General features: G+C 37.1%; 9 protein-coding genes and 2 long non-coding RNA genes across 14 annotated transcripts; 4 read left to right on the top strand and 7 right to left on the bottom strand.

Moving 5' to 3' along the window:
- Positions 1-3,108: 3,108 nt before the first annotated feature.
- LOC119074405 (AP-1 complex subunit mu-1-like) lies at positions 3,109-4,108 on the bottom strand. Its single transcript, XM_037180528.1, has 2 exons — positions 3,869-4,108; positions 3,109-3,798 (listed from the first exon to the last, which is right to left on the bottom strand). Exons 1-2 carry the CDS (start codon positions 3,908-3,910, stop codon positions 3,178-3,180), a joined length of 663 nt encoding a protein of 220 aa, XP_037036423.1. The 5' UTR covers positions 3,911-4,108; the 3' UTR covers positions 3,109-3,177.
- A 3,600-nt stretch (positions 4,109-7,708) lies between these two features.
- LOC119074402 (transcription factor mef2A-like) lies at positions 7,709-16,101 on the top strand. Its single transcript, XM_037180524.1, has 7 exons — positions 7,709-8,118; positions 8,176-10,914; positions 14,764-14,975; positions 15,040-15,213; positions 15,326-15,497; positions 15,560-15,748; positions 15,816-16,101. Exons 1-7 carry the CDS (start codon positions 7,900-7,902, stop codon positions 15,993-15,995), a joined length of 3,885 nt encoding a protein of 1,294 aa, XP_037036419.1. The 5' UTR covers positions 7,709-7,899; the 3' UTR covers positions 15,996-16,101.
- Positions 16,102-20,088: 3,987 nt separating this feature from the next.
- LOC119074401 (regulator of chromosome condensation) lies at positions 20,089-22,256 on the bottom strand. Of its 2 annotated transcripts, none has more exons than XM_037180523.1 (6): positions 22,100-22,256; positions 21,770-21,872; positions 21,032-21,698; positions 20,817-20,962; positions 20,470-20,751; positions 20,089-20,397 (listed from the first exon to the last, which is right to left on the bottom strand). In XM_037180523.1, the coding sequence occupies exons 2-6, from the start codon at positions 21,849-21,851 to the stop codon at positions 20,237-20,239; spliced, it is 1,338 nt and encodes a 445-aa protein (XP_037036418.1). In that variant the 5' UTR covers positions 21,852-21,872; positions 22,100-22,256; the 3' UTR covers positions 20,089-20,236. The 2 variants fall into 2 exon arrangements, with proteins under 2 accessions (XP_037036418.1, XP_037036417.1); XM_037180522.1 differs by having other exon boundaries at positions 21,764-21,872; positions 22,100-22,252.
- A 2,265-nt stretch (positions 22,257-24,521) lies between these two features.
- Positions 24,522-33,710, bottom strand: LOC119074400 (putative fatty acyl-CoA reductase CG5065). Its single transcript, XM_037180521.1, has 10 exons — positions 33,558-33,710; positions 31,594-31,790; positions 31,350-31,466; positions 30,766-30,810; positions 30,353-30,556; positions 30,158-30,292; positions 28,790-28,910; positions 25,588-26,020; positions 25,263-25,520; positions 24,522-24,625 (listed from the first exon to the last, which is right to left on the bottom strand). The coding sequence occupies exons 2-10, from the start codon at positions 31,729-31,731 to the stop codon at positions 24,526-24,528; spliced, it is 1,551 nt and encodes a 516-aa protein (XP_037036416.1). The 5' UTR covers positions 31,732-31,790; positions 33,558-33,710; the 3' UTR covers positions 24,522-24,525.
- Positions 33,711-39,005: 5,295 nt separating this feature from the next.
- On the top strand, positions 39,006-45,502 carry LOC119074399 (esterase B1-like). The gene is made up of 10 exons (XM_037180520.1): positions 39,006-39,272; positions 39,437-39,581; positions 39,730-40,032; positions 40,151-40,432; positions 41,091-41,191; positions 41,244-41,360; positions 42,389-42,573; positions 43,014-43,112; positions 43,173-43,295; positions 45,206-45,502. Exons 1-10 carry the CDS (start codon positions 39,069-39,071, stop codon positions 45,339-45,341), a joined length of 1,695 nt encoding a protein of 564 aa, XP_037036415.1. The 5' UTR covers positions 39,006-39,068; the 3' UTR covers positions 45,342-45,502.
- Positions 45,503-46,607: 1,105 nt separating this feature from the next.
- Positions 46,608-48,099, bottom strand: LOC119074398 (diacylglycerol O-acyltransferase 2-like protein 6). The gene is made up of 4 exons (XM_037180519.1): positions 47,834-48,099; positions 47,670-47,770; positions 47,478-47,609; positions 46,608-47,415 (listed from the first exon to the last, which is right to left on the bottom strand). The coding sequence occupies exons 1-4, from the start codon at positions 47,933-47,935 to the stop codon at positions 46,815-46,817; spliced, it is 936 nt and encodes a 311-aa protein (XP_037036414.1). The 5' UTR covers positions 47,936-48,099; the 3' UTR covers positions 46,608-46,814.
- A 4,072-nt stretch (positions 48,100-52,171) lies between these two features.
- On the top strand, positions 52,172-53,237 carry LOC119074397 (vacuolar protein sorting-associated protein 37B). Its single transcript, XM_037180517.1, has 3 exons — positions 52,172-52,404; positions 52,521-52,692; positions 52,764-53,237. The coding sequence occupies exons 1-3, from the start codon at positions 52,282-52,284 to the stop codon at positions 53,111-53,113; spliced, it is 645 nt and encodes a 214-aa protein (XP_037036412.1). The 5' UTR covers positions 52,172-52,281; the 3' UTR covers positions 53,114-53,237.
- A 3,366-nt stretch (positions 53,238-56,603) lies between these two features.
- Positions 56,604-60,559, bottom strand: LOC119074395 (sorting nexin-6). 2 transcript variants are annotated; one of them, XM_037180515.1, is made up of 8 exons: positions 60,427-60,559; positions 59,749-60,027; positions 59,555-59,676; positions 59,045-59,489; positions 58,791-58,973; positions 58,656-58,673; positions 57,183-57,292; positions 56,604-57,115 (listed from the first exon to the last, which is right to left on the bottom strand). In XM_037180515.1, exons 1-8 carry the CDS (start codon positions 60,430-60,432, stop codon positions 57,022-57,024), a joined length of 1,257 nt encoding a protein of 418 aa, XP_037036410.1. In that variant the 5' UTR covers positions 60,433-60,559; the 3' UTR covers positions 56,604-57,021. The 2 variants fall into 2 exon arrangements, with proteins under 2 accessions (XP_037036410.1, XP_037036411.1); XM_037180516.1 differs by lacking the exon at positions 58,656-58,673.
- Positions 60,560-62,575: 2,016 nt separating this feature from the next.
- LOC119074396 lies at positions 62,576-63,248 on the top strand. Its single transcript, XR_005087188.1, has 3 exons — positions 62,576-62,806; positions 62,863-62,961; positions 63,021-63,248. It is a non-coding gene; the product is annotated as an uncharacterized LOC119074396 (long non-coding RNA).
- Positions 63,249-65,287: 2,039 nt separating this feature from the next.
- LOC119074394 (protein phosphatase 1 regulatory subunit 3B) lies at positions 65,288-98,130 on the bottom strand. Of its 2 annotated transcripts, none has more exons than XM_037180513.1 (8): positions 97,448-98,130; positions 72,250-72,381; positions 71,948-72,130; positions 71,677-71,877; positions 71,429-71,603; positions 71,037-71,174; positions 70,729-70,970; positions 65,288-67,749 (listed from the first exon to the last, which is right to left on the bottom strand). In XM_037180513.1, the coding sequence occupies exons 2-7, from the start codon at positions 72,363-72,365 to the stop codon at positions 70,758-70,760; spliced, it is 1,026 nt and encodes a 341-aa protein (XP_037036408.1). In that variant the 5' UTR covers positions 72,366-72,381; positions 97,448-98,130; the 3' UTR covers positions 65,288-67,749; positions 70,729-70,757. The 2 variants fall into 2 exon arrangements, with proteins under 2 accessions (XP_037036408.1, XP_037036409.1); XM_037180514.1 differs by having other exon boundaries at positions 72,250-72,387; positions 97,455-98,118.
- A 3,507-nt stretch (positions 98,131-101,637) lies between these two features.
- LOC119074393 lies at positions 101,638-102,568 on the bottom strand. Its single transcript, XR_005087187.1, has 3 exons — positions 102,203-102,568; positions 101,932-102,138; positions 101,638-101,863 (listed from the first exon to the last, which is right to left on the bottom strand). It is a non-coding gene; the product is annotated as an uncharacterized LOC119074393 (long non-coding RNA).
- Between the last annotated feature and the right edge of the window lie 6,919 nt (positions 102,569-109,487).

Below are 109,487 nucleotides of genomic sequence, written 5' to 3'. Positions count from 1 at the left end.
GAAGAAAGATTCACGTCGTAAGTGTGCCTAAAATTTGAATTTCAAGTGAGCGAGTCGATGAAAAAGTGAACCGAAAATACATTGGAACGCTTCCTTGTATTAAAATGACGCTGCGTTAGAAAGACCTCCGCACTTTCCATTTTGAATTTCGATCGCACTTACGGTGTGAATTGGATCGTATGTGAACTGTAAGGTAGATGGACAATAATCAATCAGATGGACAATGGGTAATAGGTCTGTTCCAAGTTTATTTCAGCTGTCAAAACACAAGGTAAATATACATACTGAAGGTATCGCAGACCCTCAGGGAATAGCAAGAAATACGGATCCAAAGTTTCGGGTGAATATAAGATTTGTTATGTTACATCCGTGACATTTGGCATGATCACGTTGTTGGAACTGCGTCGTTTAGTATTGAGTGTTGGCATGTGTTGCAACCTAACAAAGTGAATTTGACTTGTATCCAACATTTTAAAGATTATATTCACCCGAAACTTTGGATCCGTGTGGTTTTGCGGATTTGCGTTACCTTCAGTCAGTATGTATATTTACCTTGGTGAAAACGTCATCCACAGGGACATACCAAAAAAAAACTATTTTGACGAAATGTTCACAGAAGCGTTGAATGCTCTTTTGTTTGTTTTTGGCTTGTCAAAAATCGTTTTTACAGTACGATGGAACAGACCTATTAACCCCAAGGCTGTAAACTTTGCTGATCTGCGCGACCTCTACAAAGTTTACAGCCTTGATTAACCCAACGAGTTTGGTTTAGGCTTCTGATTTTAGTTGATTGGCATCACTGACATACATTCATTAGCTGCTTGCGGTGGCACCATACAACTTCATGTGTCCAAGGAGTATAAAATCATGCCCGCACGTTAGTTAGCGGGCGTGACGCAAGTCCACTACCAAAAATGTTTTACCAAAATTTTTTTGAGGACGGCGGAGCATATTTACAGCAACTTTTTGACTTCTCCCCCTTAACTCCAACGACCCCCAAACTAGGATATCTGGAATCTTGGAATCCATACGAGTTCAACGAACTATCACACGTTACTGCAGCTTCAAAATTGGCCGAGATATTGAACTTCGAAATATTGATGTTTGTTTGAAAATAAGCAAAATTTCGTAATTTCAGATAACTCAAATTGCCTACGTTAGTTAGTTAGTTCCTATGAAAAAGGACGATTTCGTAACTCCTAAACGTTTCTTACGATTTTCCTGAAATTTTGGTTATAGGTCAATCTCGGGCCCTAGATCAAAATAAGATTTTAAAAAATGGGGGTATGTAAGCGTTTTTGGGAGCTAGGACTCCCAGAAGTTTCCATACAATGCCATATAACAGCGTGTGTTGTGTGTGTGTGTGTGTGAAAAGAATTTTTTTTTTCAGCTAGTAATTATGAATTATGATTGGTAAATGTTGGAAAAAGTGTTTTGATGGATTTGGGCTATTTTCGTCATGAGTGATGTGTTCCCAGGTTGGTTCCTAAATTTTGGGATGACAGATGATTCCTCTGGCACTTCCTAACTTCCATCGGATTTTTCGATGTATTTGGGTTTTTTTTCGATATAAGTGAGGTGTTCCGAGGTTGGTTCCTAAATTTTAGGATGCCAGATGATTCCTCTGGCACTTCTTAACTTCCATCGGATTTTTCGATGGATTTGGGTTATTTTCGATATAAGTGAGGTGTTCCGAGGTTGGTTCCTAAATTTTGGGATGACAGATGATTCCTCTGGCACTTCCTAACTTCCAACGGATTTTTCGATGGATTTGGGTTATTTCCGATATAGGTGAGGTGTTCCAAGGTTGGCTCCTAAATTTTAGGATGCCAGATGATTCCTCTGGCACTTCTTAACTTCCATCGGATTTTTCGATGGATTTGGGTTATTTTCGATATAAGTGAGGTGTTCCGAGGTTGGTTCCTAAATTTTGGGATGACAGATGATTCCTCTGGCACTTCCTAACTTCCAACGGATTTTTCGATGGATTTGAGTTATTTTCGATATAAGTGAGGTGTTACAAGTTTGGTTCCTAAATTTTGGGATGACAGATGATTCCTCTGGCACTTCCTAACTTCCATCGGATTTTTCGATGGATTTGGGTTATTTTCGACATGAGTGAGGTGTTCCAAGGTTGATTCCCAAATTTTGGGATGACAGATGATTCCTCTGGCACTTCCTAACTTCTATCGGATTTTTTGATGGATTTGGGTTATTTTCGATATAAGTGAAATGTTCCAAGGTTGGTTCCTAAAATTTGGGATGACAGATGATTCCTCTGGCACTTCCTAACTTCCAACGGATCTTTCGATGGATTTGAGTTATTTTCGATATAAGTGAGGTGTTTCAAGATTGGTTTCTAGATTTTGGGATTCAGATTGATTTCTCTAAAAAAATTTAATTTCCATAAGGTTTTTTGATGTTGTCGAGATGACATACTTACAAAAGTGGTGATATCAGTCAAAAAACCCTTAAAGGGTAAATGTGACGCAAGTCCTTTATCTTACTTACAAAATAACTGATATCGCTGAGGGTGACGCATTGTACGCCGTACGCAAAGGTTTCATCCACAAAAAATTGACCCAAAAAATTTGTCAAAGAAAATTTTACAAAAATAAATTTGCGTCACAAGTGGCAGATGTTGAGGGAAATGGTTAAAAAATGTACTGAAAGAATTTAAACGGAAAAACCGACTAATCTGCCACTTGTGACGCAAATTTATTTTTGTAAAATTTTCTTTGACAAATTTTTTGGGTCAATTTTTTGTTGATGAAACCTTTGCGTACGGCGCACAATGGAACGTAAATGGAAATTGTGTCGCGTCAAATTAGAAAAATGCCCAAAGTAAATGCCGACGCAGTGATCGCATTTATCCAACAGCTGAACGACGATTAAATTGTGATTACATTAAGTGCCCACTCAACAAAAAGCACTTTTTTGGTAAGAGGAAACTAAGACTAAGACTTACATTGTGATATCCGTGTTCGGACTTTTCTTTATTTTTTTTTTGTTTTTATAAGAATGAAATTTGTTATATTTTTTGTTATTTACACCAATATATATGGAATTGAATAGGCAACGAGATTTCATGGCGTTTTATTAGCACCATTACGCTACGTTGTGAGATAAGGTAATATGCCATCGAACCAACAACCAAACCATAAATTGTTCATCTTTCTATGTGTATAATATGGTTGTTGTATAGATCCCAGTGAGCTCAGGCATTCCGGACAAGCACACTCGCATCTTAATGGCACCGATGATCTCACTACGCAGTACAACACCATTTGCATTTGCCAACAGCGTAACGCTCTCGATGACGTCCAGAAACACTTCGTTTGTTCGATGTCTGATGCCTTCCGGGCGCCACGAGACGGCATTCGTCACGACATCGGGTATCCGTGGCTGGATTTCCAATTTATGTCCTTCCTGTGTTATGTATTCTTGTAGAATTTTACCGTCCGTCGTTTGTGGATATCCGAAGTCAATGAGTTCGTCTAGTAGCTCGTATATTACGACAAAATTGTCACGAATGCTCTCCTCCTCTAATTGCTTGAAATATTCAGCAAACACCTGAGCAATCTTATGTAGGCACACAAAGACCAATGTTAAGTTGGGGTTTCTTCGTGACGTGGAAACAAGGAACAAGTTGTTACTTTTGATGTAAGCAAATGTACAGTCGGTGCATTGCAGGATCGGTGTGATCACTCCTTCCTCCTCTTTTTCCAAAATCAGAGGCATAAATTTATCAATGACCGACATATCGATGTCACCACGATAATTACGTGATATTAACACCTGAAAGAGAGAGAGAGAGAGAATTATTTATTCGTCACGCTTCAGCAGAAGAATGGAAATGTGGTAATACCTTTCCCTTAACGTCTAGCACGTAGATCGCAGATGAAGACATGGTCCGTTCTATTCCACTAACGAATCGAAATTCAATTGTAAATAAATAAAAATTTGGATTTTATCGATAAAATCAGAAATTTAATCAGATTTCAAGTCTTATCAAGCAAAACGGCTTAGTGTTGTATGCGATATCAGCAGTGCTTCTTCTTTCGAACAAATCCAAAAATACATTTAAATGTGAAATTAAATGGAAAAACTTAAAATCACTTGTTGTGGTGGTGCCAGACATTTCGTATATGGGCGATGAGCGAAAAAACAAGCACCGGTGAATCGCCAAACGTGAGGGTCAGTCAATTTGGGGCACACATCGTCCCATTCTACTACTAAAACAGTTAATGTTAGGTGGTGGATTTTTCTAATTAAAAGTGTTTTCACGTACCCTATGAAAGAGAGAGAGAGATAGATTTGGAGACCACAAGAGCGATCATGTCCGGAGCGATAGCGGAGGACTTGACGCAGTCTAACTTCCAAAAAAAGAACGAAGAAATTTTTTTGAGACGCGGCAACTATATATAGGCGAGAATTTAAGTTTCTTTCCTTTGGCCTGTATCACCACAAATCCTATTCTATCTTATTCGCGCTTCAAATACGAGCAAAACGCGCTATCACTCGACTATGTAACTTTAAAATTGCCGGAGATACATCGTTTTGAAATTGGCACTTTTGATAGAAAATGCACCAAATTAACGTTATCCAAACAATCAAAACCTTTCAACTTACTCTGTAAACTTAACTATCTATCTATCTATCTATCTATCGACGGACGATCTCGGAAACTAGTCAGCCAATCTCCATGAAATTTTGCAGGAACCTCAGGGTGGGCATAAAAATGAAAATGTGATATGCCATTACCCCAGGAAAAACCAGAGTTTTGTTTTATTGGCCTCGAAGTGGTTTCTGAGTGTGGTTTTCGAGGGTCGGGAACGTGTTTTCGGCTGTAGCTTAGCTGTATTGAAACCTACAGAGGCGTGCGACCCATCAAATGAAAGGTATTCGTAACACGATTCGAACAAAAAAATAATTTAAAAAATCGGGGCAGATTCGTTTGAGCTAGAGTGATTAGAGTGACCAAATTTTGAGCTACTCGAGCGTAGGATGAAAGGACTAATATTTTTTTGGGTTATGAGAGATAGAGAATTACTTTCTTCGGCAAAGTCTCAGAGTTTTACGAGTAGAACAGAGGGGCATATGAGAAAAATGTCGAAAGTTGGAAATGGGTGGGTCAATTGGGGTTTTGGAGATATTTCTTGAATGGTGGCAGATAGAGAATTATTTTCGTCAAATTTTCGATTTTCGTCAAATTTTCTGAATTTCGTCAGATTTTCAAATTTCGTCAGATTTTCAAATTTCGTCAAATTTTCGAATTTCGTCAAATTTTCAAATTTCGTCAAATTTTCGAATTTCGTCAAATTTCGTCAAATTTTCGAATTTCGACAAATTTTCTTGCTGGTCTGTTCCTGAACATCTGCCACTTTGCGACGCAGATTTTTTTGGTAAAATTTTGGTTGTTTCTAGTCAAATTTTTTTTGTAAAAATTATTTGGCAGATGATGAGAAAACCTAAGCCAGCTTGTTTGAACTAATTGGGTGTAAAATTTAATTTTTGCGTAACGAAGCTGAAAGCGTCAACTCTAGCGATATCATTCATTTTAGAAATTGTATTTCAAAGAGATTTTTGTTGGGATGGACCATTTGCAAATTTTTAGTCTACATTTGAGCGTAAAATTATTCGTTTTTTGAAGATTTCTCTGAACCAAAATCTTGTTTAAAAAAAATAAAACCATTAAAGCACGCACAAAAGTGTTTCTTTTGTAGGAAAAATTGGTTTGTAAATCATAACTTAACCCACTTGGAGAAACCTTTGCAGATTATGTAAATTCAGCGCTCCCACAGTGTCCTACTTTCCTACTTTGTCCTACATTTTAAAAATTCGTCCTACTTGTCCTACTGTCCTGCGTAGGACATTTTTGCTAAACCATTCTCATACATTTCTATAAAAATTAAACTTTTATTCGGTTCCTACTGTAGTCTGCAGTCGAATTTAATGCCCAAGGTACATGGAAAGTCAACTTGTACGTGAAAATCACAATCTTAGAGTAGATCTGGTAGATTCGGATTAAGACGAGAATTACTCTTCTGTGACTTACATTTTCCTTCTCGTTCGGGGAATGAACAATTTAGCGACAATGTGTAAATGGTTTCACTCATTGTATGAATGATTCGCAAAATTGTTCGACTTTCGTTAGTGATTCATTAGTGGTTGGACTAAGCCTAATCCGTTCTTTACTTCTATATACTCAGAGAAGAGTATAACCTGAAGTGAATATAACCTGACGTACCTCATTTTCATTCCACAGAGCAAATGCCTATCAAATGAGGCTAAAAAAAAAACAAATAAAGTAAAATAGGAACAAACTGAGTTTAGACACTCTTCCCTTACACAGGACTCACGTTAAGAGAATGACCTCGAGAACTAGCAGCGGTCCAAAAACCAGAGTGGACGGACTATCTTCAGTTGTTTCCGCTAGCCTCTTACACAAGACAGCAGTAAATCTTTCGATTGAACTTGGGTTTAGAAAGTTTACAAAAGTGATTGCCATCTACTGATGGAAAATCGGGTGTCAAAGAAAACATTCCCAAAAAAAAATGAGAAGTAGAAGTAGTCACAGTCAACAAATGAATCTTGTTCAATGGAGTCATATTTGATTCATAGGACCACAACACTGGTCATGATATTGGAGATTTCTTGTTTTCATCATTCCGAAAGTCTTGAAATTGGTGCTTGTCAGCACAAAGAAGTCAAGCCCGAGTACGAGAATAGAGGAACAAGAAAGGTAGAATGTCGTAGTTAGTTCGGGCACCAAAATACAAATATTAACTATGAAGAAGTCCTATTACTCTTCATGTGAAAATATTGTCCTACATGTCCTACCGAAGGAGAGGAAATTTTTAGTAGGACCACTGTAAATTTAAACAATAAGTTTACTTAAAAACCACTTTTTCCTTTAAAAGTAACACCAATACCCTCTCTAGCAACCAAACTTCGTTTTGACGCAGTCAAAATACCACCTTATTTTGACAAATGTGACACTGACTTTTTCTTGTAATAGAGTTGCCGTGCCGCGCTCTTTTTTAAAGCAATATTGACGTCACTCGAAAAAGACAAACTTTAAACTTTATTTCATTTTTGCACACCAAAATAACGGAGCAACACACAAAAAAACTCGTCACAATCACAAATTATTCATTTTCGAACACCGAAATGGTTAATCAAGACGTAATATTTTCAACATAAAAAATGAAATCGCTGCTCATACTTCAATTAATTTATTTTTAAAAGTGTAAAATTTTCTATGACAGAATACACTGTAAAGTTTTACCACCTTAATTTTCCTAGTTTGGTTGCTAGAGAGGGTATTGGTAACACATTTTTGCGTGCTTAAGTGGTTTTCTGAAAAAACTTGACGGAAGTGCAAAACAAAGATTTAAGAATAATAAGGATTACATCATTTTCCAACGCGAAAACCATTATCGAGAAAAACATTGTGGAAGCGATAAATTATCGTCAAATCGATAATCGAAAATATCCGACCATCCGAGAACAAATCATGGTCGAACATGACCCAGAAATCAGTCCAATCGAATACACAGGCAAAGTTTCTGTAGCAAATTTCAGGGTTTGCAGGGTTTGCAGTCATGATCATTTTTCCCATTTCTCTGGTCGACTAAAACGACCGCAGCGATATATCGATACGATAATGTCATTTCACAAAACGTCCCAGCCGCAAAAGAGCGCAAGTGACATTTCAGCTAAAAAAGTTTTGATATTTTCATTGTAATTTCGATTAAATGTCTGCTAAAGTTGTCAATTTTCACTGAACTTGAACTTTATGAAACATTTAAAAACATAAAATTTGTCACGGTGTAATATCGTGCCCATTCGTGCCATCCACTCATTTGGTGGAGCTGTGCAGCAACAAAATTGAAAATGGCCTGGCAACAGAATTGGTCGCAACCGCTAAACAATTTTGCGATGCCTGCCGTTCCGAATCAGCCGCCGCAAATGGGTGCCTACAATCCCATCAATTCGATGCAATTCAATCCGACAATGACACCAGAACAACACTTTGCGATGCAACAGAACTGGCAGCAGTGGCAAACTTATCAACAGCAGTATGCACAATGGCAAGCTACGTATGGCGAAAAGGTAAAATGTGAAACAAGCGACCGTTGGTGTCGAAGCTGAGTTGTTCCTTCATTTTAGTATCAACAGGAGATGCAACAGAAATTTGGTCAAAACACATCGATTATGCCGCCCATTGTGCCACAAATGGGTTCGGTGTCATCCATGCCACCAACATCAATTAGTCATTTACCTCCACCTCCGCCCAATCAACCAGCGCCTTTACCACCGCCACCTCCAGATCAAACAAACAGCAATAGTTCACATGATTCGTCAAATCAGCGACCATTTCAAGCGACTGCAGTGTCAGCTAGATCCACACACTTTCCGAATCAACCGGCTGTGAATCAACAGTTTAACAACAGAGGTGTGGCCAGTGGAATCGGTCAAAATGCAGTTCCATTCTCCGGTCACGCTGGACGCAATCAATTCGAACCGGTAACCACCAATAATGCTGCTCCAACGACAAATAAGTTTGTCGCCGAGCCATTGAATCAAGTCACCGAAGACGTGACCGATAAGACACCGGAAGAAAAGGCCTTCGACGAGCAGTTTAAAAAGTGGGAAGAAGAGTTTACCAAATGGAAATTACAGAATGCCAATCATCCGGACACGCGGGCGTACATGGAATACGAGCAGAAAATGGAAGAATGTCGAACGAAGTTGCTGGAGCGTAGGGAGCAAATGAAACGAAGGAAACTGGAATTGCTGCAACAACAACAACAGCAACAGCAACAGAAACTACAGCAATTGCAATCGCCGCTACAAAATACTTCCGTTCCGCAAGATCAATTGTCACGCGTATCCAATGAACACAATCCTATCGGTTACAGTCAGTCCAGTGGGTCGTCAGAAATCAACGATCCAATGGACAAAGTTAATTGTAGCAGTGATGTAGTTCCACCATCGCTGGAGACTTCCTCAAACAGTCAATTGTTCAACCGAGGTTCCGTGATTGGGTCGGGTATACCAGGATTGGATTTGGTTGAGGACAGGCCGAACGATAACGATGCAGACGTCGACAACGATACGGTCGTCATCAATGACATATCACCGAAACGGGAAGATAAAATGGCTCAACCGATTGCCAACGCTCAACGACCGGACCTAGAAGCCATTTCCAGGGGAATCACAAGCATATTAGGTGATCCGAACCTTGCGTCGTTGCTGTCCAACATCCAATCGAAAGCGGTTTCGAATCCGGTAGCAAAATCTGCCATTCCATCGCTACTTGATATGAAGATGCCAGATATTGATCCGGACTCCGTTCCTCGATTCAACTGGAGAGACGACGATGACGATGATGACGACGACGATGATGATGATGTTCATGAGGGCCAAAACTCGCATTCGTCGTTCCATCAACCGCAAGAGATCGACTCGTCCAGCAACAATCAATCGAACGAGAACACTCAAGCGATCAATTCCAATCAGCTGAACAATTGCGACGATGATCCATACGATGACGATTTCGATCCGAATCGGGAACATGAACGATTCGCCGGCGATATGAATTACGAAGACGGTAACGATGAGGATGATCGGCCGTTTCAAATGAATCCGATGGACAGGAACAGAAACGACTATTCCAGGCCGATGATGAATTCTCGTGACAATTTCAATCGGAAATCGGTCAATCAATTCGGTTCGTCGAACTTTATGAACGACAGTCAGCCGAACGGCGATAATTTCAGCAGAAATCGTTCGAATTTCCTGAACAGCGACAATGGGCCGGCCAGTAATTTCAATCAAAATCGGAATTTCGCCAACGACAATTTCAACGCGAATCGATCCAATTTCAACGAGAATATGCGAGGAAGTGCGGGCAATTCGCAGCAACAGAACTCCTTCAATTTCCAAGCGAATCGAAGGAATCCGTTCGACAGGTCGACGTTTGGTAACAATTCGAATTTCGGCAACGACAGCAACAATTTCCCGCAAAGTTCGTCATCGAATTTCGGTGGCAGTAACAACAACTTCGGAAAGAACTTCAACCAGCCAATGGCCAACGGTCAATTCAACAACGACAGCTGTGGATTTAATGAGAGAAGTGATGATCGGAACAATTTTGGTGGCGACAGTTCGAACGATTTTTGTCGTCGAAGGAATTTCCAAGACTACGACGGACCAAATTTCACAGACATCTCCAACTCTCAATCAAACTATCGTAACAACAGTCGACCGGACGACAACAATTTCGGTCAAAACAATTCCCAGCCCTTCAACAATGTACAAAACCGTGGCGGACTTCCAGCTGACTCCTTTACATCGGACAATGCAAAAGACGAGGATTTCTTCCGGCCGACCAAAGTCATTGACTATTCGGCGAACAGCAAGCGACCCACAACAACAATGCAAGACGATGAGGGCATCAAACCGATGAAAGTAGTCGATTACGGTCATCACACAATGGGAATTGTCTCGCGACCGCAAAACTTATCGCGACCTCGACCATCCAACAAATACCTCGCCGGTGACGATTTCTTTCCAGTCAAGACAATCGACTACAATCACTCGTCCAACAAGCATATGATTAAGGAGTACTACTACAGCATCGTGTCCAAGTGGGATCCGAACACAAGCAATGCAAAGTCGCAACAATTGCAACAATCGCAACCGATTCCGAACAGAAGTGTTGTAATAGATGTTGGGAGTGGTGGTGGCGTTAGTGGTAGTGGTGGCAACAGCGATCCAATGAAACCAAAATTCCAACCGAATAGAAGGACAAAGGAGCTGAAGGAGATCACCTACGAGCAATTGTCATCGATTAATACGGCGACAAAGCAGGGCAAGAGATTTAAACGAACGCTAATCATGAAGGTGAGTACGCACAGCATTTAGCCATTTTCAATTTGCATTTCGTATCCAATTCAGTGCGAGGTAAAAGTTTCCTTTTTTATTGATGATAGAAAAGTGGCTGAACGTCTACTTGTTCTGCGAATAGACAAAAATAAAGGTCAACTCCTATGATGGCCGCAGCGGCAATATACGGCTTGAGATGTGTTCATGAAATAGTCGGCAATAGACGGGGATATTGTGTCGGATGTCAGGAAACGTTCGATTTTCGCATGACTGTCGGTTTTTGTTCTTCTTTTGCTTAGCGTCTACTTTTAGTCAAAAAAAAATATTTTTTCCTAGATTTTAAACGAAAATTTTATTTATTTTTACGTTCGCATTGTAAACATTTAACATTAAAGTATCACACAAAAAAATCCACTAAACTGAGGGTGTTAATGATTTCACGTCCATGCCGCACTATACATCATGCGGAAGCAGAGCAATCCTTTTGAATCAGAAAAAAGGCTTCGGGTCGACCTGTTTCAAACCCGGATCTGAACTAAAATTTAAGTTTCTACCCGAACTTCGTCTGAAACTGAAATTTTGCGCTCAACCCGAACGTGACCCGAGTCTGAACTTCTACTTTCGGGTCAAGTTTCTCGTGAAAATATGTGATTTCTGATGTAAAAAGTTCGGGTTCGACCTGAAAGCCTTAAAATTTTCAAGGTTTTTAGGGAAAAAATTCAGAACCAGACCCGAAAGTAAAAGTTCAGGTTCGGGTTGAACGCGAAAAAAATCTGACACAATTCTTCCGGAATTTCGCTTGGGCGGGTCACATTTTATCTTTAATTTTTTTTGTATTTAACTCTGGACTCGAGATTTCCATTTTAGTAAGGCTCACTAGCTGCATTTTGGTGCATTTTGGTATAAAAGCGTGAATTTTTTACCATTGATAAATATACATTTGGGGATTCCAAAACGATTAGGAGACTTTGAAAAAGTGACATCTAGCGCCATCTTCATCCGGTTGAAGTTTTCGATGCAGAGGTAACTTTGATGAATTTCTGTGTAGCGGGAATCGAAGCTACGCAGGTGATATTGGTCTCAAACGATAGCTGAGGGTTCAAAGTGTTTTTTTAGTGCAAAAAAATTTCACGAATTTTCCGATTTTCCCGCAGTTTTTCCGAATTTTCTTAAAAAATGATATTTTAAAACTGAGGTGAAAGTTAAGTAATTTTTAAAATTGATTGTTGCACATTCAGTTTCCAAACTTTTAACGATGAAAAAGTTTTTGGATGTTCCGCAGCAGTGGTAACTAGTTTCAGTTTTCATCGAAAATGTGAACCCTTTTGCATGGCGAATTTTTTTCGGCGAAATTTTTTTTCGTAAATTTAATGAGACTAGTACTGGCAATGCTAGGCATGATCTAAAAACAAAATAAAACCAGTTTTCCGATTTTTAAAAAAATATTAAGTTTCCGAAATCTGCTAAAATCTGTAAATTTTCCTCCTTCGGTGAACTTGACAGACTCTAAAAAATCCATAAACGCCGCAAACAGCACAAGATTACAAGATTAAATGCTTAGCTGGGACCCTCAGCTTTCAAACGATACCAAACACTCTACTTCCGGATCAAAGGATGTATGCCTTGTGATGTGAGATATGTGGTTGGACCCAAAATTTCAAGCAAATTTCGAAATATATGAGAAGTAAGTGGAAAAGCCGTAAAAATCATTTTTAAAGGGCTATTGATTAGAAAACGGAAGTTGTCAAAAGCTGACTCACCCAAAATAATTAAAATGGTTTTGTTTTGCCTTTTCCACTTACCTCTCATATATTTCGAAATTTGCGTGAAATCGCGTCCAACCACATATCTCACATCACAGGTCATACATCCTTTGATCCGGTTGTGGAGTGTTTGGTATCGTTTGAAAGCTGAGGGGCTAAGCGTTTAAAGTATGTTTGTGCTGCTTGAAACGTTTGTGGATTTTTTAGGGTCTGTCAAAGTTCGCCGAAGGAGGAAAATTCACAGATTTCAGCAGATTTCGGAAACTCAATATTTTTTTAAAAATCGAAAAACTGGTTTTATTTTGTTTTTAGATCATGCCTGGCATTCCCAGTACTAGTCTCATTAAATTTACGAAACAAAATTTCGCCGAAAAAAATTCGCCATGCAAAAGGGTTCACATTTTCGATGAAAACTGAAACTATTTACCACTGCTGCGGAACATCCAAAAACTTTTTCATCGTTAAAAGTTTGGAAACTGAACGTGCAACAATCAATTTTAAAAATTACTTAACTTTCCCCTCAGTTTTAAAATATCATTTTTCAGAAAATTCGGAAAAAATGCGGGAAAATCGGAAAATTCGTGAAATTTTTTTGCACTAAAAAAACTTTGAACCCTCAGCTATCGTTTGAGACCAATATCACCTGCGTAGCTTCGATTCCCGCTACACAGAAATTCATCAAAGTTACCTCTGCATCGAAAACTTCAACTGGATGTAGATGGCGCTAGAGGTCACTTTTCCAAAGTCTCCTAATCGTTTTGGAATCCCCAAATGCATATTTATCAATGGTTAAAAATTCACGCTTTTATACCAAAATGCACCAAAAAATGTATTTTGTTCAACTAGTGAGCCCTACTGTTTTTTTCACTTTATAATCCAGAAAGCACAGGTGTACAAGTCCATAACTGGCTGAGTCCACTGATAATTTTTCCGAAATAGAAAAGATTTTTTACGTTTTGAGGGCGCTGCCCTTACGCGCAAGGGATTTCTGGTGGATGCAATGACCCTGGTCATAATATGTTGAGATCCGTCCAATCTCGTAGTGAAGAAGCAACAAAACGTAAGGTCAAATTAACCGTTATTTAATCCATATATTTATGAAGAATTCGGAACGAAAAAAAGTTTTTGGAAAACTTTTCAAAAATTGACCTTTTGTTGTCTTCAGAAACCCCAATTCCAGAAGTTTTGACTTTTTGGAAGCTTTTTTGTCGTGCCGAGTTAACGTTGATAAATATTTGAAATATCCCTTACGCGTAAAAAATGCTCAACTCAAAAATGGCTCGTTTCGGGCACCCTTAAAACATAAAACAAAGATCGGTGAACTCGACCGGTTGTGCTTTTTGGATTAAAGTGTAAAAATCGATCCGCCCTAAAGACTCCAGGTAGTATAGCTTACGACAAGTCAGGTCATCTCACCTGGATCTGAAAAGGAAATCCTCAAACGACCTGACGACCAAAATTTTCAGCATTAACCTTAAGATTTCAGAGAAAATCGTTGGCTTTCGAGTTCTGAAAAATATCAAGTCGTAGCTACCAGGCCAAATTCACGTTTCAGTTCAAATAAGGCTGTAAAATTCTCTAACCCTAAGACAGGTAAAATTCTCCATTAAAATTGACTCTGGCTAATTTTGGTATGACAAATCAATGAAAGCAAATGGCCGATTGGAAATCTCATTCCCAGTTTCCTACTACCCCTTCAAAGCTCTATTATTAAGTGAATAGTCGATAGTAAAGAATCTGGAAAACACTGAGCCTGGGGCTGGGATTAAAAAGCATGTTAAAAATTTGAAATTGATTACTCAGTCCCAAAACTTCCACTAGTTACTAATGATTATGTAGGTCCATCATCTTCAGTATCACAGCTATGTGCGCTTACAACAGAGGAATGCTAATACGGCATCTCGCTGCACCTACTCAGAATATGTTACGTTACTCTATATTGAACGCTAGACTATTCAATTCACTCAACACTCAATGATTGAGATCATTGTCGGTGGCCTGGTAAAAACTAGAGTAGACCTTGCGATCAAAGACTAAGTTCACCGATGGCTGATATATGTGAAGTTCGATTTAACATTTGGCCCCAATTTCCATTAATTTCCAGCGAAGCACGGTGAACGACTATCCCATTGGCCATAAATTCTATCCGTCGATAAAGTGGCAATTATTAAATGAGGAAAGCCGGAAGAGGCCGTGTTTGCCGACGAAACGCGGCAAAAGGAAACGGAAAGACGGCCAAATTATTCCGTTGAATAAAGCCATCCCTGCACCCGATTCACTGAATGACTACGAAGAAATTCTCTCCAATGACGACGAGTGAGTGCCGATCGCATGAAAGGCCAGCTGTGCAGTCAATTAACTCGGTCTTATACGATTTCAGTTCGCTTGAAGAGTACGAGGGAACGTTGGATAATGGTAAAGCTGATGCAAGGACAGACTATCGAAAAGTGAATGCTGCTGCTACAAAACCATCAACTGGTCGGCCAATGAGACAAAATGTTGTACTGTTGGAAGACATCATATACAATCCGGGTAGACAGGGACGGCCACACAAGTAAGTAATTTTTTATTGTTATACGTCCAGCTATCTACCTACCACTCGGTTGCTTGAGGAGGAATCTTACAATCTTACAACCGTTTTGAATTAATGTTTTTTTGTGCCTCAGAATTGTGATAATTATGAGAGGACCGCCAGGTTCGGGCAAAACTTTTTTGGCGAAATTGATAAAGGACAAGGAAGCCGAAAATGATGGCGTAGCCGTTCGTATTCTCAGTATCGACGACTATTTCAAAACGGAAATCGATGAGGTCAGGAAGTGTCCAGAGACCGGTAAAAATGTAAAGCGAAAATCCAGTCTTTCCAGCCTTTGCGGTTCGCTCATTTTCCAATACGTTTTCAGTTAAACGTGAAGCGAATGGTTTACGAATACGAAGAAGACATGGAGGACACGTACATGCAATACTTGATGAAATCGTACAAAAAAACGGTGGTCGACGGACTGTTCGATTTTATCATTGTCGATTCCATTGCGTCCACACTGCGCCACTACACCGAATTTTACAATTTTGCTAAAGCGTACGCGTTCACGGTAAGTTATGACCATTGCAATGCGTCAATGCGATCAACCAATTGAACGATTGTTTTCTGCATTCCAGCCGTACACATGCGAAATGGAAATGGATGCCGATACCTGCTTCAAACGAAACATTCACCAACGAACGCTGGACGAAATCAGGCGCTATTGTAATAATTGGTCGAAGACGCCGGAACAATATCTGAAATTGGACTACGACAGTTTCGTTCGAGATGCGGGACATGTCGACCAGGAAAATTAGGTCTGCGTGAGAATGTTGGCTGCGGGGATGTATGGCATTGTCAATTTTGCGATCATGATTGTTTAGTCAGTAAGGAAATAAAAACAAATTAATTTCTCAAAGAATGTGTCGGGATTCGTTTCACATTTGATGACATGGGAATGGGAATAGTGGTCAATGTCGTCAGCTGCATTCTTGTATCCAGAAGAGAGCACAAATAACATAAAGAAATGTTTGTCACCCTTAGAACTGGGAAGAAGATGGACCGTTAGGAGTGATAATATTCTGGGAACAGACCTCCGAAGTCCTCAAAAATTTCATAAATCCAGGAGAACGTTCAAAAAACTGTTGAAAATCGCTGTTATTCCTGTGTTCTAGAACTAGGAAGGAAGTAGACCTTCTGGAGTGACGTAGTTGTGGGAACTGACCTCTAGACACCCTAATCTTTTCCCAAATCCAGAGGAAGCAGCAAAAAACTGATGGAATTGCTTGTTATCCTTGAGTTCTAGAGCTGGAATGAAGGTGGACCTTCTGGAAAGACGGAATTCTAGAAACCGATCTCCAGACACCCTAGTCTTTCCACAAATGCAGAGGAAACACGAAAACCACTGATCGAAATGCTTGCTTGTTATTATTCAGTTCTAGCAACGGGATGCATGCAGGAAGAACCAGTAGTAGTTATACAGTTGCAGATCATTCAAAGGCATCGTGGTCTTGTGATTTTTTTAGTAAAAGTTGGTTCAAATCCTTAGAAACGCCGACACTTTTCCTACGTAGAAAATGCGCTATTAAAGTACTGATGCTTCGTAGAGCTGTAGCACCCGATCCTTCGACATGTCAGCTGTTGGCCACTTTTTGTTGAAATAGTATTGAGATCATCAAAACATATTCAGATTTGCAGGAGATATCTAAGTTAAAGTCCAACAAAGTGTACACTGTACAGCCTTGGAAAGAAGTGGTCTCAAATCGATTGTCTTTTGAGTCGTTTTTCGAACATTTGAGACTTTGATTTTAACCCAGTAAGATACTGCATACACACATTTTATTCCCTTTAGTCTAGCCGTGACGTCAATTAAAGTAAAACTTTCAATGAGAGGTCATCGATTAGTACAAATAACGATACAGAACGAAGGACACTTCAAAAAAAAAATGTTTTTACTACCTGTCCAATGCGAAAGTAGACCATTACATAGCAGTTTGTCCCCTGCGAAAATGAACCATTATATGTGGTCTGTAAAGGCTGTGCCTTTATCAAATAATTGAAACACAGAAGACTTTACGGGACGAATATTTATTGCGCGTTGATTGACTCGAGTGCCGGTAATGGAATGAATCTCTATTTACAAGTATAGGGATAAGATGAGCGTACAAACATTTACATGTGTGACTTGTCATTCATAATAGAGTAGGAGGCGAGTTCCTACATGGTCCATTGTCGGTTCATTTATTTTCATTTTTTTGTGTGGAAATAAACTTTTGCATGGGGTAGGTAGTGAACCAGAATGCATCGGATGTTGTTACATACTTCATTACTTCGGAAACAACTTTGTGATACTTGCAAACTCCATCGTCTATTTCTTGCTTCACCAACTGTTTTTGTGAAACATATAGCTGGATACCTCGCCTTCGCCTTGCATATTCAAACTTGTGGAAAAGACAGTTACTGAAGCTTGTTGCACAAAAACACACTTGAAGTTTTGTCTTAGTACAAAATTGTTTGCTCGTGTACTTTCCATTGGATACTAATAAACGACCGATAAATTAATTCAAAACTACCGATAAGAAATAATAAATGACCGATAAATACGGTACCGATAGAAAATAATAAATTATCGATAGACAAATTCACAAGTACCGATAAAAATATTCAAAACTACCGATAACTTTTTACCGGTAAAAAGTGATAAAATACCGATAAATTAATAATTTTACGACTATTCATCGGTCAAATTCCATTTTTTATCGGTAGTTTATTACTTTCTATCGGTAGTTCAATATTTTCTATTGGTAGTTCATTATTATCTATCGGCAGTTCATTATTTTCTATCGATAGTTCATCACTGGGGCCTTTCTGTTGATTTTTCTTCGATTTCAAATGGAAATTTTTCTACTGAGGACCTTTCTGTTAATTTTTTTCGATTTCGAATCAAAATTTTTCCTACTGAGGCTTTTCTGTTAATTTTTTTTTTGATTTCCAATCGAAATGTTTCCACTCAGGACCTTTCTGTTAATTTCTTTCCGATTTCAAATGGAAATTTTTCTACTGAGGAGTCCTCAGTGAGGACCTTTCTCTTAATTTTTTCGATTTCCAATCAAAATGTTTTCGATTTTCAATCGTAATTTTTCCACTGTAATGCAGGGGCCACTGAAAACCCTGTGTCCAAAGTGAGGTTCGGAGCATGTTAAAGTGTTTTTCGGTAGAGTTTAGTGTCCTGATAAAGAAAAGTTAGGGTGCCAGGGTTCCTGGGCAATAACTTTTGGCGGCGGCTTAAAGCCGAAAATCCGATTTTCACGCTTTTCATTGAATATCACGAGAACCCGTAAAGATAAAAAATTAGTTTCTTCGGGAAAAATGTAGAGTTTTGAATTCTGAACAACATTTCCGAATACAAAAAGTTTGTGGAAAATACTGGATGGGCCGAAAAAATTATCGAAGTCGAAATTTTTAAGGTATTGAAGAAAATGCGTGATTTTGGACCATTTTCTTTTCTTTTAAGTGTTTTACGAACATATATTAAGTGAGATATGTGAATCTCTAAATTCTGAACACGAATCAAGAAATGGGAATGTACAGGGTGGTCCGAAAAAGTTTATCTTGGTCGAATAATCTTATTTTTCCATAAAATCTTCGATTTCGTGTTTTTCTTTCTCGCTTTTTTTTAAAACTTTTTTTCGTTTTATTTGGTGGATATTTAGTAAATGGTGTCTTTCTGACCTTTTCTCTTATTCTACGTAACCCATACCCTTAGTAATATTGAGGAATCAGATCCTTGGGCTGAAAAGTTCTCAGTTTAGCTACCAAAAAGGGCTACAATGGCATGCAATGGACGAAAAACGCTTGTGACAGGGCCTAATATTTGTCAAAAGTTTCACAAATTTTGACAAATGTTTTACAAATTTTTAGCAAATTTTTGTGAAACATTTGTCAAAATTTGTGAAACTTTTTGAAACTTTTGACAAATATACGCTAGATACGTGTAAATCGATGCGTCAAGATATTTGTTTTATAGATACGACTAAACCGGCTGCTAGGAATCTCGCGCCGCGTTATTCACAATAATTCACTTTTTGACACATTTTGTATAAGGAAGATGTCACTTTGTGAATTATTGTGAATGCCGCGGCGCGAGATTCCTTAACACCGACTAAACCATATGCTGAGGAGCGAATTAAACCAAAAAACGATTACGTACTACGATTTTCAAGAAAATAATAGGAAAATAATGGAGCATTGAAAATTGCACAAATTATTTTTAATTGACGTCATATATTATCCTAAACAAAAACTGTTCCGAAATGGCTGACGTCGAACGTCAAATTTTGAAGAAAAAAAAAATCCATTCGAATCGATGTTAGTTGGGTATCATAAATTTATGGTCCAACGTATACTAATACGTTATTGCCTTAAAGTACCGATAGAAAATGATGAACTACCGATAAAAAATAATTAATGATCGATAGAAAGTATTAAACTACCGATAGAAAATAATGAATTACCGATGGAAAGTAATAAACTACCGATAGAAAATGATAAATGATCGATAAAACGACCAGTTTATCGGTACTTTAGTACTTTTTATCGGTAAAAAGTTATCGGTAGTTTTGAATATTTTTATCGGTACTTGGAAATTTCGCTATTTATCGGTCATTTATTATTTTTTATCGGTAGTTTTGAATTAATTTATCGGTAGAATATAATATCCCCTTTCCATTGTCCTCATATCATCAGTTTCTTCAATTTGAAGCCAATCCACTTTCTGCACGATGTAATCGGACTGAGATGTACACTAGGACATCCTTTGCTTTTAAATCGTTGTGAATGACTCCGTCTACGACTACAATTTGGCGCGTACTCTGCGCTCAATCATTTGACAAAAAAGGAAAACCCCGAAAATTTCAATTTAATGACAACAAACCGACCGAACTGAATTTTATTTGATTCAAAAACGAAATTTATTTCTAGCGACAGTGCAGCTCAAATTACAAATATTTTCAAAAAAAATAACAAATTTCCAGAGTGTGACGACCAGTGTGTGGGAATTCTATTTCTTCTTCTTTGACGTTGTATCAGCGGCTGCAACTTTCGGTCCACCATTCTGCTTGTTCGGTTCCCCATTTTTCGTCGAATCAGCTTTTACAACAAATAGCGTATGTTGACCACCACTGGCCACGGCAATGACTTGCTTATCCTTGACCTGTTGTCCTGTTAAAAAAAACGAATTTTTTCCTTTCGTTTTTGCACAACAATCGCAACGACAAACCGATCCACCCATACCTGTTAACAATGTCGGCACCAATGCGTCCTCGTCCGATCCGGTTCCCAATTGATTGTTCGATCCGAAGCCCCATGCGAACACTTTGCCATTTTCGGTCACTGCAAACGAACACGATTCACCGCACGCCAACTGAATCACCTTCTCGTTGTTCAATGTCTCGATGGGAACCAGTGCATCCACGTCATTTTCCACCTCGCCAATGCCCAATCTGCCGTACTCTTTCCGTCCAATTGCCCAACATTTGTTGTCGTTCGTCAGAACTAACGTGTGATGTTGGCCACCTGAAATCAAGAGCAAAAATTGGACAACTGGTTCCGAGAATGCGACGCTGCCATCGTCAACTTACCGACGATCGACTTAACGTTGGTGAATTTCGTGGGCCGTGGAGTAAAGAGTGGTGCGTCCGTTTTCGGTAGTCCAAGTTGCCAGTAGTTGTTCAATCCGAAGGCGAGTATGTTCTCGGCCGATCCATTTTGCACCCGTATGAATGTACTGAAATGAGAACCGACAGTTTCGTGTTACAGTTTGTTCAGCCAGCACTTCGATAATCACACAACTGACCAGTATGTAGTCGCAAAGATAGCATCAGCCTTCAATCGCTTCAAATTGACCATTTCCGGTACGAGTAACTGTCTCTTTCCACGTCTACTTTCCCCAGACGAAGACCGTGCCGACACCCGACCCAATTGGCCTTGTTCCGCACAGCCGACCGTATACACTCGACCATCATTCGAGAGCAACACCAGATGATCGGCCCCGGAGTCAATGTCAACGAATTTAACGCTCGGCACAATTTCGATTGGAAAACGTTTGTTTCCGTCCAATGTCAAGCCCATGTTACCGTGCGAGTCACGAAACGATCCCCAAGCAAACGCTCTGCCATCGTCCAACAAGCATCCCGAATGTGAATCTCCGGCGCTTATTTTGACACATGGCGCAGGCAAATCGACAGGGCTGGGTGTGTGTTCGGAACCTTCGACGGATGTGTCTCGGCCCAGAGCACCTTCGTCGTTACAGCCGAACGAGTAAATCTTACCGTCGTCGGTCAAATACAGACTGTGCATTCCGCCAGCCTTCAGGTCGACCACATTTGACACATTTGGTACGAGGGCCGGTCTTGTCTTTTCGGGTACGTCTTCACCGAGTCCCAGTTGTCCGACTTCGTTTTGGCCGCAGCTCAACAGATTGCCGATGATTGTTAGTCGTTTCGGTACCTCAATACCGGACGCTGTGCAGGAAAATGGATTTTCAAATTGGAACATTCGTTTATCGACAGAAATGGTGCACGCTTACACTTACGTCGAGCAGATTGAAGTTTTGATGTTTTGGCCGCAGGTTCGTCAATTTCATCCTTTGGCAGCGGTCTCTTCACTCGAACCATTTAACAGTTTGGTGATGTTGCCTGGCAAATGGAAAATTTAGATTTTTCCGCGCGTTATCAATGGAATTCGATTGGTTTTTGGCAGAAACGAATGAAAGTGCGTTCTGTTGCCAATAAAATGAGGTTATGCCGCGGGCCTTGGATTTTGTATTAATTTTGTGCCGCTTACAAATTCAAACTTTAAGGGCTGCAGCCACAACCGTTCACAACCACATCGAATTCATTCGGATGGGACCATAAACACTTACCTACGAAACGAAAATAAATAGATTCCCGCCTTGCACGAAAAATGTAATTTTTGTAATAATAAATTTGACAACTGAACCGTCGACTGACAAACAGGCAATGGATATTTATTATTTGTATGCAACGCTTTGATGCATCGTATTGAGTGTATAGGAATGTCGTGTATATGTATGCGTATACATCTCCCGCGCCGAGCTGTGTAGTGAACTGTCAAATATCTACGATATGGTAACGGTATTGCTACTGGGTCAATAAGAATTCAAATCGTGGCGCGAAAATTTCAAACATTCACTCTCATCACTCGAATATGTTACAAAGTGCGCAATGAGTCATTATCGTCATTATCAATATTGGTTTGCATCCACGGGAGCATAAGTCTGAATTCACAGTCGTCTGTTTTGCCTCCGTTTACGTGACGTTTACATGACAACTTGAAATTAAAAACAATACAAATTCAAACGAAACAATAGTTGACGTTTCAAAACGGAGAACTGCAGACATCCCACTAAATTTTGCCCTGTCCGAATTTCGGACATTTCGGACAATTTGTATAAAATTTCGGACATTTCCTGAAAAAATTTCGGACAAATGTTTTCCAGTTTTCACTAAAGAATCGCAATAGGAATAGTCTGTGAGACATTTAAAATCATTCCCTCACCAAATTTCAACGTTTTATATCAGCAGAATTTAGTGACAAATTCTAAGCTCAAAAATTTGTTTGGAGTATATATGACTTGAAAAATGTTTTACTAAAAGTATTGTTAAATTTGAGGATTAACTGAAACCTGGCTGAAAATATTTAAAAAAGAAAGAAAAAGTTTTAGAACGGTTTTATTCATATAAAACTAGTTGAACTTCCACGCAACATACTTTTTTACCGCAGACGAGAACCTCAACTTCAATTCCAAAAATTTTGTACTAATGCTTAGAATAGTACATTACTATACTAGTGAAGTAATCTGATATCTCGTATCCAGATGAGCAAAAATATCCGAGGGCTTCAGCCCGAGATACTTTTACTCATCGTGATACGAGATATCAAATTATTTCACGTATAAAGTATGGCGTTTTACTTTACGAGCGAGGGAAAGGGTCTTCACTAGTGAGAGAAAGGCCACATTACCTCACTAGTAAAGTAAATGTATTTTACTTTACTAGTGAGGAAATGTAGCCTTTCTCTCACTAGTGAAAACCCTTTCCCCCGCTCGTAAAATAAAACGCAATACTATACACTGGTATAGTAATGTACTATTGTTCGCTTGTTCCCACTTCAAATTTGTGCTTGATGCCTAATACGTCGACCTTCAAAACATCAGTCGTATTTTTACTTTTCGAAGTTCGATACGCCAGTGTTCAAAAACGGTACTGCCACATTCATAAATCTATTTTTGACATCAGTACGTCACTTTGCGACCACTTTATGTACTTAATTACCCTACAGTAACAGTAGACTTTCGAAATACCAAGAAAAAAATTTCTTGGTTTTTTTGGGTTTTGGAGCCCATTGAACCTTGAGGGAATTTGTAAATTTTCCTTGTTAAATATAAAAATCCTAAGGACGTTGCAACTTCCATTGAGACACCTCAAGCATATTCCTTATGGTATTTTCTATGTTCCCGAACCAACCGAAAAATTTGTCAATATGGGATGCAGAGTTTTTTGAATTTGACTGCCTTCAGAAGTTAAAGTTATCCTGAATAAACCAGGAGAGCGTGTCTATCTCATCGATTATTAAAATATCTATGTGGAGGCTCGGATTGTGACGAGTGAAATGAAAGTAGTTTAAGTTAACAAATTCAGTAACGATTTAATCAAATTAAAATCGTTTTTAGTAAAACACTTATTTAATTAGCGAATGACTGTTGTTGACTGATCATCTATGTTGATATAAATTTTAAGACAAAGAATTGATACACGGAAATTATAATTGAAAAATGTATCAAGCGCGCCGCAGGCGATTTTTTTTTGTAGAGTCTTTTATAAGTTTCAATCCGGTCAGATCTTGAAGAAAATTTCGGACATTTCGGACAATTTCGGACAAATGTGTAAAATTTCGGACATTTCGGACAAGTGGGACGCCTGGAACTGTGACGTCATTCAACGTGTGACACGAAGCATCAAAATCAATCAGCAATTCAAAGTCGGTCGTCACTGTTTTATTTGGGGAAGAAACATTACTTGCTCGATCTTGACGTTTTCACCTTCTTTTCTTTAGCTGAATAGGGTGCTGTTGTAGTTTTCAGGGTAAAACCATATGTGTAGTTGCTCACACTGGTTCAATGAAAATGCTTGCCATTTCTTCATAAATCGTTTTATTCACTTGATTCAGTAATGCTTCAAAATTCGCTGTATTGTTCCTCTACACTTTATAATTAGAATTTGAATAAAGATGCGTGCTGAGTGTTGCGTATCGTATTTTTTGAATGACTCAACGGAAAGCGCCGCGTAAATATACAAAGGATCTCCACACGGATATGATTGTGCATGAAGCTAACAGAAATTTGGACGTTTGGTGCAACAGATATAATCTGAAAAGAGAAATTTTGTCATTGTCATTCAATATCAGCGATGGCACTGCCGGCAAGTTTTAAAATTGAAATAGAAAATCGTTTACAAAACATGTTTTCGATTGCATTGTCCATGAAAATATAGTTGGTGTGAAGTGACAGATGACCGATTTGCTGTAGGGGGATCAGATGCGCGGTTGATACACCGAACTTGATGACGCACCTTCATACGATCCTTGTTTCATAAATAACTATAATGCAACACGAATCGTATGAAGGTAAGAAGTTATTTGAAAGGCTGGCATCACTGAGCTAAATGTACGTAAGGACATGTCAGTGATGCCAGCTAACAAGATTCGTTTTGCTGTTAATGCCAAAGAACTCGGGACTCGGGAGATGTCAAGGTGGCGCTGTCATCGTTTCAATATGTCTGGTTTGCCAAATATTTTTGTGGTTTCCTTTGGTCGACAGCACCACCATGCTATCTATCGAGTATATGTTGCAAAGCAAAAGAAAAATCATACTGTGCCGTTAGTATGATGTGTGCCTCACTATGGTCATTTTTCCAAGGCTGTAAACTTTGGGGAGATCACGAAGATACAGATTGCGTAACCTCCCCAAAGTTAACTCTTGCTTTTTTCTGCACTGGTTCACGTACCTTGTCATTCTCTTTCTACTGTTTGGCAATGATTTCGGATTTTGCTTGAACACGAATGTTCTTAGTCCCACTGCAAATGGTTCATAGAAAGAATTCCAGTTGATTTGCGTAACATCGAATTGAAAGGTATTTCGATCGCTGGAGCTCATAAAAGTCAACAATTCGCGCATATTGTCATCAGTGAAGTACCATTGATTCGTTACGAAGTACCTTCCGATTTCAGCTGCTTCAGTTAACCGGTTTTGAGTTTTGACCATACTGCCAACAAAACAACACACAAATCATTTCGCCGAACATTTCAACAAGGTTTTACGGTTTGCATTACATTTGTCTTTTACCCACTGACCATGATACAAGGTCAAGAACATATGCTGGTAGATAATGTACCAAATAATGCAGAATCGTATGCTTTAATCGATTCGTATGCAATATAGCGGTTGGATACCAAATAACACCTTCCAGCGGATGTCGAATGATATGCGTTAAAGAATTATTTACAAATTGGGACCACGTTATCGGTTGTCGGTTGCTATTTACACAATTGTACACGATAATACGGCGAGGTTTAGCAGTCGCTGTTCGCCAGGATATTGTTATCATCATATTGCTGACAAAATCAACTGGAACCATGTCGCATAGAAAGTCGTTTTCCAGCATAACTGTACGAAGTACACCGTTGCCTATAGCTGCCAGTAAGTAAGTTGGTCCGCTGAAACAGTCCAACCAACCAGGTGTAGGCTCTTTATAGCAAGCAACAACTGCAATCACAAATTATTGAAAAACTTATGAAAATACAATTAAATTCAGCCAAATTTGTATCGAGGTTTTCTACCAGCTGGGCCACTCAAAAAATCACTCTGCAAGGGGGAATTGAGTTTGAATAAAGAACTTTTTCATGTCTTGGGCATAAATTGCGGAATTTTTCTCGAAATTTAAGCCCTCACCATGAAAAGTATATTTTAGACAATTTCCCGACTTTTAGCCCGAACGAAGTGACATATACGTAAACACGAAAGAGTAAAGTTAACCAGGCAGGAGCGCTTGTTTGACTAGGGACCTGAATAATCCAGTAGCCCTTGATATTTTGCGAATAAAATTTTTCAATTTATGTCAGTGTTCATTTGAGTTCATTTTCATCCCGTGTATTAGGTCCCTTATTTGACGTTTCGAAAATGAACCGCTCCTGCCTGGTTTATTTTACTCTGCCGTGACGTAAATAACTAAATAACTTGGAGTTTTGAGTAGGCGGTGAATGCGAATGGTCGCAAAATTTTTTGCTCCGTGAAAATAATTTTAAATTTTTTACGAATAATTGAATTTCCTTTAATAAACGAGTTTAAACGTTTCGAAAGTATGTTATACGGATACGCGCGTTGATTGTTTGTGAAATGGAGGTGTAATTTATACTAGAGAGCTTGGATTTACCAATCTGTTTGACGACAGAATATTCCATGGCATCAGACTGTTTATAATCTTATGGCTCAACAATGTTCCAGACTCTAGCATGGCTTAGCAATGTCCTACATTAGGAATTTTCAAACAAGTGTCCTGATGCGAGTTCCGAATTTAAAATCCATCGACAATCTTAGGAGGACAGTGCCCGCAAAATCGACAAAATGAATGAAAGTAGAGGTATAAAGCTGGTTAAACAGAGGTAATGCGACGAGTGTGCCCGTCTGCACATCAACGGGTGTGTACACAGGTTCAATGGTTTTATGACCTTATGTGTCTTCTCTCTATGACTGATGTCGCTGCGTTACGCTTTGTAAAAGGAGGAATTCCCTGGTGTCGAGCGAGACGCCTTTGTTTTGTGTAGCCTTTAGTGAGGGAAGAAGAGCGCTAGGGCCGAACGGGAACACCTTCGAGTTACATTTCGTGAGAGGAGAAATTCTGTGGGACCGAAAAACTCCTTTGAGTTACCTTTCGTAACTTTGGTTGAATTCTTTCATTCTGAATGATTTTATAAGACAACCGGTATAACTCGCAAAGGAGTGCTTTATGAACAGTAATAAAAGAATTGTCACCTTATTGCGGGACCGCATTTGGACCGAATTCCGGGATATCTGACCAAAGAACCTGAGAAACCAGATTAGCGGTTGAATTTCTCAATTTTCTCTCTCACTATATTTCCCTCTTTCTCTATTTTATATGTAACATATTGATGAGCCAATGGATGTTTCCGCACTGAGGATACAAATAGCTGAATTGAAACGTACACAGTACACACGATAAATGACGAAGTCACTGCCATGAATGAATGTGATCTTGAAACTCACACCAAAGAACCTTGCATACGAGAGACTGCAAAAACTATCACACCCATCCTACGTTTATTCCCGGTTCGAAGAAGAGAGTGTACAATTGAAGGATGAAGTTTCGCGAATAATCTAGGAAAAGATTGCAAGTAGGAGGATGATAGAAGTCAAATATGTTGAAATATTGCAGAGTACTGAAAAAGCTCAGGCGGTTGGTTCATCTCCCCACTGCCGACAATTGTTATAACAATGGTAATTACGGGTCTACGCTAATTTCGTGCATGTAGATCCGTATCTGGCCAAATCACTTAAGCTTGAAAGTGCTGGCAAGCATGAATGAAATGTGCGGAAAATGAAGAAAAGCCTGTAAGTAGTGTGGTATCAGGTAAAATGTAAACGGCTTGTTATCAGGTAATTGTTTTTCTCCTTGTGGCATTATATTATTCCACATTGTATTGTAACTTTGCACATTCACAAATTTAGTAGCTAGTCCGACCACATAGATCGAGCGACGGTGGTTGAGTTAGTTACCACAGAAAGTACTCTGTGGTATATAAGAAAATAGTAAACCAGAGTGGTGTGCCCTACACTGATAGCATTCAGAACACACATTAAGTTCGAAAGGTGAAAGTTGAACGGGGAGAGTGGAGACATACTAATGTGTGCTTTGAATGTAATCAAGGAGAACGAAAAGGGGGGATTAGGGTCTGACTCACAATCAAACCAAAATCCTCACGTCCAATGTTCTCATGGGATCGCTCACAGGAGCACGTTTTGGTTACTCAAGTCAAGTCAAGTCAAGTCAAGAACTTTTTCATGTCTTGGGCATAAATTGCGGAATTTTTCTCGAAATTTAAGCCCTCACCATGAAAAGTATATTTTAGACAATTTCCCGACTTTTAGCCCGAACGAAGTGACATATACGTAAACACGAAAGAGTAAAGTTAACCAGGCAGGAGCGCTTGTTTGACTAGGGACCTGAATAATCCAGTAGCCCTTGATATTTTGCGAATAAAATTTTTCAATTTATGTCAGTGTTCATTTGAGTTCATTTTCATCCCGTGTATTAGGTCCCTTATTTGACGTTTCGAAAATGAACCGCTCCTGCCTGGTTTATTTTACTCTGCCGTGACGTAAATAACTATTGCGTTAACTGTCAAACGTTTACATAAAAGGATTTCTTCTTTTTCTTTTGTCACTTACACCCTTACAAACACGTGGATCAGCTGGTAACGGTATAAATTTGGCTGACTCTAATTTTCTTTAACCCACCTATTGATGGCCGAACAATAGCGACTGGCAAACTTCCGGCTTCTTTCAGTATCATCTGTTCAGTTAGCGCCTTAGTGAATGTGTATGTGTTTGGACGTTTACCAATCAACAGTGGTGTCATCTGTGATCGAAATGTTATGTTTACTCATCGGCATAAATAGGCTAAATTTACGTTAGTAAAAAGGGTGAAGCCAAAATTTATGAATGTCACCTATTCCCGTATATGAGCCATTCCAGCAAAAAAGTAAAAGTTATTGTCCACATTACATAGGTTGCCATGGAATTAGCCATAAAGATCAGTACATAATTTCAACTTGTTCTCAGAAAGTGTTCGTACATTGAAAATGGTAATAGTACATATTTAAGTCAATATTTTATGGCGTAAATGACACTATAACCTAAAGGGCCATAACTAACACATACGACATTTTGAACTTTACTTAGACTTCTATTTGGAATTTGTGGAAATCCCGGTGCAGCTGACTTCTCGCTCTGATCATAACAGTGTCTATAGATAAAAACATTTCGCAACCAACTTCAATATTATGGGACTTCCCCTATTAACTTAGTTGCTTTTAATAGAACGCACTCCAGCTCGTCAATTCTCATGAATTTAAGAATTCGTAACTTGACCGTGATCACCTTAATGCTAAGAGTGGTCCATCCGATTCGTAACTTTTAAGGTTACAACTGTCAAGTTACGAATTCTTAAATTAATGAGAATTGACGCGATTGTTGAAAACGAATTGCGACTCGTGACTAGTTTCTGTAGCAATTTCTTTCACAAAGGAAATCCGGATCGTTTTTACTACAAATTCGTTTATTTATCACTTATGAAAGGTAATTTAGAGCTTTAAAACGTCTAGTCTGAAACTAGTTCGTCCACAACGAGTGAAACTGATGATAGAAAACCTATTTAAGACGACACGTCCGTCTTCTATCTATCACTTTTATACACTGAAAATATAAGGTTCTAGAAGAACTTCACTAAGCATTTGACTTTACAGGTTGACTTAGATTAATTCAACAAATTACATCGAGCATTTTTCACAGCGATTGACGTCCAGTTTTTGCTAAAGTATTTATTGTGAATTTGGTAGCGTTAAGTATAGTTTCCACTTAAAAAGAGCACTTCGTTTAGCCTCCGTCTACATGACAGTTGTAAAGTAGAACAAAAGAACTGTCACGCAAACGGAGTGGAAATTGAATTTATTTCAATTTTTTACTTCGTTTACGTGACAGTTCTTTTGTTCTATTTTACAACTGTCATGTAGACGGAGGCTAAACGGAGTGCTCTTTTTAATTGGAAACTATACTTTAAGATTTTGTGCAGATTTCTGTTATTATAGTTTTGTTTCACTCACTCACTTTTTCTAAAATATCTTCAGGCAACCATCTGACCAAATTGATAATATCGGCTGGATCATATGGTGGCGGATAGACAATTTCTTGAATTTCGCTTCGATCACAATTGCAAAATGCAGTCGATACATGCACTAAAGCCTATGAATATGAGTGATTATTATGCTGCAAATGTGCTTCGTTGAAGCCACGAATAATTACATCCAAATGCGTCATTCGACGACATAATTCCAATAAGCTCCTTGTGCCCAACATATTTATTTTAGCCGCCAGCTCCAGTTTCTCATCAAATTTAATTGTTGCGGCTAAGTGATATACGACCGATACATTTCGGCAAAGTAGTTCTTGATCACTTTCGGATATACCCAGCTGCATAAGTGTTACATCGCCACGAATCGGAACAACCTTTTTCAATTAAACAGGGGCTCTGCTCTGATGATGTTAGCTTAGCTGACGAAACCGGTCGGTAATAAATGTTTATTTGGTACAATTTAAAATAAATAAAGTGTTTTAAATTCGGCTCGCCCCTGTTTAATTGAGGCAATTGTACCGTGTTCTGCGCCATACGTTTTTGATTAGATTTGTTCGGTAAATCATGCGTAATTTTTATGAACCTTTTTCAAATCGTCCAATTTCTCTCTTCGGATCGTATCGTAGATCTAATGAAAGAACAATATACAAAACTTCAGTTGCGTCAGTTTGACGTCAGTTCAAAAATTTTCAATTCACGCCATAAGTGCGTCTTATATTCCAAAACATACTGCATAGTGGGTCATTTTGACGCTTACTCTTGATTTACATAGCGATGCAAAAGTGACAGATGCATAATATTTCTGATACGGCAACTCCAAATTTCATTCATAAATTGAAATTTATGAATGAATTTTCGGGCTGCCACATTAGAAAAATTTCGCATCTGTCACATTTACATTGCTATCTGTTTGGTCAGTTACTGTGGATTTACATAGCAACGTAAAAGTGACAGATGCAAAAATTTTCTCATACGGCAACTCGAAATTTCATTCATAATTTTAATTTTATGAATGAAATTTCGGGTTGCAGTATTTAAAAAACATTGCATCTGTCACTTTTACGTTGCTATGTAAATCCACAGTTAGTTTTTATTTTGTTCAACTGTCAGTTGTAAATATTTAAATTTTTGGCGCCCTTCATGACGTGAATTTGAGAAGACACTCACATTCGAATTAAGTAAATCATTTAATCTAGACGAAACGTCTTGACCACGCTTTGGCCTCATCAACAAATAAATATTTTCGATTTCTGGACACGATCGCAGCAGTTTTTCTACCAAGATCTGAAAGGGTTGTTAAAATCAACTAAAACACAGTACATTTATACCGTGAACACTTGCATTTTCTAAGTAGTCTATGTCGTCCGGTCATCTGTCATGGTTCTTTTCACAATATTTACTTTTCATTTACCTTTCCCATAAAACCGGTGCCTCCAGTTATGAATACACTCCTACTAGCGTAAAATTGTGGAATTGAGATATAAGTACCTTCCACTCTATCCGTCGTTTGCATACTCTGACCTTGACCAACTTTTGCCAACGAAACCATTCTCAAATGTCAATTTTATTTCTAATCGAGTCTTAAATGCAAAAAAAAATCCAATTTAAAAAAAGGCCAATTGTCAAATTAAAGACATAACCTCATCAACATTTGTATAAAACCGATCGATGTGGATGAAATCGTGCTCGTTCGACCAGTGCAAATTCGTGTAAACAGTTAAAAATAACTATAAACCCGAACTTTGACAACACGACCGGCCACGATTTCATCATCAGCAACGTAACCTATGCGATTTTGGATACAGATGTTGATGAGGTTATGTCTCTATCGATGAAATTTGACTATTCGTATGACCTTGGAACCTCACTTTAGTTCAATTTGTCAAATGTAAAAGTTTTTTTTTTAATTTTGTTCTTTAATCATACCGTAAGTGTGCCTAAAATTTGAATTTCAAGTGAACGAGTCGATAAAAAAGTGAACCGAAAAATACATCTCAACGCCACTTCCTTGAAAATGACGCTGTGTTAGAAAGACTTGTGTGAGAAAGATTTTGAATTTCGACCGCACTTACTGCGTGAATTCTCAAAATGGTTATTTGGATCACAAGGGACGAAAGTAAAAAAATTCAACCGTGTGCGAAGTTTGCAGCCCGTGGCCGAAGGCCAGGGCGGCAATCGCACAGGTTGAATTTTTTTACGTCGTGCCATGTGATCCACACAACTTTTCATTACAACAACTACGAAAATTGTAATTTGAGCTTCCTTATAATGTTACTGATGAAATTTACCGAAATAAGTTGAAATATGCGGGGGTCCAGGGGGCGGCAGCCCCCTGGTAAAAGAAAAATGTATAAATTATTGGCAACGTTCTTTTCTATCACAACAATCACAGTGATCACAACGACACCAGACGGAACACATGTTGTTGCTGTCATTTACTTTCGCATCCTCGTTTGAGGGGCGAAAGTACTTTCGCTCCTCTGTTTGGAGGCGAAAGTATTTTCGCACCTCTTGTGATGTCGTGGCTAACTGAGAGTTGAATTTTTATACTTTCGCATCTCATTCGGGAAGCGAAAATTACAACTTTCGTAGTTGGTGTAATGAAAATTACTATTTTATTCACTGCAAAAATGGTTTTAAAATAACGATGTACAAAAACACGAAAGAAAAACAGTTGAAGTTGTTGACGTTTTAGTGCTTTAATAGAACCTAGTTCACTTTGAACATTTTAGGGACAAATAATTGTTAACCCTACAAGTGCAACTTCACAAAAGCGTAATATTTTTTGTATTCCAATCGTTGTCGCTCGAATTGGAATTTCCTATTTGTGTCTGTGTGTGAGATGTGATTAACCCTTTTTCTCCGCAAAACGAAAATATCAACAAACAAAAACAAATTCCGTCATTTTGTCAATGCATTCTGAGTGAAGGTTAATAAGGTTAATCACACTGCACACCTGAAAAAATATTAATTACACGTGAATGTTTGCAGACATGCGCAATATCCTGCTGCAACGTGAGGCAAAACGTATACTTAGTTGAAAAAATCACACAAATAAGTAGTTATTGATTCAAAAAAAAAAGGAATTGCATATTTAGGTTAGTCACCTTCGATATCCAAATTCTACACTCAATGCGAAGAGATCGTATAACCTTGAAATTGAATTTGATCGTTATAATTAACGATTAATTCTTCTGTGTACAAAATACTTCTTTACACGTCGTTGGTCGTGCGATAACACAGTCTTTACAAAAAAAAAATAACTAAATCGAGTCGCTCGCGTAGGACCAAGTAGGACCAACGACCCGCAATTTTAATTTTTTTATTTCTACAGAATAAAAACCTTTATTATAAGTCTCTGCATGTAGAACGTACTTTTTCATTAATTTCAACCACTATTTGTGTTTGGAAAGCAAAGCCACGAATATTTTATACCGTTGAATAGCTTAGAGAGTTAATAGTTTCTAATATCAATTCGTTTTCCTACTCAAGAACTATATACACCTGCAACGACTTTCGGCGTTATACTAAATCAAGGATATGATATACCTGTTTAAATAACTCGGTGAGTGGTAACATTGTATTTTGGTCTGTTGTCTACACTCATCTTAGTCATTTCGATGATTGTGTCTCGTTCAATCTTTGCAAATTCTTAAATTTATTAGGCGCGTGCTATTTGCCCTTAAGTGCAAATAGTCTTCTTATACACTATTTGCACTTAAGTGCAATTAGTCTTATACGCTATTTGCACTTAAGTGCAATTAGTCTTCTAATACACTATTTGCACTTAAGTTAAATTAGCACAAAGACTATTTGCCCTTACACAGGTTAGCAGTCGCTATGTAACACGATTTTGCGCTGCGCAAAATCGTGTTACATAGCGACTGCTAACCTGTGTAAGGGCAAATAGTCTTTGTGTGCAAATAGTGAACATTATAATTAACTTCAATTAAAGTATGGGAAGAAATAAACTTCTTAATTTTCAATTTCAACAATTTGAAAGTTCCTTCAAATGTCACATGACCGAAAAGTACGTATCCTTACGATTCTCTCCATTGAGGTACCGCATATACTTTTTAGTTGATTTTCTTGAAAAATAAAGGGACCCGTGTTTTTTCTTCTCTCGAAAAAGACAAAATTCCAAAAATTATCACTTTGAAGGTGAAAAATTTTTCGCACCCGATCACACCCGCCATACAAATTGTTGTTGTAATCGTCATCTACATGGGAAGTATAAAGTGTCCTTTAGAGAGCACTATTGCTAGAATCAAAAAAGACAAAAACACGGGTCCTTTTATTTTCCGAATTCTTCAAGAAAACGTTAAAAAATTGGAAAAAAATTTCTTTTTTCATTGCTTAGATTTTTTTGATGTGGTGTGTGTATTTCAATGTATCAATATGAGTGGTGGGAGGGGGTGGAGTATGCCATATTGAAGACAGTTATTTTACAATCGCAATATTTTTTGCTGTCAGTCCGTAACAAAATGGTATTTTTCAAATGAAATAGTCAATTTGATGACTAAGAGTGTCGTCCCACTTGATCATGTCGTTTTTCCAAACTCCTGTCGCGTAGCAAATGTTGGTCCAATTGAGAAACTAATTACTTTTCCGGAGTCCTGAGGTCATTTGCTATACGCTAACACTTTATTTGACTAAAATCATCCGAGAAAAATTTAACATTTTTTCTCTTGATATTGCTAACTTTGGATCTGTTTTAACGACATATATTCGCGACATAGCGAAGCGCCTTTTTATTGATAAGGTAAAAGAATAGTAGACGACAAAAAATGACTGCTTTAGTACCGTTCCAGATGCTGTTCCAGCTGTGGAGCCTCCAGAAAGAAGGATTTTGGCACCAACGTTTTTTCCAAGACTTCTGTAGGCTAGCAACACAAAAGTACTGGGTTCATTTATATGTGGAACGATAGTGGGTGAGGCCAGCTACAACACCCCATACTCAGTTCCGTGGAACGTCGAAGCTGCAGGGAAGGCGGACTCTCCGAAGATTCACTATATTATTAAAAATAACTCTCGTGGATGTACTCGCACCAGCCAGTGCGTATACTCTACCTGAAGGTCTTTTCAAGGCCGACATTAGTACAACAACATTACAACAATCTAAAATAATTTTTTCTTGAGTTATTGCCAAAAAACTGTTTTCGGTACCCTCTGACATGTCTCTACTTTTGAGCGCTTTTCACAGAATATAATTTTTTTTCTCGAAAAAGTGAAAGATACGTGTTTCCTAGAATTGAAAGTCGAATCCAACGAGCTATCACTCATCGAAGACCACTTGTTCTCAAAGTTAAGAAAATCACCTGAAGTTTTGGCGATATGACTCTTAAGAGTCATATCGCCAAGACTTCAGGTGATTGGGGAACAAGCCGACTCCGATTTTAATGAGTGATAGCTCGTTGGATTCGTCTTTCAATTCTAGGAAACACGTATCTTTCACTTTTTCTAAAAAAAATTTGTTTTCTGTGAAAAGTGTTCAAAAGTGATCACATGTCAGAGAGTACCGAAAACAGTTTTTCGGCAATAACTCAAGAAAAAATTATTTTAAATTGTTGTAATGTTGTACGATTGTCGGCCTTGGAAAGACCTACAGATAGAGTATACGCACTGCTTGGTGCTAGTTGATCCACGAGAGCTATGACTTAAAATATAGTGAATGTTCGGAGAGTACTGCTTCTCTGCAGCTTCGTTGTTCCACGGAACTAAGTATGGGGTGTTGTATCTGGCCTCACCCACTATCGTTCCACACATAAATGAGCCCAGTACTTTTGTGCTGCAAGCCCACAGAAGTGCTAGAAAAAAAGTTGGTGCCAAAATGCAGATTTTTTTCTTCTTTCTGAGGGCTCTACAGCTGGAACAGCATCTGGAACGGTACTATGGCAGTCATTCTTTATCGTCTACTATTGTTTTACCTTATCAATAGAAAACGCTTCGATATGTCACGAATATATCAGATCCAATGTTAGTAATATCAAGAGAAAAATTATCAAATTTTTCTCGGAGGATTTTAGTCAAATAAAGTGTTAGCGTATAGCAAATGACCTCAGGACTCCGGAACAGTAGTTAGTCTTTCAATTGGACTCTTCTTTTTGGACATTCGTAGAAGCAACGCACTCCAAGAACAAGCACAAGAGCAGATTTTTTTAACGGTCAAAAAGCCTCTTATTTTGGTCCCGCAGTGGTATTATACCAACATAAAAAACTAAATTTATATGAAAAATTCTGACTACTGCGTCGAGTAGGCCTCTTATATTAAATGTGTTGTCGTGCCTGTTTTGGAGTGCGTTGGTAGAAGTAAGAATCAAGTGTTGCCGATGTAAAACTCTTCTTTCTGACCATTTGTAGAAGCAAAAATCAAGTTTTGTCGATGGAACACTCTTGCTCGTGGCTATTTGCATAAGGAAAATTAAGGTTAATATCGGCGTTAATCTACAATCTTTAACATTTCAAATGTCTCACTATCAAAATTTTCAGAGAATTTCATTGTGTCGTTGCGAATTCTCAATGACATTCTGTGAAAAAAATGACAGTGAGACATTTGAAATGTTAAAGTTTGTACTAATTTTCTCTAATCTTTCTACTCTCAGCAGACGATCAAGTTATTAGAAGACTATTTCCAAAATAGTTATTTCGAAACAAACCGTTTACGAGCTGTTTGATAAGCTTATGTTGCCGACCGTTAACCGTTAGATGGCGTATTAAACCTAATCTGAACTTGTTTTTGTAGGTTTTTTTTTCAAATTTCATTAAAAAAATTAGTTTGTGCGTCTAACTGTTTCAAACTGCACTTATATTATAACGGAAGTTGACTGCCTTTCGTCATTTCGAGGAAAAAACAGTACTACTTTCCACTTATATTTTCATTTTCTCAAAAACATATAAGTGCAAATAGTCCATTAAGACACTATTTGCACTTCAGTGCAAATAGTGTATAGGAAGACTATTGGCACTTAAGTGCAAATAGTCTATTAGAACACTAATTGCCCTTAAGTGCGAATAGTCTCTTTATACACTATTTGCACTTAAGTGCAAATAGTCACTTCGAATTTATTAAGACCCAAAAAAAAACGATTGTTGAATATAATAGGTGCTTAATGTGTAGGAAACCGAGGAAACCGGTTCTCTGTGTATTTACCAGTTCGTTTCACATTAATTGACACACTTTTTTATGTTTACAGTACAGATAGAATTATTGATAAACGACTGCGGGGACCAAATTAAATATTGATGACATTTTGACAGCTCTAATAACCTTGGAACAGACCTATTTGCATACAAAATCGAACAATCATGTTTAGTCGTACTAGCTTACACTGCAAACTACAAAAACTACATCCTTGTTCTCATAGCTGAATACGGTCGTTTCGTGAAGCTTTATACTACACACTAAAAAAGCGGCATATAGAGTGTTATGATGACAGAGAAGAAGATTTTTTGACAAGTACCCCAAGGCAAGTTATAAAAACTAGTCTTCGGTTTTCTCGCGCTGATCATTACAGTCTATTCAGCTCATCGATATAATATACTGTAGATAATGAGACACGAAGAACGAAATTTCGGAAATATAGCACACATACAAGTGCAAAAAATACGAATCACAACACAAAACGAAGAGAAAAAGGAAATTGAGAAATGCAGAGTTTCAATTATTTTCAAATATTTGTATGACATTATTTTGCGCGCTTTCTCAAAACGTAAGTTACGTTACTCATACATCTATGAGATCTTTCCGCATACAGTTGCTTTGACATTACTTATCTACCCTATCGATGATTCAGCTGTAGAAAAAACGTCAACATTAAACATGCCGCTGCCAATCGGAAAAAATGGGAATTCCTTCAGAAAAAGAACAATAGATATCGCTACGGTCTCTACTGTTCTTTTTCCGAAAGATATCCTATTTTTAAATGGCCTTTTGCTAACGGTACTACTTTTGACACATGAGTGGCCGCATTGTCGTGTGATAGAACAAGTATAATGTCGATCAAATGTATATTTTGAAAACTGGCCATTATATTAAGATCTCCACTTCGAACGTGGCTAGAAATCAAATCGAAATGAGAGACCAAAATGTTTTAAAATGTGTTTGGAATCGATTAACATTAACAGATTGTGTGAAAGTATTTTTTTTCAATTTTATTATTTTGTTAATGTCAATCGATTCCAAACACATTTTAAAACATTTTGGTCCAAAAAATATGAAAAACCACTTAAAACAGCAAAGATATCTCAATTTTAGTTTTCATTTCCATACTAAATCGCAAAATAGAAAAACTGACAGATCGTAACAAAGGAGAAAAAAAGCTCTCTCTGACGTATAAATTTATACGACTAATGGCGTGGATTATATCAAGGCAGCGTTATAGAATTTAAAATAAGCTTTGTACTTTCTAAGCTCTGCTTTTGTTTACATTCATTTCTTATGACAACTCCAGACCAGGTATAATCTGTCGATATAAGCCGGAGGAAATAGCGATTTCATATAAACAAACTCACCTTTCAATGATTTTCATTGAGAGGTGAGTTTGTTTATATGAAATTTTGACGACCATACCTATAAAGTTCGAGTATACTTTCATTGATCGGAATGACACTTATTTTCAGTTCCATAGATACCCACAATTCACCCCATACTCACTTTTTGGGTACTCACAATACAATTTCTTACACGTAGAACTCAGACAACCAATTGGACAAACAATTTATTTTCCGTTTTGTTTTCTTTTGAACACAGTCGGCAGAATCTTTGTTCTCCATTCAAACAAAAAATTTCTTGCGGAAAAATGTTGGTATTTAATGCAAATGCGACCTCGTCTTTCAAGACAGTCTGTGAATTGACGGTTTGCCATTCAAAATAATTACATCTAGAAAATGCTGCCAGGAGATCGATTAACATTCTTGCTGTTCCTGTTAAGTACCACAGTGACAACGATGAACTGTGACAATCTGCTGGTTAAAACGGATAGCGGTTATGTGCGTGGCGTCGTGCTACGCACATTATTGAAGAATACAGAGTATATCGCGTACAGAGGCATACCGTACGCAAAGCCACCCGTTGGTGATTTGAGATTTAAGGTACATGGCTGGTTGACATTAGACTCGAGTTGTTATTGACCAAAGTTGTGAGAGTATCTGTAGCTTGAAGATGTTCTTCCTGACTTGACCGTCGAATTATTCCACTGGTCGACAATTAACTAGATTGTTGCTGGTAACATAATCCCATCTCGTGTTCGCTTTAGCCTCCTGTTCCGATTTCTCCTTGGTCAGGAATCTTTCAAGCGATCGACTATGGGAATTCCTGTCTGGTACTCCATCAATCGCAATTGTTCCCACTAAACAGCACCCAGAGCGAGGACTGCCTCTACTTGAATGTTTTCACTACAGGTGAGGTCCAGAAGGTGGTACACTGTAAATGTCCTAATTCGTTCACATCTCTCGAGCAGTAAACTCTGTGAACTGGTGTCGTTAAAGGCTCTGATCCTTTCGTATCGTGCGTCGAAGATTGTTTAATTATTGTCTTTCTTAAAAACAGTGACAAGTGATGACCAACTCTGTGCTAAAAAGGCGGTAATGTTTTTCATACACGGTGGTGCCTTTACGGAAGGTGATGGTACCGATGGATTCTATGGACCTGATTTTATTGTCGACAACGATGTAATACTTGTTACGTTCAACTATCGCCTGGGACCGTGGGGTTTTGCTAACTTTGATGTGAAGGGTTATACGGGCAATATGGGATTCAAGGATCAACAAATGGCTCTTGAATGGATCCATCAGAACATCAGATATTTTGGTGGTGACCCGAGCAAGATAACAGTTTTTGGTGAAAGTGCCGGTAAGATTTGTTACACACGACACATGCATTCTATAAGCGATATGCACTGGGATGACGGTTGATCATAACCACAAGATTGATGTGCTTTCATATTGAAACCTTAATTCGAATTTCTCAGGTGGAGTCGCAACGCATCTGCACCTGCTGTCCGAAAAATCTAGGAAATTTATGAAACGTGCGATTGCGATGAGCGGTTCAGCCTTTTCAATGTTCGCGTTCTGTGAGCCGAACGATCACGTCGAATTGTTCAAAGACGTTTTCAAATTGGATGCACAAGCGACCGGACAAGATGTACTGGAATTCATGTTGAATGCGCCTGTCGATCTGATTTTGCAAAACGCTCCTGTCATGTCTTTGGAACGGGGCTTGATACATCTATACTTCGGTGTTGTAATTGAAAGTTCGTAAGACCATTCTACCCTAAGTATACTGAAGGTAGTGCAAACCCTGCAAGTGGATCAGAGAAATTTCGGATCCAGACTTTGAGGCGGCAACTTGACGGAAGCGAATTCAATATGTAGACAACATAACGAAACTAAATTCATCTGAATGTAGAATCCGTGCGTAATTGCGCATTTGCATTACCTTCAGCGTTTATAGACTTTGATTCAGCGCAGAGAAATGATAACGGGAACTGTGAACTGTTTGATCCAGAAAACTTTACGTCATATCATTGACATGAAACTTGAGTATTCTAAGCAAAGAGAGCGTATGTTCATGCACGTTGCAGAGAAATGATATCAGATGGGGTTGCTGCTGCGTTAATGGTGAGCAACGCCATATGTTATCACTTCTCTGACTCGTTTGTACAACTTTTCCGTGCAATTAATATTATTGCCTCAAATGTTGACATTTAGTGACATGTTTTACAAGTAATACAGGATGACTCATACTGTTCGCTTAAAAAAACGTTCAAAGGGAAATGCATGTTCAATACTCAAGTGTGGAGCAAAAGTTCCAATCATTTGAAAAGAAAACTCTCACCTGGCACCAGATTGAGACTATCATTTCCATGGTAACTTCTATTTTCCATTTTTTTATGTTACAAAACAAAACAGATGAAACAATAGCAGAAGACCCATTTTTGATCCGACGTCCTTTGGACATCTACGAAACAACCAAAGTTGATGTCGAATCAATGTTTGGTGCAACTAGTTTGGTGAGTATTGCCCATCACTTGTGTTGAAAACAAAAATAACTTTCTTCTGCAGGAAAGTTTGGCTCTATTGGTCGCCTATCCTATGTACTTTTGGTATGAGCCATTAAAAGATAACTATTCCAACATTGGGTTACCGTTTAGGGGATTGACTTTGTCGCCGAATTCTTCGGTAATTTTTTGTGTGACCAAATGCGTTTGTGTGACTAATTTTCATTAAACAACCTCCACCTAACTTTAGGGAACACTATCTGTCTCTTTTGATAAAATTCAATGAAAGTGTAAAACAGTTATGGTCTATTGTCCGCCCGGAGGACATAAAAATTTGATTTTCGTGCTTAAACGCACTCATTTTCCTATTATTTTGACATAAAATGTGAGTGCGTTTAAGACGAATTCGCCGATCGACCATACCTGTTCTAGACTTTCATTGATAAAATTGACAGTCTACTCGATGTCGAGTGTTGCACTATATGCCATATGCTGTTGGCGCGTCGATACAGATTGGCGGGTAGCTTCCAAATTTCAAATTTTACTCAAGACTATTAACGATTTTCACGATCAACAGATGTCATTGCTTTCTATGTATGATTTTGTACTTCTTAGTAACGGAATTGCTTCCGCTTAGCGTTTTTGTCATGTTACGCCTCTCGCATATAATATGGGAGACACCCTGTCATTCGATTTGACAGATAAACTGTCACATAAGTATTGTGAATGTTGAAAGGTGTGAAAGATACCTCACTAAACGACAAGCTTGTGCCGAATCAGCAACAGCTGTTAAATCGGCAATTGCAGATGGTGGTTCATTTTGTTTTCTTTTTGAGTGCAACTAACTTAGCCCGAGAACCAGTTTTTATTTTTTTTTCTGTCACATTTTCTCTACGACGGATGTAGAAAGTTCGAGCGGACGCAACGCCATCTGTTATCACGTCTATATTTTGAAAAATGTCATCATTTTACCTTCACGGGAGTTATCGAATGAACTGAAAAACGTGCGCCACGGATGTGACACTATTCACGCTATTCACAAATATTTTTTGTCGAAGTGTCTAGGTGTGGACTTGCACAGACTTTCTTGGACAAATTATAGCCCCGCAGCCATTATTAAAGGCACCGACGTACTGTAGTCTGCACCCTTTCTCAACGCATATTTTTGATGTTTCAATATTTTAAATATTTTCTAATTGACGTTCTCAGGTATATCAAGATGCTGTAAGGAAGATCTACGCCTTCTATTTCGGTCACGAAAAATTAGAAGATTTACAACCAAACGAAGAAAATTTCATTAATTACTTCGAAATGAGCTCAGACATGAATTTCGTGCATCCGGTCAATAAATCATTTGAATTGCATTCAAAGTATGCAAGAACATCTCGCTATGTGTAAGTGCTCCATGGAAGAAATATTTTCAAACAAAAATCTTTGGAAAAATTCTGATGAGCAGTGAGCGTATTTACTGTGTGCTACCGTTGCAAGCAGAGAAATGATAAGCGACGCTGGTTCCAAAACCAAAATGTCAATCGTTCAACACGCTTTACTCCAGCCCGAGGAGCGTTGCTTACCATTTGTCTGAGACAAATTGTCTGGTTGCAAAAGTCTTTTGCGCTCAGACGTGTTCACGTTCACTGAGAGCGATTTCTGACCAGTTAATTCTAACAAATCTGTAGGTCGTCCGTTAAAATGGGACTAGGTTTACTCTGAATGTCTCATAAATTTTTGACAGCATAACCCACAGATCAGTTCATATTGACTGGTTATCGCGATCCATGAGCACTCTTTGACAGAAACTGACTCAAAGGCTGTTCTACTTCTCTCCCACTAGAATCAACTTAAACTTGAAACTGAATGTCGTCAAATTGCAAGCAAACATCGAATATTTGCCTGGAATGTCCCATGCCGAGGACATGCTATATCTATTTTTGTAAGTTTCGCCATATCTAAATAGTAAAGACTTCTAAAGTAACTTTTGATTGACAAACAGGTCGAAAAAGTATTCAGACCTATATGCGAATGTTCTGGCAAATCCAACTGATCCGATAAATAAAAAAACGCTGAGAGCTTTTCAGTTTGTACCGAAAATGTTCACGGATTACTGTAAAACTGGGTAAGATAAAAACTTACGAGTCACCATTGCTGAACAGCATACATTTAGGCGTCTTTTAAATACTGGATTTTAATTTACTTTTGACTATGTCTCTCGACCAGAATCCTTTTTCACAAATATAAGAACGCAATATCGACCGTGAATGTCTTAGCTCTTAAAAGAAAATAAATTAGCGAAATGGTTTCTGCCACTCTTTCGATCTGAGAGACGACAGTGCAATGCAATTTCATAATCCCTCAAAAGTTTTAAAGAAATATTTTTGCCAACATCTCGTAAGGCCATGGCGACAGTGGCAAGGAAACAATTAACCACAAATGGCTAGTCATAAACTCAACTCAATTTAAGTTTGCAATCGGTTAGCATTCTACAGTTTTATTGTTCCACATCGTTCTACTAGGGTGTAGCGGTTTTTACAAAATGTGTTAGTTCTTTTAAGGCTCAGCCGGAAATCCACTCAGCTGGTCCATCTGATCATTTTATGGAAGAAAAAAAATTTTCAAACTTAAATTTTGTGCTGCCGCCAGATCGATTTTCGAATATTTCGGCGTTTTCGGTCCATGTCACATATATCGATTTTTTACGGTGGGCTCAGTGTACATAAAAAGTTGAGTCAACATGGTAATCTAATCTCCAGGGTTCACAGATTATTTTATAAAAATGATCAAGTCTAAAAAATTATTTTTTGAGTTCATGACTGATTGTCAAAGTTCCCCGATGGTGATTTTGAGACTTTAATCTTGCCACAAAATTTGATGAAAATGTCCAAAAATGTAAATTAAACTTTAAATATGCTAAATGGACCGCGGTGAGTCAAATACAACATCTGATTTGATTTGGGACACCTACATTTGATATTTACCTGACAAAAAGTTGTGTTTTTGGTACATGGAATATTGGTGGCGAAAGTGGGATTACCTCAAATCAAACATTTTTTAGCTTAGAATGTATTCCCAGGTTCTGACAATACGAAACCTTTAATTTTAAACTTTTTCTAAGCTAAGTAAAAAATCGATATATGTGACGTGGACCGAAAACGACGAAATTTTCGAAAATCGATCTGGCGGCAGCACAAAATTAAAAGTTGTAATTTTTTTTTCTTCCATAAAATGATCAGATGGACCAGCTGAGTGGATTTCCGGATGAGCCTTAAAAGAGCTAAGACATTTTGTAAAAACCGCTACACCCTATTCTATATGTTGTCAACAAAAGAAACGTAAAGAGTGTCGGAAATGAAGAAACGTAAAGACAAAACGCTACTTCTATGTGGTGGGATACGTGTGGAACAAAAAAAACGAAATAAACAAACGTAGCCCACCAAAATTGTATTCTTATGATGAGATCAGTTTACCCTGTTGCATAAACATGTGGAATACCTACACCCAAATGTAAGCAACAATTTTAGGTAAACATCGATGCCTCTTAAAGTGTGAGTGTTCAGCACTTCGATGTGAATTTTTGAGATAAAATGTATGACGTGACAGGAGAAAATTTTCATGCAATGAGGTAGATGACGCCTCAGGTCACCAGACTGACCAAAAAAATTGTATACCAAGTGCAGTATGAGATGTTCTCTGGACAGCTATCAAAATTTCTGATTCGTTTTCATGCCGATTCTTAACAGGAGTTTAGCGCCGGTATGTAAACTAAATATTTCAGAATTTGACAATCCATTTTATCTGTACGAAACTAATTTGACAGAAAACATACCGGTTTCATCGTTCTGCATCGATAAATATGATAAATCCGTTATGGTTTCAAGTTTGTAGTGATTAGAAGGGCCCAGAATTATGCATTTTTCAGTTTTCGTTCTATTTTAGATCATGTTAAGGCGTCTTGCTAGCGCAATGTAAACATTTGCGATAGTAAACGCCTTAACCTGGCCTTAAGTGAAATAAATTTTATATTGCCAGATTGCCGATGCCCACCGTAAACTGTAACGCTGGCATCGAAATTACCAATGACGGTCTAAAGCCAATGGATGGCTCGCGAGATGAAAGAATAAAATTCTGGGATTCGATTTATGACAGCGTCAGACCCTGGTTGTAACATAAAAAGAAACACAAGACTGGAATTTTTTCAGCTAGATCTAAATCAAGCTAACCTCACATCTGCAGTATAATTTTAAAGCCTAATGTCTAACAAATAATGTTTTAAAAAAAACGAAACGAAATAAATATTTGCTTTGAAACGATCGGTTCTAAGCAGGGGTCCCGAATAACGTTATTATTTTCGTCATTGGTAGTACGAACATCCCGACGTTATACGTTATTTGTAATAAACAAAAGGATTTCGTGTTTTGAATAACGATATTCACGCGTACCGGCAACGCACTTCAAGCAAAAGTGATCATAGTCGACAACTGCCAAATAGAGTACTATTTTGTATTAAATGGCTTTTTACAGAGTTTTCCAGTTGTGCGAGCAAAATCGTTTAGAGCAATGTCCTATACGATCACGACAAAGGTTTTCGTATAAAATACCTCATTAGGTTCCTAAATAATATTTGTTATTTATTTAGCGTATGGTTTTGTCTCTATACGCACCCCATACGACGAATACCGTAAAGTCGCGTCGGCGCGCTTGATTGGGAGAGATAATATTTATTGGGAAGTAGCACAGCACTGACAGTGCGTTTGAAATAGGGAATGTGGAATTTTTACGGCTTAAAAATACGAAAGTCTAAACGGCCCTGTTATGAGTTAAAGGCCAGTTCATGGCTCTTTACACCATTGCGATGTATACGACCGACTTTTATTCCCTCGGTGAACAAATAACTATTTCCTATTTCTATGTTATCCTATGTTCCTATATTATCTCTCTATGCTCTTGATTGTATTCCTTCTGTAAATATTCGTTTTTAAGGCCAGTTTATGGTCTTATACATCGCAAAGGTACAAGTGGCCGTAAGGTTATGGTTACCATTTGCGATGTATACGACCATGATCTGGCCTTAAAAAATGGTTATTTAGAGAAGCAATATAATTTAAAGCAAAGACAAAGAGGTAATCACATAGGAAATTAACACACAAAAATAGGAAACAGTCATTCGTTCACCGAGGGAATAAAAGTTGGAAATTCCATTTTAAGGGTGTTGTTTGTATCCAGAAGAGCGTAGCGAGGGCAACATGTCACCCGAGAAAATGTAATTTTCAGCTTTTTTTCTGAGGTCAACACAACCGTTTTCACAACCATTTTCACAACAAATGCTCCCGAAGTTTCAGCTGAGATGAGAAATATCTCATCTGCGTTGTAAAATAGTGAGGCCTATTAGGCCTATTGAGTAGGCCCGCCAGTAAGAAGCATATAAAATTTATTAAGCGCTTTATATCACAAATATACATTCACAACATTCATCATTAGATAATAAAAATTGGCAACAACGTTTATCTTATTTATCGCTAAGCCTCCTAAGATTTATTGATTAGAACACCCAAGTACTCCATGCATGAGTGTTCCATTTTTTAGTGACTTCAGTTTTGGTTTGTTGAATCTGATTCTCGCCAATGCTAATCACTTTCCGTCACACCAATTCTAACTGAACTTTATCAGAATTCTCAACGTAATGCCCTTTGTGTTCTTCAAACAATACTCTGATCGCCTTACAAAATAGTTCATGAACCTCGTTGACTTCATCATCGTCCGGATGCGGATTTTTTTGCACACGAATCGGTGCTCCGACAACAGTAGTAATGGGAACGCGACCGTTGAAACGGAATCGCCATCCATTCAAATCGAAAGTATTATTTTCACCGAATGAAATAGCTGGAACAAGTGATGCTCCCGTCTTTAATGCGATACGGACGAAGCCTTTACGATTTTTCAGCACAAATTTGTACGTGTCGTTGGCTGCAATGCGTTGCTCTCGCTCGCCACCAACTATTAATCCGACCGCACTTGCCGTACATCCATCACGATTCGATGGATCTCTAGGGTCATTTGATTGCGTCAGTAGAGCCGTGAGCGATGCGGCTGAAACTGTACTCTTTCCAAGGGATAGATACAGTTCACGAGATGCTGGAAAGTTAAAGTTCATGACCAGAGATGTGAGTCTGGGACGAATGCCAGGGAATAATGTCGACCATTTCGAATGATTCGAAGCGAAATTCAGAAAGGCACCGATGCTAAACGAGAGTCTCTTGTGGAGTTTTACTATTTTATGGGCTTTCATTTCACAGAGCATTACCTTAAATATCCATGTGGGAAGATACAGATGAGATAATTGTGATCGGGTGACAGGTCGGCTGTTTTTACTAAATCTACTGGAAAGTAATTCAGAAGCCATTTCCATAACCACCAGTTTCGTACCCATTGACATCTAACAATAATTTCAATTAGCATGACTTTAATGTCAAATTTCTGTATCGTTTGTTCTCACGCTCTTCTTCCACCGCGATCTGTTACCTTCCGTAAAAAACCGGAGATATAAAATACCAAATAAATGGAACAGACAACTTTTACGTAGACATTACCAAAGATCTGAAACGAACATACGACAGACGATAAAATTCCGTTTGTATTTGATTTTACCGATGAGCATACCACCAAAACAATAAGGACAGGAAGACTCAATGCAAAAATTAGAAGAGTGAACAAAAATAAAACTGGAATGATGATGCGCTGAAAATCGTCCAAACTGGCCATAATTTCGATTGAATTTAATGTTTAAACTAAGTAGAATAGAATTCGGAAGTGCGAAGGAAGTCTGTCTTTATTGATCCTTTCTAGTATGTACCTTCAAATCTAAAACATTTTATACTATCAAACAAGCTCACTTCGTTCGGGCGACAACTCGCGATATTTGTCTTAAACAACTATTTCACTATTTCAATGAAAAAAAAATACTAAAAACTCCTCACCAATCTCTCCAAAGACAGTTATAGTAGTTATTGACATCTTTCTTGTTTTTTAAAACTGAATTACTAAAGAATGAATATTCAGGTCTGGTGTAGTCAATAGACAAAAATAATTATCGAAATTGATGTGTTATACACGTCAATGTGTGTAGATAATGTTAGGAAACGAGTCGAAGTACTGTGCCGGTATTTGGTGCTCTGCTAGGAAATACATTTTTGCAAATACACACTTTTCCATTTTTTAGTCAAGAGTGTGTAATGATTACACACTTTGACTACAAAAAACATGAAGATATATCTAATACTTTTATTGCCTTCCCCATGCGAAAATTGACTATTGCACGGCTGTATACCCCCTGCGAAAATGATCCATTACACACAGAGAAAAAAGTCAGATTAAATGTGTAATCTTTGGAAAGATTACGAACATTTTAAATTTTTCTAAAGATTTCATTTCAATCTTTTTTCAAAGATTACAAAAATTAAATCTTTCGATAGATTACGTTTCGGATTAAAATGGCTAAAATTGATAGTAGCAGTGAGAAGTGAAGTTAACTATAGACAATTTTGCCACGGATTTTTTTTTTTTTAAAGAACGTTGTTATGGTACCTAGAGTTTATGATTAGAATCTAGTAGATGGTAGATGTGTAATTTTTTGTCATATGTTAGCGATTCAAAGTAAAACTAAAAACCACAGCACATAAATGTTTGAGACCTTTTTTTGCTTTTCTTTAGGAATATTAATTTGAGTTGAAAATCGTTGCAAAATTAAATAAATTCTTCCATGCAAATTGGTCTGTTATACTTCTTAATCAATTGTACAATTAAATATGGGGCGCAAAATATCGTTTTATTATAATATTTTCCTACTTTTCAATACTTTTGTCAGGCTCAACTTCCTTATCGTTGCTTATCCAGATTTATGAAATATAATAATTAAAAAAATGAAGAAAAAAAATGTTGCCTTCGATTAGGATTTGAACTCGTTTACTATGATGGTTACCTCAGTCGGTACAAAGGTTTCGTTCAGAAGATTATTTTTTAATCTTTGAAAGATTAAAATCTCCGTAACAACGGTTCGAAATTAAATCTTGCTAAGATTAAGAACCCAATAGCTCAGTGGTAAAGTACAGGACTGGAGATACGGAGGTACCGAGGTGAAAGAGTTCAAATCCTGATCAAAGTAAGTAAAAAAAAACATTTAATTTAAACTAAACAAATAAAATTCCCAATTTCAGAATAAATAAAACAAGTAAATCTGATTCAATATTCAAATAAATGTTGAAAACAAATTTTTAATTTCAAAATAAAAAAAAATTGTAATCTCTTAGAAGATTTCGATCTAATCCATTGACAGATTATTTTCGAAAGATTAAATGCAAGTAATCTTTCGAAAAATTAGATTTCAATCCAAAAATAAATTTGGTCCTATATGTAATCCGAAAAAGATTTAAATCTAATCCAGGATTTCTCTCTGTGCACTAGGACACATTTTGGGTTCTTTTGACTTTGACAGTTCTTTCAGGTAATGAAAATTTTCGCTTTGTTTTCTAAATATCCAAAATGAAATTAAAATCAATATTCGAAAGCACAATTTTATCTTTGTTACGTTTTTAACGACATTAAAAATTGAAACTAAATTCTACAACGACGCGAAGTATTGAATTTTTTCAGTGATGATATGATTGATTTTATTTATAAAATATCCCTTTAGCGAAGTGTGAGCCATTGCTATATTTTTGATGTGGTGTTTTTTGGTGTTGATGAACTTTTCGTAATTTTTTTTTCTAAACATTCATAGTTCCATGATTTTTGAGTGATTGAATAAGCACTCCAAAATTTAACTATTGAAATCAGAAATAAATTAATAAAGAAAATTCGATCAAGTCCTTATATGAAGGAAAGGTTTTTCTTTGAGTTCGCACGAAGGTAGATCATACGAAATTCGCGGAACAGCCGTGTAATAGTCAATTTTCGCATGAGCAGGCAATAAACCAGAATATCTTGGATGCTGCGACGTAATTCGTTGCTCTCGGACACAATTTTGTTGAACTCGCAAACTCACTCGTTTTTTTGAGCAACAAGATTGTTACTTACTTGTTAGTTTGCTCGTATCACAAAATTGTGTCCTCGTGTAACTACTTTCGCAGCATCCAACGTAATCTACTATTACTTTACTAGTGAGGGAATGTGGCCATTCCCATACTAGCGAAAACCCTTTACATCGCTCGTAAACTAAAACACCATATTTTACCAGTGAAGGAATTGGATATATCGTTTCAAGATGAATAAAAGTATCCGAGTGCTTCAGTTATTAAATGTACTTCAGATGGAAAGTTACACTATAACGCGATGCGTTAATAGCCTAAAGCCTTTATATCTTTAGATGTGAAAAAGGTTATTAGAATAGGAAAGCCACAAATTATTCGAATTACACACGGAACCCGAGTTTTTCAAACTTTTTCGTTAGCACGTACGTATGTATACAAGCTCAGAAATTTTTGACGGAGTTTCTGCTTCTATTTTTATGATCACTAAACAAGATATTCATGGGAATGGGAAGAACAATTGAAAGTTTTGTCTGTCAATTTTATGTTCGAAGCTATTTGAATAGACGTGTTACGTGAAGCTAACGAGCTGTTTTCGGTTTTATGTAGCAACTTTTCGTCTATTAATTAGTGCACTACATGTAGGGCGTTTAGGGGTTTGTTATTATTTGATTCACCAGTCCGTTGCCAACTCGCAACGTTGAAAAACTAAGCGATTTCGTTAGCGTCAAATGATCTTTTTCTCCATCTAAACAAATTTTTTAATAAGAACAGGATTGTTGCCAGTCAGTGTCAGGGGTGGATGAGCCCCCACCTGTAACTGTTATAAAAATTAAAGAAAATCGTAATACTGCGTCAAAAATGTGGAATAAGTCTTGAAATATTTCGAAAAACTCTTCTCAAGAGTCAGGCTGCGAAGGTATTGCGCCGCAGGGAAAATTTTCAAATAAATTCTTTTATAAGAGAAAAATTTGCGTCAAAAACTTCTCGGTGGCCTTCGCTTGAAATGCTAACTAAAACGAAAGTAATAAAGTTGCTTAGAATAGATGGTGAACGCAAAGTTGAGTTGAGTGTGTCAATTTCCGGTTGAAAAAAATTACTGTAAAAAAATAATAATTAATTCTGAAGACCTCAGAATGGAAAAATTTGCATTTTTAAAGTGCAAATATATATTTTTAACACATTCAAAATAATTGCGGCTGGCCAACTTTCGGCACCCTGGACTTTACTTAAATAGTCGACGTCTCCAAAATTGAATTCTAGATTTTTAGAAATTTACTTGGAGGCATTCCACGACTATTTAAGTAAAGTCCAGGGTGCCGAAAGTTGACAAGCCGCAATTATTTTGAATGTGCTAACGAGAGAAGTGTGTAAACCCGAAAGTGTGTAAAATACACACTTTTAAAAAGTTTTTACACACAATGTGTAAAATACACGCTTAAAAAAGCCCGTGATTAAGGGCAGTTCATGCTCGCATATGTCGCACATGCATAGGCGACATGAACTGGCCTTAAAGGTCGTTAATTGGTTTTTCTTCCCAGTTTGGTGATTTTTCTTCGAGTTATTTCACATTTTACGTTTTTTTTTTTTGGTGATTTGACATTGGCGATACTTTACGTAAAGTATCTCTAAAATGAGAAGTATCGCACACATAAAAAACGTCAGAAAACAGCAGACTCATTTTGGCGATTTTTGTTGATTTGTTTAGGAAACCATGTTTAATCACCGAAAAGAATGCAAAAGAAAAATCACCAAAGTGTGAAGAAACGCTTTTACATTCCTTTATTTACCCTATAAAATAACGATCGAATATTAGCATCTTTGCTGCAACAAAAAAAAAATATTCAAAAATGTTCGCCCATTGTAAACTGGGTCCCCACTGAAAAAATTAATGAAGTTTCTGATATCTGTCACCACACAAAAACTGCATATTCAACTCATTCAACTTCACTTCGAACATTCACCACATTCCCCCTTATCCCCTCCACATTTATTTTGTTTTGACATTTTGTGAACATTTTTCTGTGGTCTTGTCTCAGCGAAAAAAAAAATATTTCGAAAAGTCTCATAATCAAGGGTGGAACAATGTCACAATTTGTATCGCAATTGACACAACAAGCCGAAATAACACTGAACTATTTGTCATCGGAAGATTTGAGGGAACTGCTAAACGACGATGAAAAATTGGAGGCGAGAGTAAACGAACTGGTGGGTCTATTGTTTTACAGTGATGTTTACATCAGTCAGTTGTGTGACTCATTTGTTTAATTGTTATCATTGTATCGTTTGCTGTTCTTTTGCTCATCACTGAATCCGATACTCAGCTGGCTCCATTGGAAAATGATAAAACCGGAATACTGAACGCTAATGTCCAAGCAGCTGAGGAAAGTTTAACAAAAGAGCCACAACTAATCGAGCTTCGCAGTCGAGTCAACGAATTGTCGGACAAGTCAAAAGAACTGTGCACAGACATCCAGGAAAAGTTAAACGAAATGAGTTCGTCAAATTCAGAATTTTCTTGTGACTCGGTTCGACTGACCTCGGTTTTGTTCGAATTGATTTTTCAGAATCGAAATCGAGTGGCATGAATCGGGACACAGCCCTGGCCCTGCTGCAAACGGCTGCCGCAGAAAGTGAAGAAGCTTCCGAGCAAATTGTCAAACAGTTTCTGGACAAGGAATTGCCAGTCGATGGTTTCTTGGAACAGTTTATGGTGTCCAGGAAGACGATGCATTTGAGGAAGTTGAAGGCGGACAAAATGAACGAATTGATTCGGAAGGGTACGACGACCAGTGCCACTGGCGGCTACAACAATTTCAATCGAAGCTTCTATCCGTATCAGCCAGCAGTGGGCGGTGGAAACGTGCCGTATCCGATCGGGATGAGTATGAATATGCCGATGCCGGGAAATTTTTGAGATTTTCTTTTTGTTTAAAATTTATTTTTGTACGAGGAAGAGCGAGCGAGCGAGCGAGCAAGTTTATTTTATGTGTTAAAGCGGTAGCCAATGGAAATACAAAACGTTTTTTGAACTGCAAAAACCAAAATTTTCTTCTGATTTTACGATACGATTCCGTAGATGAGAGAGAGTAATCCCAAATTTTTATCTGGAAGGGAATTGTCCCAATTTTTTTTTTGAAAACGCAGCTGCAGTAAAATCCACTCTGGTTGAAAAGATCGCTTTTTCGAGGCATTTCGTAAAAGGATTAATTCCGTATGGTTAAACAGATCGCTCCTTCCGATGCATTTCGTCAAAGAATGAATTCCCTATGGTTGCAAAAGTATTGGGAAAAGGAGCTGTAAAACTTTGAGAGCTGCTTTTGCCACTACCTCAGCAATATTATCTTGCTGGGACACTTTTATACGCCTCAGCAAAACAATTTCACTTGTGACCACAAGACAACAAAGACTGTAATGTCTTGCAGTGAAATTTTTTTGTTGAGAAAATGCGAAAAACCGATTTTTAGCAAGACAGTAATGACGCATTTTCTAGCCGGAGGAGAACAAAAGTAGTTGTAAAACTGGTTAAAAAAAAGTAATCGCAAAACCACCTTTTTGCAACTAATTTTACAGCTACTTCAGGATTTGGACTAAAAAGCTGAAGCAGTTGTAAAAAGTAGTTGCAGAAAATAGCTATTTTGCTGACAAATGGAAATTTTGCGCAATAGATGTGAAGTTGACAACACATCGTATGCACAAAATTTCAGTTTAGGCACAAGTTAGCAACAAGATTTTATGTACAGTAGTGCAGCGCTTTCCACTGTCCCACTTTCCTACTTTATCCTACTTTTTCGAAACTTGACCTACTTGTTCTACATAGGGCACTTCAGGAACTTTAATTAAGTAACAATCAAGCGGATTTTAAGCTCTAAAAGTAAATTAAAATAATTTTCGACCTAACTTCATATGATTATTGGTTTAGATTATCAGAGATAGAAGATATTCTTGGACATTATAAATATCCAGTTATTTCGCGACTGGCAAAAGCTTGTTTTTGTTTGATCCACGCAAATGCCGTATTCAGCACAAACATTCTGCAAAATAAAGAGTCGATACAAGGAACAACAGCCAGTCAATGATGGTATTGATGCATATAAGGGTGTTATAAATATTCCCATACAGTTATGGGATCAGTATCTAACTGAAAAATTCTAAGCTGAAAAGTGGTAGAAAAAAAGCAGCAGGACGAAAGAGCTGATCGTAAACATAAGAACAAAAAAGCAATAGAAGACAAGATAAGGAATTGGCAACGTTAAATGTGGCGGAAAAGTTGTTGATCGACAGTAAAAAATGTTTGAGCAAAGTTGTAAATTCACGGCAGAGTAAAATAGAGCAGGCAGGAGCGGTTAATCTTTGAAACGTCAAATAAGGGACCTCATACACTGTATAAAAATCAACTCAAATGAACACTGACATAAATTACAAAAATTTATTTGCATAAAAATAAGACTACTGAATATCTGGTCAATAGTCCAATCAAGCACTCCTGCCTGGTTTACTTTACTCTGTCTGGTGTAAATTCCAACGGATGCGTGGAAATAAGTGAATTGATTAACGCCCTCACTTGGAAGGGCTGACATTTAGGGCTTAGCAAAATGTCAGGATTCGCCACATTTCAAGTGAACGCGTTAAGGCACATGCAGTTCTAACAGCTGCAACCAGCGAACAAAGACGAACATCGAAGAATTGAAAAAACTGAAACCGCAAATAGAAAAATAGTTATTTATGCAATCGAGGTACAAAGTACTTTATTAAAGGGTTGATATTTTGGAATTTAAAATAGGCCGTTTGTTGTATCGTGAGCATAATAAAGTACTTTGAATTCAGTCAAATACAATATTTTATGCCGTATATGCATCTAAAGTTTGCAGTGGCATAAATAACTATTTTGAACCTTAGTTTGAATGTCAGTTATTTTCATTAATAAACCTCAAAACAATGTCCTACATGTCCTGCGGTAGGACACGAAAATTTTAGTGCACTGATAAAAAAATTTACGTCCAGTATGTATGAAATGGCTGACAGACAGCTTCATTTCTGCCTTACTTCGGATATGTATATTCCAACGTCTGACATGTATATCCAACGTCTGACATGTATATCGTACATGTCCGACGTATAGTCATACTGCTCGTGACTATTCTTGTCTAGAGTATGTTTGTACGTCAAACATGTACGATATACTTGCCAGACGTTGGAATATACATATCCGAAGTAAGGCAGAAATGAAGCTGTCTGCCAGCCATTTCATACATACTGGATGTATGTTGACGAATTTTTTTTATCAGTGTGGGACCGCAGGTAGTGTGATCTTAAATTTTCCAAATGTCACTTTTGCGCAATTAATTTACGCACTACTTCGCACTATTTACGCACGCAAAGGTTCCGATCTCTTTTTGTCATTTCTTGATAGCTTACCATGTAACCACTCAAAATAAACCAAATTTGTCAGAAGGTACAGACTAAGTCGACTTCGATGAGACCTAATGTGTGAAAATTTCAATATGAAAAAATTCGAAAATTTTAAATTTCATGATTTTCAGAACTTTGACTGAGCAGAGCTTATTTACGACACAAAATGAGAATATTACAACAAAATTATACACCTTAAAAGTGTGTAAGATGATAAATTTCATCTTTCGAATTTTTTCATATTGAAATTTTCGAGAAATGCGACATGGGCACACATTAGGTCTCATCGAAGTCGACTTAGTCTGTACCTTCTGACAAATTTGGTTTATTTTCAATAATTACATGGTAAGCTATCAAGAAATGACAAAAAGAGATCGGAACCTTTGCGTGGACATCCAGTGCAACTCTTCAAAGTTCGCCGAGGACACCGAATAATAAGTTTTATCTGAAAAGTATCAAACAAATCTGAAATAACGAAACTTTTTTTTGCATTATCTTGAAGCCCTTGTTACTCCGAACATTTCCACATAATAATTTTTTGGGTTCTGGTCGTCACAGATAAGGACTCGCTCTCAGAATATACGCTATGAATCTGATCTTTGACCAGCACTGCCTGGGCAGTGGGCACAGTAGGTGTCGATACACGGGAAAAGTTGAAAAGTGTTTTCTCGTGATGATTTTACACTAATATAAACTAAGATGTCCTAACATCACTCTTCATCATCAGTCCAAAATAATTATTTTTCTAAAAACCTGGTTTGCAAGCGATTTTGGCTGTTTTTCATATACTTCGTCCCTGAGCGACCCCTAAATCGATTCGGATCGAGTCGGTCCCATAGACACTTTTTATCAGGGGACCATATAGAATGATTTTCTGCCCTACGCCCAAACATTTTGGCACTTTAATTTTTCCATACAATTTTGGACACCTCTAATGGATAGCGAACTTTTCGCCAAATTTGGTTTTCTTGACCGTTAATTGAAACATATGCCCATCAGTGTGACAACTGAATAATTTCTTTATTCAAGTGTAATATATAATGTATAATAATGTGTGTGTGTATGGATAGAGTATAGTAGTATACAATATATACGTAATAATAGGGGGATGATAATAAAAAATTATTTTTACAAACAAAAAACTCATTTTGCAAAGTTTTTCATAAATTTTTTTTAAACTTTTTCGTTCCTAAAAGAAGAAATTATTTTTTTTTTTTTGGATTAAATGCAACTCATTCAAAATACAGATTTTTCCTCTTTGTTTTCTTTGTATAAGACACTGACCATACAAAACATTTTCATATCCGCAAAATTGTTAAAAATTTGTTTGTTTTAAATCAGTCGACGGCGTCTAGTCTGGTGGTATATCTGAACATATTTCTCGGTTAAAAAGAACAAAGCCCGCTCACATGTCTATGCAATTTCTTGCAGCGATATTAACGATTGACGCAAAAACTCGTACTGTGACTTGGCATGTTTCACCTCCAATTCGGCCAGTTCAACGAGACTGTTGATATTGGAACAAAATCATTTAGATGAAATTTCAATCAATGAAACATTTGGTATGACATTACCTCTTCTTAAAAGCCGCTACTCGTCGAACACGGAAACCGACCAGCTCTTGTTTGCCTCGGGCCGACATTGCTTCGAACTTTTCGCATGCTTCGGTTTGAGCCTTTTCTGCCTATGGAAAGGAAATTATTTATTTAATAATGGCGTATGGTCGACACAGGTCTCGCACAATCATTGTTACTTTTGGACATGTTTTGTGGTGGTGCAGTGATGGAATTGGGGCACACCAAAATTTTAAATGAAAATACGCGAATCTGATCCTTTTTGTTCTGCGCTGTTAAAAGGGATGGACATAGTCTAACAGAAACTACCCTCAAGATGACGATTACACTCGTTGACTACCACTGAGAATCCCAAGTGTGTCTTCGTTGAGTTCTTTTCGCAAGTATTCGCAAACTGCAAGAAAGCTTCTAACACAGAGAGGAGAGCTATCCACGTATGCTAGGAAGGACAGAAAATAAGGCGCGGAATAGATCGGTCGTCAGGTAGCTTCAGAAAAATGGCCAGAGACCAGCTTTTCTATTAGCGCTAAGCCTAAGAAAATCCGTTTCAGAACCATAATCTAGAACAGCATAATTGAGGGAAAAAAAATTGTTTCTGAGTCGCGCAACACAATCGAAAATGTATGCTTTGCTATGCGTTACCGTGCGTTTCTATGCGTTCTCATGTAAACTTTTATCGCCACACTAATCGGGGGAATAAAGGTTTATGAAAATCACTTCACTGGATCGTTGGTTCACAAAAACTTTAAAATCTTGCATCCAAAATGGTCCACCATCGTTGCCGTTCAAAATTTCAAGGAATTTGTGAGAGCTATTGCTTCTCAAAATTCCAGCACCCCATATGGTCCGCCATCTTACCAGTTCGAGATCTATATCATGAAGGAATTTTGCAGATTTTTTTCTGTTCCTTCTTGGACGTTCGGGATCATTAAGATTTTAGCATATTACTTCCCAAAAATCAACAAGTCCACATGGTCCACCATCTTCCCAGTTCTAGAGCTTCAGGATTTTGATGAATTTTTCAGATTTTTTTGGGTTCCCTTCTGGACTTTCAGTATTACGGTGGAAGTGGTAGGTTGGTTCCTAAAATTCCTTAGTGGTTTTTGCTGATTTTTCTTTTATTTGAAAGGTATTTCGTACGAGCTTTCGTAATTGCGGTGATGAGGAATTTCTGTAACAATTTGACTTTTCGCACTTGGGATATGCAGGCAATGGAGGACTCAATAAGGTGGTGAATTTTCTATGAATTTACAATGGGAAATTCTGATCAAGACTGAAAATTATAAAAACTAATTTGGGGAAAGTCTGTGCGAGCTCATGCTAATCTTCCCACTGCCACTAAACAATTGGTTTACCAAAAAGTCGCTTCACAAAGTGATTGTGCAAGACCGAACTTTTAGACGAAAGACTTGTGCGGCGTAAAGAAAAATCGTTAAGGAAACAAAAGTACAAAATGTGATGGTGGTAAAGTACCTCTTGCACTTCCAACGGCTGCGTAAACAATTTCAGAAGAAAAACAATTTTTTTGTGTTTAGTTCAAAGTGCAACAGTTTGTGCATCCGAGTTTGCGATTAAAGTGGACCACGTCCATCGCATAAATTCACTTACCCCATGGACATCTTTGTTCTTGACACGAGCCTTCTCCAAATTACGATTGGCCGTCTCGTATGCCGATAAGCAACGTAGTCGTCGTACCAACAGTGCTTTGGCTGCATGCGAATCTCGTTGATAATATCGTAACGTGTCGCCCAATTTAAGGTCTTGATCGCTTGAGACTCTGCCCTCCATGTTCTACAGGAAATTGGATTGGGGAAATGTGAGAAACGAGCACTGAAATGAAGCAACGGCTAGACAAAACCAACCCGAATTTTCTCGAACACTTCCGACGTCTTTGCCAAAAATTTCTCCATGCTCCCATGCTCGATGGTCGACAGCTGCATCAGGCTGGACGAAATTTTGATGTGTGAGTCGGCCACCTCTTTATGCTTCTTTGTCATTCGTTCCGTTCGGCCGGCCGCCTCTTTCAAATGCGAATTGTATTCCGTCAAAAATTGCAACTCATTTTCGAAGAAATCGTTCACGTCGCGTATCGTCGCTCCCAGGTAAATTTCGTCGGTGGTCTTGCCGAAATTGCGCACCAAACCGCCGAACAGATCCAATTTCTTTCGTGGCCGAGCGCACAGGTCCTGATCGTATTCCAGAAAGACTTTCAGATGGTGATCGTTGCGGAACACCGGATGGGATGCCAGCCGTGACAGAAATACTTCATGCATTGCAACCGTTTTCTTGAATGTGGCTAGGTATTCGCTGTGCAAAAGAGGTTAGTCGATTAGTCGAACTCCAGGCGGAACACAGATAGGTCCAAATCTTACGCTTCCAGTTCCTGTTTCATTTTCTTGAATTCTTCTTTTGTCATGTTCCCCTCTCCCTCACCCAAACGTTGCAATTTTTCCCGTGACGCATCAAAGTCTGGACGCGGTGGACACGGTGGGATCTAAGAAAAATATGTTTTGGTCAATCATCTGTCAAACGATGCGCCCGATATGTATGACATCGCAAACCGTACAATGTATCCGCCGTATTCATCATTCTCCTCGAAGCGATCGTGCAGCCACACAAACTCTTCATGCTGGCGAACCACCAAAAAATCGGATTTGGCATAGCCGGGTAAAGATGTGCGCGTGTGTACGGTGAACTTGACCTTGTCTTTTTCGCTTAAAGCGTCCGATATGTCAACGGCTAAGCAATTATCACCTAGTGGAATGTTACTTGTTTCTTGTGTAGGCGTTGTGTCCAACATACTTTGATCACCCTTCGGTGAACTAGTAGATTCATCGAATCCGTCCTTTAAAGGGAAATGGAAATTAGAAACGGGAAGCGATGGCGAGAAGCTTAAAACGTGAAAACTTGAAACTCAACAACCGGAGACATCATAGATTGAAACAACAAAAAAATTTTTATCAATTTTTGGGGAGTGTCAGTTGATTGAAGTTTTTTTGAACATGAAAATAGACAAGACCTAAACTGTAAACTGCGTTATTGAGTGCAGTATGATAGCAAAGTGATGAATCACTATCACAACAACGACAACAACACTAAATTTTGATTATTTTTATGTCGACAAAGATTTCTTTTATCTGCAAAACAAATTCTCGGCCCGTTTGAACAATGTAAAAGGCACTCTGCTAGTGAAATATCTGCACCGAAAACTATTTTATGCTTCACGAAATACTGTCCAGCTTACCATCATTTTGAAGAAATTCGCTAAATGTTTGTGTCTCCTATCAAATTTTGATTATTAATATTATCACTTTCGTATCACAAGTGTTGGCTTAAAATTTGATAATTGGATGACGTTGAAACGTCAAAAATGTTCCTAAGAAACATGGTTTTATGAAAAGTCCCATCGAAAATATCTACTTGCACCCAGCCGATATGTTTTTTGAGCAATCATTTCAAACAGACGCAAAGGGACGGCGAGTTACTGTTATAAATTTAAAAGTATAGAGCAAGTAGAGCGAAAATAGCACTCCATTTTGTACCGTTTGCGCTATAAATAAATAATTTTTTTTAAATTTTTTTTTACATTTTTTTTTTATTTACAAAATATGAATTAAATAATTTAATAATTTATAGCAACAATGTAGAAGAAAGAAAAATATCACTTGAAAAAATTCGGACCATCATTATCACAGTAAGTGTCTCGAATGCTCACAGCATTTCCTCGCTGAATCGTGGCTCACCCGTTTGGCGTTTCATTAGACAAAAATATCATAGTTTCCGGACCAATTGATCCAAAGGATTCAAATGCTAGTGGCGTGAAGCAGAATTGATTCTTCAAGTCAATGTAATGGTTGTGCTTGTCTCTTTCCGCTTGGTCGGCTGCTGCACCACTATTATTCGAAGTTGAATTTATGTATGACATTGCCACAGTGTCGACAACCGTAACGTCCCAAATCAACGAACGTCCATGACTCCAGGGGTAGCTGGTCAGTCCATCCGGCCGTTTTCCATCTCGTCTAGATAACCCTGGCGGTTACACACACACGTGAGGCAGGCACACCTTATTTCCCAGACGAAGAGCTACTGCGATCCTTGCCACATCGTTGTCCAGCAAAAGTCCAAGTTGGTGGGATGGCGATGGTTTAGTAGATGACGCAAGAATTCGTGCCCGATCCGTTGGACCGCTCGACTGTAGTAACTCCTCGTGAATGGATTTAACACGTAAAATGTCCCAGGCGTTTTGTGATGATCTATACCGCGGTTCAGGAGTGAATACCGCCGGGTATCCAGTTAACATGTTAGTGAAAGCCGTGTTGACGATGCTCAGTCCCGCCCCTTCAATGATCCGGTCTGCTAACGGCTGAGATTGATGAACTGACGACGCGTATGCCGGAAGTGACAAATCAGAAAGCTTCCTAATTCCCAAACCAGCAAACGAAAGGGGTAACGAAGCTTGACTTCTCCGACATGCTGTTGTTTGTGATGGCCTCTAATGTGTGACGGTAGAATTCATCAATCTCATTCAACAGATCCATTGCGATGAACGTCGGACTCGATCTCAAAATGTATTGAAACCTTGGAGATGACAATGAGCTTCTCATTACACGTACATCAAGCAAAGGTACACGTTGGCATACGACTTTCAAAAAAAATAAATTAGTCTTGATTTCCACTTACGAAAAAAGCACTCTCCGTTTACAATTTAAACAATAGAAGAGAGACGTGGTTTAGTTAAACGAAGGCGAAACGGAGTGGTTTTTCTGTAAGTGGCAGATGATTGCCCTGACACTTCCTAACTTCCGTCCGTTTTTTCGATGAATTTGGGTTATTTTCGACATGAGTGAGGCTGGTTCCTAAATTTTGGGATGACAGATGATTCCTCTGGCACTTCCTAACTTCCATCGATTTTTCGATGGATTTAGATTATTTTCGACATGAGTAAGATGTTCCAAGGTTGGTTCCTAAATTTTGGGATGACAGATGATTACTCTGGCATTTCCTAACTTCCATTGGATTTTTCGATTGATTTGGGTTATTTTCGACAAGAGTAAGGTGTTCTAAGGTTGTTTCCTAAATTTTGGGATGACAGATGATTCCTCTGGCACCGCAAACATCGGACACACGTAATAATGATCTTACATGAGCTCGGTTGTAAGATACAACGGCAACAACAGAGTGGATAACTTCGCACTTATTAAATGTAGTGTGAAATAAGTTGGCTCTATGATTATACTTCTGTTTATTCGGTTATTGTCGGAAGATAAAAGTATTGATATACTAAAATATTGGGAAGCTGTTATCAGGTTATTTTTATCATCATTCAATTGTTTTATCTGCTAGTTATTTTTCTCAATACGTGTTGATTAAAATCTGTGGTGATAAAGTTCTTGAAGAAGCACTTGAGGATTGTGGAATTCACATCAACTAGAAAATCTAACTCAGGGCTGGTGATGTGGGTAACAGGTCGAGTAAGACGAGATGTTGCTACGAATTGTTGTTTTATTTGCATTATGTTTAACTGTTTTATTGGCGGATAAGAATTTTTGGGGCAATGATATATGCACATCACCCAACGATTGTACAGGTCCAATGGAATGTCATCCTGAATTTGGATGTACAATGTAAAGCTCACTACCTTAAGAGAAAATGACTTTTTGAATTGGGTTTTCAATTTTAGCGATAGCGCAATTGAAAAGTTGGCCACAGTTAGATTGGGATATTTGGCTGCATGGTTGTATATCTGCTGCTGCTGCATTGGAGTCTGTGTATGCATACGGTAAGAAAAGCTTTCGAATTTTTATTCCTTAACTGCAACAGTGTAATGTGTCTAACTAGATGTTCAAGATGGGCTAAACAGCGTACCGTAGTCGCTTCAAACAACAATTATGTGACACAGTCCGTAGCAGCGAATCACAATCTACTGGACGATCTAAACATGGATAATCCACCACCTTATTGTCAACACCAACAAATGTGAACTAAAATAACGAAGGCATCTAGCAATAGTGTGATTCCCATGTAAATCTGCTTTGTAACGAATATTAAGGAGTCCAATACAAAGTCGAAGAGAATATTTCAATAAATAAATTAGAAATGTTTGACCAAACCATGGGACCAACTAAAAAATTGGTCGAAAGTTTGATTCAACTTTTAGTAGAATTGTTTAAAGCAGAATTGGCATGCGTCGTCTCCGATTGACTACTCTTTTCACAGAAAAGTCGGCTATCGATAGATCAACAAATTGGTCACATTAGAAAATTTCAACCGGCAAAACAATCAAGTGTAAGAGTCGAAATCGATTCGAAAATGGGCACACTTACTTTGAGCATGCGTCTAGTCCAGAGAAGTAAGTGGTATTGGTTGCAGGAGCTTCAATGTAATAGACAAAATACCCAATCAGTCTTCTGTTCGACCCAAATTCCGTGATGTTCCAATAGATCCGAACATAACTGTGCGAATGCACGATATGAAAAGCATATATTCCTACTAATGTTGAGTAAGACGAACGTTTAAGACGAATCCATCAACAAAAAGTACTACCACAGGCGAACACACCGGTAGCATGGCATATCTCATCGTAGCCGTTCGTATCGTGTTCGATTGAATCGTGTGATCGATCGTACACGGCAATATTTTGTAGACAGCTGTGAGTTTCATTCATGCACAGTTTTGCATTCGAATGGAATCAAGGGCTCCTGCCGTCAATGCAGTTTGATTCAGCAGCTTTTGTTTAATTGCCATGTAAACGGATGAATCGATCAATGAAGGTCTAGAACAGGTATGGTCGATCGGCGAATTAAAGGAGTTCCTGACTTTTAATATTTAAAAAAAAAACTCCCAGCAATCAACTACGATTTTATTATCACTTGGAAATTCTAAATTATTCGCAGAATTGGTCACCTACCGATGGAAACAGAAAATCGGCCCTAACACATACACTCCTGGTGATAAAATATCGTGAGATTTATAACTGAAAAGTTGTTTCCTTTTTGCTAAAAAAAACTTTTAAAACTTTTTCTCCTCTTTCATTAGAGCCCCATAGATCTCTTCGTTTGGTGAAACTGATGACGGAAACGTGAGGAATGGTGGGGAAAAGTGTGCAAACTAATTGAAACCAACTTCACAAATTCACATAGTAATGAATAAGTGAGTGCGTCCAATTCTTTGAAATGAATGTAAATGAACTAAATACGGGGAATTCCCTTAGAAGCAAAGTTGGTTGTCATTAGTTTGCACACAAAACCGAACCGTCGATCGTCACGCCAGCGGTCATTTTAGTGATCTATATTGCATCTACAACATAAAAATGGTTCTCTATTGGGTACTCGGGCAATCAATCATCTACATACGTACCTCACATATCGAAAACGTTGAATACTATTCTATGGCGCTGCGGTCGGTTTTCTCAAAGTTTGATAATCGTTTTAGAATCCTCTCATCAATATCTATCCATGGTCCAAAATTCACGCTTTTCTACTAAAGTGCCCTAAAAATTGTCCTTTGTTGAACGAAGAGGCCTCACAACAGAGTATTTTTCTCGTCGCTTGATAACACGATAACTCCGTAATTTGCAATGAATTTGCAAAAAATTTCTTTTCATTTGACGGAAAACGAATGCCTCAATTTTAAAGAGTGTTAACTTAACGACCAGAGCGAAGCGAGAACCGTAATTCACACGAGTTTAATTTTTATTCAAGAGGTAAGCGAGATATACATCATTTTTCAGAGGTTTGTAGTCGTGTCCATTCGTTTATCTAGTAAATTAGTTTTGAGTAACGTATGATTTGGACGGTCCTACTGAAAGGCTAGTTTTAAGGTAAAAGAACCATATTTTGTACAGTTTGTTTTCTTCGAAGTAATGAAGTACTTATCAGCATCTGGTTTACTACTTGACCCATGCGAAAGTTGATTTCTATGTACATGAAAAAAAAGCATGAACTGGAAATAGTCCCCATGCAATCGATCATTTTCGCAGCTTGCAAATCGCTATGTAATGGCCAACTTTCGCATGGAGCACGTAGTAAAAAAGAATTTATTGAGAAATTCAGCCAGTCAAGCGACCTGACTCACCATCAATTCTTGTTGCAATGATACTCCAATGGTTTTGTAACGTTATGCACATTTTATTGTATTAAAATAACAAATTTTTTTCGTACAAATTGTAGGTATAGTAGGTACTTAAAGTAACTATAACTTCCTTTCTTATCAAAAATAATTAACAAAATTAACAAAAAAGAAAAGAAAATATTTCCACTTCAAACGAGAAGTCAGAATCTCTGAATTCTCACGAAACAAATTAAAATGTTTCCTTCTGTCGATGACGGTACATTACGTACCGGTTCACTTTCACTAGTCGTTTTCAACAAGTAAGAAATAAGCTTTTAAACGAGCCGATGCCGTGGATTTGTAGTCACACTCTCGTCTAGATAAATCACTTTCTTCTTGTTCCCCATTCACGCCCTATTAGTGCGCCAAAAAATTCAAATATTGAAAACTTACAGTAACAGCTGTCAAATGCGTCATTGCACCTGTGAAGATCTCTTTTTGAATCAGTGGCTGTATTTGTGGAGTGAATAAAATTCTTGCATGCCAAAGTAAATTTTCCCTGCTTTGAGGGTTGAAAATAGATACTTTCGTTCCTTGGCATGCAAAGAGAACTCTACGTGCTTGCGAAACACAAAAATAGCAAAGTTCGCTGATGGAAATGTTCGTTGTTTTGTCGCATTATCTTCCTTTTCGATCGAACTTCAATCAATGATAGAATCGATCAGTGGCGACGCATCTGATACGGTTTATGTATACAAAATTAAAACTAAACAGAAAACAGCTTAAAAAATTAATTTCAATCTTTGCAGAATCGAAAGCGAAGCCAGCTATACATATACGTGATAATTGGATTAGCTGCCATTTTCGTTATTTCATTTCAGTCTTATTATTATTTAGATTGGAGTATATAATAGTATTGCAATAAAATAGTTCTTAAACACGAAAATAAAAGTCTGAATATTCTTTTCGAGCCTTCGTACAATTTTTACATAAATTATATGCACAAGGCACACAGGCACACAGTGAAGAATTCATGAATTCGGAGAAATAATAACAGATGGCGCCATTGAATCAACAATAGTGCATTCTGTTATCATTTCTTTGAATCCGCACTTGAATCAGTGAACTGCAATCCACAGCAGTTTTTGTATCGTGATGATGGAACATTAGATTAATTATTTTACATAAATGTTAGGGAGGAAAGTTGAAAATTCAAGTTATCGCAATCAGATGATAGGAATGCCGACAATCAGTAACCGCTCGACAACTGGAATTTTCATCTTTTTCCCGAGGATTATATTATGCTTTACATGCCGAAAGGTGCAGAAATCGACGCAGTTTAAAATGACAAAATATTTCTTTTTGCAGGAATTTGGTAAGTATAGTAACAATTAATAGTATTTTGCTCACCAAGCCCAGTGAATTGAGTTTCAACGCTCAAACGAATGAAGTAGTGCTTAATTTTCCATTGGCTTAGTGATTAAAGATACTTTTCATGTCATTGTCAAACGCTGTGCGTTGGTTAGTCCCAAATACTAAATCTCGTACGCAGAATTTAAGTCATTCGTCTGTACGTTCTACTTGCGGTTGCATTGTTCGAGAAGAAAGATGTCGCTGTTTGATATGCGGTTCTGAGACCTTGAAGCATGTAAAATTTTAATTTTTCTTAACCGTTACACCCTGACCAGCAGTGCTTTACTTATTTGGATATAATTTTTTCTTAATTATTTTTTGTTTTACTTTTTTTTATTCAATTTTATTCAGTTAACAAATTGCTCATTTTCCCTAACATTTGTGTATTGGACTCTATAACATCTCGAAAAAACCGTCGGTCACAATGTCTTCTTCTAAAAAAAACTAATTTGAACAATAAAGACATAAAAAAGAAATAAAATGACAAACAAAACATATCTAAATGAAACATACAACAACGTGTCCCAATATGCTGTCCAATACAAAATAGTTTTTCATTTTCATTTTAAAAATGGTGTTTTAAGAGATAAATGCTCCTACGTGTCGCGATTTTATTTAAAAATGGAAAAACGTTGGCAATTTGTTGAGTTAATCGATCGATCTAACATCAATATAGGAATAATAATAGAAAAATTAAACAGAAAATCATCATTTTTGTAAAGTCTTTTCAAATTAACATTTTCTCTCTAAAAGTAAAATAAATAGGCGCTAAAACCATCAACGTCCTCTACTACACTCGACTCGATCATTTTGATTAGCTTTTTATCTCTCCTCCTCCTCTCTCCTTCCTCTCATTTCCCTTAACACTTACGCAATTGTAGTCTCTTTAAACTTACACAACTATTGCACAATTTTCTCCTCATTTTGGTATTTACATTTTTCACGAAACAAAAATTCTTTAAACGCTTCTTCGCTGCCATTTTAGATCGCCGTTTTTGTTGTGTGGTTTTTGTATTAAAAATTATTCCTTGATTGTCATGGATTCAATTAATTATTTAACTTTTTGTTTATATAAAACGAATGACTGGATACAGTTGCTTGAAATCTGTAAATGAAGAACAAAAAATTTATCAATAAAATGTTTGGCTGGCAAGTGTGAAAGTGGATTTATTCGGCAATGAACAGGATGATATCGAAATTAGAGCCTATTTACACAGATGGCAAGAATGTCAGCAGTTTCATTAAAGAATCTATTACTTCATTTAAGTTCCTCGTTATGGGTGGGCCAGATTCCTTGACTAATGAAGTTATCAAACATTCTTTTATTTTAACTTCAAATTCTCAAATTCTCTAAATTAAAGCCATAAAATAAGGTGATAATACTACTGGAAGTCAGAACAAATTATTCACAATTTAAATTCTTAAATTCGTAAATTTTAGGAATTTTAAAGAATTTAATTCTTAAAACCACTTGAAGTAGTTCCTGAAAACTATTAATAAATTCTCAAAAATTCCAAAAAATTCTTAAGAATTACCGAAAAATTGCGAATAATAAGCCCTGACAGGAAAAGGTGGCAAACATCCAAAATAATTGGCCTTTTCAACTCTCTTGTAAAACAGAAAATGTGATCACAGAACCACTTCAAGCATGAACACTGAATTGACAAATGTCAAATTTAGAGACTTCAGTGACACTTAGGATGACTTGTGTTGCATGTTTCAATCAATACCCTGTCTAGTAATCTAACTACATTTATTAAGGTCGTAAAAATGCAACGTAGACTGTGCATTTTACATGTTAAATTCGAAATTAGTCAATAGTGCATGATTGTGCAAAACAAAGAAATAGTGTGGTATTTTGACAGAGTCAAAACGAAGTTTGTCTGCTAGAGAGGGTATCGTTTTAACTCATTCAACCAAATAAAGTCATCTATCTTTACAAAAGACACGCAATGGCTACTGTGATTTCATCAGCCTTCGAATATTTTCTATGTTCATGCTACAATCAGTGCTGTGGACAATAGTTTATTTAGGTCCTCGACACTGTCTACATTTTTATCAAAATTCGGTCTGATTCTATATGTCAAAGTGATGTTTTAAATGCCAATCGAAAGCGATCCACGAAATGATCAGAAAATCTCTCACTTTCTTTTAATGTGCCCAGTTAAGTTAAAATGAGAAAAAAACATGAATTCGTACTATTTTCTTACGTAAATTTGACGTTTAAAACGTCAATTTGACTTTTAATCCAAACTTTCACAAATCTTTTACTTCATTTTTTGACATTAACTTTGCTGTATAAGACATTATGGAGTCAGAGCTTGTCGTTTATTCCTGAAGTCGTTATCCACAACAGATGACATCGGTCCATCTACGTAATTACTAGTCTTCGTTCATGGTTCAATAAATTAGAAACAATCGCGATTTTTCCTCAAAATAACTTCAAGAAAAAAAATTAACGAGACAAAGTCCTCTAATCAGATTATTCTCGTGAATTTTGTGTCACACAACCTCGACTCCAACATTATTTTCAACGAATTTTTGTTTTCGAGATATTTTTTCTTATTGACAATACCTTGAATCATAACGTGATTCGTTGCGGTGCCAGGGCCTCTTATGTTGGATTTAATTAGTCCCTGACTTATGGACCCTGAGTGAGCACAGAAAAAAACTGTCCCTGTCGCTTCGTCAGATGAAAAGACATTTAGAACATAGTCAAACCTTCGCACGAGTTGATTTTCAACTTTTATTCTCATCATCGCTACAATGTATTCTAACACTCCGAACTGAATATTTCCATTTTTAATTGAATCCAATAAAAATATTGCCTTTGATTGAATGTCGCAAAGTGTTATGCGTGTCGCTATGTGCGATATATCAAGCACAGTAAGAAAACACAAACGAGCAGAGAGAATTAATGGCGACAATAACAACAACATGGAAATCTTTTCTAGCATCGAAAACTAATCGTTCGCGAGATCATTTTAATTTTCAATTAATTTCAACATTGATCGTAGACTAAACAGACAAGAGAACTGTTTAGCCTGTTACTTTACACCAAGAATAGGAAATGGATTTGTTGTTGCTGTTTGCTATTGGACGATGTTGTTTGCATTCGATTTTTTAGATATGTTGCATGCTGTATGTTAGTGCGAGCGTGACAAGATCTAGGTCAAGTGTATGCGAAATTTATGCGTTTCAGTGCTGTGCGCTTTTCTGAATCGGACGAGATTTATGGACAATGAAAAGGTCATTAGCCATTTAGCATGGCTTATGAATCGCTAGCGGTCGATTATATTCAATTGAGGATTATGCATACGCAATCATCAATAATTTCGTCCCGGACGTTGTTGTTATCTGATGACTGCGTTCCGGTCCACTTTGAAGAAAATCGACTTTCGTCCAGCTTCACAGCCGAATCAATGCACTATCGTTCACGATACGATTCGTATTTAATGCTCGGAACGGGTCGGGTTCGGTCTGACCCGAACCTAAACTGAAATTCAAGGTCGAACTCCACCTGAACCTAAAATTTTCGATCCGACCTCAACCTCAAACTTTTCGTGAAAATTTGTGATATCTGCTGTAAACATTTCGGGCAACCCGATCTGATCCACACTGAAAAATTCAGGTCAGGTTCGGGTAAAACCCTAAAGGAAAGATAAGGATTCGGGTCACACTAATTCAGGTTCGGGTTCTCTTTGGGTTGAACTCGAAATTGAAAATTTCAGGTTCAGGTGAAGTTCTGGCCTGAATTTTTATTCAGGTTCATATTGAAATCCGGTTCGGGTCAACCTGAATTGAAATTGACCCCAATAGGAGCCTTAGTCGTATTACGACATCCCACAAATAAAACTTTGTCTGCAGAACGTGGAACATTTCAAGGGAGAACTTGTAATTCGCAGAGTTAATAACTCTTTCGAGCAGTCAGTCCGTTCTAGGAATGCTTTGCAAATATGGAAGGGAAGCAGTAATCCATTTAAAAAAAAGGGGAATCAATGATCCTGCATCCGGGAAGACACCATACAGAATCGTACATGAGGAATGATTGAGATCATAGTTTTAAGTTCAATGGAAAACTTACCATCAACGATGAAACGAATGCATGTGGCATCACCAATACGGGCAATTATTTTCCAAATGATTCCACGAAGCGAATTCCGACCACGAGGCCACTTTGGCTTGAGTTAAATCCGCATATTTGTTAGGAATTCCAATTGGTGCGCTGGCCGCTTTATTTGTTTCAGGATTAGTGGCCAGGTCTAAACTTTGTGATTGATCTGCTGAATAGTTGGTGGTACGTTTGACGATTGCATAGTTTTTGCCCTGGAAATTGAATTGTTTGGTTGAGCACAAATGGCAACGAAAGTACTTTTCCGACGAGACACTTACGTCATTATTGTCCCAATATTCTTTGCCATCACAACGGAAACATACGCAGAACTCCAATTTCCGGTTACTCGATGGTGGAAGTGTTAATTTAAATGAGAACGTGTCGTAGATGACATACGCTCCACTAGAGCCGACAATCTGGAAATTAATTTCAATGTAAAATCTTCAACAGTGATGGATAGCCGATGTGCATGTCAGAGTACGAGTGTTAATCTAGGATCAGTGCTATGATATCAGTTCGCTCATAAGGAGACAGCAAACATTGTTTGTCTAGTGCAGTGCAACAACACTTTTCAAATTGTGATCTGATGAGGGACTGATAGGCACGGAGGACTTGAATGACATGAACAATCAACATCTCCATTCGGCATAATAATAGGGCCGTTTCTCACCTGCGAGTAAGTACAAAATGTGTCTTCCTGACTTTGCCAATCGTTCCACGATGTTCTAACAATGACTTCTTTGTGAAAACTCAAATTTCGTACTTTTATCGTTCCAACCACAACCGATTCCGTTTCTTTCACTATCACATTTTCCAACGATACATTTTTACTGTCTAATTTCCGTCTAGATAAACAAACAATGTGGATGATGTTAGACTTTGTTCAACACTTCCATCCCCTTGACTTTGTCTACTCACTTAAATTCTAAGTAATCGGATGCTGGTTGCCGGAACTGGACGGCCCATTGTTCCGGTGGATTGGGACTAGTCATACCTCGTGTAACTTGCGACAAGAATTCCAAACTCCACAGTGGCGGTACGTTTGATGGTTCTGACATGATTCGAATTTCGGTCAAAGCGTGGCCATAGTCATCCGCAAAAACCACCCTCTTTTTCGCTCTGCGGAAAGAGAAAAATCCGGCCTCTAGTAACTGGTTGACAATTTACACGGATTCACGTTTCCACTTACTTTCCATTTGTGTACGATGAATCGGTTGTGTCTATGGACTCTGTCTTGATTACTAAACACGATCGAATTGGAACTGTTGCCGGCGTTGTGGGTTTTAGCAGAGGATATGACACGGAACGTTTTGTTTGGGCCTGTGACCGTAACGTTTGTGGGCGAAATAAAGATCTGGATGGATCGTAGAGCCTGTATCAAGCAAACGAAAAGCATTATTGAAAATTTCGTTTTTTCCGTAAACAGATCAGACTGATGCAGCTTGAACTGTGACAACCGGGAACAATATGTGGTACGAATGATATATTTACCTGCTGTTTGCGCCATAATCGGATAAGAAGCCTGCCGGTGGACTATGACTAAAAACGGGTGGACTGTGTGATACCAGCATGTCGTAATGAGCTGGCATACCAACTGCAGTTGGCATTCACTTGCTTGAAAATCTGGAAGAAAAAGAAAAAGGCAAATTATTGTTGCCGTTCAGTCAATGGGTTTTGCGCTTAGAGAAACGATTTATTTCAATTTATTACATGCAAACCACGGCAGAGTAAAGTTAACCAGGCAGAAGCGCTGATTTGACTAGGGACCTGAATAATCTATAGCCCTATATTTTTTGCGAATAACATTTTTCAATTTATGTCAGGGTTCATTTGAGTTCATTTTCATCCAGTGTATTAGGTCCCTTATTTGACGTTTCGAAAATGAACCGCTCCTGCCTGGTTTATTTTACACTGCCGTGATGCAAACAAATAGTGGGATCATGGATACCGCAGCACATTGACTACAGGTTCTGTCATTCTAAATTCTCGTTTAATTCTATACAGTGGACGTCAGTGATATTTGTAGAGGAATTTGATCCACCTGGTTCACTCATACTAACAAAACGGGGTTTTTACGCCTTTAATAAGTTTTTACCACTAGCACCCTTCTGAAGACATCAAGTAGTTTTGTTTGTATTAGTGGACCAGCTGATAAAGAGCTGAATCCAATTTCTATTTCTGTACAAATATCACTGACGTCCACTGTAAATATGTTATTTCTCTGTATTCTTCTTACTTCTCTCATTGCGCTATACTTTCGTTATGGAGATTGATAGAAGTCCGGACGATTGAGAAACAAGATAACACGACGGGAATTTAGAATGCATGGTTGCCACTCAACAAAAAGTGCTACGTGAGAGAGCCGTGAGAGAGCAACCTGTCCAGTTAACAAAGCAAAAATTTAGTTTTTTTTTGGTAGGTGGAAATCACGCCTATCTCGTCAAAATAGAAATACCTTTGCACTAGGCTTCGGTCGAGAGACAGCCTATTTTCAAAAAAAAACACATGCGTTTTGAAGTAGTAGATGAAAATCGGTGACCAAAAAAAAAATGTTACAAAATCTTCCAAGCTATTGGCGCCAACAGCGTGCAACATCGAAACAAAGAAAATCTCTTTTGAGAAACCCTTTTTCGAAATGCTAAATTGTTTCTGTTTTTATTCGGTCGTACGATAAAGTCGTGCTGTACTCATCGCATCATTTTGTATCTTATTGTATTCGTTGTGGCATATGGCCAAAACGAAAAAAAGCTGCTCTATCTAAATTAACCGAAATAAACGAAAAAAAAAAATGTTTTTATTATTCATCAACGACGAAAATATACTAACAAATTCAGTGCAAACAATTTTTTTTAAATTATTTTACATTATTTTCAGATGTGCTAAATGCAAATAATAAACGTTTATAATTATGACGGATCTGCGATAATTTGTACTTGAAATTGCACTCTTCCAGCCAGTGCCTTGTATTGGACTAGCGCAAATTTTTTGTTTGTGCTCATTTTCCTTTTATTACAGTTGAGCAAATATTATCGCGTTGTATTTATGGTATGATCGGGATGACATAAAAGCAATAGAGGATATTCGGTAGTTTAAATTGCATTTTTCTGCTGGCTCCATTTGTTGTCATTTTCGTTTATTTTTCTTATTGTTAGTCAAACATTCCAAACTTTGTAAATGTCATACTGAGGTCGTCTATTATTTAGATGAACGGAAAAAAAAAGCTCATGTGTTCTATAAGTATATTTGTTCAGGTGGTTTACACCTAAGTATTTTCGTTGATGGTGGAGTTTATTTAATAATAGCCCGTTAACGCTTCACGCTATTAAGATGTTATCGAATAAAGTTACTCGTCGATGTATCCATAGATCTATAGATCACTTTACGAGCTGTCAACTTCTAAGACACTTGGTATATTTATAGGAAAAATTCAACTTGACAGAAAACCAAGTGTTGCATAAGTTGACACTTCCACAAAAAGCTATATAATAGGTGATACTCGGAAATTCACAAGTGTGTTTTTGAACAACTTACTTCGGTAACTGTCTTTTCAACAAGTGTAGAGTTTGTCTATCAGGGCCAAAGGCGAGGTATACAACTACAGCTTGTTGCTTAAAAACACACTTGTGAGTTTGCTTTTATCACAACATTGATACCTCATGTAATGAATCACTTTCGCAGCATCCAATGTAGCCTACAACTATCTGTTGGTAAATTTCAAAAAAGGCTGTCCATAAAGAACGGCGGCAGTTGCCATGGGTTTTTTTTACACTTCAGAACTTTGATTTTGGAATTACATCGTCTTTTCATATGTCATTATTTATGCTACCGAAATGAAAGTATTTTTCGCACTAGTGTGATAAAGGCTCTTATTGGCATCGAATGAGGAAGACTATACGATTTTTTGTCAACACATTAGTAAACGACATTTTGAATCTGTAACTTGGAGATCTTTAATAAAGTGTGTCGGGCGTACGAAAGAGATGCAAGATATAATTGAAAATGAGATAAAAGACATACAAATAGTCGTCAGGCGTGAGGTAATTGACATAAGGCCTACAGATGCCTGCAACCTTTATTTTAGCGATCGCCTAAACTTTGAGTAATTAGTGCGCACTATCGCTCCTTTCATCGTTTCAACAATTCGTAAAGGATTCTTATTGGTTGAAACTAGGGGTTGTTAGCAAAACGGCCGCAAACTATAAATTCAATTGTAACGCAAACGGTAACGCATTTCCTAGTGAGAATTTAGTGTTATCGTTCACTTTACCGTTGAATTTAAAGTTAGCGGCCGTTTCATGACCAATTTCAAAGTTTGCGACATGACTTAGGCTTGATTTCCACTTACCAAAAAAGTACTCCTTGTGACAGACAAAATTAAATTTTTTCAATTTTTGAGTTGTTTACTTGACAGCTCGATCTCTCACACGAGTGAAAAACATTCTTTAAGATTATCTCCGACGAAATTTTATTTTAATCATTCAACGAACGAAGCTAAAGTCAACATGTCTGAATGCAACTATCCAAAAAATAAACTCGTCCGGCTTAGCAACGTATTGATAAAACATGTTGTACAGATAAGACCAGCAAAATTTTCAAAAATCTCTTTTTCAATATGATGACATTGAACCACCTTGAAAGTTCGACCCAATTAACCAACAAAACATTCAAAATTATCTCACTTGGCAAAGCTTATCTTAATTATGTGTCTTCATGTTTGATCAAGATTTTATTCGAATCGCCTGAAGTAAGACTACTGAAGCATGGACATACATTCGTTTCTTAATCGCCCACTCTAAAAACAATTCCAAACAAAATGCCAATGACCTGCCGACGCATTAAACTATTGATCGGAAAACGAACATTAAAATAACATAACCAGAGAGCCAGTCTCTAAAGTGACTTCGTCTATTTCTTATCACTTCCATAAAATTTAAACAATCGGATTTGATGGAACAAACAACAATAAAATACTCCGACCATCGTCATAAACAGACAGAAATACACTCATTAAACAACGATGCCATGGAGTGCGTGTCTTGACAAATTGTTATCTAATGTTTCTATTACATTGAACGAAAATATTTAATCCGTAGAAAAATCGTCTATCTACTCCATGTACAATTCTAATTAAAAATATCTGTCTGGTTTCTCAGACGTCCTTCGAACGATGAAAAAAAAACATTGAAAACATTTACACATAGTGTGGTAGGTCTTTTATAATGTCAGGCTATACGTGCTCATAAAGTTGAATCAACAATATCAACATGCGTTTGAAGAATGCGCTATAAATGCTACGATGTGATACGGTGCGTAGGGTATCACGAAACATACCCGTGAAATTCGAAACAAAAATTTCGTCATTTTGTCGACAGACGACTCGTGGTTATTCCAACATCTAATCGCGCGTTTCGAACTTTATTGAAATTTCGGCGAATTAGTTACCAGCTACGAGTGATAGAGAAAAGTGTGCTACACTGACAGCATTATCTTCAGACCGAAATGATTTTTACTCATTAATCTTATCGAATTTGAAGTAAAAAACAAACAAACATGGAAATATATAAGCTTTCCAACCGGAGGTAGGTACTTATGTTGCACGAATCGACTTAGCAATAGGCTTGATATTTGTGAAAAATTGACCGACTACAAATGACTCTATCCATCATTATGATGATTCAACGAAATGGATTCATTGAAATCTTAAAAATTTGTTAGAGTGGTCTATCATAAGAGCTATTTTCGCAATTCCAGGACATAATCATGCATGGAATCTTATTTAGAAGAACTTTTTTTTTCGCACGCTGGCTATGCTAATAAAAACCCAGCACAGACACATTTTTGTAAATAAAAATCAAAATTCGAACCCATGACACCTAAAATTTTCTGAACATCGAGCCGCGACATTAGCCATTCGGCCGTAGAGTCACACAATTACAACAATTATTGTTGAAGCGTTCATACTATAGAGTGTTATGATGAAAGAGAAGAAGATATTTTGACAAGTACCCCAAGGGAAGTTAAAAAAACTGGTCTTCTGTTCTCTCGCTCTCATCGTACCACGTTGAAAGAGAAGCAAATACTTTGACAAGTACCCCAAGGCAGGTTATAATAACTAGTCTTCGGTTTTCTCGCTCTGATCATAACAGTCTATGTTAGGAGTGGTGAGTCCATCTGTCAAAGTGTTTCAAGCGTCAAAAAAATAAATATACGAAGTAGTCATAGAGCCAGTGACCAGTTCGGATATTTATTTTCGTTTGACGTTTAAAACGTCACTTTGACAGAGGACACGACTTTTGATCCCAACTGTCACATGTGAAAGCTTAGTAGAAAATTTGGTAGACATGCTGGTATTTTATCGCACACAATATGTCTCGTCGACCTCGGCTTTGCCATCTAGTTCGATAAAATGGTAGATAAAAAAACAGATACTTTTCGAGGATTTGGCTTGCTTCCATCGTTTTATTGGTTCCACATACATTACAATGTAATGTCATAACAATAGCTGCTTTCTTTTCGTTCCTTCTACATGTACGAGTGAGTCCAACTAATTTTAGGTTTCTCTTGATGAAAGCATAGAAAACGATGTGGGAACCAATAAAACTTCGGAACGATTAGCACGTAACAACTCTTAAATTTATGAATTTTTAGTTCTTCAAATTTCTAAAAATTAAAAAAAAAATCTTAAAATTTTTAAGAATTCCCAATAAAATTCCGAATAATAAGCTTTGTGTCAGAGGGGCACACTTTTCATTTGTTTGTTCCTAAGACAATACTTGCAACAACAATACTGATCCCATATTAATGATTAGCTGCTTCAATAAAAATTAAAAAAAGAAAATTTGTTGGCAGCAATTCATTTTCTCGACGGCTGCCTTAATGAAAGGAAACATAAAAAAAGCGCCTGACATTTCAATATAACGACATTAGCTGAACACAAAACGAATGATCTTCCTACGTATTCTGATTAATGAATTGAACATCACTACGATGATGTTCTACACATAAGCAGATTTCTATTTCAATATCAAGCATATGAAAATTCAGTGCCACCATAAACAAAACCGAAAAAGATATTGATCTTGATCATAACATTGAATGAAATATTTAGTTTTGGACTTGCTTTTGACCAGGGGTCAATAAGGATGGGATTATGATGCCAAAATAATTATCGCATCGACGAACATTGTATAATCAGAGTGGAACTGGAATTTGGCTTATCTAAATCATCTGTAATCAACGTGTTGATATCAAGCAGACTAGAATGTGGCAAATTGGCATCGGTTGTCATGCCAGTGCAGATTACAATGTTGTTTACTGTGTCGTAAACATTTTTTTATTGAACACACATTTTAGTCATTCTCGAAACGAGTACATTTCGTTGAATTATTTTAACTACTCCACAACCTATTTAACCGCAATCGAAATGCACTTGTACTTTAACTGTAAGTCGGTATGTAAAAATAACACATCAAGAAATCGACGGAGCCGTTTTGTATCGAAATGTGCACTAAAAAATGAAAAACATTGAAACCGCAACACCATAGCAATTGGTAGTTTCCTGAGTGGAGTCATTTCCAGGGCCAAACTGGCTACATAACTCGTATTCCACATGCTTTACCGAATGAGTACATACTATACACATGGTGGGAGGTTGTCCATAAAAAGCGTGCAGACTGAGGGTAAGGTCGTGAAGTCGAGACAAACAATACTGAAAGTATTGTAAAAATCTGGACATAGGGAAAGGGGGCAGAAAGGTGCTAAGGCTTTGCAAGCAAAATTACATTACTAGAAAAAGCGAGAAAAAGCGATGTTTGGCTACTGCGATAAAATACCTCACTGATAGTTATAAGGCTGTATATAAGAGACTCGTAATAATACTCGCACAAGCTCTCGTATACGTACACGTCTCTTATATACATCCCTGTAGCAGTAATGTACTATTTATTTTTGACGAACGTATTCATGATGACTGTAGCGACTAGCCTTGAATGTTATTATGAAATTTCTATGTAACAGTATCTAGCTATTGCCGATCACCCACATTGACCCCTAGCGATATAAACCTAAACATTTTTTTTGCCAGGCGCCGTAAAAAATAAACAGAAACCAAAATTGTAAATTCTCTGTCAATAATAAAAACGCTGATTAAGTTAAAGACAATTTTCTATCGTTCATATTCCAAGACGAGTGATTGGTTTGTTCATTTCACAAAAATTCATTTTGATATTTTCGGTCGATGGATGCATAAGATTTAGTTCGATCGAATGTAAATTAGCAAAATTTCTGCCATGGTATACAAGTCGTGTGCCCTAGAGTGATAAATCGATAGAAAAAATCATAAACATTCTCCATAATCAAATAAACAGATAGAGAGGGAGAGAAGAACTTTTTTTTGCATTTTTGGTAAACAAACAAACTGCGCACTTTTTTGCGAATGAAATCTTGACATTCAGGGAACCTTATTCACGGTTATACACAGAAGCTATTTTTATCACTTCTAAAATAAACGAAATTCATTTTTTTTTATTTGCATGATAAAATTATGTGAATTTCTATAAAGAATTTGTCTCGGAGCGATTATACAAATCATCGTATAACACTGAAGGAAAAAAAATTGTTTTCAAGTTGATTGAACTCTTTGCGGAGTTCAATAACAAACTGATTGTTCAATGGTGAGCGTGGATAGCTCTTATTTGAGCGGGTTGTCGCCTACGAAGTCAGCTGACACCCAAGTTTGAACGGTTCGGTTGATATTTTCCATGTGGAATTTAAGTACACAGGCAATTCTATTCACAATTCGTAGAGGGTGTAAAATTGGAAAATTCGGGTACCACTTTCAGAAGCCACAGTACATCGACCTTTTACATAATAAAAAGCATGTTGAAAAAAATGAAGTAAAAGATTTGGTCAAAGAAAAACCAGCCGTTACATTTTTGAACATAAGAATTAGTGGATGAAGTCTAAAACAGATGCAATAATCACATCGCTATACGTTTCCGTTTGTAAAAAGGTTTAAAATATTTTGTGTTGGAAATAATGGGGATAGTTAGAGAGGTTAGAAAACGTTGCCGAACAAATTTTTGTTACAAATTAAAAAATTCTTATGAATTTCCTATTAACTGACTTAACTGACACCATTCTGCATATCGCCTACCAATTTTCTCTAAATTCACCTTTTTCTAAAAAGGTGCTCTCGACTTAAAAATGTCGAGTTTTTATCTATGACCAGCCACAAATATATATCACTTTCAGGCATCTGTACTTCGAAAGGAATTCAAGTTGTTATTCAAATCCTATGACCGGGGCGGCTTAAGGTTTTCAGCGCCACTGGCAAATAAAAATTTAGCGCCAAATTTTCAAAATTCAGAGCCAATTTTGTTTTGTTTTTGCATTTTGTTGGACGCAAGTTTTTCCAGCGCCATGGGCACGGTACCGAATTTCCCATAGGTTAATCCGCCACTGTCCATGACATGTACGTTCATTTTCATAGCTATTTACATGAAAAGGAATAAATAGTTGAAAAGTCCAGTTTTCGTGTGAAGTGGAAGTGTGTTGATCCGAGACGAAGCCGAAGACGAAAAGGTGACTTTTCCTATTTTACACCAAGTTTTGTAATGGATTTTATAGTGTAAGTACGAGTTTTGTGTAAGCACAATCGAAAATTATTCTTCTGGATGTGTCAAACATGACATTCCCCTATTTTGTTGTCTCGTTCTCGCTTATACAATAATAGTACATTACGTCCAAGGTTCCAAATTTTTATTTTGACGAGTGGGGACGTTCAAAAAATTGCATCTTACCGACCGGAAGCACTTAAAATATCTTACTGACATTTAAGGGGAAATCCCGACAATCCTCGATGTTCCCCTTTAATGGCAGTAACAGTTATTTTTTTAAATCGAAAGCGAAAGTGATTTGAATCAACCGTCCCAAACAGGTACACATGGAATATTTCATGCAAACGGCCGCAAAACCCGTGAAAATACTCCAAATTGTCCGAAATTTCGGCCCCGAAGCATAAATTAATGGCACATTGGATTTTATTATTCTCATATTAAGAATGGGGATCATGCACTAATGATGTCCACATTTTTAAGTACTGTTAGTAAATACAAATCCATTGATAACTCGACAAAATTGCATTCTATGAAGTCATAAATATTTGTCGAGGTATTGACGAATTTAAATTTACTAACAGCACTGAAAAATGTGAACGTCATTGTAGCACGACCCCATGGCTTAAATAGGTCCTTCGTCGTGCGTTCATGGTTACGTTTATTTACGCCATCGGAGGCTCTGATGACGTGAACCATGTTACTGGTCGATTTTTTAAACTTTTTGTAAAAACGTATCTCATATGATCGATAAAAAATGCCTAATCTCCATAGACCCAAATAATTTTTTCTGCAAAACTAAGCGTAGAATGACGAACGTACCCAAATTTTAATCGTAACATAAAATGGGCATGGCTCCGTATAAGTTCTAATGTGATGTCAGATAAGTTGCAAGGAGAGAAAAAAATCCGTCTTTGTTTTTGTAATAATTTACAATCAGAATTTTTTTTCGCTTCTTCTGCGAAATCATCATTTCGACGGTTTTTCTTTATCACAGAAAAAAAAAGCTTTAAGACAATCATAAACAAACACGGCCGTACATTATTTACTTTTGATGGCAGGAGTCAGAGGTTAGTACAAATCAACTGAGAAGCTATCGTACGAAAGAAATTGAGGTTACTAAGTAGGGGAAAAAAATGTTATCTTAAGCAAACCTCATACATTGATTGTATACCGTTTGGCACATGGGTTTTTTCTTGAATGAAAATATTTAAATTTAATTGAAAACAATGTTTTTAGAAATGACGAGACACACATCAATGTCAAATTAGACATGCAACAAATTGGAATAAAATTATGACTCGATTTGGCAAACCTTTGATATGAAGATCAGGAATTTGAGAAATAGAAAAAAATGCGTGAAAAAGATACTATTCTGAATTAAACAGGTTATGACACCTCTTTCAATTGATCACAAAGGCGGAAATTGACACAATAAAGGAGTGACTTTCTTAGACTCTTATGTCGGGGAAATCGCCTTTTGTTCAAAATTGCGGGAAGTGTCAAATACGGAAGAAATTCTATTATGACAACGATGGACAGTTCTCGCAAGTTCTTTCCCCTTCAAAACACTTTCCCATCTTCCAAACTCTTCTGTTTTTCTCAAGGTAAATATAGTGAGGAGGTAATGCCATATATAACCGAATCAGATGTGCGGTCGCACGAAAGTTCGATCCAAACGCCATCTAATTCCTTCGTTGAAAGCAAAAAATGGAATAGAAAGTCGGGCCATAAGATGTCACTGGCATCGAACTTATGTGCTAGGCCGCGCGTCTGAATGGCATTACCTTCTCACTATATTTACCTTGGTTTTTCTATTTTACCGTCGCTTCGCTATTTCAAGCGAGATGACGCTGCAATAAATCGGTGTCCGATATAATGTCAACAGAAAATTTTTTGTATTCGACACATTTCAGTAAAATGCAATGCTGTGCCCATTGTCTTGGGACTCCGGATAAGCATTTAGTATTTCAATCGGCCCAGTATCTGCTACGCAATATTTACAAGTTTGGAGAAAGCAATACGAAGCAAACTCTTTTCGCTAAGCAAATATTTGGTTGATTGAAATAGTTACTACTCTCCTGGAGTCCTGAGATCGAATGCTATACGCTCCCCCATTATATTGGACTAAGATCACTCGAGTAAGAATTTAATAAATTTTCTGTTGACATTTTACCGAGTTATATGCAACGACATCTTGCTTGAAAAGCGAGGTGACGGTAGAATTGAAAAAGAGAAGCGTTTCGAATATAGAATCAAAACCGTCACAATTCTTCTTCTTCTTCTTCTTCTAAAAGCCCACAATTTTTTCACGTTTATGGAACGATGATAGCATGATTATCAAACAGAGATCTGTTTTAGCCTCATCAGAACTCAACTATCAGTTATTCCATCCTCAGTTATTCCACCGGTTACATTGCAAGACAGCAATGGTGTGCTCACATTGAACGAGGAGTGAGTGCCATGACACTTACTAAAAAAGTACTCAGTGTGAGAGACAAAATTGAATTTTTTCGGCTCTCACACCGAGTAATTTTTGTTGAATGGAAATCATACTTAATAGTATACATGACAACGCTTCCTGCCACTCAAGCGAATATATTTTGTAATCTAGGCCCTAGCAGACAACAGTTGAGTCTAATCGATTGCTACTATATTCTTCACCTAAAAAAAACCGTTTCAACATAACCGATTTGATTCAGTAAAAGTATCATCGTTGCCGATTTTGCACATAACAATTTGTGATTTCGTTGGATATTAAATTTACATAATGTTTTTCACATTGCTTGCGAACGCAAAACAAAAATATGATCATTGAAATGCATGCACCACCATCGTGATCCGAACTTTAAAGACCTTTTTTTTCTTCTTAATCACCATTCACACACTAAAGTTTTATTTAAAAGAGAGAAGAAAAAAAGAAGTTAAAAATAGATTTGTATTTTCAATAAAAAAAAATTGATGTGATGGCTGTTCTTGTGTAAAAATATAAAGTTCACTTGATTTAAAGAAATATTGAAGGTTCGACGTGTGCATATTATGGTTGAGGTTTTTTTCTTCTTTCATTTTCTATAAATAGAAATCGGACAGATCAATAACTGGCAATGTAATGTTCAATCGAAATTCGAAAGGTGTACGAAAACTACCCATAGCATGGGTGACCATCCACACCATCAACTGGAGCTGTTTGAAACGCATCCTAAGATTCTAACGCTCTAACAGAAAATCTTTCAAAGTTACGTCGGTCCTCATACTACAACCTCCAATTACGAAACGATATTCGGTTATGTTAGTCGCTCAATCGAGTCAGTTGTTTTTCTTGTCACAATTAAATACTTTGTATTCATCGAAAACATGCCACTTTGACTCACACAGCTTCATAACAATTTCTTTCTGGTCGTGTGTCGCTCGAATCAACATTTCATTGACTTTTCTTAGGTACTCGTTCTCTTTTTACTCGTGGATTTGATTAAATTATCTGTATGTGGAGCTGCGTATAAATTTTGTGCACAGTGCAGTGGCTCGAACAGAACATAATTTAGAGAGACGATGTTCTAAGCAACCGAACGACACATTGGATCACTTTAATTGAAGCAATATTACATAGCAAGGGATAAAAAGGTGAGAAGTAGGGTTTTCGCATGTATTCTGTTGACCCGAGGCGAAGCTGAGGTCAATAACCACACGAAAAACGAGACTTTTCAGCTTTTATCCCAAACTTTACAATGGATTTCACATGCTTTTGAACTAAAAGTAAATTTACTTCTAATCCCTAGGGTTGTAATACGCCACTTTCGACCCTGTCTTCAGTATTGAGGGCGATAAGGGATTTTTTTTTCTGTTTTATATTACAACCTTACAAGGACTAATGGAGCAATGACTTTAAAACTGTAAACGTGACATACAACTACTTAAGTTATTGTTGCCCAGGCACCATGGGAGATGAATTTGTGTATGAAATCGGCCGCTTTATCGTTAAGTGGTGTGTCACCCGTGTCTCTATCTTCACCTTCCCAAAGTATACAGCCTTGGTTTCAGCACCCACAGAATGTACCATTTCTGTTAAAAGTTATCATTTGTTTACCTCTTTAAGAAAACATTTTTGGTCAAAACGGATAACGATTATCACATCACATCGGTAAGCATTTCTGCATCATGCACTACCACGTCACGTCACAGCTCTACTGCCAGACTGACGGTATATTTATGTAATTAACTCAAGCCAATCATCAGATAGTCAAAGTTGAAGTTACAGGTAAAAACAGAGAGGTGATAATGAGTTACCAATTACCCATAACACTCAGTTTGTACATATTTTACCGAATTGCAAATTACATTTCATGTCAACTTATATCCGAACATCAAATTCAAGTTCCAAACTGAATTTACCAACATTTTGGATAAGATCGATCACGCGTTGCTCACATGGCTATATACCGCGCGGCACCTATATCTATATTTATAAACATAATAACATCTTCAAGCAAATATTTAATTTTATCGGTCATGACACTCGATTAAATTTTTTCGTTATGGTAATTATTACTGCTGTACGTATGTTGTCGAGTCGATGAAAATATAATATCAGCTCACAGACACCCATATGGAAGACGGCAATTCGATAACTTTTGTTTGTCAACCATATCTCCGTTCTTATATCGTATCAAATGGTCTGATGTTTTCTTTATAATTCTTCTGCTAATCATTTGTAGGCTTAACTGATGGATCTTCACATTACAAAGGACTGCTAAATTACTTTATTATGCAGTCAGCAACAATAAAGCACCGGGCAGGTAAATAAATGTTTATTCTTTTGTTTTCGTCTCGTAAACACACCGATATCGTCAGTGGTGTACACCGATAAAAGAGATTGCAAAATGGGAGTGTGTGTTTATCGCGGGTGAAAAGAAATTAAATAATTTCGAAGCTTAAATTATCGCGTTACCAGTAGCCGGAGAGGTCAATGAAATATTCGTCGTTATAATATACGTATCATACGGACACGAAAATCTCTTGTAGATTAGGCAATGTTATCAATCATTTCAATTGGAACTGATATCTACGAACTAAAAGTCGTACCTCTCAGAGCATCGTATACCAAGACGGAAAAGCAATAATTTCTTTTCATTATTAGATCGGAAATACAAACCTTACACATGTAAGCACAGTGTGATGTAGTATCAAGGTCAAAATAATTAAATTTAATTGAAGTGTCTATGGCAGTTGTAACATGAGTACACTGAAATTAACAGAATAATCAATCGACACATGTATGAATATTAATTGACTGATCAGCTGGAAGCGTTCGAAAAACATTTCCTTATAGAATTCAGAACACGAAACGAAGGCAATTCGAGAATTTTGTTGATGTAACTATATGGTTCGCGACACTAAAAACTTACAACGGAATCAGATGCAGTTAGATCTGATCACACTATTCGGCCCATTACTTACAAGAAGAGTTTCCGAAGAACGTTCAGACCTTATGGAGGGAATACACAGAAATATCTGGTTCTAAGTTTAAATTGTCTGGGGAAATGTTTCGGGAATTCTTAGAAATTTACGTTTTTAGGAATTTTCAGAATTTTTTTTAGGAATGTTTTGGAATTTTACCAATTTTTAAGAATTTTGAAGATCCATTTATCGAACAGTTCTTGTAGCATATCATTCTATTACTTGGTTGAGGACTTGAATTCGACATGGAAATGAATTTTCTCTGTTTGTTTTGGGGTCATTAGTCGACACACGAAAAACGATCATAGATCAACATTTACTCGACACAAACTAGTAGTTTTGCAAGATTCGCAATCCATGAAAATTCTGATGATCTCGGCCGACTACTAATGTCGTTGTAGCCTTGTTTTCACCCTCTGTACGTAAACAGCGTTTTCCGTTCTTTAATAGTGAAGCTACAGCACTTTATTTGCGTTTACATTTTCAAAATCAGTCATTCTAAAGATACTGTTTTGTAAACGAGGTAGTAATGCGTTGCAGCCAGTTTGCAAATTATAACATCAATAAACTAAACTGCTGTGTATATTATGCAATTAATCAAACTATTCGTCCAAATATAACATTAAAGGCGATAACAAATCATTCAAATTATAAATATTCCGATCGGTTTGTTTGTACACCACAATTTGTCATTTTTGTCGATCATTTGAAAGAATGCTTAAATGTTAAAGATCTCGTATTGTTTATGCAAACATCTTCCACTTAAAAAGCTAACGGCTGGACTCAGCAAAATAAGCGATGATGTTGCAATCGCTTCGAATAAGAGGTCGTTCATGTATTATGTAATATGAGAAGTGGTTAGCGTTTAGTTGACACGATACTAGCTGACAGAAGTGTGTGACTCAGAGGATTAGAAATAGAAAGAGAAAGTTGGAGGGCTGACTTTCTTTTAATTCACATATCGGGTAATGAACAGAGACATTTTTGGGAATTTCAATTCTAAAACATTCAGACAAAATCCTTAAATTTGAATTAATTCCAAAAAATTCTTTAAATTCTTAGAATTTTCAGAAATCTCCTGACTTTAGCATACCAGTCATTTATGAACAACCCCCGAAAATGTTACAGTATGCAACCAACACTGTCGTGATAATCGAGAATGTTTGTTAAAATCAGAATCTTTCGAATGACGTTGATGTGTAGACTTGTAAAAGTTTTCGTAAAAAGAACTTTTGGAAACTTTCCACTCATTCATCAACTACCCGTTAGACTTAAATATCGACTAACGACATTAGTAGTCGCGTTACAGACTACCTTACAAACAAAACTGCTGTTCATGGTCGAAGATTCGTCAATATTTCCAAAAATTTTAAATGACACAGGGTCCGAATACCGTTGACGTCACAGATAGTAACGACGAAAAACAATGCAATTGAAATGACTCACACGTACGATTTAAATCGAATTAGAAATTGCACATGAACTGGATCTGACCAAAATTACCCACAATTTTACAATAAACAATACCGTCTGGTGACATGTTCACCAAATGTTTCATCATAATTTCATCATTCACTCGTTTAATAAAATTAAAAACTTTCATTGTGGAGCATCCACTGTAAACGTGAACTATATAAATATTACCATGAGGTCAACCGTCGGCTTACTCTTCAAGAAATGTGGAAAATGGACGTGGGAAGTAAGAGATCCCAACAAAAATCTCTTCGAGAAAAGTGTGACGCAGTCTTTGAAGTACAATTTCTAAAATGAATGTCATCGCTAGAGTTGACGCTTTCAGCTTCGTTACGCAAAAATTAAATTTTACACCCAATTTTAGTTCAAACAAGCTGGCTTAGTTTTTCTCATCATCTGCCAAATAATTTTTACCAAAAAAAATTTGACTGGAAACAACCAAAATTTTACCAAAAAAAATCTGCGTCGCAAAGTGGCAAATGTTCAGGAACAGACCAGCAAGAAAATTTATCTGCCGCATGCGACGCAGATTTTTTTGGTAAAATTTTGGTTGTTTCCAGTCAAATTTTTTTTGGTAAAAATTATTTGGCAGATGATGAGAAAAACTAAGCCAGCTTGTTTGAACTAAAATTGGGTGTAAAATTTAGCGAAATTTAGAAAATTTGGCGAAATTTGAAAATTTGACGAAAATCGAAAATTTGACGAAATTCGAAAATTTGACGTAATTCGAAAATTTAACGAAAATCGAAAATTTGACGAAATTCGAAATTTGACGAAAATCGAAAATTTGACGAAAATTAAAAATTTGACGAAAATCGAAAATTTGACGAAAATCGAAAATTTGACGAAAATCGAAAATTTGACGAAGAAAGTAATTCTCTATCTGCCACCATTCAAGAAATATCTCTAAAACCCCAATTGACCCACCCATTTCCAACTTTCGACATTTTTCACAAATGCCCTTCTTTTCTACTCGTAAAACTCTGAGACTTTGCCGAAGAAAGTAACTCTCTATCTGCCACCATTCAAGAAATACCTCTAAAAACATAATTGACCCAACCATTTCCAACTTTCGACATTTTTCACATATGCCCCTCTGTTCTACTCGTAAAACTCTGAGCCTTTGCCGAAGAAAGTAACTCTCTATCTCTCATAACCCAAAAAAAATATTAGTCCTTTCATCCTACGCTCGAGTAGCTCAAAATTTGGTCACTCTAATCACTCTAGCTCAAACGAATCTGCCCCGATTTTTTTAATTATTTTTTTGTTCGAATCGTGTTACGAATACCTTTCATTTGATGGGTCGCACGCCTCTGTAGGTTTCAATACAGCTAAGCTACAGCCGAAAACGCGTTCCTCGAAAACCACACTCAGAAACCACTTCGAGGCCAATAAAACAAAACTCTGGTTTTTCCTGGGGTAATGGCGTATCACATTTTCATTTTTATGCCCACCCTGAGGTTCCTGCAAAATTTCATGGAGATTGGCTGACTAGTTTCCGAGATCGTCCGTCGATAGATAGATAGACAGATAGATAGAAACATACAGAGTAAGTTGAAAGATTTTGATTCTTTGGAAAACGTTAATTTGATGCATTTTCTATCAAAATGATCAACTTCAAAACGATGTATCTCCGGCAATTTTAAAGTTACATAGTCGAGTGATAGCTCGTTTTGCTCGTATTTGAAGCGCGAATAAGAATAGGATAGAATAGGATTTGTGGTGATACAGGCCAAAGGAAAGAAACTTAAATTCTCGCCTATATATAGTTGCCGTGTCTCAAAAAAATTTCTTCGTTCTTCTTTTGGAAGTTAGACTGCGTCAAGTCCTCCACTATCGCTCCGGACATGATATGAGTTGCTTTAAATCACAGAAGTCAAGTTAACCGCAAACAGCACCTTAAAGAGTTCTTATTTCCATTGCAATCGTTCGTCTCTTCCGCATTTGTTATTTTAACTTAAAAAATTAATTCACTTTATCGAGTGCCCTTCATTCAAATAAAAGCCGGATGGTAATGTTACATTGCGTACTCGTTACTAAATTTTTGTTTCATCGAGGCGAGGACCGAGGCCAAAAGATGTCCTAATATGCAGCAATCAGTTCCCAAAAAAATCTGTTTATCAAAACAATTCCTATTATGTAACTCGTCAGTTACGAGGCGTAGTTTATCTGCTAACTAGAGCTAGGGCACATTCAATAACGCCTAACATAAACGGAAAACTACACTTTACCGCCCGCCACAGCATGACAGAACTAATTTATTAGTTTACAATGACGAAACGATTTATAAACTTAAAAATAAACTCATGTGTCTCTTTCGTCTGAAACATTTAATAATATTCATGCGGTACTGTTGCGTTGTACATTATATATATAACTGATTCGATTTACAATTTTATATTTTCCATTTTAAATCTAGTGGGTAGCTGGTGAGCAGAGAGATTGTGTGTTAATTTTAGTTTTGATCTATCTTTAGCAAAGTATAAATGCGCTGAAACGGAATGCCTTTTCATTCTTTTTTCGTTGATATTTACTCTCGTTCACATTTTATAATGCCTACGAGCTTTACAAGAAAATTTTCTTATTTATATTCACTTTACAGTTGCGACTGTCAAGTTATACATATGATGTCGAGAGTAAGGCATAACATCAATAAAAGCATTTGCACTCTTATCGAATTGCATGTAGTCATTTCGCCCATTCTTAATGTATTTTTCAACCTTTTTCTGTTGCTAATTTATTTACAATGTTGAGTGAAAAGAAATGGAAGTTTATTGATGGTTTTTCGATTTTCATGGCTATGTAACACACAGAGGGAAATCTGGAAGTTGCTGAAATTGCTTCGGTCTTATTAAATCGACAAGGCACAAATGGACATTTGATACAGCCCTTGTTGAGTGCTATTCGATAAAAATGCTTAAATCGTGCATGATATTATCACCTCCTTGAGCGCTACTAATATCTGTCTGCAAATATAATTAAAATCTAGACGATAACAGAGAATTCAGAAACGGCTCATTACTTATAGTACAAGGTGATACCTTAAACTATGACGTAACAGATTCATAAAAACAAATTTCAAAGAAAGTACGTCCGGTACCATTCTTCCACTACAACTACTACTCAGTTTTCACCGATCAATTGTGACAGGGCTAGAAATGTTCGGTAATTCATTCGGTTTCCTGATAATCGATTATTGATATTTTCAAAAAATCGATATCATACGAATGTTTTATCGATAAATATTTACCAAAAATTTACCGGAATTTACTGACATTTAACGAAAATTTACCGTGTTTATGTTACGATTAATTCAGTAAGAGGAAATCTTTTGAAAAACAGCCTACCGACGCACTTTCCGATGGACTTTTTTATAAATGCCTGGAATTGACTTCGACCCTAGAAACGAAAACCACTTTCAAAAAAATTCTTCGAAGCTTGTGTGGCTAGCGAGAGGTCATTAAAGACCGAAAACTTGCACTTTTCATACAAAAATTTCTCCAGTCACACGAGCCGTACAGGGTCGTGTGGGGCGTCACTAGAAAAAGGTAATGACTTGTCCTAATAAGTCGAGGTACATGGTTGTTTGGGGTATCATTTGAAAGGTAATTTTATGTGCTTTTGGGCCAAATATGTGGTTTGGGTGCATCTAGCATCTACGATGAAATAGAAGTTAAAATGTTTAAGCGATCATATTTCATCGCATGTGCATCCAAACCCCATAAGAAAAACATAGCTAACGCCGACCCGTACGAAACACCTATTCGTATCAAAAGCCTTTAATGTGAAACTCTTCATTTCTCTTACTTCATTTTCTTCTCTGCTGAAAAACTATTCTTCCTTTTAAATCACTTACATTATCCACTCTTTGCCTTGTTATCATATACAATTAAATTGCCGGAGGCAATATAGACAGCCCCGTACGAAGTCAAATTTCATAAATTCCTATTTAAACAGCTATATACCGCTTTATTTACCTATATTTCACTGTAAATAAACATTTCACAGAGGAATATGCTATTATATAGCTCTATATGCCTTTATATAGCTCAATATAGCTGTATATAGGTATGTCCATATATGGAATCCCTGAAACCCCTCACACATAACAAATTATTTCCATGTTAACAGAAACTCTCTAAGCATCATTTTTCCCACTTTATATCACTTTTAATAAAATCCAATATGGCCGCCGGCAGCCATTTTGTTAGGAGATCGGAAATAGTACCGACGCTTTACATTCGGTAATACCTTTCAAACAAAAAAAAATTCATGAAATTCGGTCAAAATTTACTCGAGATATTGTCAAAATACACCACGTTCACTGTACTTCCGAGTAGCCAGATAAGAGCTCACTCCAAGAGACCTAGCTCACGCTCCGGAGAACATAATTTCATAAACGTTTTTTTCCCTGATTGGTACGGTCAATACCTATCTAATAAAGCTAAAACAGACGAAATATGTTCAAATGTGGCCGACCTACAAGCAAAAACTGCTTGCCGCCCTGTGCCTGTTCCACACCAAGGGGTCTAACTCACGAGTCGGTCATCCGATTTCCATAAACTTTTTTTTTGTCGATCGGTATTGTAAATATCTTTCATTCGATGTATCATTTACGAGTATAGCGTTTAAATGTCCGGAGATATCTTCGAAAAACCGTAAAGCACTTATTGGGCCCCAGCTCAGGAGGGGTCGATCCAAAATCACTCATCTTCGAACTTAGCCTGTCTTTTGACATTACCAAACGGGGAAAAAAAGAATTTTCAAAATCGGATGCGTTTTACTCAAGTTATCGTGCAGACAGACAGACGGACAGACGGACATTTTTTTTTCGCGGATTTGGCATCTCTAGACAACCACAATAGGTTTCCCCTTACTCAGGGAGTCCAATTCGACGTGTTACAAACGTATGCGTAAACCTATAAGACCCCAGTACTTCGTACGGGTCTAATTACCTTTCTAATGACATCCAACACGACCATGTACGTTTCGTGTACCTCGAGAAACTTCTGTATAAAAAGTGTAAGTTTTCAGTCTTTTTTCGGTTGAAAACTACCATGCATTTTAAACCTAAGAAGTCCCTATTCGGCTCATTAGTACATACAGTCGGAAAAATACAGATTTCGTTTTTTTTAGAGATATGATCATTTCTCTAATTCTCTCAATTGCCATTTGAAATAACATGCGAAATGAGAGAATACATTAAAACGATGAAGTCTCTTAAAATCTCGAACTACTTTTCTCCAACTGTATGATTACCTTTCTAATGACACCCCACACGACACTATACAGCTCGTGTAACTAAAGAAATTTTTTGTAAGAAAATTGCAAGTTTACGGTTTTTGATGACCTCTCACTAGCCTCACAATGAATTTCGAAGAATTTTTTTGAAAGTGGTTTTGGTTTCTAGGGTCGAAGTCCTTTCAAGGCACACATAAAAAAGTCCACTGGAAAAAGAACCTTACCACTGAAATGGCACTTTTTGGCCTACACATTCTTAACATCGATTTTTAACCGTGATGGCCCATTTTAAGGTTCTTTCCAATACCAATAATAGTTCCAGAATTGTGATTATTGTCTTTCAGTGATTTCATTTTCTAATCCTCTTGAACACGTTATAATTCCGTAATTACTCTCAGTGCTACAGGCAGCACCCATTCGGAGCTTGTTGCTTTTCAAGATTCGGATTAATTACGAAAATTCTTTTTAAAAAATAAATTTGAATTATGATGTGTACACTGTACATGGTAACAATGTTCGAGCTGAGTGAATTATTACTGCGGTAAAAGAAGAAAATCTTAGTACTTAATATATGCGAAAGTATCACGAGAAGGTGGATGGCAGAGCGCGTGTAGGTATATACACTGGTACACGCTCTGACAGTTTTCTTATGTTCGAATTGAAATATTATATTTCAGCTTGTAACTCGTTACACATTTTCAGAGGAAAAAAACAGGTAATATGCAATCAGTCGATATAGACTGTGTACAATGTATGTACACCATGCCATTTTAATACAGATCGCAAAGCACTCCGTGTGATGTAGAACTTGATGTGTTTTACGACAACTGTTCGGAGTTGACTACTAATCAAAACAACTCCCCATCGGCGTGAACTTTGTTTAAACAAAACAAAAAACGAAGAATGAATCGCTAGTGAAATAGCTTCAGTTATAGCACAGAATTTGAATGATATGACTGAATGGCGCTTCTAGCTGATAAGACATGAGTTAACTGGAAAAATTGACTATATCTCCATTGTACGGGATTCGAAAGGCTATCGGAGTGTTTATTTGTGTGGAAAATAAATAAATGATGAAAAAATGGTTGCTTGAATCAAAACACTTTCTATTTAGGTAATGTACTCGTTAACCCGTGTGCTACACACGGTATCATTAGCTAGTAAATATTTACAATTATTCTTAGGCTAAAATCCGACTAAACAACAACGGGACGTTAATTAGTGGCATGGCTGTCAAAGCAACAAATTGTTTGTATTATTGTACTTGCTCTTATCGACTCTGTAGCAGCAGACGGTTATACGAACGATTGTTATAAAAATTGTAAGAAATTATCGCGGGAAAGGATTTTTCCTAAGGAAGTTCCAGTGATTGATGATTTGATTGCGCAACAGACAATGTTATTGTCAATACAGATTTGTGTCTCAATTTTCCGTAATTTCTATCGGAATACCAACCTGAAATTATGCAACTAAAAGCTCAAGTCACTAAAGTCATGGAGTCTAAACATCAGCTAGATGTCATTTACACTGATTTCCAAAAAGCTATTGACCGAGTTAAGCATTCAATTCTTTTATTCAAATTGAAGAAGTTTGGAGTTCATTCTGAGTTGTTGGCGTGGATTGCGTCTTATCTAAGCGGACGTACACAGTTCGTAAAGTTGTCCTGGGTGGTCATCTATGACTTTTAATGTGACGTCTGGCGTTCCTCAAGGTAGCCATCTTGGCCCTCTTCTGTTCATATTGTTCATGAACGATGTCACGAAAGTTTTTTTCTTCCTCTACTCATCTGTTGTATGCAGACGATTTGAAGATCTTCAAAGTGATCAAAACTGTACTTGATGCTACTGCTCTTCAGAGAGATTTGAACAGGTTCTTACGGTGGTGCGAAGTCAACCAGCTTTATTTAAACGTAAGAAAATGCAATGCAATGTCTTTCACTCGCAAAAGGTCAAAGATTGAATTCAATTACTCTATCAACGATACTGTGGTGACTCGCTTGAAACTGGTGAAAGACTTAGGAGTTCTTATGGATGAAAAACTGACCTTTGGTAAACACGTCGAATACGTAATCGCTAAGTCTTATTCGATGCTCGGTTTTGTCATCAGGACTTGTAAGGAGTTTAAGAATGTCAAAACCTTGAAGAGTTTATATTTCGCACATGTGCGTTCGTATCTGGAATATGCTTCGGTCGTTTGGCACCCGTATCAAGAAACTTTCATTGATTGAATCGATTCAGAAGAAGTTTTTGATGTTTGCACTCAGACGATCAGTGAGACGTGACGAGAACTATAAACTTCCACCTTACATTGACAGATGTTGCTCCATCGACATTGAACCGCTTGCTAGACGCAGGATAAATGCCTGTGCATTGTTTACTTTTGACCTTTTAAGTGGTGGTCTTGATTCATTTGAAATAACGAGAAGAATTACTCTAAATCCTCGTCCCACTCGAGCTGACGATCTACTCATTGTCGATGAACACAGGACTAAGTATGGTTACCATGAACCAATAAATAACATGTGCTTGGAATTTAACCGTTTCTCACAGCTTTGGTTTCAGGGTATGCCGCGGAACTCATTCAAAACGACTGTTAGAATGTTGAAGATTCCAATCAAATTGAATGGTAAGATCAAAATGTCATGACTGATTTCACTTGCAAATATGCTGGACCTATGGTTCTTTTTCTAATCGGTATCGACTAGGTTATTTAGGTCTCACGACTTTAAAAAGTGGTCTCACGACTTAACTCCGAGTCTTATCGACTTGTGCCGAATCGAGCCAGTCTAGTCGACTGGCTCCCGCTAACCACTAACCGTTCATTTCCAGGTGGCTCAGAAAACGACCTATTGACGACTTTCTGGTTATTGGTCAAACGAGACGTGACTCACTCCTATGTGATGTTGGTGAATGTTTTTATTTATGTTTTTGTTGTATTTTTTTTCATTCAACTTGACATGTATAATCTTTTTCTGTTCTTTTATTGTAAAATTAAAAATGCAAGTAGTCAGGGGGCGGATGCCATTGACGAAATAAATAAATAAATAAATAAAACAAATTTACATCATGGAAAAAAAACTCGACTCTCAGATATATCATGGGTCAGAAATCTTACAAGTATTCTCCTAGCAATTTCCTATAGTGTTCTCCCATATAAAATTAGAATACAACAAAACTTTCATGAAAGATAATTTTGATATCTCGGTGTGTTTGTTCCACCTCAGTCTTTGTAACAACTACATCTGGCGTCACAAGCAACGATTCTGTGATATTATAACAAATTTACTGATTCATCCCGTCAGTTGATGAAATATTCTCATTTTCAATAGAAACTCATATGAAATAAAGAAATGAATGTGGTAGAAAGCGAGCGAAGCGAGCGAGAATTTTCTTTTAACAATTCAGTTTTACTAATAATAATTGGAAAATTTTTCGTCAAACCAATTAATTATGTCAAAACGCGAGCGGAGCGAGCTGAGAAAATTTTAAATAACTGAAGACTCTTGTTGAGGCGCTACAATAAACTTTTTTCGTGCTTCAGGGATGATTTGGATGAATAACTGTTCGCTTCAGAGTTATCCATTTCATTTTAAGAGGAATTTTTATGGAAATCAATTACATTTTATCTTGATAAATGTTCTCTGCGGAATTCAAAATCATCCAGTTCTGCAGAAATCTGATGCAAAACAAACACATTTTTTTTCCAAGATGACTGTGTCTGAAATAGTCTCTTCTTGAAGTGTTCTCCAAAATTCTAAAGTGTTCTCGTAGCAATGCTAGGATGCTACGTAATATTTCGGACCCATGAGATGTATATCGGCATTATAGGTCGAGGGTATGACGCTACATTCAAAATTAAATATTCAAATGGGTCAACTTCAGCTTCAGATCACCTACTAACTCGCTGCTGACGCCGACGACAAATTATAGGCTGAAAACACAAGAGCAATTTTGGGTTGAATTGTTCGACAATTACGCTACGTTTTCTACCATTTTTATGTGGTAAATATTGGACTTCTATGGAAAACGCAGGACTGTGGATCACATCAACGCAAAATTACTCTAATTTCGATCTATTACCGAGGTAATGAAGCTGAAAACACACGAGCAATTTTGCGTTGCTGCGATCGAAAAATTGAAACTTTTCTCTCGATGCATAAAGTTACACTCTATGATGTAGTGTGTCCGACAGACGTACAAAAGAAATGGCTTACCGTCTACAGCAGATATGTAAATAACAGCCGTATGTATTGTAACCTGTGATTTTGTACTAATGCTGCAATAAATTTTATGAGGAATAACAGCCTTTCAACTAGCATTGTGAAATTCGTGAAAATCATTGTGGGAGCCTGTTAGCAAACAGAATTAAGTCTGGAGATGACAATCAAGTTATCAGTGTAGAAGAAATTAAATACTAGCCTAACCTTGCTTATATCATGATCAGTGTTCAGATTTACGGACCCTACGTCTATGAATATACATACCAGGCTGTGCCGATTCTTCAATATCGGTCGATTTATCTTGAACGTCAAAACAATATGAAAATGAGGGCGTTTGAATCCGTTTTTAAAATCGTCATGTCCTGCGCGGTGACATTAGACCATACCTGGTAGTTTATATTCATTGTCGTGAGACTCAAATGATTTCAATTGATTTTCGACGTACTTTGATTATCAAGCTGACAATACTGATGGTCATCGAACCAACGTTAAAATAATTTGATAAAAAGACGAATAGCAAATGAAAAGTGGAAATATTTGTCCAGGATTTAGGCGTAACTTATTAATTAAGTTCTCATGCGAAAACCTATCGTTTTACCTTTCACAGTGTGAAGTTCACACATTTTGCTACAATTGAAAATGACAGAGACCCCCGTAAGAGGTATTTTGTTCAGACAATTTTACTTACCAAAAAAATAGATTGAAAGATTAAATGCTCCAAAGCTCTGCAACGCCAACGAAACAATCAATTTCTATGAAACACTAACTGTTGACGGCATGTTCAAACGTTTAACCGAAACAAATACGAAACTTTTCAACCAAAATAAATCCAATTTTAAACAATTTATATCACAAACATATCAAACTCGACAAGCATATATTCACTGGTAGGCACATGGAAAGGCACATTGACAAACTCTATCAATTTTCGATTAGAAATTTTGTGTTAGTGTTCGAACGAAACGGTTAATTAAGAAATTGTTGTACTATTGTAATAGGAGGCCCTTAGACGATGCTCGTGTTGTGTATGAGTTCTTTTTCTTATTTGTGTTCACTTCAAACATGCGTTATGCTATACTTCTAACTATAAATTTACTTTGTCGCCCGGATCAATAAATGTTTTTTTTTTGGGATAATTTTGCCGATGATCATAATAGAAAGACAAACAAAATCATTAAATGACTTCAACAGCGTTAACACAACCGACAGAATTATGATCAATCTATTTAAAACAACATCATCGCCACGAATCGAAAGGAGAGAAACTTAAAAAAGAAAATTTGTTTTGCTTTGCGCACACACGTCTAACCACCTCGACCAGTTATCGAAGACTGAATTTGTTAAAAGTAAAAACGATTATTAGAATTTTGTCAAAGGCGAGACTGATTACAACAAAAAAATTTTTGTGTATATAAAATGTAGATCGTGTATGCATCATCCAAGGTCTACACTGGTTACACTTCGTTATTATCATCGCATACAATAGAGTACATGAAATGAAATTTCTCTCTCTTTTTCTCTCTGTATCAGTTGTTTTCTGATTGTGTTAACCTTTCACAGACGGGCACCCATTATCAGCATTGGTTGAATATGTTACTTGATTTGATGTAAGTCTTTTCTTCAGATTGGAAATTATCGTAACGTTGAGTGAGTGGAGTGCTTCAAAAGATTTGTCATGTGTCGGGGCCGAAAACAGGGGTTTTGCAGAAATTTTCTCGGGCATTCGGCTCCTTACATGAAAAGTTGTATACGCATCTGTTGTGGACGGTTGATTTTAGGCACTTTGTTCGGGTTACAACTCGCAAAATTGACTGACATCTACCGTCCTCAATACATACGTAATAGTATGTTACGTCACTGTTTGTAAATATTTGTTTAGGCAAGTGTGAGGTTTGCGGAACGAGCCGAAGGCGAGTGGAGTAATCAAATGTGCCTAAACAAGCATTTACAAGCAGTGACGTAACACACAGTTAAATGAAAGTAATAACAAAGACGGATAGTAATTTGTTATTGACAAATAATCGATTATATTTTCAGACTGATGTTTTGTGTGGTACATAAAACCTCTATGAGTTAATGGTTTTACACGTTACGGCAATGTAATGGCAATTTAATCACATGAAACATACATTTACATTGCCTACTCGACTTTGGAACCAAGGACTTAATGTACTCTAGATTAATGACAAATGTCAAAATGACAACTTATTTGACGTCTCAAACGACATTGACAATGATCTATTATTTACGAATTGATCTATTATCAGCGGTTGTCAATTCGAATATTTCTAACTTTAATATAAACTCGAAATTATGATGGTATGATGAACGTTGTGGTATGAAATTTTATTTTTGTTTGTATGACAAATCAACGGGATACACAACAGTATTATCTCGTGCAAGATGCGATAAGATAAAATTTATGGTTTTCAATACTTAAATGATGACACAGCTCTCTACTGTTTAATTGAGGTTTTGCACATCGAGGTACTGTACGGGATATGAAAAATTTTAATTTGAAGAGTTGTATGGCCTAAAGCAATATGCAATACCTTCTGTAGCAACCTGACTACATTCATTAAGGTGGAAAAAATGCAACGAAGAAATAGGGTGATATGTTGACAGTGTCAAAACGAAATAGGTTTGCTAGAGAGAGTATTGTTAAAAGTAAGTTTTAGAAATTTTAGTCATGGGTGTGATGCAGTCACAAGGATTGAACAATAGAAATTTTATTAAGTTACTCACGGTTGGTTTGAAACGAGATTAAATAGGGACCGCCGACCACCAATAATTTTTTTTTTTCATATTTATAATAAGTGATGGACAAGAACTTCGGCAAAAATGCAGTATAGGTGAACAGGGGGGATCGGCGATTTTTTGACTGTGAATGGTAGAGAAATGTCCCCTGACACCATTTCAGGCGAAATTAGTGCGCGGAAAGCAATTTTAATTTTGTCACTTTGTATAAGGAAAATTAATTTGAGTCAAAGGAAAATATTGTTTGTACAAGGAAAATGAAAAAATTAAAATTGCTTTCCGCGCCCTAATTTCGCCTGAAATGGTGTCAGGGGACATTTCTCTACCATTCACAGTCAAAAAATCGCCGATCCCCCCTGTTCACCTATACTGCATTTTAGCCAAATTATTTCTTTCGATCATCTGCTCTCGGAGCAATAACAGTTGAAAGTCGAAATTTCCCCATTTTCGAAGAGTAATATATCCCTGACAAAGTGACCAAGAGAGCCAGTTAAGATTGATTCTAGACGCGGTTAGTAAGCTCTTTCGAATGGCGAAGAAAGTTTTTTGAAAAAGTTCTTTTATGTTACATTTTCAGAGAAGTTACTTCTTCTGCTACCCTCGGTGAAATTCGGCCACTTCTGTTCCTTTCTGGTAGCCTTATTTCAAACTAATTTGTCGCTTATATTGTAGCCTGAAGAATAGGCTTTTCAACGATACCAAACATGCCATACTTGATCCACAACAAGTACTGTTGATGATTCAGTTTTTCAATCGAAGTCACTCTACTCGCAAATCTGGAGCCCTCGAAAACGAAATTATTAAATTTCACTATTACATGACTTTTACTTATGTATATTGATGGTACCGACTCAGAAAGTCATTAAAGTTTTTTTTTTTCAAAAAAATCTTGAAATTTAATAATTTCGTTTTCGAGGGCTCCAGATTTGCGAGTAGAGTGACTTCGATTGAAAAACTGAATCATCAACAGTACTTGTTGTGGATCAAGTATGGCATGTTTGGTATCGTTGAAAAGCCTATTCTTCAGGCTACAATATAAGCGACAAATTAGTTTGAAATAAGGCTACCAGAAGGGAACAGAAGTGGACGAATTTCACCGAGGGCAGCGGAAAAAGTAACTTCTCTGAAAATGTAACATAAAAGAACTTTTTCAAAAAAAAATTTCGCCATTCGAAAGAGCTTACTAACCGCGTCTAGAATCAATCTTAACTGGCTCTCTTGGTCACTTTGTCAGGGATATATTACTCTTCGAAAATGGGGAAATTTCGACTTTCAACTGTTGTTGCTCCGAGAGCAGATGATCGAAATAAATAATTTTTACACGGGATATCTTAGAATTGTTCCCTCTACCGATCCCAATTAAAATATGTGCTCAGGCTGTACCTGACTGCTTGGGGTAGTCGCATATACTGGTTCTCAGAAACGGCTCAGGGGTTTGGACTAATTTTTTCCTGTGTGAAGTACTTGTCCATCACTTATTATAAATATGAAAAAAAATTATTGGTGGTCGGCGGTCCATATTTAATCTCGTTTCAAACCAACCGTATACTCACATTAACTTCCTGCATCGATAACTGTCCCGATTTCATCCCTTAATGTATTTTCTTGGTTGATCAACGAGGGGAAAAACGCTGTACCATGACTTTGATCTTACGTGTATTTATTTATATAGTTACTTTTCTGGACCCTGTACCACGATTTTCCGAAGCAGCTTTCCCTTCACCCACATCTAACATATTATACTGTGGTTCAAGTAGTCTTATATCTTATACTAAAATGTACGTTCAATGTAATGAAGTAATAGATTGTAATATCAATACGATCATTTCTCAAAGGTTAAAAGGTTAACTGACAAAAATTTCACGAAAATTGAATTCTTAAAGTCGGTTTTATAGCAATTCGTAGAATTCGAAGATCAGTGTCTCGCAGATCCCTAATGTCGACAGTTTTCATGGAGTTAGTATTTTGATAGCTTTGATAGCTCGTGAATATTTGTTAGAGTTAGATGTCACTCAACAGAAGCACTTATCAAAAAGGTCACCACAATGGAAATAGGACCTTTGTTCAATAAGCGTTTTGTGACAGTGAGGTCATATTTCAACCCACATCGAAATTATTTTGTTTTTATTCGTCAAACGATTTACTTCGTAGCATTGAATACATAGCATCGTAGCATTGACCAGTCAACAATTTTGAGCAGCATATCGAGCATCTCGCTAGTGATCAACGCAAATTCGATAGAACCATTTTCGGAAAACGAGCAACGTACCACGGCGATTATTAAACGTATCGGATATTGAACTAAATTGAAGGTGTCGCCTAGGGCTTCTAAGGATTCGAAATTATCCTTAAATTGTCAATTTCGTTGAATTCAATTCCGGCACAAGACATTACATTAAATACGGTTCTTCCTACCTGCATAAAATCTTTGAACATCCAGTAAAGCCGCAGAACTTCACAATATTGAAGAACCAATTTTATGTCATGAACGTTGAAGTTTAACCAAGGGATCACATGGAATATCGTCAAGTTTGTCAACTCGTAAAGATTCTTCGACTGATTTGTCGATATGACATCCGTTCGTTCTATCACCATTCTGATGAATCCGACAATGTTGGATATCTGTTGACGTAACCAGAGAATTTAGATGGAACGAACACTTGTTGGTTTGGCAATCAGAACTCACAAACATATAGACGGTAACGATCATAACGTACAGCCCGGCTGGTTTAAATATGCTACTGGTACAAGCATAGTTATCAAATTTTGAATTCAAATTGTGGAAAAATGAGCTGATAGATTTTATGAATTGATTAACTGGACTGAGAGAATTTTGTTTGAGTTCAAATTTTGTCATTTCAAAACGAATTTAGACTGCAGCGAAAGGAAATTACCAAAAAATTAAGTTTAAACGAAAAGACTTTTCCAAACTTTGGGTTGCTAAGAACCCCGCATGAAATTCATGGGCTAGGGAAAAATCTCCGAGTGTATTATCGTCGGGGACGATAATATCGTTTTTGAAACGATAATATCGTCGCTGTGACGATATTATCGTTTTCTGTAACAATATTATCGTCCGAGCGACGATAATATCGTATTAGACGACAATAATATCATTTTCCGGACAATAATATCGTTTTATGTAACAATATTATCGTCCGTGCAACGATATTATCGTCCGAGCGACGATAATATTGTATTAGACGACAATAATATCGTTTTCCGGACAATAATATTGTTTTCTGTAACAATATTATCGTCCGTGCAACGATATTATCGTCCGAGCGACGATAATATCGTATTAGACGACAATAATATCGTTTTCCGCACGATAATATCGTTTTCTGCAACAATATTATCGTTTCTGTAATGATAATATCACCAGTGAAACGATATTATCGTCCTTGAAACGATATTATCGCCGATTGAAACGATATTATTGTTTTTGCGACGATAATATCGTTTCATGCAACAATATTATCGTTTCTGCAATGATAATATCACCCGTGAAACGATATTATCGTCCTTGAAACGATATTATCGCCGATTGAAACGATATTATTGTTTTTGCGACGATAATATCGTTTCATGCAACAATATTATCGTTTCTGCAATGATAATATCACCCGTGAAACGATATTATCGTCCTTGAAACGATATTATCGCCGATTGAAACGATATTATTGTTTTTGCGACGATAATATCGTTTCATGCAACAATATTATCGTTTCTGCAATGATAATATCACCCGTGAAACGATATTATCGTCCTTGAAACGATATTATCGCCGATTGAAACGATATTATTGTTTTTGCGACGATAATATCGTTTCATGCAACAATATTATCGTTTCTGTAATGATAATATCACCCGTGAAACGATATTATCGTCCTTGAAACGATATTATCGCCGATTGAAACGATATTATTGTTTTTGCGACGATAATATCGTTTCATGCAACAATATTATCGTTTCTGCAATGATAATATCACCCGTGAAACGATATTATCGTCCTTGAAACGATATTATCGCCGATTGAAACGATATTATTGTTTTTGCGACGATAATATCGTTTCATGCAACAATATTATCGTTGCTGCAGTGATAATATCACCCGTGAAACGATGTTATCGTCCATGAAACGATATTATCGCCGATTGAAGCGATATTATTGTTTTTGCGACGATAATATCGTTTCATGCAACAATATTATCGTTTCTGCAATGATAATATCACCAGTGAAACGATATTATCGTCCTTGAAACGATATTATCGCCGATTGAAACGATATTATTGTTTTTGCGACGATAATATCGTTTCATGCAACAATATTATCGTTGCTGCAGTGATAATATCACCCGTGAAACGATATTATCGTCCATGAAACGATATTATCGCCGATTGAAACGATATTATTGTTTTTGATACGATATTATCGTATCAGACGACAATAATATCGTTTTCCGGACGATAATATCGTTTTCTGAAACAATAATATCGTCCTAGCAACGATATTATCGTCCATGAAACGATATTATCGCCGCTGCAACGATAATACACTCGGAGATTTTTCCCGTCACCGAAATTCATGTCTTTGTTATAACAAAATGATGTGAAGTAAAAGTTCAAACATTAGAGAGTCTGTGCAAATGACGTATAGCTTATAAGTGAACTTATAACTTGGAAATTACAAGTAACATTCCAGAATTTCTTGTATGGAGGTTTAACTTAAACTTTCCAACTTATATGTCATTCCAACTCTCTGTTATGTTATGTATGGAACAAAGGGTGTAGTAGATTTAATGCATCGCGTTTTGACTGTCGCCTGTAAATGATTATATTTTCTTATCGGAATGTGTTACTAACTAGCAATTTGTTCAGCAATATCACATTACATTCAACTCAAAACCGTTAAGAAACCACTAGTCCTATGTTATGTACATAGATCATTTTCATTATACGGTACTTGTTAACGTAACCCCACTTAATTTTTCGTCAAGGAGTCCTTAACCTCAATCAATTGACGTTAACTGCATTCAATTTACTGATTTTTATATGAAAATCGTTCGTTCAATTCATTCGATATTTTTCCAAAGTATATAAACACTGAAGGTAATGCAGACCCTCAGCGGATCAGAGAAATTACGGATCCAAACTTTCAGGTGAATTCATTTTCGTATGTTGTCTAACTTGGACTTGTGCAACATGACGGCCCTAAATCCTTCCAATTCACCACTAAATACAACTTGACGCAAACGAATTTTATATGTGTGCAACATAACGTCGCTAAATCGTTCCAAATTCACCACTAGATGCAACTTGACGCAAACTAATTCAATACGTGTACAACATGACGGAGCTAAAATTCACCTGAAAGTTTGGATCCGTGTGTAACTGTGGATTTGCATTACCTTCAGTGTTTATATACTTTGTATTTTTCGACATGTCTGACAGTTGGGATCGTGTCTGACGTTTACAAGGTCATGAAAATGATCTATAGAGTTACACTCAGCGCCACCATGTCACTTCCATAAAACCTCATAGTTACCTTCAACGAAGGCGACAAAAAACTCCGACCATCAAAAAAGGACAGATTTTTCACGCTATATTCAAATGGTCTAATATTTTAGCGTACATTTCATTAGCGATCCTGAAGTCGAGACCTACGAAGTAGCCAAGTCATCTTCGCAGTCAAATTGTGAGATAACAAAGCCAAACTTAAATGTTTGCATTTAATTTACCAATAAAGAGACGAAATAAAGAAATAAATTAAAATAAATCCCAAAAATTAATTCGCGTGATTGTTTATTTTGTTTAACACTCAGATAAACTGCAATATAAACTGCACATAAATTTTGTCATAACAATTTGATAAATTTGTCAGAAAAAAATCGTTTTGTGTAAGTGAATAGGTACCGTATTTTCATTATTATAATACTTTTGATAGCTCCTTATCACGACGTAAGTGGATTTTGTCTATATAAATTTAATGCATTTATCCTTTGGCGTTGAGAGTCCAGAAGAGTCCATTTTGAGAAGATCTATAAATTCTGTCAGAACTATCAACTACAGAAGGGTGAACGAAACATTTAACGAAACTTGAACGAAGATGATCTATGCGGAGTTCGTGGAGTTACATTATAACTGGACGAAATAGATCATTCGAAATGTCAAAGACCAGAAAACGAAGAGAACCTAACCTGCAAATATGTGCAGAGAAAATGAACATACAGCGCTCAGAAACAACATAAAAGATCAATACTCTATTGTCTGCTATTTTTCAACATCAATTTTCAATTTTTTCATATAAATGATGGAAATGTCTATGCCTTGGAGCCGCCAGACGAAAAAATTAAAAATTGATGTTGAACAATAGCAGACGGACCAGCGTTACAATAGTACCACTCTTTTAGTTCCACTTTTTTCCGTAAAAGGGGAAAATTGGAACTGTTGTAACGCTGCATATATGCGGCGTGAAGATAGTTCCACTTTTTCCTTTTACGAAAAAAGTGGAACTAAAAGAGTGGTACTATTGTAACGCTGGTAGCAGACGGCTACAAGCAAAGGCTCTATACCAGGCAAAAGTTGACCGATTTTTAAACGTCGGATTCGTTCCTTACATCCGCCGTTTATACAATGACAACAAATGAATGAGGGTGATATGGATTTTTATTGTGCGCGAAATTTTTTGAAAACGCAAATGATTTTTGTGGAAATTTTTTTATTTTTATTTTTTTTAAGGTATTTCAGGTTTTAGGTATTTAGGGTGATCAAATATATACCACTCTTAATACCTAAAACCTGAAATACCTTAAAAAAAATAAAAATTAAAAAAAATCCACAAAAATCATTTGCGTTTTCAAAAATTTCGCGCACAATAAAAATCCATATCACCCTCATTCATTTGTTGTCATTGTATAAACGGCGGATGTAAGGAACGAATCCGACGTTTAAAAATCGGTCAACTTTTGCCTGGTATAGAGCCTTTGCTACAAGACATAGGCATTTCCATCATTTATATGAAAAAATTGAAAATTGATGTTGAACAATAGCAGACAATAGAGTATTGATCTTTTCTGTTGTTTAGGAGCGCTCACCCGTCGGCCATTTTCCAGCCTACATTTGTGCGCAAAAATATTCGTTTTTTGATGATTTATCTGAACCTCAAATCTTTTTTTTGAAAAAGTAAAACCATTAAAGCATGCAAAAATGTGTTACTTTTAAGGGAAAAATTGGTTTGCAGTCGATAACTTAACCCACTTGGAGAAACCTTTGCAAAACACATAAATTTACACATTTCCAAAGGTTTCTCCAAGTGTGTTAAGTTATCGACTGCAAACCAATTTTTCCCTTAAAAGTAACACATTTTTGCATGCTTTAATGGTTTAACTTAAAAAAAAAAGATTTTGGTTCAGAGGAATCGTCAAAAAACGAATATTTTTGCGCACAAATGTAGGCTAGAGAATTGCCAAGGGGTGAGCGCTCTTAAAGTGTAAACGGAGAAAAAAGGAGGAACTGGAAGTGGAAATAATAATAATAATAATCGACATTTATTTAGCAAAAGCTATTAAAAATCACAATTTTACATAAATACACTAACATTGAGACATTACATCAATAATCAAAAATTGTCTTTCACAAATTGTCTCAACTTATCCTTAAACGTCCGTTCACACTTTGTGTTTTTTACATCACCCGGTAACGCATTGTATTGTATCAATCCATTGTTGAATACTGAATTCCAACTTTTTACACTCCTCTTGCATTCCACCCAGAAGTCGTTCCTTGACCTTGTAGGATAATTGTGAATATCACGGTTGTACGTCACCATTTCGCTGAGATATCGCGGTAGCTGACCATTTTTAAGTTTGCGTATGAATTTCATCGTTGTTTCGTGAACCCTTTGCCTGACGCTTAACAAGTCCAGTGCCTCCAACATACTCGCAATCGGTGTCAGTTTCTTGCAGCGGAGTATCGCCCGCATTGCTCTGTTCTGTAGTTTCTGCATACGATCGAATGATGACTCGTTGCTCAGATAAAGAATCGATGCACAATAGTCGAAGTGAGGTGCATTTGCAGATTTGTAAATGCATATTCTTGCACCTATGGTCAAATTCCTAGCCAATCTTGCCAGCACTCCAACTTTCTTTGCCACTTTCTTGCACACGTAATCTACGTGGGATTTGAAACTTAATTTTTCGTCAAGCATGACACCTAGGTACTTGAATTCACGTTCAATTCCCAACACTTCTCCGTCCATCCATATAGAGTTTAACGGTGTAGTCATAGATGAGTTTCCGAGCACCATAACTTTCGTCTTACTCACGTTTAGCTTTAACTTATTTAGCTTCAACCACTGGTTAACCCTCTCGAGCACGCTGTTCATATCATTTCGCATTGCATCAATGTCATTCCTGTGCAGATAAATTAAGGTGTCGTCAGCAAATAAGTTTATGAAAGCACTGCGCAGTTGGCTTGGCATATCATTCACATATAGCACAAACAAAATGGCGCCCAGTACGGATCCTTGAGGAACTCCCAGGTTATTTGCCATAAAGACTTAGGAAAATGTTGTATAACATCTTATGTTGACAAACAGTTAAACTGAAGGCGTAACTTTTAAATACAACGTTTGACGTTTGCTAGTATCCGCACTAAAATTGGTCCACTTTATCTGAAAGAGTGAAGATTCGGGTCATAAACTTTATAAAAATCGAAAAATTTTAAGTGGGTGACTTTTGCCTACAAACTGTAAACATAAACAAATGTTTTTCCTATTATTGTCGCTATTTTGTCTACAGACAACCAGCGTTGTTTTATTTTAGCAAATTGGTATCAGTAGAATTTTTAGCAATTAGAAAGTTAGAAAATGATTAGCATTTTAATGATGTTTACATTTTGCGCGATGCATCTATTTGCACCATGTGGTTTTTTTATTCCGCTAAAATAGAATTCTAATTGGAAATCGAAATATTCTACAAAATCAATGTTCGATGAATAGACTAGACATGTTAGCCGATCGAAAAATTGCTCTCTACTTTTCTGACTTCTCGGTTAAATCGGACAAGCTTAGCGAGAAAAGTGATTCGGTTGGACATGAACTACACAAGGTAATCTCCTCAGATGGGGCAGATAAAAAACCAGTTTTACAGTCTAACAAATGAAAATCTTTAATCTCTTTCGCGTCGCTATGTGCAGTTGCCGTAATCTTTCGCATGCAACGCGGTTATAAATGGTTTTTCAGCACCTAACGTAAATTGGCCTGCAATTCGATTATTTTCGTAATATTATGGCTGCAAGCGTTACATCGACGGCTAGCATGTCTGTTAGTGGGTATATCGATGTGATGAGCATGTCAGCTCCACGTGTAAGCTTCATGGGTACAGTTCAATCGTAATTTAACTGTTTCTCTTTCATTTTTCCAGCGATAAGTTTAGTCAACGATTGACATTTAAGTGTTGTCTTTTATACTAAATTATTATGAAGATGACATTTTCCCAGTTCACATACACAATGATCTAAAATAATTGAAAAGTTTATCTAATTCTAGTAAATAGTCTCTTAAATTTGCCGTGAAAAAATAGAGAATCTTGACGATGAGACTTGCAATCCAATAAACAGCCTCCATTCAAACAAACACACACACGCCACGGCTTGCTTGAATTGAGGCTGTTCACTTTTCAAGGCCTATTGGAGCTCGTACAGGAACTCTTCGTTAAGTTTCACTGGTAACGATTTTGACACTTCTTTCATATAAAATATGTCAAAATCTTCACTTTGGGTATCGAATTTTTAGTTCCTGAACGAGTTCTTGTTAGGAATCTAAAATATTCAGTTTTTATGAATGTAAAAAAAAACCTAAAAATACGACAGCCTGGTCCTTTCTAGATCTTTTTTTTTTCTTTTTAGAATCAGCATCAGCACAGTTATCCGTATACCATGAAGATAATGATCTAGAACATAAAATCTAC

This window comes from Bradysia coprophila, unplaced genomic scaffold (genome assembly GCF_014529535.1).
Source record: "Bradysia coprophila strain Holo2 unplaced genomic scaffold, BU_Bcop_v1 contig_151, whole genome shotgun sequence".
Taxonomy (NCBI): Eukaryota; Metazoa; Arthropoda; class Insecta; order Diptera; family Sciaridae; genus Bradysia; species Bradysia coprophila.
This window is presented reverse-complemented; position numbering and strand designations above follow the sequence as displayed.

Bases quoted from the DNA above. Each gene is read 5' to 3' on its own strand.
- LOC119074401 (XM_037180522.1), bottom strand. From the start codon at position 21,851: ATGGTTCGAGTGAAGAGACCGCTGCCAAAGGATGAAATTGACGAACCT. The intron at 21,699-21,763 runs GTAAGCGTGCAC...TTTCCTGCACAG, and splicing joins TCAATCTGCTCGACGTAAGT to CGTCCGGTATTGAGGTACCG. The intron at 20,963-21,031 runs GTCAGTTGTGTG...TTCTCATTTCAG, and splicing joins ATCTTTGCGACTACATACTG to TACATTCATACGGGTGCAAA.
- LOC119074394 (XM_037180513.1), bottom strand. From the start codon at position 72,365: ATGCCAACTGCAGTTGGTATGCCAGCTCATTACGACATGCTGGTATCA. The intron at 71,878-71,947 runs GTAAGTGGAAAC...CTCTTTCCGCAG, and splicing joins TCATCGTACACAAATGGAAA to AGCGAAAAAGAGGGTGGTTT. The intron at 70,971-71,036 runs GTAAGTGTCTCG...TTCAATTTCCAG, and splicing joins AATATTGGGACAATAATGAC to GGCAAAAACTATGCAATCGT.
- LOC119074398 (XM_037180519.1), bottom strand. From the start codon at position 47,935: ATGGCCAGTTTGGACGATTTTCAGCGCATCATCATTCCAGTTTTATTT. The intron at 47,771-47,833 runs GTATGCTCATCG...TGTTCGTTTCAG, and splicing joins CTGTCCTTATTGTTTTGGTG to ATCTTTGGTAATGTCTACGT. The intron at 47,416-47,477 runs GTAATGCTCTGT...ACTCTCGTTTAG, and splicing joins TTCCCACATGGATATTTAAG to CATCGGTGCCTTTCTGAATT.
- LOC119074399 (XM_037180520.1), top strand. From the start codon at position 39,069: ATGCTGCCAGGAGATCGATTAACATTCTTGCTGTTCCTGTTAAGTACC. The intron at 41,361-42,388 runs GTAATTTTTTGT...TGACGTTCTCAG, and splicing joins CTTTGTCGCCGAATTCTTCG to GTATATCAAGATGCTGTAAG. The intron at 43,296-45,205 runs GTAAGATAAAAA...TTATATTGCCAG, and splicing joins ACGGATTACTGTAAAACTGG to ATTGCCGATGCCCACCGTAA.
- LOC119074402 (XM_037180524.1), top strand. From the start codon at position 7,900: ATGGCCTGGCAACAGAATTGGTCGCAACCGCTAAACAATTTTGCGATG. The intron at 14,976-15,039 runs GTGAGTGCCGAT...ATACGATTTCAG, and splicing joins ATTCTCTCCAATGACGACGA to TTCGCTTGAAGAGTACGAGG. The intron at 15,498-15,559 runs GTAAAGCGAAAA...ATACGTTTTCAG, and splicing joins GTCCAGAGACCGGTAAAAAT to TTAAACGTGAAGCGAATGGT.
- LOC119074405 (XM_037180528.1), bottom strand. From the start codon at position 3,910: ATGTCTTCATCTGCGATCTACGTGCTAGACGTTAAGGGAAAG. The intron at 3,799-3,868 runs GTATTACCACAT...TCTCTCTTTCAG, and splicing joins TGCTAGACGTTAAGGGAAAG to GTGTTAATATCACGTAATTA.
- LOC119074397 (XM_037180517.1), top strand. From the start codon at position 52,282: ATGTCACAATTTGTATCGCAATTGACACAACAAGCCGAAATAACACTG. The intron at 52,405-52,520 runs GTGGGTCTATTG...TCCGATACTCAG, and splicing joins AGGCGAGAGTAAACGAACTG to CTGGCTCCATTGGAAAATGA. The intron at 52,693-52,763 runs GTTCGTCAAATT...TTGATTTTTCAG, and splicing joins GGAAAAGTTAAACGAAATGA to AATCGAAATCGAGTGGCATG.
- LOC119074395 (XM_037180515.1), bottom strand. The intron at 59,490-59,554 runs GTAAGATTTGGA...TCTTTTGCACAG, and splicing joins ATGAAACAGGAACTGGAAGC to CGAATACCTAGCCACATTCA. The intron at 57,116-57,182 runs GTAATGTCATAC...CAATATCAACAG, and splicing joins GTAGCGGCTTTTAAGAAGAG to TCTCGTTGAACTGGCCGAAT.
- LOC119074400 (XM_037180521.1), bottom strand. From the start codon at position 31,731: ATGGTTTCGTTGGCAAAAGTTGGTCAAGGTCAGAGTATGCAAACGACG. The intron at 26,021-28,789 runs GTGGGTTAAAGA...TTGTGATTGCAG, and splicing joins TATTGTTCGGCCATCAATAG to TTGTTGCTTGCTATAAAGAG. The intron at 24,626-25,262 runs GTACGTGAACCA...TTCTCTTTTCAG, and splicing joins AGTAGAAAGAGAATGACAAG to ATTATATCTGTTGCACCAAA.